General features: G+C 46.4%; 1 protein-coding gene and 2 long non-coding RNA genes across 9 annotated transcripts; 1 reads left to right on the top strand and 2 right to left on the bottom strand.

Moving 5' to 3' along the window:
- Positions 1-5,478: 5,478 nt before the first annotated feature.
- On the bottom strand, positions 5,479-9,533 carry LOC121138882. Its single transcript, XR_005875763.1, has 2 exons — positions 9,261-9,533; positions 5,479-6,939 (listed from the first exon to the last, which is right to left on the bottom strand). It is a non-coding gene; the product is annotated as an uncharacterized LOC121138882 (long non-coding RNA).
- Positions 8,657-105,715, top strand: Fgf1 (fibroblast growth factor 1). Of its 7 annotated transcripts, none has more exons than XM_013112763.3 (6): positions 8,657-8,832; positions 9,908-9,995; positions 20,031-20,180; positions 85,092-85,294; positions 97,524-97,627; positions 102,429-105,715. In XM_013112763.3, exons 4-6 carry the CDS (start codon positions 85,126-85,128, stop codon positions 102,621-102,623), a joined length of 468 nt encoding a protein of 155 aa, XP_012968217.1. In that variant the 5' UTR covers positions 8,657-8,832; positions 9,908-9,995; positions 20,031-20,180; positions 85,092-85,125; the 3' UTR covers positions 102,624-105,715. The 7 variants fall into 7 exon arrangements, with proteins under 7 accessions (XP_012968217.1, XP_005069251.1, XP_040597815.1 ...); XM_040741881.1 differs by lacking the exon at positions 8,657-8,832 and adding an exon at positions 35,044-35,105 and having other exon boundaries at positions 9,779-9,995; XM_005069194.4 differs by lacking the exon at positions 8,657-8,832 and having other exon boundaries at positions 9,772-9,995; positions 102,432-105,715.
- Positions 38,354-118,519, bottom strand: LOC110340745. The gene is made up of 4 exons (XR_002382548.2): positions 118,402-118,519; positions 49,163-49,315; positions 46,504-46,666; positions 38,354-41,966 (listed from the first exon to the last, which is right to left on the bottom strand). It is a non-coding gene; the product is annotated as an uncharacterized LOC110340745 (long non-coding RNA).
- Between the last annotated feature and the right edge of the window lie 25,660 nt (positions 118,520-144,179).

Genomic DNA, 144,179 nt, shown 5'->3' on the forward strand with positions numbered 1-144,179 from the left:
GACTGCCACACGCACGCTGTGAGTTACACACACCCCTAAGTGGATGTAATTTCAAAATCAAGATGGAGTCTAAGGTCAAAAAACGAAAAGGTGGTCATGAGAGATGACTTTTGCAAGATGTTCCCTGAGAGCTGTGCACTGTGCTCAGTGCTGGACGACGTTATTTCCTCTCACAGGCCCATCAGGAAGGGCGTAGCAATTGTCCTGCTAGAGTCCCTGCTAGAGAGACTCCGGGTTTAAGAAGCTTGCCTAAGGTTGCCCAAATAACAACTGGCAGAGAAGTGAGGGGGAAGAAAGGAGAGGAAATGGGGGGGGGGTGGAAGCATGTGCATTTGATACAACTTATTATTCATTCTGTTATTAATTATATTGATATTGCTTAGTCATAATTACTAATTGTAGTCAACAGGCAACCCAAGCATCCACTGCTGGATAACTGGCTAAATGGGGAGTAATGCTGCATATGATGGGGTGTTATCCTTAAAAAGAAAGGAAATTCTGCCACATGCTGCCACATGGGTGAGCCTTAGGGACATCAGGTTAAGAGGAGTAAACCAGACACAGAAGGATAAACACCACTTGATTCCACTTTCCTGACTCCCCAGGGGAATCCAAGGGGAATGGTGGCTGCCTGGAGCCAAGGGGTTAGGAGGATTGAGCAGTTGCTGTCAGCCAGTGGGGAGTTTTCGTTGGAAATGATGAAAGATTTGTGGAGACAGAGGGTGGCTGTGGTTGCGTAATTATGAGAATGTACATTTAAAAGCAGTTAAACTGTAAACCGTGTTATGTCTACTTCACCATCCACCCATCTGCCAACGAATTCCAAACTGAGTCACGTGAGACTCCCCAGGTCCTCCAGCCTCATCCTAGTGTGTGCAATTGGAAGGGCCCCACTGAGAGTGGACTTTAAGGACCCGGGGCCCCCTGAAGGACTGCAGACTGTACAACCTAACCTCCCAATCTCAAGGACTCTGAGATGTGCAGGTGTACCCAGCGGGAAAGGGGGAACACCCAGCCATAGGCTAACTGCCCCCACCCCATGAGACAGGACCACATCCTGTTCCTGTTGGGAACAGCATCTCCCGGATCCCCACTGGCTCATTCGCTGGTGTGGGAGGTCCTGACAGCAGGGGGCAGGTAGTGAAAAGCCAGCACCTAGTCTATGCCTTCCTTGCCTGATAGCCTCCTCTATCAGTCCTTGGGAGGAGAAGCCATTGTGACCGCAGAGGGCAACATTTGAAATATCTCTAATTAAGGAGAGAGACAGAATGGGTCTTCTAAGATGGGAACACACACACAAGGCAGGAATAGATTACATTTTTCATGCTCCTCCTGCTTTACTCCAAACCAAACAGACGTTATTTTTATCAAATACTTTGTATGCTGTGACATGCTTTGCCGACTTTCTATTATTAGACAAATGAGGGAAAATGTGAGTTTGAGTTCTCTTGGAGTCACCCTTCCCTCCCAGTCTTGCCTGGCTGGGGGAAGGTATGATGACTTGGGAGGGGACCTTGACCTATCAGTAGGAATAACAGGGACATGGCTGCCACCAAGGACTCACTTCAGTGCCAAAACTTCCTAGAAATGGGTTCTCCCTCCTTTGAAATGGTATCAATCGTGGAATCACCCCAGATGCCACAGCTGTGGAACAGAAAAAAAACAGGCATTCTAGAATATTTACAACAGTGTCCTCACCCCATTTCCTTTGAGGGGGGCTTAGTCTCCACCAGCTAAATTCTGGTACATTTCTGCTGCAGAGTACGGAAACTCAGGGAAGGGATTTTTGAGAGATGCCATTCTGTGGGTGGGAGGGCCTACAGGGCCACCTAAGGAAGGGCTCTCTTCTGAAAAAGCAGACGAGGTCAGAAGGCCAGGGGGAGGATAAAGGAGACAGAGGCAGGGGGTGCTGAATTATGGGGTGGGAATTCTGGAGACAGGTTCAGGAGTGGAACAGATAGTAGGCTGTCATTAGGAGACAAGCAAGGGGTTTTTTTCAGAAATGCCATTGGTACTATGAATGGACACCGCCCCCCAGACATAAATTAACTTAAAAACTATGCTTTGCCTGGGAACTGGTGTTTACTTCAGGCAGCCCTACTCCTGGGAGGCTGGAATTTAATAGGAAAAAGTCCCACTTGCCCTCATTTCTCCCTGCAACTGAACCTATCCTTAGTACACTTGAAACTGATGTCTTGGACTGGGGATGACCCCAACTGTTTTTTTTTTTTAACTAGGTAATAGCTATTTTGTTGTTGTTGTTTAGTTGTGGGTTTGAGAGAGGGTCTCATCGTGCAGCCCAGTCCGGTGAGAGCTGGCTTTCTAGGTGTGGGGCATCACACCTGGCCTGAGAGGGTTTTGTTTGTTTGTTTGTTTGCACCAGTATTGGAATTTGGAATGTATTTTAAAAGCCCGTGTTTCCTTTTCTGTTTCTTGTACTGACAACTGGCAATAAAAGGCCCCCCTGGCCGCCAGGTCAACACCTAGCCCAGCATCCAGGACTCCCTCAAGTGCAGCTGCACACACACCTGGCTGCATCTTGATGTACGTCACCCATCATCTGGTCAGGGCAGACTAAAGATGTCAGACCTGTGCTCCTGCTGACTGGCAGCAACGAGAAAAGCAGACAAACTGAAAATGAAATCTTCCCAAAAGCATCAGAGGCAGAGAGGTCTTGAAGAGCCACCAGAAAGGGGTCTTCAAATGATGGCACCTGGGGCCGCAAGCCCAGTGGGTGGGGCATTTATTCCTTCTGGAAAAGACTACTCAGGAAGAGAGAAGTCAGACTGCAGCTCAGCATATGTCAATGGAGAAAAGCTGGAATACAGTGCCTACCAAATGAGGGAGCGCCTGTAACCTCCAGTCTTGGGCCAGAACTCCCATAGGACTGTACCTTAGGACTGGATGAATTGGAAGCAGACGGGGTTTTGCAAAGCCTCAGCCAACATCCAATTAACTTAATTCATCAAATTAGAACGAGGTGATCCCAGACTGCTATGGTTCCCAGGTGCCTGGCAGAAGCACCGTAAATACTCTCTGGAGAAATATAATAACATCCTATAACACCCAAATAAGCCTCTCATTACTTCCACTAACAATTTTCACATACAATCTCAGCATGCATAAAAATAACGAAGGACACATGAAAAAAAAAACAATATGGAAGCGATTCCAGTAAAAACAACTATGACAGAAAAAGTCCCAGAGGACTATAGTGATTTGGAGTTAGCAGAAAAGAGTTGAAAATAACTATGGCTGAGCTAGTGAGATGCTCAGTGAATAAGGATACTAGCCACTAAGCCTTGATGACGTGGGACCCAGATGGTAGAAGGGGAGAAGTGACTCCCAGAAGTCATCCTCTGACCTCTGTGTGTGCTACCGGCACACATGTGGTCACACATGTGCACAAACATAAACATGAAATACATACATGTAAAGATGTGTTTAATAAATGAGATAAAACACATGACAAGAGATAGAGATCTGAAAATCCTCAAAAGATGATAATTTGATAAGCTACCCAAATAGGAATTCAGAACTAAAAAACAATACTACAAAACTTTAGCCGGAAGTGGTGGGTCTGTGTGATTTTGAAGTCAGTTGGTCCACACAGCAAGTTCCATGCCCACAAGGGCTACAAAAAGAGACCCTGTCTCAAAACCAACAAAGGACAACAAAACCAAGTGACCAAATGTAGGAGCTTGACATATTAAACACAGCTGAAGGGAGGTATAGGTCAGAAGAAAACATCAGGATAAATACAGAGTAACAACGTGATGTAAAACTGCTATAGGGAAAATAAGACAGGTAAAAGATGAAAACTAAGGTTTTAGAAGGAAGTGATAAAGAGCAGGGAAGCAGCAATAGCTGAAGAGAAAATGGTCGAGACATTGCCATCAGGGACTAAAGGCATCAAGTGACACATTCTGAAAGCCCAGAGAGCCAGAGGCGGGACACATTTTTAAAAGCCCCATTCAAGTACAGTAAAATAGATAAAACCAAACATAAATAGAAGTTACAGATAGCCACCGTCGTTTTAGCAGAAACAAGGAAAGTAGAAATGAGTGAAATGTAAACAACACAGGTGAGAAAAGAAACCAGCCATCAACCTAGAATTCTACACCCAGTGATATTTAAAAAGAAATAGATTCAGGAACTCTTACCAGCGCAAAAACTAAAGGGTGTTCTTTGTGGAAAAGCAAAATGGTTGAAGATGACAGGTTATGGAAATGAAGTACAGAGACATAACATAACAATGTCTGCTGGGGTCTAAGACACATCAAAATGTCTTAGAAGCAAATATAAATCAGGAGAGGGTTAAATGAATGAGAATGAAATTGTTCAACGGTCCTTGTAATATTATGAAAGAAGATAAAAGTGCCAATTAACATTAGGCACTGAGAACTCGTGATCTCATATTGTAATCTTTGAAGCCACCTCCAAAGAACAGTCAAGAGATACAGAACTTCCAACATAATAGACCAAAAACAAAATATCCAACTGCTGCAAAGACAGCGAAAAGGAAGAATAAAAAAGCATAGAACAAGCTGGGCGGTGGTGGCGCACGCCTTTAATCCCAGCATTCGGGAGGCAGAAGCAGGCAGATCTCTGTGAGTTCGAGGCCGGGCTGGACCAACAGCCTCCAAAACAATACAGAGAAACCCTGTCTCGTAAAACCAAAAAAAAAAAAAAAAAAAAAAAAAAAAAAAGCATAGAACATACACAACAAATGTAATTTAAAACTAAGAGAGCAGATGCCGGAGGACTGGCTTATACATCAAAACCGTGTCACAAAGAAAATAAAGAAGTAAAAGAAACATTAAGATGGGAATTTAAAGACAGGAGTGGTGGTTTATGCTTGTAATTCAGCTACTCCAGAGACTGAGGCAGGAGGATCATAAGTTTGAGGTCAGCTTAGAAAATTTAAAGAGACTTTGTCTCCAAGTAAATTAAAGGGGCTAGGGATGTAGCTCGGTGAGAGAGCACTTGCTTAGCGTGTGAAAAACTCTGGGTATAAAATTCCCAGGACCAAGAGGAAAAGTACTTTAGGTTTAAGTCTAGGAGGACTGGCCATTACATTAAATGAAAATGAACTAAATGCTTTAATTAAAAGTCAATCATAGAACTGAGTAAAACTTTATACACTGTTCATAAAAAGGTCTGAAACTTTGTATTAAAATGAAATTATAGAATGGTAATATAAATGCTAATAAAATTATAATAAAGTTAATAGGAATTATAGTGCTACTGGACAAAGTAGACTTTTAGGCTAAAAACAATATGTAGATAAAGAGGAATACATGATGATAAAAATGTTAATTCCCAATGGTTATAAAATTTGCATACACCATATAATACAGCTTCAAATGTATAAAGATGACACTGACAAAAGTCACCAGCAGTGAGCAGATAGATGAGTACGGATATTATATGTGTAATATATATAAAATGTGAAATATATATATGTACATATATATATAATTTCAACAAGCTTAGCAAACTTTATTCTGTGGACCCAACAATTACAGAATTCATGTTCTCTAAATATTTATGGCATAGCAACTGTACAAGAAAGCAACAGCCCTGAAATGTCCTACCTCACTTTCTGTACAGTAAAGTCACACATATGACTTTCTTTGGCCACTGAAATGTGAGAAGTAACTTTCAGCGTATTGGTAAGCATCTTTTCTCTCCTTCCCCAAAGCATAGCTTTTGAGCTCCTTCAGTCCAAGTACTTGAGTGAGGATGGCACGGAGCCAGTCCTACAGCCAACTGCAAACGGATGTGTCCATACTGGTGATTGTATTAAGCAGAGGCAGAGTTATCTAGATGGACACAATCAATGGAATGCATGAGCATGTACGTGTGTGTGTGTGTGTGTGTGTGTGTGTGTGTGTGTGTGTGTGTGATGCAATGGGAGCTTATTAGATTTGGCTTCTATAATATGTCTGGGTAGTCCAACAATGGCCACCTATGTGCTGGAGTTCTGGAAAGACAGAGACCCGATAGTTGCCTAGTCTATGAAGCTGGATGATTTAGCAGTCTCAATCTGACACTGAAGGCCGGTGCAGTTCCTGGAGAGTGAAATTCACATTGGAAGGCCAGAGAAGCTGGAGTCTGTTGATGGAGAAGCTGGAGTCTGTTGATGGAGAAGCTGGAGTCTTTTGATGGAGAAGCTGGAGTCTGTTGATGGAGAAGCTGAGTCTGTTGATGGAGGCCAGCACAGCATCCCTAGATGCACTTTCTCGTGGAGCAGTAAAGGCGGCAGCTGACACCATTGCCCCCTTCCACCTCTTCACGTCTGGGCTGCCAGGGAGACGTGGTACCCACAGAGGGAAGATCTTTCCAGCCCTGGGTGAATTTTCTCTGGAAACACCTTCACAGACACATCTAGAGGCTTGTTTCCATCCAAGTATCTCAAGTTGACAATCAAGATTTCCCAGCCTTTGTTACTTCAAGTCACTGGTAGAGTATTCATAACCACAGCATATCTTGCTCTTTCCTGAGTTAAAGATGGAGGATGGGCGGGGCCGGGGTGGGGGATGCTCTTCCTGGGTAAGGAGGTAAGCTGGTTAGAAGAGGGGCTGGGATAAGGAAAGCAGACCCCAGGAAGAACTTACAAACTTCGGTGCAGGTGATTTTATCTATGTATTTGTTTGTTTTTAGTGTTTTGAGACAGAGTCCCTCTGCATATCCCTGACTGTCCTGGAACTCACTCTGTAGACCAGGCTGGCCTCAAACTCAGAGATCCACCTGCCTCCATCTCACTCGTGCTTGGATTAAAGGCATGTGCCACCTCCGTCTGGCTCTGGTTGCAGGTGAACTTGAAGAACCTTCCCTTTAACAATAAGGAGGAGATGCTGCCCTTGAGGTTGAAAGTCGTAGGTGCCTGGAGATGCTTAGATGTTTGCAGTGATGGACAGCATGCATTTTGAGACTCTAATAGGATGAGAGGGGAGGATTAGGTAGAAGGCCACCACCAGTGACCCAACTACTTTTGCTTGGTTCTCATGCCCTCTAGAGGTAACCATGATTAGGAATTCGGTGAGAATTTCTCCAAAATCATATGCTCATGGTTGGTGTTTTATCACAGCAACAAGAAACCAAACAGGACAGTCTCTTTCTCTTAACTGTCTAGGGGCCCCTTTCCTGAAGTTTCTCCATCATTTTGTTTAGATTCTTGGGGTACTACTCTTGGTTTAGGTTTCATGTCTCTCGAGCCAGCCATTTTCCTTCCTTTCACTGTGAATGAAGCTGGCTCCCAGGGTCAAAATCCAGAGTGCATCCCTGCCGCATTAAATACCCATTTTGTTAGTACTTAACCAAGCTGAATTCTCATGGCTCACTTGAGTAATTATTAACCTGCTTCCTTCACTCAACATCCTCAAGGTAATCATGGCAAATAATTCAGCATGCCACGAGTTGGATTTTGCCCACTGTTTTTATATTTGCTATCTAAAGACTTGGCAGAGGGTAGATGCTCAGTGAACAGATTATGGCCTGCTGCTATATGCTAAGGCAGCAGTAGTCAGCCCTGGTGAACAGCAAGCTTCATGAACTTTTGCTCTGTTTCTGAAACAGCTTTAAAAACACGCTCCCTGTACATTAAAATTGATATGCTAAGGGACATCTATATCAACCACTTCAAGGCTCACGGAATGCGGCAGAAGAGGAGGCAGAAAGGATGTAAGAGTCAGAGGACAGGGAGGGGAGCTGTGGAATGAATTGTTTTCCACTGTGACGTGGCTGTTATACCCATGAAGCAGCAACTGCTGCAGTTACCTGTATTAAACATGCACAAGATTGGAACTGACAGCATTCTGACATGTATGAGGAGGGGCCCACAAATCTCCACCTTCCTACCCCCCAGGAAGTTACCAGAGGAGGGCAGGCAGTCTCTTCAGTGGTACGCCTAACAGGAAGTTGTTCATGATCTCATAATTTCTCACCCATGTTCGTGTGACTAACCATAACTAAACATCATGAACACACACACACACACACACACACACACACACCACATGGGAGGGGGTCTTTTCCTAATATTCTCTTGAATTGCTTCTGCAGTTTTATCACTCAGTAGTGAACTTATGGGGAAAAAGTTTGTTCAAGAAGGAAATGCTTAATTTATCATTAAAGAAAATTGGTTTAAATCATCAAAGAAAGCTTCTGGAAAATTAGGGAACCTGCCCGTTTTGGGTGAAGACACCCTACTCAGATCTGTAAGGGAGATGTGTATTCTCAACTTCTATACAAGAGGAGAAGAATTATTACCCACATAGGCACGTTCCCAGGCAAAGTAATTTCTGAGGACCTGGAAAAGGATTCTAAAAACTCGAGATAGCTGGTAGACAATCACCTTGGTGTAATGGAACAAAAAGCCCTGCAGAGGGCAGTGTTGGACAGGCAGTTGAGCGCTACCTCTGGCTCTTCAAGAGCCTGGGCACTTGGGCTCAGACTGGTTGGGAGCCCAGCCTCTGGCAGCTCAAGGCAGCTTGCTCTAATGTTTGCACAGTGACTTACTCATAGGGAAATGTCTCCAAGGACAAGGGAGACCAGAGATTTCCATCCTGTACCTACACTCGGCCTGGGACAGTTAACACACAAAAAGGCTATTCTTTCTCCCCTTCAAATACTGAATTTGGGAATAAAATCGAAGGTTGAATTAATGGGTCTGATTCACCCCTGAAGCTCTTGGTTTTTCTGTTCTGAAAAGGAAAGAGCAGCAAAATCTCAAGCATTTCTACTTGAGAAGGCAGCAGAGCAAAATGGTCAAAAAAGCGCCAGCTCCAGAGACAGACAGTCTGGAGCCATACCTCAACCTTCCTGAAGGTAAGGTTTGGACTTTCCGAATCGCGGCTTCCCTGGCTGTCACACAGAGGAAAGGGTTGGCTGCCTTGAGGATTAAAGGGAATGGGGCAGGGGAGAGATGGCATTCAGCAAGAGTCCAGGAGTAGAAGCCAGGACAGCAAAGACGATGAGGTTCCGTTGGGTGCCTTCAGGTCAAGCACTCCACTCCTGTTCAGTGAAGAAAAATGGGAGGCGAGAAATCAACCCACTCCCAGGTTATGTTCCACAAGCCTAGGAGACAGGTGCTGTCAGCAGAGCAAGGGGGAACTGTGCACTTAGTAATGGAGGGAGCCGGGCTTACAGAATGCCTTCCAGTCTCAGGCTCTGCCCTGTGTTGAATAGAGGGTCTCCTTGGTTGAACTAGTGTGGACAGTCACGTGACATGGCCACCAGCCTCAGAACCCACCTACCTCATGTGCAGAAATGAAGACAGTTTCCATTACACGCTTGCTCTGTGAAGTTTCAAAGGGCGGCTGGGGCGCTGCAAAAGTTGCTTAGGGCAAGACCCCCACCCCTCTATCTCATACGGGGGAAGGGCGAGTTCCCAGCAGGGCTTTGACACAACTTGGCCAACATACTTGTCCTTTCACCTGGCAAATGTCCAGCCCCCAAATAGCCTGTGTGTCTAGTCCAAAAATAAATCACATGACAGGGGAAACAAAGTGCATGGGCTCTTGGCCTTGGCCTTCTGCAGACAAACTCGTGCCAGCCGGTCTTTCAGGGGTTGCAGAGGGTGGCCTTGCGACCCCTTTCTGCTGCCTTCCTCCCAGGGTCCCAAGGGCAGAAAGCCACCTGTTAAGGGGCCAGTGGGGTGTATGGTTTCACTCAGCCTTCCCCTTGGTGGTGGTGGTGGTGGTGGTGGTGGTGTGTGTGTGTGTGTGTGTGTGTGTGTCCGTGTGTCCGTGTGTCCGTGTGTCCTTGGCTCCATTCACACCACAAAGAGAGAGAAGCAGAGAAAGCAAGTGGCCCAGCAGCCTCCAGGGAATAAGGGCATCTCTCGCCTCCTTTTCTGGATGGACACTCCCTTCTAATGGTAAATGGAAACTCCCTTTCTCAGCAGGCTACTTGCAGCGTCCTGGGAGCCCAGAGTGACTGCAGCAGCTGCCACTACCCCAGAAAGAAAGGCTCCCACAACAGAGACAGAGGTGAGTGCCTGCGCTCCTGCTCCTCGCCCCCCCCCAACCCCCAGATCCTGGTCAAAGACAGGCTGGAGTCTGTAAAGATCCCTGCCTCTTATTCAGAGGCAAATTCGGCCCCAAAAAGAACTATGTAGGACTAGTTCTTAGCCAGCAAGCAGGAAATGATTCCTACCCAGTGAATTGTCTGTGCTTAGATCCAAGAAGAGGTTACCAGGAAACTGTAGACTGGCCAAATCCTACCTCTATAAAGTTAATGCTTTCTAAAAAAAAAAATACCACAGAACAGGAAACAAAAGAAACAGCTGATTCTCCCCTGATGGGCAAAAAGGAAAACAAAAAACAAAACTAAGATTCGCAAATCTTCTGTTTCTTGCTCCTCCCTGGTATTTCAGGGTCCTGCAAAATATACCTAATAGAATAAGTAGCTCCTTTCTTTAAGGAAGGGTGGAAAGAAGAAGAGTTGGGGGAGAGTTACTGGTAAGCAGAGTAGGGAGAAAGAGAAGTGCAGTCTACATCTTGGTCTAGCCTGTACCCCGAGACTCATCACATGGATATATGCCCCCTGAGGATGTGCACAGATGCCACTATCCCCGGCACGTGGGTTTGGTTACTGCAGACACAGGCCACCCTGGGCAATGGCTTGCATATGTCCATGCTAAGGAGATGTCATCAAGACCCCAACAGGAGCCATGTACTTGCACAAATTTGGATTCTTCTAATGATCACAGTGTAAACCAAGACTGAAAAGACTTGGTCAAGAAGATGGTGCATTTTTCCCTCATGTTGAAAGCTGGCTCTAGGTGGGAAGGTGATAGCATCCCGAGTCCTTCTCTCTCCATCCTCTGCCTTTGGCTCCCTGTGATGTTCTGTCCCCAGAAGGACCTGTCATGATGGTGGCAGTATGGCAGCCAGCAACTCAGCTAACACTCCACCGACACACTGCTCCAGCCGGTCTTAGGCCTGTGTCTCGTAGACCCAGTGTGGAAAAGACTGCTTCTGTGGCTGCCATGGGGCAGGTGTCATCTTCTCCAACATCACCCGGATTGAGAGCAATGAGGGCGGCTCCCCAAAGGCAATCAAAGTGTTCATCCGCAGAGAAGGGGGTGCTTACAGGAGCCAAGACCAACAGCTGCCCCTGTGTGGCTCTTTCTGCCATGGTAACTTGGGTCTCCCTCCCTCTTTCACTCATCACTAATAAGATGTTTCAGGGGAATAATAATTATTGGTAGAACAGGTCACTAAAAGATGCCTTGGCTCGTCATACCCAGAGAGCCCCGTGGAAGGTGCTAACATCAGAAAACTGACTCCGGCTCACAGCCAGCTCTGCCCCACACCCTGGCTTCTGTGGGCTGTCACTCACTGCCTGTGTCATATGTGTTGCTGCTCCCTCCCCTCCCTTGCCCCATACCCTCCCTCCACCCCACCGCAGTGCTTGAAATCACCCTGCCTGGCAACTGCCGACATCAGAGCACTGCTTCCCTTGTGGCCTTCTCCAACCCTTCCGGATCCTTCTGCTGTCCGTCTTCTCTGAACCTGACTGGCAACATCAGGACTGTTGTGTATTTGTTTATGCATTCTTTAAGAACTCCAGGAGGAGCTGCACACAGTGGCGCACCCCTTTAATCCCAGCTCTTGGGAGGCAGAGGCAGGTGAATCTCTGTGAGTTCAATTCTAGCGGGTCTACATAGTGAGTTCTTGGCCAGCAAGGGCTACACAGTGGGACCTTGTCTCAAAACAAACAAACAAAAACTTCATAATTCTTCATTTCTTTCCCACCTGAATTTTGTATCCTTGGGGGAAAGTCTAAGTTTTGTTCCCAGCCCTCTTGTATCTGACACATAGGTGATATCCAATTAAGTGAGTTCAACTAACTGACCAACAAAAAAATTGGCCTGCTCATGGGCCTCAATTCTGGCTTTAAAGGTAATATAACCCCAGCAAGCATTGGTGAAGCTCAGAATGCATGTGATGACCCTATAACACCATCAGTGTAGTCTTCACAGTGAACGCAAACGCCAGCCATGCCCTGCTGCTGTGCTATTTCAGGTGGGGGAACACGTCCAAGAACTAGTTAGAAATTAGGCTTTAGAATGCAAGCTTGCCCCTGTAGGCACTGGTCACTAGATGTGACCCTTCCCTTTCTCCTGGCCCTATCCTGCCCGGCATGGCCAAGCAGAAAAGGGCCAGGCTTTTCTCTAGGGGTAGCATCAGGGATTCATGAGGTGACCATATTCTAATCTCAAGGGAAACCACATCTTGAATAAACAGTGACTAATTATACCATCCGTGCTCTCGAGTCACAAGCTGTGGCCTCTGAGTTGAAGCAGGTCCCTGGTGCTGACAACACCCTCCATCTAGGAGTGCATATAGCCTATTCATATGGACTTGACCTTCCAAAGAGTAGAGCCCATTCGATTACTGTCATTTATCTTCACATTGCCCTGTGAGGGTCACAAGCTTGTATTGTCACCTTCCTTCTGGGGATGATATAACTCCCCTTGGACACCAACACTGAGTCAAGTCCCAGGATCACCCAGAAGGTTCCAATGGGAAGCACTCTGAGGGACTTAGTATTCAAGCTTGTCTGCTTCTGCATAAGATTATGATTCAGGGACACGCACAGATGCACACAATTTATGCATGTACAAAAGTGAGTGCCCTGAGCACCACTCCTCAGAGCATCTGTGCTCTTTAGGTTAATGCTGAAGAGAAAGACCTCTGCAGGGGTTAAGAGAACTTGCTGCCCTTGCAGAGGACCTGGGTTCAGTTTCCAGCACCTATATCAAGTGGCTCACAACCATCTGTACCTCCAGCTCGATGGGACAGAAGTTGTCTTCTGGCTTCTAAGGGCACCTACATGCATGCGGTACACGTACACACACTCAGGCACACACACACACACATACATAAAATAAATATTAAAAACCACCGCATGTTTTCAAAGAAAACATTCACAGCATCATTATTTATAACATATAGCCCTAAATATTTATCAGCTGGTAGATGGAGAAAACTGTGGTGTTTCTATACAATGGAACATCCAGCAGTAAAATTCAGAAATGCTGATGCATACTACAATATGATTTAAAATTGAATATGTTATGCTAAGGGAAAACCCTACACTGAATGATTATTTTTATACAAAATGTCTAGGACAGAGAATCTTCAAGATAGAAAGAAGGTCTGTGGCTGTCTGAGCCTGTCAGCGGGAGGAGGGGGCACAGAACTTCTTTTGAATTGACAAAAATATTCTAAAGTGACTGTGCTTGCAGCTCTATAGATTTTGGAATACACTAAGACTCCTGTGTTGGATACATGATCCATAGCTCATGTGAGTTATATCTGAGTAAAACTGTTAAGAAACTGTTTTAATTAGGGTTTCCGTTTCTGTGGGAAAACACCATGACCAAAAGCAGCTTGGGGAAAAAAAATTTATGTCAGCTCACACTTCCACATCACAGTCCATTAGGAGTGCTGCTACTGGGTTTCTCTCTGGGGCTTGCTCAACCTGCTTAAAAAAAAAAAAAAAACCCCAGGGCAGCCTGCTCAGAGGTGGCACCGGCCCACACCAATCTTCTACACAGTTGCCAATGAGCATTCTGAATGGATACATTTTCTTAATTGAGGTTCTTCTTCCCAGAGAACTCTAGCTTGTGTCAAGTTGACAAATAAATAAATGGATGGATGGATAGATGGATGGAGAGACAGAGAGAGAGAGAGAGAGAGAGAGAGAGAGAGAGAGAGAGAGACAGAGAGAGAGAGAGAGAGAGAGAGAGAGAGAGAGAGAGAGAGAGAGAGAGAGGAGAGACAGAGAGACAGACAGGAGAGACAGACGGGAGAGACAGAGACAGAGACAAACAAACTAGTGGGATAGGAAATTCATTGGGATCTTAATTAAGTGACAGGGGTTGGTTGAAGGTGTGGTCTACTGTGCTCTGGTAAGCTCAGGACTCTCCCACAGAGTGTGGGCACAGACAAATGGGAAGACAGAGATGGAAAAGAGACGGTCCAGGGGCTTGTCCCCTTCCCTGTACAGGTCCGGTTGAAGGCCCTGTTTGCATGGCTTTCTTTCCTCCTGGATTTCAGATCATGCCTCTGTAAATGTTCATTGTCTGTCAATTCATCTCATTAGCATTTTGTTACCTGGGATATTCCTCTAATGTCTGTCATCTTTTACATTTAAGCCTCTGGTTCATTTAAATAGATAAGACTTGTTTTGCCAAACAGTAAGGCAGATATCAAACCAGGGTCTCTTACCTTGAGACTAAACTGGGCTTGGGGCATCTTGTTTCTTTCTGAAATTAACTGTAAAAATGAGAGAGAGAGAGAGGGAGAGAGAGAGAGAGAACTCAATTTTCTGGGAAACGGGGTCATCCTTTGGCAGATTTTCAAGGGGGTTGAGACTGTGTAGATTCCACAGCCTGCTGTGGGCCAGACTGCAGGTCTCTGAGCACCAAGGATGCATCTGAGCCAGCGGCATATGTGGGCTACTCCAGCCACATTTATCACCCAGAGACAGACAGCTGTGCCAGGTTTGCTTCTCAGTGTGCTAGGAACAGCAGTGGCCCTCAGGGGCACCCCTTTGGACCCCTAAAGTGGAAGGGTTCTCATTCCTGGCCGTCAGGTCAATGGAGCTGATAAACCATGTTAGTTGACAAAACATGGAGTCTTTCTGTTTAAGTCCAATACAGAAGAAACAAACAGCAAACAGAGCCACCATTACAAGAAAAGCACGGGTCCATTGGGCAGGCACCACTCGATGAGCAATGTTCAGGTAACACAGCTGGTAGAGAGGTGTGCATGGGGTCAGCTGAGAGATCCCATGCCACTCGGGAACTGGGCTTTGCTCTTGATGCAGAGGAGGGTGTCAGACAGTTCTGAACAAAGAGAGATGCAGTCTGACTTACCTTTCAGCAAGAATCGCACACCTTTAATCCCAGCACTCGGGAGGCAGAGGCAGACAGATCTCTGTGAGTTCGAGGCCAGCCTGGTCTACAGAGCGAGTTCCAGGACAGCCTCCAAAGCCACAGAGAAACCCTGTCTCGAAAAACCAAAAAAAAAAAAAAAAAAAAAAAAAGAATCTTCTGGACTAACCCATGGGGCTGAAGGGAAGAAACGGGAAGACAAATTAAAGGGAAATTACGGAAATCAATAATCCCCAAAAGAAACACTGATGCTTGTCCCCAAATCTCATTCTGTAGCCCAGGCTAGTCTTGAACTCTCTATCTTCTGCTCCTGCCTCCAAACTGCTGAGATTCCTAGCCTGTACTACCTCACACAGCCCGAAGGTCTAGTAAACAAAAAACCAAAGAGCACTGCAAACGCAGAGCGAGCTGTTTGTGAAGTGCCATCACATCCAAGGCACAAAGTCATCTTTCCTGAGAGAGCCAAATTCCACACGCCTGGCAGCGCAGGGGGACTGTGTTTGTGAGGCCCATATTCCTGTTACAACAAGAGCTTTTGCACACCAAGTGTAATCACCTAGGCCAGATTTGGCAGCATAGGCCTGTAATTCTCTGCTAGTTGGGAGGACACAGTCTGGGCTACATTGAGTTCAAAGCCAGCCCAGGCAAATGAGTGGAATTGTCCCATCGGAGTTGAAGCAGCCCACTTCTTGTGGGAGGGACCCTTCCAGTGCCCCGCCTACAGCTGCTGAGGACAGCCGGCTGATGCTCTCTGGGTGACTGTGAGGCGGGGCCAGGCAGTCCTTTCTGTGAGCCACTGTGCACAGTGTCTGTCCTCCAGCTTTGCTGGTGTGTTTCTCCTTGAGGTAACTAATGCAATTTCTTGAGAATGTCTGCCGCGCTTCCCAGGCCAATTGGCAGCTGACTCGGTGGCCAGGATGCCCTCGTTTAATGGCCCTGATTGGGCGGGTGTAAGCAGGCTTCTGCTCTGCAGCAGAGCGGCGTCAGCACCTGATTGTGCCTGTCAGCTGATTAGGACCTGCTGGGCCCGAACAAGGTCAAAATGAGATTAGGAAGAAAACGCAGGCCCGTTATGACAGAGTCTCACACAGCTGCATCGCTTACTCGAACGGAATGACCGAGGGAGAAAGGCTGAGGCGGATATCAAATGTCACCCTCAAGAGTCAAGGACGAGAAGCCAGAACAGGCGGCTGTTCTGCCTGAGAGGAAAAGCCTGGTTCCTGGCAGCCTTCGGAATCTTGCCCGTCTGTGCCGCATCGGCGCTGCTGCCGCCCACGCTAAAGAGTGAGGGGTCCACGTCTGCCGCTCAGGAGCACGGAACATGAAATCAGTTGGGTGGGGGTGAGAAGAAAGGAAGAAAAGAAATGCTGTCCTCTACTTTTACGGGCCTTCTAAAGAAGCGGTTCTCAACTTGTGGGCCACAACGTCTGGGGGTGTCAAACAACCCTTTCACAGGCGGAAACGTATATTTATAGTATGATACAAAACAGTAATGAAACTATAGCTATGAAGTAGTAGCAAAAATGTTATGGTTGGGGGGTCCCCACAAGATGAGGAACTTGTATTAAGGGGTGGCAGCATTAGAGGGGGTGCCTGGCCCCCACCTCATTGAGAACTACTGTTCTGGGGTTCTCCTAAGAGGTTGGAGCCGCTTTCTATCAACAGCAGCTGCCTGAGTACTGGTCGGCATCTTAAGATTCGGAAGGAGGATGTCACCTCCATCAACAGTTAACAGCCCCAGCACTTCAGTCTGGCATAACTCTGGCAAGGCTGCATTTCTGTGGATAGCCCCACCAGGATTTTGGTCTGTCCTCAAAGACCTATTGTTTTCTGTCTTCCTCGGGTCACGCATGTGGTATGTGGTTTCTGTAAAAGGTCTTATTGTGACAGAAGAGGGTTTTAAAATGGCCTACGAAGTTCGGGAGAAGATATGATTCCTGTCACACACCGAAGGACATAGAGAATCTCGTGGGTGCTTAATGAGTGGCTTTGACAGCTATTTTTTCCACAGACTATTTCCTGGTTCAGGGCTCAGGTCTATTCTAGGGCCAGACTTTACTCCCAGGTAATCTCACAGTCTCTTCCAGATAATACTTGGGCCAAGAGACATTCATTGTCATCACTCAGGATTAAAAAAAACCCACATATTATTTCTAAGATAGGTATAGATCCTTTACACATGCTGAAATAAATACATAAGTTGAGAAATGTTAAAGTAAAAAGAAAAATTTAATGCCAACATTAAGAGAATTATATTTATTAATGTACCTTAAAGAACTGAGGATCTATTTCCCAGAATTTGGACCATAATATTGCCAAACACTTACAACAGTACAGAAATTAGGTATGTCAGCCATCAGGGTTTGCATTGACCTAAAAGGTGAGTGGGGGGAGTGTGTGATAGTGCTCACAACCGGATACAAGGGAGAAATGAAATGAAGTAACAGCTGACACTTGCACCTTCAAGTTGCGCATGCTAGCATGTTCTTGGCTATATTTGATTGCCACGGTGCTCTGGAGTTTGCAGGGATGCCGTGAGTTGGAAATCTTATTGAGCCCTTAGGAAAGAAGGAGCCTGGAGCATGGAAGAGCTGAGTTGCCCAGGAGTGGCCAAGAACACAGTGTGCTCAGGTTAAGGAGTATCGAGCTGAAGCAGGGGGGAGGAGGTTCAGTCACGCAGTGGCGGTAGGTGGGGGTGGGACTCTGCATAGGATGCTGGGCCCGTGCCTCTTGTTCACAAGGGGTCTTTGAGCACATCATTACAACATTACAAAGATTTTCCACTAGGCGGTCGCCCAGCAGAGTTGGACAGTTCTCAGATGGGATCCACTGGCATGCTGACCTGCACCTTTTTAGCACACGAGTGTCGCACTGACGTTGTACTGTTTTCCCACTGTTGTGGTAAGTCGCCATGGCCAAGGCAACTTATAAAAGGAAGAGGCTGTTGAGGCTCACAGAGGGATGAGAGCCCGTTGTGGGTGGCAGGAAAGCATGTCAGCCTCGGGGGCAGCAGCTGAGCACTCAGATCTAAATCCTCAGGCAGGAAGCACAGAGCAAGACAACCAGGGATGGTGTGTGGCGTTTTGAAACCTCAAAGCCCACCCTCAGTGACATCATTCCTCCAGCAAGGCCACATCGCCTAAGCCTATCCAAGCAGCACTGGGGACCAAGTATCCAAATGCCAGAGACGATGGGGATGTCTCATTCAAATCACCATAAACACCTTTTTGGGTTGAACTCTTGTGGCTTGCTGATTTAAAGCTACAGACAGTGCACGCTGTCATTTCCTTCAAGAATTAACTCCTCCTTCTTAGCTTGAGAGACTGAACAAGAAACACCAACACCCGCCTTCATCTGAATGAGTCTCTCAAGGGTGTAAATTTTATAGCAAAAGCTTTGGATTTCAACATGTGACCCAACCTCCTAAATAAGGACATTGATGGGGCCATGCTCACACACAGCACTGCGCTTGAAGGCGGATGCACGTGGCACCTTCGGGCATGTTGTGTGTGTGACATGTACAGTGACTGGGGCAGGGCATGAAGCTTCTAGCTGGGAAATAGCCAACCTGTACGTCTTCCGTTCTTTCCAGAAAGACTAGGTGTGGTGTTGATGTGATGGTGTCCCTCTGAGAGACTGGTGGTCGGAGCCATGTGACCTCTGAGTCTCTTGCTTCAGCTCCAGGAGCTGAGATCCTCAGGACTCCTCATTCTGAAGACCCAGGAACAGCCCTGGATGCTCTTTCAGCCAAGAGACACCACCCCCACTGTTAACATTTACATTACTATAACAAAACACCCGACAGAAGCCACTTATGGGAGAAAAGGTTCGCTGTGGCTAGTGGCTTCATTTCAGCCCATCAGTGGTGGAAGGCCTGTGACAGGACAGCAGAGTCATGGCTGTTCCCATGGCATGGGCCGGGAAGTGGAGAGAGCTAGACAAGAGGCAGGGACAGCTGCAGTCTTTAAAGACCTGCTCCCATGCCCACCTCTTACAGACTTAATAGTCTTCAAAATAGTGTCGCAAGCTGGAGACCAAGGAAGTGCTCAAAATCAGACCTTGCTGCCCCGCCCCCATCCTGCTCTTACTGGATTCGCTGCACCACGTGACTGCATTGATCTGATCAGGGAGAGAGACCTTTCCAGCGCCCCCCCCCCCCCCCCAGTCCACATGCCTCTCTCTGTCTGCACCATCAGGCGGGCAGGCTGGAGCCCACAAGCACATGAATGCTCACTCCAGCCTCCTGGACTGAAATGCCTGTGAAAGGGAGGTTCTCCTCACAGAATTGGAAACAATTGATCATATGGTGTCAGTTGGTTTCTTTGATCCGTATCTTCTGAGTCCAGTCTATTCCCAACCTTCAAACCAGAGTTATTTGTACAGGTGGCAACCTTCCTTCCTTCTTCGTAGTGTGAAGATGACATGGGTGTCCACTGGCTTACCGGAGGACTCCCCCTAGTCTAGCTGGGATAGGTGGGAAGTGCGGTGAGGAATGCCGGGACAGTCTCTGATGCCCCTCCCTAGCCCTAACCTGGTGGCCACTACCTTGCCTAGCTCTGCAGAATGCACTTGGTGGGGCTTGGCTCTGGGAACTGTGTAGACATATAGACAGACACTTGACACCATTTGTGGGGACAGATGACAGAACAGAAAAGGGCTCCCTTTCACTAGCCGCCTGATTTTAGAGGAGTCTCTTTCAACACCACCAGTTGTTTCCCTGGTGACAGAGGCCTCAAAATAAACAGGATTCTGCTCAGACGGTAGTACACTGGGCTTGGGCTTCTGCCCCAAGACAAACCATGCTAAAATAACACCCAAGGTGGTTGCTGTCACTGTCTGTCATCTCTGCAGTCCCCAGGTCTGATGCAGACCATCTAGAGCTGGGGGCACTTACAGCTTCGGGTGCACTGACGTGGTGGGGTGGGGCTGTGTGGTGGTCTGCAGGCGGGGCCCCTCTGCTGATGAGCAAGGGCCAAAGACAGACCTAGAGGCCGGCACTCTCTGCTCCCCCACCCACCTCCCTGCTTCCCACACAGCCCTCTGGGACTGGCATAGTGTCTGGAGGCGGGCCAGCAACCTGATGTGCATGCCACAGCCCGTCCCTCTCCCCACACAGAACTGCAGTAATCCTGAGGTTCAGACAGCCGGCTGGAGAGACAGCCTCGGCACAGGGACCGTGATACACAGAGCAAAGGCCACCAAGTGGATCCCATCACCCTCGTGAGCAAGTGGAGGGAGGAGAGTCCCCAGCCTGCCGGCTCTTCAGGTAAGAATTGGGGGGTGTTATATCCAGAGATGGGTTTGGCTGTTTGTCCTAGGACGCGCATAAAACTAGTAGAAAGGAAGAGGGAGGGAGAAGTGTTTTAAGCAGTTAGGGAGTCAGCATGCCTGCCAGGGCATTGGATGGGCTCCCCGTGGCTGGCTTGAACTGAGGTGCCAGCTCTGGAAGAAGGGCCTGCTAAGAGTACAGACGTGGAAAAATAACACTTACAGGTTAGAGACTGCAAAAGTAATCCTACACCCGGCTGCCCTATCATCATCATCCCACCGGCACCGGCCTAGGAAGACCAGAGGGGGTGGGGACCATCTGATTGACAGAAGCCCTGGATGCAGCCTTTCAGATCTGTGGAAGCTGAAAACGATGGCCACAGTGGGTCTGGCTGGCACTAGCTTGCTGTGTCATGCTCATCCTACCCAGCAGCCTAGAAACTCAGCTGCCCTGGAAAGCCTGTGGGAAGTTTAGGTTTCTATGGGCAGCTGTTTCACAGAAAAGCTGGAGGTTTTAATAGGGTGGACTCTGATGCTCTCAGTCCTGTCACCCGAGTTACTCATTAACTGGTCCTCTTTCATAGTCGCAGGCTCACCTCAGGACTCCTCCCCTTAAGCTCCTGCAGGGACTAGTGCATTCCAAAAGTGTGCGAGGCTCCTGGACAGGAGCCTTAAGACTCTCAGACCTCTGGGTGCCCATGTAGGAATTTCAGGTATTTAATCAAGGGCCATTTTGCAAAGACCTCACTTCTCATCTCAGTCCTGAAGTCCCTGTATCTCAGCTGAGTTTGAGCCCTTTAGGGCATTTAGCACCCACTGTTCCTTCTCTTCCTTCCTGTCTGCTTTGGGAACAGCACTTTGCTTTCCCTTTCTATGGGGGTGCCATAGACGAGGCTTTAGCTCCTCGTGCTGCAGTGGGGGGAGACAGGCATCCCAAGAGAGGCTGCCCCATTCCCCTGACGCCCAGTTGCTGCCATGAACCCGGCGCTGTGGCAAAATGCTGAAAAAATATCTCAGCTGGTAATATGTTTGCCATACAATCTTGAGGGTTGGGTTGGATCTCCAGGGGCTTGGGGGATTGTTGTTATTTTTTTCAGCTGGGTTCAGTAGTGAAAGTCCAGTGCCAGGGAGGCGGAAACAGGCAGATCCCCAGGGCTAGCCAGGCAGCCGGTCTAGTCTACTCACTGAGCTCCATACCAGCAAGAGACCCAAGCTCAAAGCAACTGAGCAGAAACAGGAACCAGGAAACAAGCAAAACCTAAGGTGGACAGCTCCTGAGGGGTGACACCTGAGGTTGTCTTCTGGCCTCTGTATGCACATGTACACGTGTGTACCTGGGAGTGTATGTGCGCACGCGCGCGCGCACACACACACGCACATACACACACACACACACACACACGATTGAGAACAGATGGCCTTGCTTTGGGAGTAGTTGTATCCAGGAAGAGTGGGCTGCCCTCATGAGGACTGTTGTTGGTGTCAATAGTGTGGCTTGATTCACAACCACCAACTCCCTCCTTAGGGAAGAATTCACAGACAGACAGTTTTTCATTAACTAGCAACAAGGTGTTGCAAACAGAGGTGCGGGTGCCAGCCCCATCAGACAGAGAAGGGAGGGAGCTTCCGAGTATCAAGGGAAGGAACAGTAAGGGTTGGGGTGAATGCCTAACCCAGGCAGAGGACAGGAGGCAGTTCTCGGGGAGTAGATGGCAGCGACAGAAAACATAGAGGCAGAGGAGGAAATTGCAGCTATTTTAATTCCTCAGCCACAGTGAAAAGAGGCATAGCAGGGGCTGGGGAGATGGCTCAGTGGACACAGCCATCATCACGCATGCATAGGGACCTGAGTTTGGACCCCCCAGTGCCATGTAAAAGTGTGGCAGCACAGGTCTGGGCTCTCAGGGCTCCTGTGTGAGAAAGGAAGCCCAAACAGGAGACTCGCCAGCAATGTAAGGGTCAGACAGTCTGCAGATGCAGCAAGGAACAGCAACAGAGAGACCCGATCTCAAACAAGGTGGAAGGCAAGGACCAACACGAAAGTCGTCCTTCTGCCTCGACATGGACATCATAGCAAGTGCATTCCTGTGCTCACGCATGAATGAAGACACACATACACACACACACACACACACACACACACACACACACAGAAAGCGGTGTGGCAAGGTGGCTAAATGCATGGACTCTGCTGAAAGGCAGCCTGAGGTACAAACCCTGACTCTGTTACTTATCAGTGCTGTGGCTTGCCCCTCACTTTCCTCCTTTATAAAAAGGTGATAAAATGCTAACCTTACTAAGGGCTAGATCAAGTGAGTAACAGCATCAGTCCACTGCTTAGCGTTCAGTGAGTGGCACTGAACACTGAGGAGGCCTGGATGCCCCCATGCTAATTCTGGCCCTTTTGCTTTGGCATGGGGCTTTGTTTGCATTTGTGAAGATCTGGAGACAGAACAGCTATTGTCCTAGTCAGCAGTGTTTCTCGTCTTTTCTGTACCCAGGCACTGGGCTCAGCGTTAAGTCTGCCAACAGCCCAGTGAAGCAGGGGCTGGTACAGATGTGGGACAGAGGTTTACTGGTGGTTCCACAGCTGCCAAAGGACAGAGTCAAGTCCGACTGTTCGGCAGGTCTGCGCCGAACTGGGAGACACCCTAAGAGAAAGGTGGAACCTGGTGACAGGAATTTAGCAACAGGTGACATCTAAAGACCCTAGAGAATAGACTGGAGTTTGAAACTATTGTTCAGAGATGGCAGGACCCTAGCTGTGTCTTAAGCTTGAAGACTTATATGCAGGCAGGTCCCGTCTGCAGCTGACTGACCGCATGCACTCCAGGAAAGCCATGGACGCATCCCAACATAAAATTATAAACTCACTTAAAACATTACCAGGAGGGTTTTTAAAAGTTTTTTCTTTTCTTTTTTTGTAACTTAATACATGGCTCTTGACTGTGAACTTTGTAGGTGACAGTATCTGTCTCAGTGTTGAGAGGTTGTACACCACTGACAGCATGGCAGCAGGACCTTTGGAAACAAGACAGGCTACACAGGTACCCTGGCCCCTGAACCAGGGAGAGGGCTGGGCTCAAGAATACAGGAAATGGGGCTAAAAACAGACTCAGGCATGCAGAGAATGCTGAACCAGGACTCTCTGCCTAAGTTCAGAGTTTCCTGAGCTAAGTTTGAGGGTAATATTGGGCAGCCTTGGTTGTAGAGATAGGAAGAACGGATAATCCAAACCAAGTGTCTTAACCAAGCAAGCTTATGGTGAAGGGAAAGATTAGACTTTTCTGAAGAATATATCCACGTAACCACCAAGATTGGGTGACTGCATAATCACTTAAGACCACCTCGCTAACCCTGTTCATGGCACGCTGGTGATGCTGACAGCTGTAAAAAGGCATGCCTACCTTGCAGGAGTATTACTCGTGGACATGACTCAGCTCTGCCCCTCCACGAACTGTGCTCTGGTTCATTCCTGCTAGGCTCAGTGGTGCAAGCCTGCCTGTTTTTAAAAAGCCTATATAAAAAATGAAACATAGAAGGAAGGGTGGGGGTAGCTGAGAGGGCCTATTGAGCATGCACAGGGCCCTGGTTTAATCCTCAGCCTTATAAAAGAGGGGAAGAATTAGATTTCTAAATCCTATGCATAGAAGTGATTCGGTGACTCATGAGGGACCTGGGATTCTGCATTTCCTCAGTGATGCCCACATGGATCTTAAGCCTGTGATCACAGGCCACAGTTAGAAAAGCTTGGATCTGGCTACCCACCACAGGTCCTCCCTCTTTATTAGTAGTAAGGGGACACAGTTGTGTGTGTGCGGTCTGAGTGACAGCTGGCCTCTTCTTCATCACCCTGACTTGCCTGACACAACTTCCACCTATTATGACAACACTATTGTGTGCAAAGCCCAGCTCCCATGGTGCTCTTCACAGCCATGCCACAAGGTAGACACTATAGCTACACACATCTCACTAATGCAAGAACTGGGCCCACCACCAGGAAACCATGGAGCTGGGGCTTGGACTCATCACTAGCAGACTTGCAGAGCCCACATACATAACTGAGGGGCTGTTCTGCGGGGGCTGGTTCAGTCCTCTTTCTCGCCCTTAGGTGGGATATCCTTCTCTAGTTCCCATTCTCACCTTGCCCATCTCTCCCAGGCTCACATAGCATTTCTCCAGAGAGCAGCACGTTCCCACACCCCTCGACCCTTGTTGCATTCAATATGCTAGAATGCTGGGGAAACAGGGTGTGGAAGCAGGAATAGTAGGTTAAATTCATATGCTGAAATCACCCCAGCCCCTAGAAACCCAGAATGTAACCCTATTAAGAATAGGGTCTTCTTGGTGCTATCCAAGTTACGACAAGGTTGTTAAAATGATGGACATCCTTATAAAGAAGGGAAATTTGCTCACAGAGACACACACAGAGGGAGGAGCATATGGGGGACACACAGCCTCCGAAAGAGAGAAGCCTTGAGCAGAGTCTCTCTCGCAGTCCTCAGAAGGCTCCAACCTGAAAACACCTTTCTGTTGTTTTCCCCGGCAGCCCTGGCCATGTCATATAGCAGGAGGCCATGTTCCCGGTGCTTCCTCTAGGCCCTGAGCTTTGGATGATCTAGCTGAAGGTCAACACACTGTGCCAAGTTGGAGCAACATTTATAATTTTCAGCTCTGAGTGCCTTTCTGCTGTCTCAGTGTTGCTCTTAAGAGTACTAAAAGGGCCCGAGGCTCGGGAGGACATGCCTGGAGAGAAGGGGGGAGGGAGAGAGGGCAGGAGGGAGGAGGAAGGGTTGAAGTGGGGACTGCGGGAGGGTTTATGAGTGCCAGTAACGACCATGTCAAGCTCATGCAGCTCACTTGTGGGAACTTCCTGGGGCCAGGAAACCTGCCAAACACAGCTGGGACTCACAGTTCCCTAAGCACCAGAGGCCATAGATGGCGGTATGGATGTCAGTGTCTTCTGAGTTACCTGTACAGCATGTGGCAAGGGAGCCGGCTAGGGAGATGCTTGGTTGGGCTGAGATCTGAAAGACTGTCTGTCAAGTGTAGGAGGAGGAGGGCAGAGGACTGCAGAAGGTCACAAGGTATGAGGAACTGTGGCCACCAGGGAGTCAAAGCAAGGCCAGTGCCGCTGGAGGACAAGGAAGAGGGGCCGCATAGGAGAGGGGCTGTCAAAGGTTAGGTCTTGTTCCCATTTGCTTCTCTGTTGCTGGACAAACACTAAGAACTGTTTGGAATGGCAGGTTACAGCCAGTCTTCCAGAGAGGTCAAAGCAGAAACTCAAGGCAGAATCCTGGAGGCAGGAACCAAAGCAGAGAACATGGAGGAATGCTGCTGACTGGCTTGCTCCCTGCTTCTGTCCAGCTAGCTTCCTTATACAACCCGGGACCACCTGTTACAGGATGACACTGCCCAGAGTGGGGCTGGTCCTCCTTTAGCACTTAACAATCAAGAAAACGCCCCCATAGACATGCCCATAGGCTCATATGATGGCAGCAATTCTTCATGTGAGGTTCCCTCTTCCCAAGTGTGTCAAGTTGCCAACCACAAATAGCCATCACAGGTGCTTAAGCTGTTAAGCCACAGAAAGCTTAGCAGTAGTTCTCAACTTTTCTGATGCGGTGATCCTTTAATACAGTTCCTCACATTGTGTGTGGTGAACCCATAACCATAAAAGTATTTAATTGCTACTTCATAACTGTAACTTTACTACTGTTATGAATCATAATGTAAATATCTGATATGCGGGATATCTGATACGAGACAACCCCTCCCCAAAGGGGTCATGACCCCACAGGTTGAGAACCACAGGCTTAGAGGGTGTGACTCTATATAAGGAAGCTCATTTCAAAACAGGGTTAGATATGCTGGTGTGGGCAACAGCAAGGAGCTCTGGAGCTGGGCGGGTGTCAGTGCCTGGATTTCACGAGGCTGCATGAACCTAAAGGGAAGAGAACAGTGTTCCAGTCATGTTGCTCCCTCAGCAGAGGATGTCAAAGCAGCCAAATGATACAATGGATCAAGTCAAAGACCTCAAATAGACACAATGTATCAAGTTTCAAAAAGGGGTTAAACAGACAGGATGTATCAAGTCAAAGAGGTCAAATAGACACAATGTATCAAATTTTTAAAAAATGTTCAAACAGATACAATGTATCAAATCAAAGATGTCAAATAGACTCGATGTATCAAGTACATTGCTGTGATCAGATACCTGGTAAGAAGCAGCATAAGGTCTGGAGGATTTACTTTGGCTTACAGATTAAGAAATAGAGCCCATCAAGGCAGGGAAGGCATGGTTGGTACAAAGGCAGGATGTCTGATCACACTTCACCTGTAGGCAGCAAGCCAAGAGAGACCGGAAGTAGGCTGTAAAACCTCCAGGCTCACCTCTGATGAGCTACTTCTTCCATCAAGGCTCCACCTCTTAAAGGTTCCACAACCTTCCACACAGCATTCCCAGCTGGGGACAAAGTGTTCAAATGTGAGCCCATGGGGGACATTTCACATTCAAAACACAGCACAGTCATCTGTGGTTAGTTGATGCCATTTATAAGCTAGGCAGGCAATCAGGAGCCATACTCCAGGTGACTGGACCTCACTGGAAGGGCATAAAGGTTCTGGGAACACAACCTCGGCCTCTGCTTGTGTTCTCCCTGCAGTAGCAAGGGCTGGCACATATTTGGGGATCTAATTGTTCAACAAGGGCTGGGGATGGTGGGCACAGATGGGGAGAGAAGGGGACAGAGGAGAGTGACAATAAACAAGAGGAAGCTGGTAGAGACAGATATGAAAAGGGACAGAAGTTGTTGGGTAGGAAAGCATGGCTGTGAGCTGTGTGATAGAGCATACCTGTAATCTCAGCACGTGGGAGGCCGAGGCAGGAGGATCAGAGTTCAAGGCCAACAAAAGTCTGCTATAGAAAACTGAATGCAGTTTACTTCCATGTTCCTTGTCTGCCACAGAAGGGATCTGAAAAGTTTCTGAACCCTGTTATATAACCCTCTCTGCCGGCTTAGTGATCCAAATCAGAACAAATCAAACTGAATTAGAAAAAGCCCACATTTAATAGATACAGTGCTCCCAGATGATTTTACAGACCCCCTCCCCAGAGGAGACTAGAAAGAGAAACAGGAAAACCACCTATCTGTTTTCTGGTGGTCAGTTTAAATACTCTGTGGGAGTGGTCTTGAGCATCTCTCAGGGAAGGATCACCATTTGGTGGACTTTCTGAGATGCTGCAGGGGTTAGGGAGAGATGGGGGGGGCTTGGGGTTACACTTGCACCAGAACATTCCAGACTCTTTGGGTATATGGATGCCAGGAGCTGGGGAAAGTTTCCACCAAAACAGAATCTCTACCTCTTTTGGATTTAAAGAGAGACATTGGAGATGGCTAAGCAAGGATGAAGTCATGGAGAGCAGCCATGATGCCTTTAAGCACCACTTGAGCCCCCGGGGTAGCCTCCCTTCTTCCCCTTTGCTGGTCCTTTGCTGCCTCTGAGGCTTTGCAGCTAAGTGTGCCATTGGCTCGGAATGCTTTTCTTTGAGTTCCTCACATAGCACAGCGTCTTGTTTTGTTGACTCTCAGCCTCAGGCCTCACCTCAAAGAGGGTTCCCGTTACTCTAGTCTTAGTGTGGGCTTACCCCAAGCAGTGGTTGTTTTGCCAAACTTTAAAAACATTGTTATTGCCTATCCCATTAGAACAAAATCCCCACAGGCAGAAACCAGGCCTTGTCTGTTGTGATTCCTGCTCTCTCTCCAGTACTCAGGACAGAGGCTAGCCACAGAGTGGGACCTCAACAGTCAGATGTCCAATGGATGAGGGAATTGCTACACCTTGGGAGTAAGAGAGTCAAGGCCTGGGGCAGCAATGAGACATTCTGCCACCTCTGCTATCCTTACAACCCCTTTGCATCTCATAGCAAAATTGTGAAAGCTGAGTCCAGAGCCTGCCAGTTCTAAGCTGCTCTGCTATGGCTGGCTTGGTGTCATTTCTACACTCACTTTAGGCTAGTGTTTCATAACCCTTGGGTCATGACCTCTTGGAGATCAAACGTCCCGTTCACAGGAGCTGCCTTAGACCATCAGAAATATTATGTATTTACATTATGATTCACAGAAAATTAGCAAAATTAGTTATGAAGTTAGCAATGAAAACAATTTTATGTTTGGGGTCACCACAACATGAGGAACTGTACTACAGGGTTGCGGCATTAGGATGGTTGAGAAAGCTGCTTTGGGCAGACGGAAGCTCATCCTGGATGTGTTATTCACAAAGAGATGAATAACCTCATGGCTGAGGTGCATCTAAAACAAGTGAGGACACGGGGCTCTCCCCGGGTTGACGGGAATTACAGAGAGGCTCATATTGATCACCCAGTGTGTACAGAGTGCCCTCTGGAGACTCTAGAGAAAGAAAGGACTTCTAAAAGGTGCTGTTTGCATTGTGCCTTCCTTAGACTCCCTGTTTGACACAACCAGGATGTGAGTTAGGAACAAGTACTACAGAGCCTTGCCCTGAGGAGAGAGCATGTCCCTATCTCAGCCAGCTAGGTGGCCTGGCTTTTTGGAGTAAGTTGCATGGGGCAGTAGTCTTCCTTTGGTTCACTTATTATGTCTGGTAGAGGGATATTTCTAAAAATAGTAGAAACAGGTTAGGTTTAAAATGGCACATTTCAAAGGTTTCTTCCCAACAGTGAATTTTTTGTTTGTTTTTCAAGACAGGGTTTCTCTGTATTGTTTTGGAGGCTGTCCTAGAACTCGCTCTGTAGACCAGGCTGGCCTTGAACTCACAGAGATCCACCTGCCTTTGCCTCCTGAGTGCTGGGATTAAAGGCGAGCGCCACCAATCCCGACTCCAACAGTGAAATTTTCATGCAGTTAGCTATGTAAATTCATTCTCATTCTTCCAGGTTAGTTTAGGGGAAGCAAAGCCTTCGGGCTCTGAGTAGAAGGCCAAGGAGTCTTCCAACAGCTCCCATTCTTACCCATCTTCCTGGAGCCTGTGGTGCTTAAGAGTCAAGGACAGAAGCTATAGGGTAAGATGGTCTGGGTTCAAATTCTGGAATCGGCACTCCATAGCTGTGTGTTCCCAGTCAAGTTAAATAACATTTAAGGCTCTATTAAATAAACATAGCAGCAACACCTCTCCCTTGTGGCTATTGCCAGGAATATGTGAGTTAACACAGGTAAATTGCATAGTACCTGTCAGAGATGTCTCATCTCAGAGGGTTGGAGATTAGAGACGGCGCCCACAGTGTTCTAATACACAATGCATAGATAGCAGCTAACGTTCCCTCAATGAAATATGAACTATCACCACTACTGACAGACTCTGCAGTCTGGCTAAGGCTTCTGGAAATCATCATAGAAACATTTTTAAACTTAAAAAAAAATGCACTGGACCATAAAGGTTTCCTCCTGCCCTGCTTATTCTGGCAATCCTACCCTGTGCCCCCCTAAAAGGGAAGATTGACTCTCTGGGCTTTCTTCATATCAGGAACCAGGAACCAGCCAGCAAGGGCTCTCTGAAGTATGAAGCCCAAAGCCTGGAGTAGACGCAGGCTACATGTTTGGCACACTGAGCTGTAGATGTCCCCAACAATGGCTAAGGACACATGCAAGCTTTGTTCCTTTTGTCTATACACACAAAGGCTTTGGGTTTCCTACATGAGGAACCATGGTTTGTCAATTCAGGCCCTCCCCCCAAATTCTGCTCAGTGTACCCTGAGGCTGGTGTTGGGTTCAGATCACTTGGGAAAGGGTGACAAAGACTACAGAGCTGCGGAGAGTGACAGACCACACAGCCATTGCCTGCTTGATGCTCTGCCCTCCCTGCTAATGACACCAGCTAAGGAACTCTACTTTCTGCTTCCCTCTCTGTGAGAAAGCCTTGACAAGGGGAGGGCTAGAGTCAGACAGGGTGATGCAGGAAGCCGAGCGCAGCTGTCTCTCTTGATGCTCTCAATTGTCTGTCCCGCCCTTGTGACACGGAAACAGCCAGTGGTGATCAATGTCTCCATGGTCTGCACCAGGTGACCATGAGCACATCACTTGGCTTCTGGAGCAGCTCAGAGAGATGGAGTCTGGCAAGGGCTCCAGGCTGAGGTCTGGAGGAGGCAATGCTGGCTGCACCCAGTCCCACTCAGCTCATTTTTTATCACTGTGGTTCAGCCAAGTAATATGGATTCAGACCGGGCTGCTCTCCTGGGACTTTAGACAGCTGCTCACTGAAGATGGATACTCCCCCAAAAGGAAGCTGGACCCCTTCCAGTCCCACTTTAACCTTCCCTGAGACTCCCCCACCTCCCACTGAGGCCTAAGGGTTACTACGCAGCTGGATCAGGGTGGATCCAGGGGCACGAGGTGCTAGCAAGCAGGGAGGGCGTTTCTAAGGCAATGTCCCAGTTGTTTCTAGTGACCCATTGGCCTGACCCTCCCTGCCTTACACAGCCCCAGATTGAGCCAAGCTTTTGGAGGGCGGCTTCACCTTGGGGTAGCTGGCCTGAGCCTACTGTGCTGGGTGGGAGGTTTGGATCCCACGCTGGATGGGCCCTGGGGGAGGGCAGGGGAAGGATGGGCCAAGGAGGGCCTCATCATGTCTCCTCTTCTCAGACTTCAGCAGTCAGATGAGGGTGGTGGGGGCCCCTGCTCGAGGAACTGACTTGAACATCTCTAAAGCCGTCTTGACTGTAAGATGGACACTTTCTGGACTGTTCAGCCTGACCTGCTGACATGAAATTTCTTCATCAGGCAGGGCAGTGCTTATATGTAATCCTAGCATTGGGAGGCTGAGGCAGCGGTTGGGGGTTAGCAGTTGCCTGGCTACACAGTGAGACTGTTTGTTTTGTTTAATTTTAAAAGCATTATGGGCTGCAGAGATGGCTCTGTCAATAAAGTGCCTGCCTTTATTTGGACCCCCCAGCACCGTCATAAAAAGCTAGGAACTATAGAGCACATTTGTAATCCCAACACCATAGTAGTAAGGGGAATCGGGATGTAAGTGGAGACAGGAGGATCCTTGGAATTCACTGGCCAGATGGAAACTGAGGAAGTCAGTGTCTATGTCTGGCCTCCTCACGTGTATGCGTGCACATGCACACATGTGCACCTACCTGCACACACACAAAGTTGTGTAAACACACACTAAGAAAACATCTCATACACTGCAGATGGAGGGCGGGACTTCTGGTGAAGAGCACGGAGCTGTCCATTTGTCAATGGTGGCAGCCTGACAGGGTTTTCCTGTATCCAGATCCTTTTCTTCCTGGCCAGCCTCACATCCTGCTAGGATGCCTTTGGCGAGCTTATGTTGCTCATTATCTCTCCCCATCCTCTTTCTACTCACCCCACCCAGGGGGGTTATTTTTAACCTGCACTGTAATGCTAGGACACACTGCCCCCCCCCAGCAAACAGGGCTGCCTGGAAAGACAGCCCCCTTCCCAGAGTCCTTCTCCCCTCCTCCTGCATCCTCTCCTTTCTTACTTGTTTAGCACGTACTTCCTGAGGGAACCTGCACGGGCTACAAGGACAGAGAAGCAGTGGTCCCTGCTCTCCAGGCACTTTCGTTCTAATGTAGCAAAGTCAAGGGCAGAGCAAAGGAAAGAACATGCACACACACCACACACACACACACACATGATCACACTCATACACACACATGTACATGCTCTCACACACACTCATGCTCACACACACATGCACACAATGTTCACACACACATGCTCACACACATACATGCTCTCTCACACACACATACAAGCTCTCTCTCACTCACAACACGATCACACACACATGCTCACACTCATACACACATGTACATGCTCTCACACACACTCATGCTCACACACACAATGCTCATACTCACACACGTACATGTTCACACACACATGCTCACGCACACATGCTCACACACACACATACACACTCTCTCTCTCTCTCTCACAGACACACACACTCACAGAAAGTACACCAAAGAAGAAACTAGTAACATTAGTAGACTGACAGTCTGTGTTGTAAAGAGAGCAGGGAAGCCTTGGCCCGGGGCGACTGATAAACAGGAGAGACAAATGCTCTAGGAGGTGATGGAAGCAAACATAGCCAAGGACATGAGTAGGCAGAGAGTCTTCTCTTCCTGACGTGCAAGGAGCTTGGTGTGTTCTAGAGTGTAGCAGAAAGCCCAGGGACGGAGGAAGAGGTGGTCTTGTTATGGCTGGGAGGCATGATGAGCAGATGCTATAGGGCCTTGGAGCCATGCAGACTTTATGCTGACTGCCGTGGAGAGCCATCGGGCAGTGGGAGGCAAGAGGTAATGATGGTAGCTTAGGCTGCCATTTGTCCCCAGTCAGGAGAAAAGACTCAACAAGGTGGCAGGAAAACTGGAGAGGTACGAGATGAAGAAGTCAGAAGGGCCATCCTAGTAGGAACAGGCTGGCAGCTCCAATTTGCCAATCACTGAACATTTTCCCTCCAAAGGCTGGCAGAATGTATCCACAATCATAAGACAGAACAAAGGAACATCCATCCCCCACATCACAGGTGCTTAGTAGAATCTACATATTCTAGGGAGCCTATTGTCCACAGCTGCCATCTTCACTAGCTTTCTAAGTACAGGAAGCTTTTTGTCCATCTAAGTCTTCCAGAAGGTGTGTAAATACCATTCTCTTTACACCATGGTACCATCTCTGTCCTTTACATCTTTGGAAGGGATGCAAAGCCAAATGCACTAGTGTGTGTGTGTGTGTGTGTGTGCATGTGTGAACATATGTGTGCATGCATATGATTATGTGTGAGAACATGTGTGTGTGCATGCTCATGTGTGTGAGTGTGTGCATGTGTGTGATTGTGTGTGTGCATGCATATGAGTGTGTGAGAGAACGTGTGTGTGCGCTCGTGTGTGAGTGTGTGTGCGTGTGTGTGTGTGTGTGTGTGTGTGTTAGCGCAGCTTGAACCTAGAGGCTTGTGCATGTTAGGCAGTTGCTTTACCATTGAAGTACATTCTTAATCCTCTTTTCACTTTTTATTTTGAGATGAGGGTCTAAGTATGTGTCCTGATAGGTCTTGAACTTGTGATCCTCTTGCCTCAGCCTCCCGATGGCTGAGATTAAAGGATTACACCACCAGGCTCAGCTCAAATCTGTCATTCTTAAAGAAGGTATTTGTGAGAGTGTGCTTTTAACACATGTGTGCGTGTGTGCGTGTGTATGTTTCTGTGCTGCAGAGGGCCTTGTATATGCTAGTAAGTGTTCTACCACAGAGATGCATTCCAGCTCCACTGCAATGTTTGAGCATCTGCACAGAAAAATCTTGGGGAGGGCCAGCAAGATGGCTCTGTGATAAAAAGCAGCTGCTGCCAAACATGACGACCTGAGTTTGATCCTCCAGACCCACATGGTGGAAGGAGAGAACCAATCCTGAACGCTGTCTGACTCCCACACATGGCACGCCCCCTTCCGCAAACACATGCACACAATAAAAAAGTGTGATTTCTTTACAAGCCCAATAGACATGGTGTGGAGTGGTTTAACAGCAGTGCAGTATGAATGAACTGTTGTCTTTTTCACTTTAAGTTTCTTATTGTTTTGAACATAGTGTCTGCTTCACAGTGAATACTTAATTTTCTTGTTTAATTATACTCTTGAATCAATGAGAATATGCCACTCAAAATTATTTTTGGAGAGTTGGAATAGTAGACTTTATTATTGGAAATGTAAAATTAAGCTTAAGAAACTTTAAGAAAAACAAAAATATGTTCATTATTGTTAAAATACTAGTAATGTTGACTTATTCCTTTGTATTTATGTCCCTCTGTCTCTTTACCTATCCACCTATCTATTTCACACATGAGTAACAAATATGGTATCACACTATATTTATAGACTTTTCATTTAGGTTTTTGTTTGTTTGATTGATTGATTTTTTTTGAGACAGGGTTTCTCTGTGTAGCTTTGTAGACCAGGCTGGCCTCAAACTCACAGAGATCCGCCTGCCTCTGACTCCTGAGTGCTGGGATTAAAGGCGTGCACCACCAACAGCCGACTTCACTTAGTTTTTCACTCAATAAACCACAGATAATCCTATTTAATATAATAGCCTCTTGAAAGAGCATTTCTAGTTGTGGCGGCAGAGAGAGAAGAGAGAGAGAGAGAGAGAGAGAGAGAGAGAGAGAGAGAGAGAGAGAGAGAGAGAGAGAGAGAGAGAGAGAGAGAGAGATTTGGAGAATTTCCTCCTGTAGGATAGTCTTCTTGTGATGACAATGGTCCACAGTTATGCATTGAATATGATTCCTAAAAGACAATTATGCAGAGTTGCTATTGTGTTTGAGTTCTATACCAAATTCTATAGCTTGGGTGCCTCATAAATGAAAGCCTTGTTTCTATTGGTTCTGAATGTTGGGAAGTTCAAATCAAGAGTCATCAGTCCTAGTGTCTGAGGCAGGGTGACTTCTTTTCCCACACAGTAGGAGGGTGATGGATCTTCCTGAGCTCCGCCATTGTGGGCTCTCACTTTCTAATATTATCTTAGGGAGGGGGGTTTATCATGTGACTCTGGGGACACACAAACATTCAGACAGTAGCATTCATGTTACCATTAAAAAGAAACCCATTTAAGGCAAAGGGGGAGCACATTCCTAGGGCCTTCTGTGGTGGGTCAGCTGGTGTGTTTTTTTTGCCACTGTCCTTCGGAATAATTGGAGTCCAAATGTTCCGAAGTCCTCCCATTTCCTCAGTGCTGCTCATTACTCACCTTTTAAGTGTGTTTTTTGGTATAATTCTGCCACTATGGGGTAAGTTAGGACCAAAATGGGACTGAAATGATGTGAATCCTGAACTCAGGTGACTAGATTTTTTTTGCAGTCTGATGACCCCTTGACAACTGTGTGACCACAGCTGAGCTTTCCTGGGAGCTTTCGATTCCTGTGAGTAAACAGGGAGGGTGTTGGGTAGAGCAATTTGTGAAGGTGGGGGGAACTTACACTCAGATTTGGAAAACAACCACCTACCCTTTTCTGTGGAAATCAAGGGAAATGAATCTTAAAACCACTCAAAACACCCTGTATCTCTATCTCTCCTTTCCCTCATTTGGGATTGGAGTGGGAAGGGAGAGTTGTCAAAGTCTAAACCATTAAAGCTAGTGGTTATTTCCCCTTCCTTCTCAGGAAGTTGGACTAGAGCTAAATTTAAACAACTCTGTTGTTCACAGCTACATAAAGAATTTAGTCTTCCTTTTCACGGAGCCAGCTGTGTTTTGTAACTGTCTCTCCTCAACTCTAAACAAATAAAGAAAGGAAGAAAGAAAGCAGGGCTGTCTAGATCCATCCTAAATTGTTCTCTGTTTTATAGAACAATCTAGAAATAACTAGCTCTGCTGTTCAGACTGCAGGAAGAGCTTACTTCACTGAGGCACTTTGCCTTTAGAACAGACTGCTGCTGACAAGCACATAGTAGGTATTCAGTGGGCTGTACTGGAGGCATAGCATGGGCAGACATGTTTCTAATCAACAGCAGACTGCAAAGGAGAGAAACGGCACCCATTTAGTCTAAACACTGGCTGACCCTGTAGGGAGGGCCAGAGGACGGTGGGTGATTAAATGACAGGTGCGTTTTGAGTTTGTCTGTTGAATGTAGAGAACATTTTTTCTTCTAAATCATAGCTCTTGGAATATGTCAGATGGAACTGTGGAGGGATTTCTTTAAGCCACCATGTAGGCACTATTTGTACTAAAGCATTGCTGACGGCAAGGCCAAGCTTTCCCATTTCCGTATAGCTATGGGAACCATTCCAAAGTCTTAGTGCACGTAATGGTGTCTGCTCAAGGTCACAGATAGCACATCTGACAGTATGGCAACACATACTGGGTATGCGCTGGGCAGGTGTTGGCCAGGTACCTACCACACTGCAGGGCAATCAATGATAACATGGGTTTTCTTGGGACTAAGGTGATGGGCTTGGTGTCTTCAATATTTGTTGCACAAACTTGAGAAGCTGAGTTTGATCCCCAGAACCCACATAAAAAAGCTGGGCATGGTTGCACACTTTTGTAACTCTAGCATTTGGGGGGAGTGGGGACAGAGATAAGTGGATCCTAGTTGGTGAGTGCAGCATTCACAGACAGACCCGACCTCATTTTTTGAGCTAAGGTGGGGAGTGATAGTGGAAGATGGCCTTCTCGCAACTTCTCTCACACATACACAAAAGTGCACGTGTGCATGCACACACACACACACACACAAACACATGTCTGCTTGCACGTACATATACACTAACACAAAATAGACACAACAGAATGGGTTTCTTTCCTTAGACTATTACAAGCCTTGGAAGAAAAACACGAACCACGTCAAGTTCTCGTTGTTGTGACCAAAAGACCTGACAGAAACACTTAAGGGAAGGAAGGCTTGTATGGATTCACGGTTTCAGAGGGATTTCAGTCTCTCATAGTGGAAAGAAGATGATAGCAGGAACAGATCTACCCATTAAAGCGAGAGTGTGAATCAAAGGCTCGCTCACACTTGTTCACACTGGCTGACAAGGAAGCCAAGGTTGTAGCAAGAACCAGGGGCAAATGCAACCTTCCAACACCAGACACTATTGCCTAAATATTCTAAAGGCTTCAAAATAGCACCTCAGGTAGGGACCAAGTGTTCAAAACATGAACTTGTAGAGGTCAGTTCAGTTTCAAACCATCATACAATGAACCACTCAATCAAAGGAGGAACAAAGGCAGAGCAGGACACATGAAATCAAGAGAGGGAGGGAGGGAGGGAGATAATTGGAATGTTCAAGGGAGATTTGTGTGGTGGGGGTGGGGATGCTTGACACAGGCCTCGGAGGATGGGAAGACTTCCTATTGTATTTTTTTGTGCACATGTTTGTGTGTGTGCGTGTACAGACAGGCACACATGCATACATGCACAGAGCCTAGAAGGTTTTGGGGCTGTTCCTCTGGAGTATCCACCTTATCTTTTCCTCTTGTTTATTTAGGTGTGTGTGTGTGTGTGTGTGTGTAAGTGTGTGTGTGTGTGTGTGCAGGTGTGTGCCTCTTCCTCTTGTTTATTTAGGTGTATGTGTGTGTGTGTGCTAGAGGTCACCTTCAGGTGTCATGCTTCAGAAGTCATTTACTTTCTTTATTGTAACAGGTTCTCTCATTAGCCTATAATTTGCCAATTAAGCTTAACTATTTGTCCTACAAGCTCCGGGCTCTTTGCCTCTTCAGTACTAGGGTTAAGAACCTACACCATCATACATGGGTACTGGAGATTTTCCTCAGGTCCTAATGCTTGGACACCAAACACTTTACTGACTGAGCCATTTCCTCATCCTGAAAAAGGTTGTTGATGAGCAGGAGATGAAGAAGGGCCTTCCAGGTCAAGAGACTAGCATGGGCCAAGTTACGAGGACACAGTGGCGAAGAGGGAACGGCCTGTACTGCTAAGACGAGGAAGAGTATAATGGAAATAAGGCCTTTCACACCAGTCTGGGGTCACTTAAATGCTTGGCCAAGAACTTGGGGCCTTAAAATCCATTAAGTAGAAAGTGAGGGAAAAGTTCCAAGCCCTGAGTTGGTAGTGCAGGCCTCCTTCAGAGGAAGGACCTAAAGCAGGGGCACTAGAGATGGGAGTGGCAATTCTGGGAATCTTGAAGTGGATTTTGGGGCTCAGGTGCACATTCCCCATTCTGTTGAAATTCCTTGTGATCCATATCCAATGCCTGGGTCCATCCCTCAACCACCAGGTTCCCTGCTGGCTCCCCTCCAGTATTTTCTCTCTCCTCAGGGGTTCCCCAAGACAGAGCATGCGTGAAATGGGGGTGGGGGCTCTCTGGACAATGAGAGGAGTCCTCCATAACACTCTCTCTTCAGGTCCCAAGCCATGGTTCTTTCTGCATCTCCGTCTTCACTCTCCACTGGCCCGCCTACTCCGTACAGCCCCAACTTCAAGGCCTGCCAGATGGTCAGTGGCGGATGGATGGCTGTCCCTCACCCACCTGAGCCACACCCACAGGCAGGTTCACCATTTACTCCACAGATAGACTTCCACACCCTCTCAGCAAATGGCTATCAGCCCCACAATCAGAGATGGGTCTCACGACCCATTGTCCAAATCTTCATTTTCCTCTTCAAGTAACTTCAGAGCCCTCCTCTCTCTTGAACATTCATGGCTTAAGTTTTGAATTTTTTTTGGTCAATTTTAATTCAAAAACTATTACCCAACTGGGACTCTCCTGAGACACAATGGTGAGAAGGCAGTATTGGAACCATACATACCTACACTGGCGTGCTATCTAGCAAAGAAGACAACTTTAGGATGGGGAGCTAGCCAGTTGGCAAGCTGCTTGCCTCACGTGCATATGGACATGGGTTCAATCTCCAGCGCCCTCATAAAAAGGCTAGGTGTGGAAATGCATGCTTGGAATCCCGGCACTGGGGAGGTGGATAGAGGAGGACCCCTGGTGCTTGGCGGCCAGCCAGCCTGACCAAACCACTGAGCTCCAGGCCACTAGGAGACTCTGTCTCAAAGGAGGTGGATGACCTTCCAGAGGGTGACTCCTGAGGTTTTCCTCTGACCTCCATACACATATGTGTGTGTACCTTCAGATAAACACACACAGAGAAAAGATGGACATTCAGCAGGAGCTGGGAGATGGGTGACCTTTTCAAAGATAGAAGTATAAGGGCCGTCTCTGTATGGCTTCTGCCTGCTGTTGAACCCTCCAGCAGACAATCCTGCAATCTTTCCAGAAGCATGCTCCAAACTTTCTTCTCAAAAATATCTATGCCAGTCCCACTTTTGTTGAGTTGCAGCCATGTCTGAGAACGACATCACTTGAGGTCCTTTATGATCGAATGTCAAACCTGTGCTAACCTGGACATCCATCCCTTTTAAGCCCTCTGCTCAGTGGCCTCAGGCTGGGGAGATGCCCTCTGCTTTCCCATGGACCTTTGTTCAAGTGATTCCTTTATTCTGTTCCCACATGTACAAAGCCTGTTTGTCCTCTGGCAGGGACACCTTATTTTCCACAAAAGCTGCCTGCCCCGTATCCTCAGCTCCTGGTCCTGGCCTCATGGCACTTAGCAGAGTCTAATACAGTGTGTGTGGTTTAGCTTCTCACCCACTCCCAAGGACACAGAGACTACCTGATCCATCCTGAATAATCATAACAATGAAACAACAGCCCTAAGAGGAGTTCTACAGTGTATGCTTTGCTTGTGAGCCTGGCTCTGGGGTGACTGCTTCCCCCTCACCAGGTAACAAAGACGATAACCATAACAAAAGCTGTGGTTGCTTACTTTTATAGGCCAGGTGAGTAAGCTCAGAGCAGACGCCTGACTTTGTGGTTTTGATTCCAGGAAGCTCACCTTGAAACCTGTGTCTCTAGCTATGATCCCTGCTTTATTCTCTTGCTATGTCCAGCCAGGTTTCTTGTTGATTAGCCTCCACAGAGGGGCTCACTGACTGGACAGGGAAGTCCACAGCAGCCTCTCCAAGGTCATGTCATAAGTCACATTCACTGAGATTTGACAAATGAGAGTTGTATGAGAGTTGTTAGTGCCCACATCTCTTGTACTTATTATCTATAACAGTGATCCTTCCTAATGCTGTGACCCTTTAATACAATTTCTCATGTTGTGGTGACCCCAACCATAGAATTATTTTCATTGTTACTTCATAACTATAATTTTTCTACTGTTATGAATCATAATGTGAATATCTGATATGCAGGATATCTGATATTTGACCCCTGTGAAAGGGTCCTTTGGCTCCCAAAGGGGTTGTAACACATAGGCTGATCCAAGACACATGGGCAACAGTTTCCAATGGGAACGTAAATGTCTTGAACTGGTTTACCACAAAAGAGTAGATGGTAGTTTAGTTAGTTCAGACTCTTTGAGTCTAATTTGTCTTGGACAGTGACATGCCCCATCCCACAGCCCTACTTGGACCCAGGCTTCCATGTTGCTGCCTCTGTCTAGGCTGAGAGGTTGTTTGTGACAAAGCACTGTCTCTTCTTCTAGACCCAACTTCCCCAGAGGAGAGTGGTGTGGCTCCCAGGCCTGTCCCCATGTGTTACCCTGCTCAGAGGCAGACAGGCCTGCTTTTGTGAGCCCAAGTGGGTGGGTGGCCCTCTGTGGCATCCCAAGTCAGCGGGAGCAGGGCCAGAGGGGCAGCTTGGGGTGGAAAAGTTAGGAAAGAGAAAGAGTGGGGAAGCTGTCCTCAGACAGCTACCAGCAGGCCAGCATAGTGCTGCCTCCATTTCTTTCTGAGGAGTGACTGAGGTGAAAGCTGGGGGTGGAGCCCAGAGCCTGGGCTCCTGAGGCTCCCAAGTCCACCATATCTGTTGGTAGATAAGACTGCCTATCCTGTTCTTTCTCTTCCTTGCCCTTCAGTCCGTGAGGGACTAAGAGTTTGGTAGCAGCTGTAGTTCGAATGTCTCTACCAACTTTTGTTCTTAAACATCATCCCCATTGTAAGATATTCAGAAGTAGGACCATTAAGACCCCAGGGAAGTGGCTGGGTCATGGGGACCTTGAAAAGCCTCATAGAATGATGAGTTATTGAGCTATCTCCAAGGTGCACACACACACACACACACACACACACACACACAAAGACCTACCTTGGATACATATGTTCTCTAATGCAGATTGTTCTCATATTCACTATGTAGCCATGGAAGATGACTCTGGATTTCTGATCCTCCTGACTGGGATATAGGCATATGCCACCTCACCCAGGTCAGGTGAACCCAGGACCTCATACATGTCAGGAAAGCACCTGAGCTACATTCCTTGCCTACAGGGCAGCACTTTTCTTTTGCAGTTTTACCTTTATTTAGTTATATGTGTGCACATGTCCATATGCACATACTAACCCATCCCATCACACACACACACACACACACATGTCAGAGGGCAACTTGCAATAGCTAATTCTCTTGTACCATGTAGGTCCTGGAAACTGAACTTGGGTTTGGTAGCAAATCAGGTTTGGTAGCAAAAGCCTTTAGGTTCTGAGCCACCTCATTGGCCTCAGGGGAGGTTTGCCCTGACTCTGTAATGTGTCTCTCTTACCACCTGGTGCCCGGTGCTGCCAATAACTCTGAGGAGAACCGAGTCCCCACTAAATATGACCTCTTGACCTTGGGCATCCCAGCCTCCAGAAACATGAGCTAAATAAACCTTCATTCTTTACAAGTTACCAAGCAGGTGACTCCATTTATCAGCAGAATGTAGACTTGTTTCTTTCCTTGGTTTGAGCTTGACTTGGCTTGACTTCTCAGCCTGTAGGCTTCTTTATATGCTACTCTGTATGCCATAGCCCAGCTTAACTGCCATGTTTTTGGAAGACATGCCAGAGTGTGCACAGACAAACAGATGTGCCAGCTGATGAATAAATGGTTGGTGTTGGCCGGTCCCGTGTAGCGCACCATGCTTTCCAGACTGATTCAATGATGCCAGGCTCCTGGGGACCTCATGAGAGCTACACTGTGCATACGGCATCACAGGACTCTCTAAGAATCAGGGACACATATTGAGAAGGTGGCATTTGTCTGACATGCCCCTCAGACCACCAGTGATATTCCAGTTTCATGGCCTCTTGGGGGCATCTGCAGGACCCATGACATCACTAGAGAGTCAGTCCTTACATCAGGACCATGGCGTTCAGGCTCCAGCTGAGCTTCCTTCAACAACATCAGACTTGTATCGCGTTCTGTGCAACATGGCTCTCCACTGACACAGCCTGGATCCAGGGCTGATTTCCTGACCTTGGGGTCCAAGCTGTGAAACAGGACAATTAGAAAAGAAATCACAGGAGGTGGCCTCATCTCCAAAGAGAAGGGCTTGCAGACAGCCAGTCTGGCTATAAGTCTGTAGCTCCATCCTCGGTGCCGTGAAGCAAAGAAACAGAACAGTGATTCAGAGAAGAGCAGGCAACACTTGTCTCCCCATGGACCTTCCCCAGGACCACTGAAGAGAGGCTTCAGTGCCTGGGACAGGCCTCTGTAAGAGTCTCTATGCCTAGAGTACTGTGGGTTGGAAGGACCTTAGTGTCTGCAGGTACAGGGAGGCTCTGTGACAGCCACTGCTGTTGAAGACATAAGTCTATAATGATGATGAATGAGACTTCCTAAGTAGAGGGGAGAGGCTTGAAGGAGAAGAGGAAAATGGGGGGCAGAGAGGTAACATCATGTAGCCCAGTTCTCATTGAAAATTGTAATGAACTAAGACCTCAACGCCTTGGCTTCTACCTACCAGGTAAAGGGCTTAACAAGCCCAGAGGACAGATACTGGGACATTCATGGCCCCATGCAGCAAATGGCTACACAGAACCATGGCTGCTACTTATGGATGCTGTTTCCACATCTGACCAGACCTAAAGTACTGTAAGCTGCAAATCATTTTGTGCACCACTGAGGGAAAATGTCCCATAGCGTAACTCTGGAGATGCTGACCTACTTAAAACATGTGCATCTGAGGTGACAAAAGACTGGGTACCCCAGTGGGTCAGGAACCCAACTTTGACTTGCACACCATCCCAGAAGTATCCCTTCCATGCAGGAGAGGACACAAGGCTCAGAGCAGTGGGTGTGCACCCACATCGGGGGAGTCACAGAGACTACAGCTATTCTGTGCCCCAGCCATTAAGCCATCCTGTCATCTGCTCCTCCTTCCAGACTTAGCAAACAGAAACCACAAAGAAGCCACCAAACTGTAGGAAAAAGGGAGGCTTGCTGTGCCACAACTTTCCCCATCCATGCTCACTTGTGCCTAGGCTCACTTTTATCTCAGGTTCCCGGGACTTAAGCATCTGTCCTTGGGCTGTGGGGTCAGGAAACTTCCACAGGAAGATCTCAGAGCTCTGGCCATTCGCTTCCTAGTTCATAAGCCTCCCTAGGGTGGGCCTTTCTTTTTCTGACCCTTCTCTTTGTTTCCCAGGCATCCATTTGTGATTTGTGCCAGATTCTGTAGCATCACCCTTGACCTTGAACCCCATCCTTCCCACATCTTCCTTGCCTCCTTCTGTTTCCCTCATCGTCTTAACCCTTCAGCATCTCCCTGCCTTCTTCCCAAGCCTTATTCATGTCTTAATCACTTCCTGACCCATTCACGCCCCCATCTCTTTAAGGTTTCTTAGAATTCCTGCCTGTTAAGATGAAAATGTGGGTGTAATGCAGAGATGTCTGTGTGGGGAAAAAGGGCTGTTACACATGTCTTCTCGCTCTCTCTTTGGCTCCTTGACCTCCACCATTGACTATGGGTCGCACGCAGACAATCACCTCGTGCCTTCCAACTCCTGTCATCATCCTACATCTCTTTGCTCTCTGTCTTGACCTTTTGGCTCTCCGTCCCTGGTTTTCCACGGTGAAAAGGTAATTATATCCAATCAAGTCCCCCATCTCCTCAGACACTCTTGCTCTCTCCCTTCCCAGCCACTGAGTCATCCTTTCCTGCCACACCTCTCTCCAAGCCTTCCCCAGGATGAAGAATGGGAGTTGGCGCTCTCCTCTCCTGATTTTACTCCCTGCTTCAGAAAGACAATAAAGCATGGCTTGGAAACACTTCCTCACTGACAAGGGTTTTCTGCTGGCAATGCCTGCCCTCTCCCTCCCCCACTGACCTTCTCCTTGCTCAGCCTCTCTCTCCCTTCAGAAACCATTCTTACCACACTCTCCACTCAGCTAACTCCCTTACACGACCCCACCCGGAGGAACTTTCAAACACTAGTCACTTCAATATGCTTTCAGTCCTTACTGATAGTATTTGTTTGTGGCAGACTCACAATATGGGTCTCCTTGGCTGTAAGCTCAGGGTACAGAGATGTCTGCTGCATTCATACTCTCCACACGCCCAGAAGGCTCCATACATGTTGAAGACCCGTGTGCTGATGACTGGGTATAGCTCAGTGGTACAGAGTTTGCCTAAAGTACACAAGGCTCTGGGATGGAATCCTAGAGCCCGCAGCACCAATTTAAAAAAAGAAGAAATAAAAAGAATTCCCAGTCACCACAGAGACTGTGAGTCCACTTAAGACTTCACGAAGGCTCCTTTGATTCAATGAGCATCTATAGAGACCCTGCTGTGAGTTGAGTCTTGTGTTAAACATGGTGAACATAACAAAAAGCAAAGCAAAACAAAACAAAACAAAAACCCTCTGGCTTCTTGAAGCTTGTCTTCTAGCAGAAAATGCTTTTTTGAAGTGATTATATTGTTACCCACCTAATACTGGACTGTTATAAGTATTGGAGATAATGTTTAAATCATTTTTGCGAGAGTCTCGTGTGTCCCTGGCAGATCTCAGACTCTGCTGCAGCAAGGGGTGAGTCTGCACCTCCTGAGTGTGGGGATTATGCATTCCCTGCTTGTTCGTGTGCTGCTGGGGACTGAACCCGGGATCTTGTGCACGCTAGACATGCACCATGCCAGCCCCGTTACATTCCCAGCCCCAGAGCACTGACATACAGAAAGCTATGAAACTGGAGAGAGAGGGAGAGAAATTAGGATCTTTCAAAACAGCTTTCTAGGCCGGGTGGTGGCGCACGCCTTTAATCTCAGGACTCAGGAGTCAAAAATAGGTGGATCTCTGTGAGTTCGAGGCCAGCCTGTTCTACAGAGTGAGTTCCAGGACAGCCTCCAAAGTTACACAGAAAAACCCTGTCTTGAAAAACACAAGCAAATAAAAGAGCCAAAACAAATAAACAAAAAAAACTTTCTAGAGATATAATTCACATATTACAATTAACCATTAAAAAGTGTGCAATGCAGTGGCTTTTAGGACATTTATAGAATCATTCAATTATTGTCACTATCTAATTTGGGGATATTTCCAGAGAGATATCCCTATTATTTCTTATTTTTCCCATTCCTTTACTCCTTGACAATAACCAATTTACTTTGTTCCCAAGGATTTGTCTAGTCTGGACATTTCGTGCGCATGGAGTTCTGCGTTTTGTGACCGGTGTCTTTTACACCATGGTTCATCATGCTGTAGCATGCAGCAGAACTTTGCTCCCTTTAATAGCTAAAGGTACTTCTCAGCTCTGATACGTCATTTTACCAACGCTGGCATCTGACGTGAGCATATGCCTTCCTTCCTCTCGGGAATCTACATAGGGGTGCAATTGTTGGGTCCTGTGTTCACCCGATGCTTCACGCTTTGGGGAACTGCCAGCCTTTCCCCACGGTGGCCACACTAGTTTGTATGCTCAGCAGCACCATACGCGAGCCCCGTTTTCTCCACATCCTGGTCAACACTTGCCACCGTCCACCTTTTTCCTTGATGTCCTCTTAGCAGGTATTACATGGTACAGAGCTTGGGTTTTGCATTTCCTTGGTATCTGAGAGCATCTTCGCATGTGGAAAGGAGGCGTCTGGCTTGTGTTTGTAAGGCAGGTCTAGCCTGGGGTCCCCAGCACAATACCCGCACAGTGCCAGGTCCTCTGCTGGCTACAACCCCACAAGAGGAACGCTTCGCAAAGACGAAGCTGTTCTTCCTTTGTTCCTCCCCACCCCCTGCTTATAAACTGCGTCCCAACCCTCTCGGAGGCTGAGATGGCAGGCCAGAGAGGAAAGGGGGACACAGAACAAGGAAGGCAGTTGAATGGTCATCTGAGGAGTGGCTTGCACTCTCATAACACGTGAGGGTGAGGCTGAGACCTGGCAGACACAAGATGGAGCTCCTGCCACTGTCGGGGCTGGGGATGGGGGGGCGGGGATGCCTACCTGCCTACGGAGCTTAGAACCAAAGATGAGGGTGCAGAAGAACTCTAGCTACACAAACACCCTGATGAGTTGGAGGCACACTAGAGACAAAGCCATCCTGGGTCGTTGGTCATGGGCGTGGGGGGGGGGGGCTGAGGTTGAAACGGTACATCAGCTGGTGAGTGGGTGTGCTCTGATACTGTTCCCCCATGATGTGAGCCAGAGGCCACCGTGGAGTGACCCTACAGTGGAGTCAGGGGCAGACCTCCTGGGTAGGGAGGCAAAGGCCCACAGCCAGAAAGCATTGGTCAGCCAAGGCGCCGCCCTGAGCCCCAACACAGCCAAGAGAGTCCAAAAGCCCCGGTTTGAGTCATAAAGGCGAAGGAATGGGAAGACCAAGGCAAGCAGACTGGGCTGAGACCCGGAGCGAGGGCCCTGAAGGACCTTTGGGGACAAGTTCTTCTCTCTTAGAGAGGAAGAGGAACCCTGGCTCCTCTCTCCCATCACCTCTGAGAGGGTCAGGGAGGGTGAAGTTGGAGAAGTCTGAGGGGCAATGTGTCCCTCACTTTGAAGATGGCCTAAGAAGATAGATGATGACCAAGGTGCTTTTACCCACCTAATAGCCTGAGTATAGCAGCCACGTTCTACAGGGAGCCCAGGCTCTGGTTTTCACCAGCTGGCTCATCAGAGAGGCCCCTGCCCCTTGCTGATGAGAGGACATGTCCAATTAGTGTTGATGTCCTCAGCCATTTTCAGGGACAGCTGAGTCAAAGGAGGCCCTAAAGCAAAAACAAACAAACAAACAAACAAACAAAAGTTTTCCTCTTTGACCAGCAAGACCAAGTTTAAGTATGTGTCCCTGTCATTGCTGGTGGTGATTCCTTCAGAAAGCCATTTGGAGGCGTTTGGATGGGTCAAGCTTAAAGAAACATCCGTCACTTACTCCCTGCCTGGCTTTTGAGACTTACTTCGTCCTAAATGCTAGGCCGGCTCTCCCCGTGTTTCCCAAGTCCCACCCCCCACCCCCAGCAACCCTTGCAAGCAGATATAGCTGTGCTACTTCATAGACAAAGAAACTGGGGCCTTGGTGAGGTTTCCCAGGCTCTGAGTAAAAAATTAGGCCAGCATTTGATTTAACTGCAAGAGGCTGGGCACTTAGCTGCTATGTACACTGTTTCTCTCTGTTCTACTTAGAAAAAAAAGTTGTCCATGGGGCTAAGTAAGAGCTGTTCCTTGAGGACAATACAAAACTGCTTCCATTTGTAAATTACCTACTCATTTCATAAAAAGGGTGGTTAACCAAAGTGGTAGAGAGCCTGAGAATTCATTCCGGCCATCTCCCTATGCACCAGCCCACACGGTCTGCCTCAAGGCTTTAGCGCTGTTGGCATGGCAACTGTTCCTAAAAGACACCGTACTTAACTCTGCTCACACTTTTTCTGCCCATGCACACATGTCCACCCATCCATGTATCCATCCAGGTTCTCATCTTATAGGTTTTTTGGGAAAAGTTTCATTTTTTTTTCATTTTCCAGTTTAAATTTAGATTAGAAACAAGGTTGCTTCACAAGTCAGTTCCAGGTCCCTCTCCCTTTCCTTCCCCTCCTCCCGTGCCCTCCCCCCAACCCCCCCATTATCCCCTCATTCCCCCAGGGAGGGTGAGGCCCTCCATGGGGGTGTCCATAGTCTGTCATTTCATATAGGGCAGGGCCTAGACCCTTCCCCAAGAGTTCAGGGTAAGAGTGCATTTTACATTGTTGGATGGGAGTCCAAAGTCTGTGTGTATACTCGGGATGAGTACTGATCTGCTGCCCAAGGCTCAATAGATTACCTAGGCCTCCTCACTGACACCCACAGGAAAAGTTTCATTTTTTAATGTATTGTTTTTAGGTATGAGTGCTCTCTGTCTTCATGTATGTCTGCATGCCAAAAGAGGGCATCAGATCCCATTACAGATGGTTATGAGCCACCATGTGAGTGCTGGGAATTGAACTCAGAACTTTTGGAAGAGCAGCCAGTGTTCTTAACGGCTGAGGCACCTCTCTGGCCTGTCTTATGAGTTTTTTAGCTTAGTTTGTGCCAGGCATTGGCAACCCTACGTCCAGGAGGCTCCCCACTTTAAGTAGTAATGCAGTCAAAAGAAGTCCCCCCCCCAGAAAACAGTTATATAGACGGTGTGAATGTGACTTTCTGCACCCTACCCCTTCTTTTCCTTCTGGCCTTGGCTTGCAAGTCACTCTTCAAGGAATCTTGCCTGTCAGTCTTACTCTTCATTGCTGCTTGGTCCCTTGATGGTGAGGAGAATGTCCTCCAAAAGCAATTGACTGCTTTTTGTTGTTGTTGTTTTTTTTGTCTTTTGTCCTTTGATGATGAAGCATGTGTGCGGTACGAGTGTGTGTGTGTGTGTGTGTGTGTGTGTGTGTGTGTGTGTGTGTGTGTCTTGCCCTGCTATAGTGTGGTCCCTCAGTACCAGGACCACATCTAATCACAGAGGTATCTCTAAGACCTCACTCTGGTACTTAGACTGTTGCTTGAATAAATAAAGGTTACTGTATTCATCCAAGCTGAACTGCAAAGTCTGGGCTGGGCAACCAGAACTAACAGTGCAGATTTGATCAAGGGTGAGGCATGATCAGATCTGTGGTTTCCAAGGCAAGGCTAGCAGTACTGTGGACAAGGGAGGAGGAGGAGGAGAAAATGTAGAAGCAACTTCAACTGACAAGTCCAGAATTCATTGACCTGAGCTATGACAATGATGACAGGCAGGGACATTTGATGGGCAGCATCCTGACCAGATGCCTGTGAGTAGTCAGAGACAGGAAATGTGGCCACATCTGCACCGAGGGTGACTTTGCAAGCATTGAATGCAATCAACCAAGAGGGTAAGGCAGAAGGGGAGGACAGGGGTCATTTTCAGGTTGGGCAGGGCTCCCCCTCCTCTTCAGGAGTAAGTTCATGGTGGCCATGGTATTTTCTTAATACCGTCCTTAGGCCTGCCCAGGGAGGCTCCTTGGAAGTCGTGTCTCTGGGGGACTAGGGTGACGGGAAGGATGGAATCTGGGAGACAAGGTTGTCTCTGGGGTGGACATGGGCACTCAGAGAGAACTTGTGAATTAATAGACTCCCAAAGACAGGTGCCCAGGGCTGCCACACTTCAAAGAGTGGCTAAAGGAACAGAAACCAGGGTAGAGTGTTAAAAGAAAGAGCCAGAAGTCAGGTACTGGAGAGACAAGAGAAAGGAGGATTGTCTGGGGCAGTATTCAAAGTGTGCTGACCTGCTTTGAGAAGCTCCGATGAGCAGTTGGGAGGGGCACAGGCTTGAGAGCCCTGGGAGAATCCATCAGGTGGCAGGGCCTTTCACAGACGACGTGGTGATCGAGCTACAGGGAGAACCGGGACATCCGGAAATGGCAGCAAACTTCTCAGAGCTGGAGATGGGGGCAAAGAGTAACAAAATTACAGCTGAGTTCTCAAGCATCCATCCCACTTCCTGGAGGACTTTGTGTCTTTGGATTTCTTCCATGTCACACACAGGTGATTTCTAAAGCAGTCATGGGATAACCCCACACATACTCCAAAGACTCCACTTCCTCTGCTCTTACGTGCTCATATATGCCTATCATTTGCTTGGCTAATCACTCCATGATTGATGCATCACAGTTTCAGTATTTTTTTTCTCCTACACACAGCTCTGCAGTGAGTTTCACACCGTGTCTTAGGGTATTTGTGTGAGTTGTTCCATAGGAGAAACTCTTAACACTGGCTTGTGCACCATGGTTCTGTATATAAGTGTGCTTTTTCCCAAAAAGGCTCCCTGAATTTGTCTACTCAACCATGAGGATGCAAAGTTCAGGGAAGAAAATACACCCCAAGGAAGTTTGTAAAACAAAAACAAGGATGCTAATGTATTCCAATTTGATGACTGCGCTGCTTTCTTTCTAATTAAGATGTAGGCTGAAGAGGATGTATTTATGCAAAAGTAACTGATTAGCCTGATAAATGTGGTGGAGATGGAAACACTTCTCAAGGACATAAAATACCAGTCTTTCCTCTCAGTTTGACTGTCTCCTATACCCAGTCAGTATGTGACTGAGACACTGACAACTCCTCATGGCATGTTCAGACTCCTAGAGTGTTGCATGTTATTTTTTCACAAATTTCAGGGCCATCAAAGATTCAAGTCTGTTAAAATGTTTTGTGGATACAACGATATCCCTGGGATTTGGTATTTAGCATGTGAAGTCAGCTTAATTGTATGCTCACACGATTGTCTTTGGCATAGAGTGGGGAAACCTCCTCTGCTCCCTGCAGAGAACACAAAAGCATTCAGAGGGAAAACAGAGACCAAGTACTGAGGGCCCCTGGCTCGCACTTGGGCGCCCTCTTCTGGCCCTGGGCTCCACTGCACCCACCCCAATTTCAACCCGGTCATGGAAGGAACCTGATTTTCAGCTTTTTAAAGACAGCTAGCTTGAGTTCGCCAACCGACACTAACATCAACCTTTGATTTTTCTGATGCCAAAGCCACTGAGAACCCAAGGTATTCTCTTTCTATATTTGTTCTGTATTTTCAGGTTGGGCAGGGCTCCACCTCCTCTCCAGGACTGACTCCTTGGTGACTTTTAAGCCCTTAGAATTCCATTTATATTTGTTAATGACCAAGGAAGAAAAGCCATAACTTTGGATATACAGGAATAGGTCTAGAGATTAAAGCAGAACAGCACAATGCTACGCACTACACACGGTGTGTGAGCACGGTGTGCCTGGGACTGAGGTTTTCTAACCACTTCGCAAAGCTGGCGGCCTCTAGCACTATTCCCTGAGTAACTTCTGTGTGACAGGAAATGTGGTAGGAGAGGGTCTTTTCAGAGGGCGAGCTGTGAATGTCCCTGCACATTATGTATGCTAATTGGGCAGGGTTTCTACTGTGAAGTACTGTGACTCTCCCAGCACCCAAACTGCTTATTGCAGCCTGGGTGTTAATGTGTGCTGCCTTGTGACTGTTAAATTCAGTCCTTACGGTTGGTTCCAAAGTGGCTTCATTCTAGCATCTTTAAAAGGAGCTAGCCAGGACCATGCTCAAAGTCGGCTGTGATGGGAGGGAGGTGTCAGCACGAAAGAAAACAACTTTTCCAAATAGTTGTCCTCTCTGGAGCTCTAAGAGCAGAGGTGAGGCTGGGATGGTTGGATGTGGCCCTAAGTCCACACACCCTGCTGGGTGAGCCGCAGGCCTGTAGCCCTCAGCCCCTGCCCAGTCGCCGTGCCCTGCTCCTCCTGCTCTCCCTGCAGGTAGACACAGAGCAGGGGCACATCTGCCAGACAGGGGATCCACCCAGGCTGTGCTAGCCAGGCTGGGTATGCACAGAGCAGACGATGACAGTGGAGTACATGACAGCAGACGGCAGCGCTGTCGGATGAGTTGGAGAACGTTATGCAAGAGAGAGACGAAAATAGACCAGGTGAGACCAAGGACGACAAATTCCATACAATGTCCAGTGAGTGTGCATTAGTTACCTCTGCCTAGTCTTTCCCTAGACTCCAGTTGGACCTCAGAAGGACAGGGATCCTCTAGATTTGAAACCACAGTACTGATGCTTCTTGGAGAAAACTGTGTGTCCTAGACTACTGCCCACAGCTCAGCGGGCTATCTCTCTCTTCACCATCATTAACCTGGCTTTTTAAGAAAGCTGCCATTCTTTCTAAAAACCATTCCATTTTCCAAAACATCTGGAAGAGGGCTATGTTTTATAGGCTGCTTTGTCAAAAGTTCCAACATTTCTGGTGCACTTTCTGAAGTCACATTGTTCAATTAGCCCAGTTCATTCTGTCCAACTCACCAAATATTTATTGAGCTGAGTGTTAGGAAAAGGCCCGGACACCACCCTCAGGAAATTCACAGACCGAGAATGAGAAATGGCGAGCAGAATGATTCAGTACCGCATGGGTAAGCGCAAGGAGAGGTTGCCACAGAAGGGAGCACTTCGTGAGTTATTGTCTAGAGGGACAGCCAGCGCTAACTGGAAGACCACTCCAATAAAAGTAGAAATTTAACCTAGGACCAGCGCTGTTGGGGGGGGGGCAGGTGGCGCTGTGCGGTTGTAATGCGGCACCTGACTGGGGTGGGGGAGAGCAGGTGGATTAGCTGTCAGAGTGTTCAGGGCACTGGAGGAATGGAAAGGTGGCAGGGACCCACGGGGTATAACTGTATTAGTTACTTGTCATTGTGACTAAATACTCGACAACAACAGCTGACAGGAGCAAGGGTTTACTTTCGTGGCAGCAGGAGTGTGAGGCAGCTGGTTACATTCTGTCAGTAGCCGGGAAGCCGACAGAGGGTGGAACAGACAACAAACCTCACGGCCCGGCCCCAAAGGACTCACTTCCTCTTGCAAGACTTCACCTAAAGGTTTCTTAACCGTTCAAACCAGAGCCACCCACTGGGGACTAGATGTTTATGCACATAAGCCTAAGGGAGATATTTCACATTCAGACTACAGCAGCATCTAAGGGGCCAGAGGAAGGCTGGTGTGGTTGAAACACAGGGCCAGCAAAGTCAGCAACCGACCCCTCTATGGGTGTGGCTGACAGTGGCCTTCACATCCCTGAGCTTGCTTCTTCCTCTGTAGCCTCACTAACTGGGAATGGATGAGCCTTACCATCCCAGCCGTCTCCTCCGTTAGCACCATTCTTATCCCTGTTGCCCGGTTTAGCCTACAGGGAAGGACCTACCAGGCTAGCTGAATGTTTCTGTCCAGCAGTTCACATGAGTCTGTGGGCACCAGGCCAGGAGGTCTCAGAAGCCGTGGAAATTAGCGTAAATGTCTGTAAAGGTAACCACTGGTTTTCTGGAGACATTCTGAATGAATGACTGGTTAGCCAGCTGACCACAAGATTAAAAAAAAAGAAAGAAAGAAAGAGTCCAAGAGTTTATCCTGAATACCCCAAAGGAAAACGAAAAAAGACAGAGGAAGGACAGAGCCTTTCAAGAGAAGACAGCTATAAATGGAAAATTACACTAAAGGAAAACAAACCTTATTTGATGTGAACCCATTTTTGACTCTCTGTCTGGAAATCCAGGGCAAAAGGAAGTGGAGGGGACAGGGAGTGAGCAGATCTGCCCAGGCTGAACCACCCACCACTGGAGCTGGGGTGAACGTGTGTGTGTGTGTGTGTGTGTGTGTGTGTGTACACGTGCACGAGTACGCACACACAGGAGTGCACATACTATGGCAGGTCCGTAGTAAAGGCAGCACCCATATAGCCACCATCCAAATACAGACAGATCCAGGCTCCTGGGGTTGTACAGGCTGGCCCATTGCTGTCAGGGTGCCAGGCGTGCAATATGGTGAGGAGTGTTGGGGAGCACTGTCAGGCTCTAGGGGCACATCTGCTTACTTCCTCAGAGGTCATTGTGCCCATGGATGGGATCCACTGGCTGAGTGATTAGTAACTGATCACTGCTCTCTCTAGAGCAAGGCTGAACCTCTCCACTCAAGGCTCACAGCTCCAGTTCCACAGAGCATCAGAGAAGCACTGGTAATCTCTGAGCATCATGGTGCTCTGAATTTCTCATTAGAAAAGAGAGGCATTCCAATAGCCCTATATAAAAATTCTGACATTAGTTGTTGGTTACATCTGGAAATGGCATGAAGACAATGCTTACGTCCTTGGGAGGGTGTACATCTTGGGAGGGTGTACATTAAACAGAGTCCTCAGCTCCACAAGGACGAGCATGGGCTGCTGCGTAAGGGTAGCCTCGGAAGATGACAAAGTCTGGGGATGTTGTAACTCTCTTAGCTTGTACAAGTAGCGTCTATGTTGTTTGTATGACAAAGCAGACTTGTGACACATTTCTCTGACCATGTCCTTGTTGTGGAATATATGTCTGTCTTAAGATCTGAGGTCAGAATGTCTGGGTTAAAGTCTCAGGGAGACACCTTCCTGGATACAGGGCCTTGAACAATGACTTAACCCCTGGGCCTCAGTCTTCATCTATAAAGTAAGACTGTGGATAGCACCTGTGTCGTGGGCTTGGAAAGGATGACGTGCTGAGGGGCACTCGGAGGAGACCTGGTAGCAAGCCCACACTAAGTATCTGTAATGTCTCTTACAGTGGATTCTTTCTGCCTGTGCTCCCAATGACCCTGCCAGCCAGCCCTGGAAAAGGGGTTGAAAAAGAAACTAAGGATCCACATGGTAGAACACTGCTTAGCACTAAAAAGTCATGAGCTATCAAGCTACAAGAAAGTGTGGAAGTGTCTTAAAGACACACGACCGAGAGTATCTGCAGACCAAAGGCTGCAGGCTGTCTGACCTCTATAGAAAGACGTTCATGGCCACCCACAGTTAGAAAAGACGGAGAATGAACCTGTGAACAAAGAAAGACTTTTTCAGGTAGGAAACCAGGTGTGTGACACTGTAGGAGTAGACAGTGCCATTATGTTAGTTAAACCTTTAGAAGGTACAACGCCAAGAGTTGAACACCTTGTAAACTCTGGACCTGGGTGGCAACGTGCTGTCAGCATGGGCTCATGGATTTTAACAAACGTGCCACTCTAGTAGAAGGTGATGACTGTGACAGAGGCTTTATGGGGGGTTAAGGGAGATAGCTGGCTGTACTTTCCGCTTGGCTTTGTTGTGAACCCGAAAGTGATCTTTTTAAAAAATTGAGTCTAACAGCTAAAAGAAAAAAAAAGTATGTGTCAACTTATAAAATGTCCACATATTGACTATCAAGAATTCAGGCAAGAACAGCTATAGGGTACCAGGTATGATGACACGTGCCTATGATCTCAGCACTTGGGAGGTGGCAGTGAAGGGTTGAGAGTTCAAAGCCAGCCCAGGCTGTCACAAACAAGCAGGTATCTCTCCATCATCATCATTTATTGGCCATGTACGGATTCTGAATTAAATATGAGAGAGGGAAAGAAAATGGAGAGGTGTGTGAGCATTGGAAGAGGCAAACACAAATGATGCGTCTACAGAGCTCTGCCACAAACAGCTCCATGTTGAGGAAATGCAAAGGAACCATCTTAAGGAAGCATGAAGAGGAGCACATAAACAATTGGGAAGACTCAGGAGGAGAAGAACCTGCCTGTCTGCTGGACAGAGATGGTCAGAGCAAGCGTCCTTCCTCCTGACATGAAGTAGGGAAATGGGAAGTCCATCCAACCAAAGTTTGTGCTCGGGGGAAACCAAAAACACTGAAAGATATTCAAGCAGCAGAGTATAAAGAACAAACAGAAGAGCATGGCTCCCGGAGTCCACTGGGCTTGTGGCTGCTGTATAGGAAGCTGCCTAAATGGGTTGATGTTCCAATAAGACTCGGGAGAGCCCAGGACAATTACTGGAGTAAATGTGAGTGAGCCAGGTGTTGCGGCACAAGGAGACAAGTGTGTCCAAGTTACCAACAATCCAGAGGAGGATAGGGCACAAATGGTCTTGCTAGCTTGACAGTGTTTCATCAAGACTGTCATGGAGAAGGTGCTCACTACATCCTGACTGCTCTGTGACCTCAGAACCACTTCCCTCTGTCTGAGGGACACCCCTTTTCTCTGACCTACAGACAGGGCAGGCTCAGCCCGCCAACTTCATAATGTTTACCCTTCAGGAATTCTGCCTTCTGCTGGACCAGAGCTTCTGAAATTGAATATGCTCATGAGTCAACTATGAGTCACCTGAGGCGTCTTGGGAACTTCAGAATGGAGGAAGACCCTTCTATAATCATGACATCAGAACTGACCTTTGAGCAGTGAGGGATCAACAAGGGAAGATCTAAGGGACAGAGAGTATCGAGGGTTCAGGGATTAGCGTTTGGGGCAATTGTCTAAAAGCAATCTGGGAAGACGGGGAAGGCTGCAGTGTGGGCAGTCTGGGAGGGGAGAATGACAGGGCCAGGGGGCGCTCAGGAGCTACGCAGGCCCACTAAGCACGCATTCTGTGAGAGCTACACCTCCAGCTTCCATAAGCACATTTTGAGCAAGCAAGGGATATAAACTTTCTCAAGAACATTGATTCAGGAGCACAAGCACTGGGACCAGGTGGCCTGGGCATGGCAGCAGTGGTGGAGAAGGTAAATAATCAGAATGGCGACACATTTGGAGGTAGAACTTGCTGATGAGTTGGATGAGAACAGATGAAATTCCCTCTGTTTCGGATTGAAGCACTGGGATCATTTACTAAGGCTTGAAATACTAGGCAAGAAGAGCTTGGAGAGGCAACGGTTCTGCCACATAAAGACAATTAGTGCATTTCCAAGCTGAGCTGCCAAGCAGGCAGCGGGATGTAAAATCTAGCTGTAAATGATCTTTCCACCTTATCGCGGTCTCCATGGACCCGTAAATGCCTCAGAGTGGACAGTTCCCTCTTTCTCTTGTTCCCCGGTGCCTTTTCTTACTGACCCTTGCATGAGTGCCACTCTCACTGCCCTGAGTCCCCAATCATGTTTGCACCCCAGCTCAAGCTAATCACCCCTGAAATAAGCAGCCTGACATGTGCCTGTGAGGACTGCTATTAAAACTAGAGGCCAGCGAGGTGGCTGATCCGTAAAGTGCTTGTCTAGCATACATGAATCTCTGGGTTCAATCCCCAGCACCTCATCAAGCCAGGTTTGCTAGAACACATCTGTAACCTTGGCATTCAGGAGGTAAAGGCAGGAGGATAAGAGTTCAAGGCCAGCCTCAATTATATAAAAAGTTTGAGGCCAGTCTGGATTGTGAGACCCTCAGCAAACACACATGGAACAAAAGGAAACCTAGATGCCAGGTGGAGTATGGTAGCAGATGCTTCTAACAGCAGCATTCAGGAGGCTAAGGGGAGAGGGCTGAGAGTTCCACGCCAGTGTAGGGTACACAGGGAGACCCTGTCTCAAGAAACAAGAATAACACCTAGATGCATGGTTTCTGACATCTGTCTCATTTTTCCCTATGAGAATTACTTGTGCATATTAATCGCCCATGGTGGTTAAAGCCCTAAAATGCAGAAACCCACTTTCTTCTTTTATTTTGACAATATCGTCCATGCTACTCAGCAATGTGCTTAGCACATTCAATATGCTGAGAAAGTAGCCATGAGTGAGCAGGCATTGCTCTGAGATGGCTGTCAAGCTAACACAGTCAGAGCTACCAAAGGCGGGAGCTCTCCCAACCCCTAAAAGACCTGAAGATAGCTATGCTCTTGGTTCAGTGTCTGGAGCTATACCGTGCAAAGTTAAGGGTTACACACATGTACATCTTGACATGTGCATAACCTGCTGTAGGCAAACAGCATCCTTCTTAAGAAAAATATGAATCTAATCAAGGAATTCACTGACAAAAGCATTCTTATAAAGATGGTGATAAGCTCTTTCCTAATGAAAATATTACATTTGTAGTGGTTTAAAGCTCTTACAGAAGCTCCACAGAAGTAGATGCTGGCCCACTCTGCTTTCTGCCTCCATGGACCAGCATTCTGCCTCAGTCCTGGAATCCAACATTGAACCCTGATGACCTTACGCTCTTGTGTCCACTCTGCCCGTGAGATCTTGTGAAAACCAGATCCATTCCCATAAATTCTATCACACATGCTGTACTGGGTCCTGAATTCTGAAAATGGAAAGAAATAGTGACAAGCCAGGCATCAGATAGTGGGGTCTTGATATACAAGCTGACAGACTTCTACAAAATGAAAGGCCACTTGAAGAATGGTGGCCATGGAGGGAGGGCCTGAGCTCGGGAGGACGCTGGAGATAGACGCTGACTTCTACAGAGCAAGCAGTGTGACCAAAGGAAGGAAAGAATGTAGGCGTGGAAGGTGTTGGAAGACGTCAGGAGCGCAAGGCCAACAGTGACAGCCATCACCAACGAGGTATGTCAGTCACAAACCGATTTCGGAGTAGAAGTGCTCCACCGATTTTCTTATTAGCTTATTCCAGTGACCCTGGCGTAGGTATGGCTGTTTCACTCATTTCACAGATGATGGGGTGTGGCTGGTAACTTACTCAGGCTAACCGAGCTAGGAACTAGAGCTGAGATTGAGTTCCAGCTTCACTCTCCCACCTTCTGGTCCTGATTCAGGAACATTCCTCCTATGGAGCCTGCCACGGCTGAGGAACAGATGTCACCTGACACCCCAGAGAGTAAGGTGTTGAATGATGGGCTAATTCAGAAGTGCATACAAAGCCCTTGTGTGACTGAACCTGTCAGAGCTCGGCTATCATCAGGAACACTCTCACCATTGTGTCTGGCCCCACCTAAGCGATTATTTTATTGTCTGCCCTTTGTCATGAGTAATGTCACTTTCCATTTTAAGCAGGGAGCTTCAGGAGATGACCACAGTTTCAAACCATGATTTAAAGCTAAGCGCTGCCTGGGTAGTTACTCACTCCCTTCAAGATGTGGCTGGCACACACCCTCCTCAGAACACTGTGGGGCCTGCTTGCCTGCCTGAGCTTGAAGGCAATCTGAATACCTTGGAGTCAGACTAGGCCTGATGCCAGGGTGTGTGACATCTGGCGGCTTGGCTGGCTGTTCACCTGAAATGCTGGCTTCCTGAGTTCCCTGTGTATACTGTGGCTGTGTTACTTGTTCATTTGTGTGGCATTTGTTGAGGCCCTACTATGGGCCAGGCACTCTAGTTCTCTGCTAGAGATCCTACCAGAAGCTGTACAGCTACCAGTCTGGGGAGGATAAGCAGGCAGTTATCGTAAAATGTCACAATCAATAGGGAAAACGTATCATCTGGAAGCGCAGGGAGGTTTGGGGACCAGCAGCCAGAGGACCGGATGCCACGGTAGACAGAAAGGACAAAGAAGAGTGGGCTGGCCTTCTGAATTATAAACAACCAAACTAAAGCTGGAGAGAGAGAAGTTTGTAAAGCCTGAGTTTGTTCCAAGAGTCACCAGGAAAGCATGGTGGCCAGAGTTGCAATGCAGGAAATTTTCACTCAGACAAGACCTGTGTGGGGTCTGTGCGAGTATGTGTATGTGGGTGTGCACGTGTGTGTGTGTGTGTGTGTGTGTGTGTGTGTGTAGGAGAGAATGATGGAGACAGGTGGGGTTGATGATGCTGGGCAGTCAAGAGGGATGACAAATGTCCAGAGAAGCAGGTAGAAGTAGGAAGGTGGGGAGGGGAAGGCTGGCTCGGATGACCTAAGACATTCTGAGTCACACAGGCCAGAGGCCTCGCTTAAAGGGAGCACTGACTTACAAAAGGAAGCAAGCACCAGGCACAGCCAGGCTCCTAAGGAATTCCTGGCCAGAGACATCTTCCTACCTCTGAAGGCTCTGCCGTCTCTTCAGAAAGGCAGCCAGGTGCCAGCAGGTAAGCAGAAACTGTGTTCTAAGCCTCCTTTGTGTTTCGGTGCTCCTGGGGCCATTCTGGAGGGCACAGTTCTTGCTGTATGGCTTGGGTTTATAGAAGCAGCTAACTCAGAACATTGGTCCCCGTGTGGTAGGCGGAAAAGCCAATGGGCATGAGAACAGTCAACCTTGCATGGCTGTGCCAACACAAGCCGTGATGCACTGTCTCACTGCCTTAAGGTCCCCGCTAGTTTGCACCTGAAGGACTTGGCGGAGAGTCTGTGGCGGACACACTGTGGAGCCAGGGGACAAGTGCAGACCTGGCTGACCACAGCTGCGTGCTGACAGGGATGAGGAAATGAGGGTCAGGTGAAGGCAAGTGACTATCTGAGAAGACCCTCTTCCGTGCTAATGTCTACCAAGGGTTCCTGAGCAATCACCTCCCGCTTGAGCCTCAAAGTTAGCTACTGAGAAATCTCAAGTTTCACTTACGGGGAAGGGGACCTCTGCTTTCCTGAAGGGACCTTGGGAGAGGAACTTTCAGCACAAAGTCGAGGTACTAACTTCTGGACTAGCAAGGAGCATATCCAGTATGTTTAAATTAGTTATTAATTTTTCTCTGGTTATATACGAAAGGTTTCATATAAACATAAACTGTACTGAAAATATGGAACATACACAAAAATACATATTAAACAAATATGTATTAAACAAATAAAACAAGTGGTTATAGGTATCTGACCTATACTCTTACCACGCAGTGCTGGCTATGGTCATATTTTGAGGGGTGTATGTATTCTATAGTGCACACATGTATGTAAATATATGTATACATGCAATTTGTAGTCTTTCCTCTCAGTCATATACATTGCTATTGCCTTTTAAAATCACAATTCTTATTATCCAAATTGTTATTGCCTAATTTAATCTTTGTCCTCAAGGAGGACTTGTGCGCTAATACACAAGTTTGGAAGTCCACAGGGTGGATATTGGCATGTCAGGGACTGGCACTTTGTTCAGATGAGTAGAAGAAACTGGACATGGTTTGTGGGAAAGGAGTATATTTAGGAAGCGTTTTCATTACCTACTAACGTTCCTAGCTGGCAGGCAGTGCCTGAAAGAAGAGATTAAGAACACAGCTCACTACCTGTGGCATTCAGTTATATTACGGAGACACAAAATGGAAGCACAGTCTCTGGAGCTGAGCTCCGAGTAGAATCTCTATTCTGACCCCATTTCACCTTCAATGGCCCAGCAGACCCTACCGCTTTGCCAAAGGCAGCTCACAACCTTGAGTGCGGTACACATGCACGGGCTCTTCCAGACAGGGGCTCAGAATGGCCTTCATGGGCTTCCATAAGCAGATCTTCTTAGACCTGATATGGCTCTGGCAGGTACAAAGCCAGGTCCACTCAGCTGCTATTGTCCCCGCCCATTCTTAGCATACCATGTGCCACCTACCTTTTGTCCCTCTTTCAAGTCATCAAGACAAAATCCCTGCCAATTCAGGAGCCTGTGTGTCCCCTCCTTGTATTAGAACTCAGACATCTGCTTTGTGTTGGGAGTCTGGCTTTGACTGTCAAGTGTTTGTGGAGCATTGCCAAGCACTTCACATTGCTTACCTGTGAGTTTTCTAACCTAGATACTGCCTACAACTATTCAACCAGGTCTTCGGTTTCTGCCCACCTCCCCCATGCCCAGGAATCAAGGAGAATGAACTTGCCTCAGTTAATAAGCTAGAGCTGAGAGAGAACCAAACCCTGGTTCATTCCCTGCTTTCTTGGTCCCCAGGTCACCCTTTTCCTACCAGGCCACTCCCTGTCCTGAGGCAAGGTCACTGCCAAGTACAGCCACTGGGTGAGGTGAACTGGGAAGCCAAGGGCCAGCTGGCTCCTCCTCCAATGGCAATGCACTTATTCACTCCTAGAAGAAGGCTTCTGCTGTACTCTGCTTTGGTCTCATTTTGCTTTGTTTTAGTTTTTTTGAGACAGGGTCCCATAGTTCAGGCTGCTCTTATACCCTCAATATTCTTGTTTCATCCTCCAAGTGCAAGGATGATACCTGAATACTCAGGGCCTAGGAATTTGCTTTTTCTTATTTCATCTTCTTTCTTGTCTCATTTCCAAAGTAAACAGCTAAATAATAGGTAGATCTGCTTTCACAGTTCATCATGTCCAACAAAACCCTCTGTTCTACTTTTTAGTTCCATGAAATTCTCTTTATAGACTCTGTTTGCAAGCAAACTCACAGGCAGTTCGGTTATCTAAAATACCCTTTCCCTTGGGGTTACTAATTTCTCAAAAGCCTACGTTTTTATCTATAAAACCAAGAATGGCACTTTGCAGGTGTGGTACTGTATTATACATGATTCATGAGATAACATTCATGAAACATATGATATACTCCAAATAAATTAGATTTGATTAGGTATATATGCTTATTTTAAATTATTTTCACTTCTAGGATGACCACGGATAGTGAGCGATGCTATAGCACAGTTGGTAGAGTGCTTACCTAGTGTACATGAATCCCTGGGTTCAATTCCCAAAACTATACATTTGACATGGCCGAAATCTGCCTGTAATCCCAGCATTAGAAGTGATGGCAGCAAGATCAGAAGTACAAGCTCATCCTTAGCTGCACAGTCTCTCTCTCTCTCTCTCTCTCTCTCTCTCTCTCTCTCTCTCTCTCTCTCTCTCTCTTCCCCCTCTCCCCTGTCCCCGTCTCCCCCATCCCCCTCTTTCTGTTTCTTCTCTTAGAGATATGTTTAGTGGTTGTGGATTGAGTTCTGCAATGGAACAAATTCTTAGCAAGCATTAGACCAAGGGTTACATCCTAGTCTGGGGTAACAACTAGAAAAAAGAAAGAGAGCTTACCTAGATTATTTATATATTATTCAGGACAACACATTCTCCTTATAGAGGAAATAACCCCCCACAATAAAAATTCTGACACAGGAGACATAAACAATGAACACTCCCTAACCAGCCAGCTAAACAACTCACCGATAGCCATCAGACTTCTCAGAGCAACACAGACCTCTGTGGCCTGGATTTACAGGAAAGTTGAGACACAGTCCCCATGGCTGTTTCCCATCACCATGACCAAAACAGGAGGAAGTGTAGTTGGTCCCCATTGGCCCTCCTTTCTGTGCCGCCACAATTTTCATTTCTTAACCATGCCAACCTCTACCGGAAAGTTTGAAGAAGCCAGCACTCTCCACCGGAAGAGCCATTTCCACATGAGGTCTCTAGGCCCCCAAATGCCCTCTCAATTCTCTCCAATCAAACCTCCTTTTGGAATAGAGGTGTCTCCAAAGAATTTCGTGGAAATCCTAGCAATGTAACATAAAGTGTCTGTGACTATTCATGGAACATCTACTAAGCATGGCAAAAGCCATGTCTGCGGGTGAAAGGGGGGCCCAAGAACCAATGCCTGCCCCTTAGGACTGAAGATTCACAGATTCACGGGAAGGGGGCAGGGTGGGGGTGCAAGCACAGATGCTAGCGACTGTAACTGCAGGGTAAGGCATGGAGACTGCCACAAACAGCAACAGCCAACACACACAGGATGCTAGAGAAGGAAACAGAGACTTGGGGCTTGGCTGGGGACCGAACAGGTTCAAGAAGGGAGTAATGTAAGCCCCAGAAACCTTCGTCCTATAAAAAGGTGGTATTAATTCCTGCAGCTCCAGAAACTGGTAGGCTGTTTCGAGCTCCCTGCCCACTGTGGGAGGGAACATATTTGGAAACGTGACAGCTTCTTGTTGACGAGGCTCCCCAATCTCTCCTCCAATAGGACAGACTTAGAACAGGTGGCTTCCTCCTACACATCCCTCACCCCACCCGGCAAATTCCTACACATCTTTCAATGTCAATTCCTCAGAGAACCCCCCCACTCCCCACCTACTCATGCAGTGTCCTCTTCTGCTACCCACAGCTCCGTAGGGGCCAGGGGGACAGGCACCAGTTCAGATTGTCTTAGTCATGAGTTCACTTTTTTAATTTTAGTTTTTTATTATATGTATGTTGGGGGCTGCACACGTGAGTGAAGGTGCTGTTGGAGTTCAGAAGGGTGTCAGACCCCTGGAGCTGGAGTCACAGGCTGTTGGGAAACACCTAATGTGCGTGCTGGAAAACAAACGCCAGTCCTTTGCAAGAGCAACATGAGCTCTTCCCCTCCAAGCCATCTCTCCAGCTCCAAGGTGTTCACTTCTGAAAAGGGGATATTCCAGGCTAGTATGTAGCTCAGTTGGCAGAGAACTTATGTGTGAGGCCCTGAATTTCATCCCCTGTGTGGATGAAAGCATGTGGCAATGGGAGCCGACAGCCAACTTTTCTTACTTACCCTCATACTCGGTGATAAGTCATAGCCAGTAAGTGTTTGTTGAGACAATTAGTGAATAATAGTCAAATTCAGTCTCACCTCTTCACTCTGGTAAGCTAGATGCTTTGTGAGGAGGGGGTCAATGGTTTTAGAAAATGAATAGAATTTCAGGTTGACTTTGTTAATCTAACTTCTCTCATGGGTTAATAATTGAGGAATCGGGAAAGCTATCATGCATTGATTCAGGAGAAAACAAGAGGCAATATATACCTTTTCATAAAAATGTGTTACATAGAATGGCCACACCCCCACCATTCCTACGGCCCTCTTTCCTTTCAACAAATGTATCTTTCACTCCATATTTTTGAGGAATGATTGGCTTTAAAGGTGTATGTTTAGTGCACACAATGAGGTTATGTTGACACATGTGTGACTGTGAAGTAAGTCCTGTCATCAATCTCATTAACATACCTACCAGTTGTGAGCACTCAAGGGTACATACACTATTACTGCCTGATTTTTTTCTAGTCTTTCTTTGGAAAACTTTGGGATCTTTTTGTCCTTTGAGATATGGTTTTGCTATGTAGCTCAGACTGACTCTGAGTTCATCATCCTGCTTCATCTCCTTCGTGCTGGAATTGAAAGGAGAGGTAACTGGCTCGAAGTGAAAGTTTTTCTAAGACAGGGTCTCATGCAGCTAAAGATGATGCTACCCTCATATTCCTCCTGCCTCCACCTCCCAAAGGCTAGGACTATGGGTGTGTTCTATACGATCCTGGAAATAGAGTCTAGGACTTTGTGCATGCTGGAAAGCACTCTACCAAATGAGCTACATCCTCAGTCCCAAGGACAGACCATTATTAACTATTGTCACCACACTGCAAACCGGTCTCCACTTACTCATCCTGACTTTGTGCTCAACACCCTCTCATTTTCATTTCCTATCTGCAAGCAATACTACTCTCTGTGAATCTATGGATTTGGTGTATTTAAATTCATCATATAAGTGAGGTCTTTGTCTTTCTGTACCTGGCTTATCTACTTAGATAATATCTCAAGGTTCATCATCTTCATACAAATGACAGCATTTGTTTACAGCTAGGCTGGTTCTTCACCTTGATGGCAATAGACGCAAGGAGAAAGACATCTCCAATGCAATAGATGTGGGGATAAAGATGCCTACTTAATACAATGATTTCAATATATTCAACAATGGCATTGCTTGCCAGCAATTCAGGCCCAAGGATTTATTTATTTTATGTGCCTGGTGCCCATGGAAGCCAGAAGAGGGCATTGGGGCCCCTGGAACTAGAGTTATGGATGGTTGCGATCTACCATGTGGGTGCTAAGAACTGAACCCTGGTCTTCTGCAAAAGTAGACAATGCTTTTAACCACTGGGACAGCTTTCCAACTCTACTACCTCAAACCATTGTTAAGATTTTTTTTCTCGCCAGGCGTTGGTGGCACATGCCTTTAATTCCAGCACTTGGGAGGCAGAGGCAGAGGCAGGCAGATCTCTGTGAGTTCGAGGCCAGCCTGTTCTACAAAGCGAGTTCCAGGACAACCTCCAAAACAATACAGAGAAACCCTGTCTTGAAAAACGAAGAAAAAAAAAGATTTTTTTCTCATGTATTTTCCTCTAATCGTTTTTATATTTCTGGTTTTATACATACGATGCCAGTCCATCTTTTGAGTTGTTTTGTATTTTATGAGCCAACATATGTATTAAACATATCTTCTATGCCAGACCTGTAAGAGAATCTGGGAATAAAAAGCTGAGCAAGACAGACAGGGGCTCTACCCCCAATGGAAAAAGTCAGACAGCAAGCAGGAGGCTCACTCTGAGGGAGAAGCAGAAATACCCTGTCTTTCCAAGGCAGGTGGGGGTGATGGCAGGGCTGGTACAGAGAGGTCCAGGCCAACAGGGAAGCCAGAGCGAAAGTGAGCACAACGTTGGCATATTTTGGAACTGGGAGTTCACTCTCATTGGAAGCCACTGTTGGGGTGTGATGCCAGGAAACTCTTGGGCCACCTGTTTTCTCTCAATACAAAGACCAGGACAGCTTGGAAACCAAGTGGGTCCCTAGGAAGCAGCTAGAATATAAACTCTGCAGGTGTGCTCACCACCAGAGAATGGGGTTGGAACACAGAAGTTTCTGGGGGATGGGGGTGGGCAGAGGCATTTGCAAAATAAAGGAAAGAAGCCAGGCAGGCAGCTCAACCATCTTCTCTGGCATCACTAAGCGCAGGAGGAACCGGAAATAGGGAGTTATTTGGACCACTGGTTGTCCTCCCTAGCCATGCCCCTCCTAGAAATGACAGCAGTGGTCAGAAAAGTCAGAGCAGTGTGGCTGGAGAGGCAGGTCTTGAGGTCACACTGCTGAAGGACTGACTGGCCGTCCTGGGAATAGAGAACGGGCAGAAGCAGCGTGGACAGGAGTCAAGGGTCCAGCCTGGCACAGCAGGGTGAGCTGGCTCCTCTGTTAGGTGTCATCGCCTGAGCCATCATGATGCCTCATTTCCCTCAGCTGCTAACATCTGAATCCCATGACATGCTGCCACCGTCTTAGAGAAGGTGCCCACACTAACGTCCCCAGAATGCTGTGGCCAGGCAGCTGTGAAGAGTGGCTTTGCCGCTGGCCCACACCCATGCATGGGAGGCTCCCACCTATGTGGGTTTCTGCATGCATGCCCCTGCTCCACCTGCCCACCTCTCCAGAGCGACATCTTAGAATTGCAAATCTGACGATGCCATTCCCCTCCTGCCTTGCCTGGTTGTTTCCCACAGTCCTGCCAATAAATGCCCACAAGGCCCCAAGTAACCTGTCAGCTGCCCCAGCCGAAGCCTCCTCCCCTCCTCCACGACGGACTCCTGAGTTCCTCAATGGAAATATGCTCTTTCTGAACCCAGTGCCTTGCACACGCCCCTCCCCACTGCCTCCCAGTCCTCCAGGACACCTTGCCGTCTCTCTGGCTCTGCAGATGGCTTGACATGTGGCTCCCAAACAACCCCACATCACCATTCTAATGCCCAGTTCATCCAGAGTCCCTCGGTCCTCCCTTCTGAAATCTGAACGTCAAGAGAGCCTCATTGCGTGTGCCTTGCTTTCTACTCGTTTTCCCCGTGCCTGGCACTACTAGGCGCTCAGTAATGCACATTAGATGAAGGAACGCACATCAGATTCTTGAACCCTTGGAAGTAGCTTTACCACCCCCGTCCCACCCCCCCGCAAAGAAAATGAGGTCAGGAAGAAGCTAAAACACAATATTGTCATGTTTCGGTGTTGGATGACACCCCATCTAAGACAGACTTGACCGCTTGTGTGCTTAGCTAATTCTTCAGAACCACTTTCTGGCTTATTGCACAACGGTCTGTGATGCTGTGAAGATGTGTCACTTGGATTGGTTTAATAAAAAGCTGAACAGCCAATAGCTAGGCAGGATTTCGGGGCAGAGAGAATGCTGGGAAGAAGAAGGAGAGTCACCAGTCAGCCGTGGAGGAATCAGGAAAGCAAACTGGGCAGTACAATCAAGCCTAAGCAACCCGGCTGAGCTTTCATAATTAATAAGAAATCTGTGTGGTTATTTGGGAGCTGGTAGGCAGGACAGAGAAGGACTCACTACAGGTCTGGGACTTTGCATTAGGTCCCACCAAAGCTAAGCCTTGGAGGAAACCCACAAACATCAGGCCGTGTCCTGGTGTTCATGCCTGGCCCAGCCTCCTGCCATGCAGCAGAGCAAGGAGTCCCACGCTCTGCTTTGCTCCCTTCTCCCTTAGGAGCAACAACAATTATTCAGTAAATGACGTAAGAGTAATGGAAAGAAAGAAAAATAAGCATGGGAACTGGCAGTGTCCCTGCTTTATACACACACACACACACACACACACACACACACACACACACACACACACACACACACACGAGCGCGCGCGGTAGACTTGGAGATATTTTAGTGACTTTGCTAAAGTAAGAAAAATAATCAAGCTTGTTCCCCTTAGGAAGAACCACTTCTCTCTATCTTTTGTTTTGTTTTTTGTTTTTTGTTTTTGTTTTTTTTTGGTTTTTACGAGACAGGGTTTCTCTGTATTATTTTGGAGGCTGTCGGTCCAGACTAGCCTTGAACTCACAGAGATCCGCCTGCCTCTGCCTCCCGAGTGCTGGGATCAAAGGCGTGCGCCACCAACGCCCGGCTTCTCTCTATCTTAATACCAAAAGAGAGTTACTGATGTCCATGGCTCACACCGTGAGGTTACTTGCCAAGGTAGCTCAGTAGGCAAGAGTTACCAAGCTTACTTGTATATTAGAACCAGGAAGCGGGACTTTGTCATAATTCCCAGGAAGATGGGTAACACAGAGGAGAAAGATCAGGATGTGAGTAATGAGGTAGGTTCTGTGCTGAGAACAGGAGAGGCAGCTGGAAAGGGAAGCTCAGATATCTCAGGAATTCCAAAGGCGTTGAGCAAAGCAAAATGCCACACATCAGACTTGGATATGCAGAAAGATGAAAGCTGCTTATCTAGTATATAGTCCAAATGGGAAGGGGCAGATTCTACTTATTCACTTAAGTTAGCACTGCCTGAATAAACCCTGGTGACAGGGACCTGTGGCAAGTGAACAGGAAGCTGATGGTGGCAATGGAATGGGACAAGAAGCTGACAGTAGCTCATCGTGTTCATCGAGACCTTTGTGTGGGTTGAGTATGCTACATACGTTATATCATTTACTCTCCCTGGCCATCCTTCACAGGATTATCACCATCTTCAGTCTATGAGAAAGAATGTTGAGATTCAGGGGATCTGGAGGACCTGTCCAGAGTCACCAGTGAGTTGGTGCCAAGCTAAATAGGAAGCCAGGTCCCCAAATTTGGAGTTTCTAATGTAAACCAGTATAGCGCATCTCCCTGCTCTCCTGGTGATTACAATCAGATGGAAAAGATCTGATAAGAAAAGCCTTCTCATCTACCAAATGCCTACTGAAATGACCCACTAGTTTTGCTTACAACATCTAGTATTCCTCGTCCAAAGTTCTGAAGTCTTCCACACTCGTCCCACAAACCACTCCCAAAGGCTTACAAATCACATGGTCAGAGCAACAAAACCCCACTCCCTGTACCAATTTTCTGTATTAGTTAATTTTCGTGTTGCTTTGATAAAATATGCTGACAAAAACAGCCTAAGTAAGGAAGCTTTTATTTTAGTTTAAAATTTGAAGATTAAGTCCACCATGGCAGGGAAGGAATGGTGAATGGAGCATGAGGCTGTGTTCTCATTATGTCCTTGTTCAGGAAGTAGACAATGATGATTGCTAGTTCTCAGCTAACCCCAGAGCGCACCCCCACATGATCCTATCATACACAGTTAGGTTGGGTCTTCCCAACTGATTTAGCCAAATGAAGAAAGTCCCTCACAGACAACCCCAGATGCTCATCTCTTCAGACATTCTAGATCCTGTCAAGTTGACAGTCAATATTAACTATTATGATACATTTATGTAAGTATATATTTATATAACTTCACTTTGTAAAATGTTTACACTTTTAACACAAAAATTAGCAGAAGAGTCCAGTATCCAGCACTCAGAAGACAGAGGAAGGAAGATCAGGAGAACAAAACAAGCTTCTGATACACAGAGAGTTCAAGGACAGCTTGGACTACATGAGGCCCTGTCAAAAAGAAAAGAAAATTTAGTAGAGTTAATTCTGGCAGAAGTAATCATATGCCCTAAAACATTTTCTTTTACGTGTATATTCCCATCTTTGCCTTATATTTAAGGTAACCTAGGTGAACTGTCCACCTCCTGCTTATTTGTTGAACTGATACAACAGGACTAAAAATTAGCATAGTTTCCCAGGTATGGGATACCACGCCCCTGTGGTACAGTAGAAGACATGTCTTTTAGATATTCTAAGATAGTAAGAGAATGCTCCTTCCAAATTTCCATATGTTTTTGTTGTCCAAGTTCTTACTTGAGATTAGTATAAGTTCCCAACTTCCAAGAAGAACTGCTATTCTATTCATAACCTAAAGGCATGACCAGTTGGTGACACTCTTCTTTCAAGGAATTTATGGCTGACTTGACTTATGGGAAGTGTTTGCAACTGCTGTACAGAGTTAGTTTCCTTTTGATAATGAAAGTTCAAACTACCTAGCAGTAACTTTACAAGTTGCAAGTAAGGGATTGTGCAAGACAACAGAGAACAAGAAACATCAGGAACCTGTTGGGAGGGAGAGAGAGAGAGACATGAGCTCTGGGGAGGAAAGAGCCTCCTCTCCTGGAGGATGGTCCCGGCAGCTTGATTTCTTCTTTCATTTTAATGCACAAACAATAGCATCAAAATAATAAATGAGCAATTGACTACAGCAATGACCCAGTCAGCACGGGGGTAATTTCATAACGGAAATCTGAGTCTGGCCAGATAGATTCTGCCGGGGGAATGACTGAAGAGAGAAGCTCCTAAAAGCAGATAAAATTTCTTTGTAATGTTTGCCTGGAGGAAAGGCATCCTTTTACAGGAAGAAGGTCAAATCCGGTCTATTTTTGTAGGAGCATTTCAAGTGGTCAGTTGACTTGTTTCCTGTGGTTCCCAGGAATTGTGCAGCAGACTCTCAAGAGGATGTTGGTGATAGGGAATGCGGGACTTGATGAGTGAGAATCAGCAATTATCTCTATATTTGCCTCTTTTTTTCTATAAAAATAATCTAGGGGAAAGCCACCTGTCTCAGAAGTACAAAGTTTGTTATACCAGGGAATACAGAGGGCATGAAAGCCCTTCAGTGCGGCAGAATCCCTGGGTCAAGAATTTGCTATCTGAAATTTTCATTTATCTGTTCATTCCCTCCCCCCACCCTTTCTCATCACCTAATGTGTACCTGAGCCAACTCTTGAGGGCTGAGAAGAAACACGGTCTCCACCCCTGGAGCTCACTGCCTCAGGAAAGAGACACATCAAAAAAGAACTCAAAGAGAGGAACAGATAATTATAAGTGGTGGTAAGCACTGTGGAAGAAAAGAACAGGAGGCTACACAGAGTCTGGAGAGATGGCTCAGTGGTTTAGAGCACTTGTTGCTCTTGCAGAGTCTCAGGTTCGATTCCCAGCACCTACATGATGCTCACAACTATTAATAACTCCCAGAGATTCCCTCACCTCTTCTGACTTTTGTGGATATAAGGCATGAATATGGTATACATGCATACATTCAGGCAAAATATTTACACATGACAATCTTTCAGAAATTAATAAATATCTTTTGAGAGGGAGAGAGAGTGTGTAGAGGAAGAGGGTACTAATTTGGGTGAGGAGGTCAAGAAAAATCTCTGGATACCATCTGAAGGGTGAGTAGAAGCCAGCCAGTAGCCTCTGGTGGGGAAGGACATTGCTGGAAAGGGAACAGTTTATTGGAAGGCTGTGTGGTGAAGACCACAATGAACTCAGGATCCAAGAATAGATGATGGGAGGAATGTGGGGACAAATTAGCGTGAGGATGTGCTGGGCCACATAGCATCACACTGGCCGTGCAGCATTTAGATTTTGCTTTGTAGGAATGCAAAGTTATAGAAAAATTTAACAGATGGAATGATCAATCTGAAGTACATTTTTAGAATGCACTCTCTCTGACACTGTGCACTAAATGACATAGAGAATTGTGTAAGAAAAGTGGGCTCTTAGAGAAAATAAGACTGAAGGTGTGGTAGGTCAGTGCAAAAGTTGGCAAGGGAACTGGTAATGAGATATACATTTGTTAAGCCTTCACGTGAGTCAGAGTTTGGTACACCTCAGAATTGTCAGACAGCTCATACAGGCTGTGGTAACATGAGGGAAGCAATTGCTGTAGGCTTACTAAGCAACCATGCAGTATTTTGTAAAAATTCAGTCAGGCAGTGGTGGCGCATGCCTTTAATCCCAATACTTGAGAGGCAAAGGCGGGCAAATATCTGTGATTTCGAGGCCAGCCTGGTCTATAAAGTGAGTTCCAGGAGAGCCAGGATTGTTGCACAAGAGAAACCCTGTCTCAGAAAAACCAAAAAAAAATCAATGTAATGGAAAAAATGTTTATATTAAAAATGCAACAATAATAATGAGGAGAAGGAGGATGAAAAAGCAGGTTGAAAAATAAAGATGAAAATATAATGTGAGCAAAACAAACCTGGTATTGAAGCCTAGTGAGGAGTGTGTGCGCGCGCGCGTGTGTGTGTGTGTGTGTGTGTGTGTGTGTGTGTGTGTGTGTGTGTGCAGTAGTGAGGCAGGCAGCAGTAGTTATCATAAGGTACCATACCATGACATATTTAGGTTTGACATGAAGTAGGGTAGTGACGAGCTCTTCCTCAGGTGAGGGTGGCACAACAGAATTTGACGCTGAGGAGGCAGAGGCCCTGCCTCAAATGCTGTGTGGTTTCTGTCCACCAAACTCTGTGCTGTGAAACCTCACAGTCTAAGGACTATCCCCATGGAGGGCAATGTTGAAAAGCAACACTCATCTATGTATTTACTTCCTGTAAGATCAGACCTCTGGGAACATCACACCGCTGGGAACTCAGCACAGGACGATGAAAATACTGGGAAGTGTTCTGCATTCTCCCTGCCACACTCCACAGCCTTTCCAAAGACTTAGATTTATAGAACTCTAGAAGAGCCCCCTGGAACTTGCCAAGACCAGGGAGGCTCCAGGAATGTAGATCCTTGGCTGTCCAGGGGAATTATGGCAGCAGAACGAAGACAGGAGACCCTTTGACCCCTCTTCATCCTCCTTGTTGCCCAACTGTTTTCAAGAGCCAATAACTTAAGTGTGTCCATTTCTTTTCAAACAGCCACACCCAACACAGTGGTTTTTTTGACCCCTAAAGCATGACAGGGTAGTGGATGCTGAAGAAGATAGCCGGCTTTGGAAGGTCAGACAGGACAACACAAATGAGGAGGGAGACCACGAGAACTGGAGGACTGAGCGCTATGAGCTACCAGACAAGCTTGCGTAACCTTCACTGAGAGGCCTCCTCTAATGGAGGGGTGGGCAGCTGCACTTATCAGTACCTACCTGCCCTTAGCATTTTCTGGAAACGGTCTTTGACCATAACTCGTACCTTCCTGGAGACAGGAGATACCAGGGCAGACTTATCTCTTACGTTGTTCTTGGGCATGAGATTTCAGCTCACTTCCAAGTGGTTTCATCCTTATCCAAGGCTGGCTATTCCTCCAGGGCCTGTGGTGATGCTGCTCTCCTGCTCCATTTCTCTTCCAGAATGCCCACCCAGGTGCTAGGCTGTGTGGGACCTGTATATGGAAAGCTATGTCACAGGATCCTGAGAGTAGTCACAGGCAGCACTGAAATGCAGCGCAGATGGAAAAATAGCCCTATGGAGACTATTCATATGGGATCGAAGAGAGTTGGTAAATACAAGGAATTGCTAAGAATAACCAAACTCCTTAGAAAGAAGAATGCCAAAGGGAACAAGTGTGCCACTGTCCTAATGCGGTCCCTGCAAAAACAGCCCTGGAATGCTTGCACCAGAGCTCACAGAGCTTTTGTTCCTGCCCTTTTGGCTGTGACACCCACAGGGTCCCTTTGCAAATCATGGGCCTCAGCTCGCCATTGGCTCCTGGCCTGGAGTTCTCAGGGGCCAGCTAGAGCCTTCATAGCTCTCCTTCAAGGTCCAGAACAGGCTGACATGGGTTTCCATCCCTCCCTTCACATACAAGCAGCTTAAACACCAGCCACACACTGACCCTGCCACCTCCTCTTCTAGAGACGCCTGGATAGCATCTGTCTGGCCAAACTGTGAGTTTTGTCCTTTGTTTGTATAGTGTTTGAGCGAGCCAGGGCTATGGAAAGCGAGGCTGCCCAAAAGTGAGGTGATGTTATAAACAAATGTCTTGGGGGTGAGGGCTTTATTCTTGGCTAAGTCACAGGTTTACTTGGCCCCTCCGCATCACAGTTGTCTAGGGTTGAGAAAAATGGGGTGATTATGGAGCTCACAGGAAGAGTAGAAAAGTCCCCGATGAGCCCCTGAGAAAAGCTCATTTGTTCAAATTGTTCCATGAAGCTCCAAATGCTTTACCAGTTTAATGACCCAAGCCACCAGGACACAGGGTGTGATAATAGCTAGCATCTGTTGGCGCTCACTGCATGTCAAGTCCGTCCCCACAGCGCTGTCACAAGAGTGGCACGTTGGTTTTCTTTGCTATCATACTTCTGGAGATGGAACCTAGGGATGGCATGCTAAACATGACCTCCACCATTGAGCAACATTCCCAGTCCCAGACAAACCAACAGAGAGGCAGAGAGGTCACGTGACTTGGAATCACAAAAGGAGATAATGACACCGCAGAAACGGAAGTCCAAGTCTCCTGTTGTGAGAACTCTTCCTTTCAGGGGCATTTCCAACCCTCTAAGGTCAGCCCTTTCCCAAATAGGTTCTGGCCCTGCACCCGCATGGCACTGATCACCTGATGGGGGCTAAGGTGAGCTCATGCGACCCTGGGTCACCTTGGGGCGTCAGGAGAGCAACCTGGGTAACCACCATAGCACCATGGGAAGGGACAGTCTGCGAGGGGCACAGACTGTACTTGAACCAAAGCAACCGCCCCGTCTTTGAAGCTGCGCATGGGGCCACACCAGTTTCAGAGTCAGGAGGGAACAAAGAATAGAGAAACTGAAGGGTCACCCAGTTCATAGAGCATTTGTTCTCCTGACCACACTGAATCCACGATTAAAACATAGACTTTGGCATCAGAAAACCCTATGTTCAGATCTTAGGCTTTCAACACGGAAATAGGCCAGGATACATTTCTGGACTGAAAGTATTTCTCTATTAATTTACCACCTTGTTAAAGGGGAGGTAGGGGGCAATGCTTCCCTAACAGAATTTCTTTGAGAATTAATTACTGTATATAGCATGCTTAGGACCAAGCCTGATATGGCTAAGAACTTTTACTGTTTATGGTTGTAGCCAGGGCTGGCTATTGGGTAACGCATGCTAAGACAAACCTTTGGCCAGTCCAAATAGATAACAAGCACACACTTCAAAAGACTGCGTTTGAAGAAGCTAAGGTTTCTAGGTCAAGAGCGGGTGGGGGCTTGGGGGAGAAAAGACTCTGCAAACACCATCTTCTAAAGAGCAGGGAAGTCAGCTGACTTGGAGAAAGGAATGTCCTTGCTGGGCCCTTCCTGGAGACTGTAAAGTTGCACAACAGATTAAAAAGATTTTTGGAGGCACATCAGTAAGAGGAGGTTGAAGGAAGGAGAGAGCGAGCTGCGAGAGCCCCTGCAGAATCACTTAACATTTGGCTCCAAGCCCTGGCTTTAATGTATCAGTCTGCAGGAAGGATATTTCTGTTTAAGATGTGCACAGGTTTTCAGAACACACTGGACCAGAGCGTCCCTTTAAAATTCAGACAGAACCAGGGCCAGCAGAGTGCACCACTGCTTTTCCTTTCCATGTGGGATCTGCTCTCTGCAGTCACTTAAAGGAATGTCTGACCTCCGGTTGGACGCTGGTGCTATGGTGGGGAGGTGTTGAGGGGGGTGAGTAAGTCAGACTGCAGAAAATATAGGATCTCCAATGAAGGGAGAAATAAAGGATTTGGAGGTGACCCTCCTAGGGGGTGCATCTGTCTCTAACATTATGGGGGCGCATCTGTCTCTGAGCCTCGTGGGGTGCATCTGCCTCTCTCCATCTCTAATATCACGGGTGCATCCGCCTCTGTCTCTAACATCGTGAGGATGCATCGTCTCTCTGCTCTGAGCCTCGTGGGGTGCATCTCTCTCTCTGTGGAAGATGTAAGGGCAAAGGCCGAGACTGGGCTGCTGGGCGAAGCACCTGGATTAGATGAGAGTCCCACTTCTGGCCAGCTGCACTTGGCCCAGGCAACAGTGGCCTTCTCTGAACCCTGGCTGAGTCTGGCATGGCCGGCTACAGCCACCTTAAGAGTAGAAAGCACAGTAGCACACACACCCTTTTTATCCAACAGTCACGAGGCAGAGGCAAATAGATGTCTGTGAGTTTGAGGCCAGTCTGGCATGCACAGTAAGTTCCAAGTCAGCCACAGCTACATAGAGAAACCATCTCAAATGATTTACTTTAAAGAAGTTGGGATGACTCAACTATTGTACACCATGGAACAACCCCATTGGGGTCTGGGACAGTTAGCCCCGTAACCAAATGTAATAGCAACTCTACAGTCAACTGGACAAAGGACTTGAAATAGGTTGTGGAAATGCTTTGCCACAATTTGAGTTATGAAGGTATTTCTAGTTTTTTAAGATTTTAGGTTGGGAATTAGGGTCTTGGGGCTTCCTTCGCCTTTCTTTGTCTAAATTCCCAGGACATGTCTAGCATTCTTCCCATGGTAGATACAAGGAGTAGAAGGGATTGACATCTGAAGAATGCCATCTTTATCTCCCTCAAGCATTTGACCTTGAAGCCCGGGGACAGTATATGTCCAGTAACTTGGGGGCATCTAAAGAACTGGAGAGGAGGGTGGGGATGTATCAATGACAGACAACTGGCCTAGCATGTAGAAGGCACTGGGTACAGTCCGCAGCACTTAAAAGAAAACAATGGAAAGGAAGACTGTTAAAACCTCAGACCCTCCGTCATCATGGACAACACAGCCTTCAAACTTACGAAATTCACAGAGAGCGCATCACCGTGCAGCAAGCCTATCTATCTAAGCCAGTGTTTCTCAGCCTGTGGGTCGTGACCTCCTGGGGATCAAATGACCTTCCCATAGGGGTCAAATATCAGGTACCTGCATATCAGACGTTTACATTACAATTTATGACAGTAGTTATGAAGTAGCAACGAAGACAATTTTATAGTTGGGGGTCACCAACAACAAGAGGAACTGCATAAAAAAGGGCCACCGCATTAGAAAGGTTGAGAACCACTGATTTAAGCAAATGAAAAGACAACATTGCTGCATGTAAGTGATGATGTAACATTCCAAACTAGAAGAGAGATACTTTTCAAACACTGCTGTGTCAAGACTGAAGTTCGTCCAATTCTAAATCAACGTCATTGATGGCTGAGTGTGTGCATAGTCAAGTTGGCAACAATGGAATGCTCACATGTCCTCTGGGGCCAGGTTCAGAACTTTAAGTTAGTTGTAGGTTAAGATTCGCCATGACCTGGTACAGCAGCTGTGGGTACGGGGAAATCGAGGCTCTGTGAGAAAGGATAGTTTACTAATGAATATCCAACAAAATTTAAACTCAAGTCGAATGGCAGGCTGATATAGCAGCCAGGTTGGGGAGGGTGGTAGAAAGAGAAGAAAGAACAGCATTCTTTAAAATATCATTTTTAATTGAAATAGAATTCATCACTTTCCCATGTCCGTTTTCTCCATCTGGCCCCTTCCTCTACCGCCTCCCAAGTTGATGGCCTTTTTCTTTGATTATTATCGCTACACACACATATATGTTTATGCACAAGTATATAGATATAATCTGTGAGTCTTTTTCTGTTGTTTGTATAGATAGTTTCAAGACTGACCATTCTGCAATGAACAGTCAATAAGGGGGCATCCCTGGAAGAGAGTCTTTCTCCTCTGAGCAGTCATTAGTTACCTGTAGTTCCTTGTCTCAGGTGGGACCCCATGAAATTTCCCCCTTCCCTGTTAGCATGTCCACTGATATCTCCATTGTTCCAATTTTTATGTGGCCATTTCTGTGTTATAAGCACTCTCACCACAGTTTATCTCAAGCTACCAACAATGGCTTACCTGACGGCAGTATGATCTCTGCTTGGGCTATAATGATCTTTCAAGAACTTGAAGGGTTCAACTGCTGCACACTCTGGTTGAAGTTCACCCCACAGTTGAGTCCACAGTTTAGTGTCATTGATGGAAAAGGACTTTCAGCTCATGGAAGAGAACTGGCTTGGGAACAGCAGGCTGATATGCCAGCCCAGGCCAGCCAGCCCCATCACACAAAGATCCATAGAGAGCACCTAGGACACCGCAGGACAAAGAAGGAGAACTGGGAACACGCTGTCTCCCTTCCCGCACTGTCACCCTTCACTGATGGTGTGACTGCCTCAGGACACTCTATGGCAGAAATAAAGAGACCTGGAATTCTTCTCCTGGGCCCTATCAATCATTTTCTTGGTCAGATATGGAGGCCAAACTTGAAGGTTCTGACCCTTGCCCTTCTGGATTCAGTAATTTAATAGTATTTGGTATGAAGAAGTAAGGAAATGATCTTTATGAATGGGAACAGGCTTCAGGGTTTTCCTCTATAATACCACTGCAATTAAAACACACATAAGGCTTTTGGCTCAGCTTCTCTGTCAATATCTGCAGGACACCGCCTGTTAATTAGGCCTTCTGATAACATGTTTCCATCAGGACAAATACACAAAGGTTATCTGCCGAGTGATAGAGGCAGGGGGAGTCAGTGGCTTCCGTTTCAGAGCTCCAGAGACTAACGAAGTAGGCAGTCAAGAGCATAGTTAGATTGCACCCATTTACTCACTCCACAAATATTTGTCAAGGGCCTGCTAGGTGCCAGGAGTCTTTCCAGTCTCTGGGATACCATGGTGAGTGAGACAGGATCAGATTCTGCTTCCATGGCAGTCTACTCAAGAATGGAGATAGGAATTAAATAATCATGAGCTTGAAGGTGTAATTAAAAACTGATGTAGGATCTCTGAAGGAATTGGGGGGGCAGTGTCTGTGAGGGCAGGAGGAGTCTGGCTTGGTTCTAGGAAGTCAGAAAAGGCTTTCTGTAGAAAGTGATGAGTCCCAGCCGGTTGGAAGAGCATGGACAGCAGCCCAGGATGGTAGGGGGCACAGTAATCTCTAGATGTGCAGAGGAAGCTGGGTAGAAGATGAGGTAGGGGTGAAATGCCTGGGACCCCAGCAACCCTGAATGTTATAGCAAGGTATTGAGCTTACCCAGCAACAGGAATCCATGGAGGGTTATGACAGTGGAGCACAGATAACAGTGACACTCAGTGCTGCTGAAGGAGCCGAAGGAGCCAACGTCTGGCCTGCTGTGTGTGGCATGGACAAGTGTTGGGAGGTCAAGGGTGGGGTGTGTGCCCACACAGAGCTTCTGGAGGAGGAAATGTGAGAGCTGAAGTTTTGAAGGGTGAGTATGATCAGCCAGGCTGCAGTGGGAGGGGAGAGAGACCCTGACGCTGTGAGCTGTAAGGCCTGGGAGAACGCAAGGGGCGGGGTGGCGGGCGCATCCAAAGAGCCCAATTAGACAAGGTAGCAGAGTCAGGCAGAAACCATATCACAAAAGCCTCACAGGCCACGGCAGGGAACTGCGCTTCCGCCCTAAGGCGGCAGAACTCTACTGAACCAAACACCTTCTGGAGAGGGCAATCCTCAGGCTTCTCAGGTGGAGAGGTCATGAGCAGCAGGGCTGAAATTGGCCGAGGTAAGCAGTGCAGGAGAGGGACGCACTCCACAGGCCAGTGCCATCAGGGTGGGAACTGGGTAGTGTGTGCTACAGGCCAGGGAGGACAGAGGAAGATGTCTGGGGACTTTAAAAGGTGAGAGGGCCTTGTCACCACCTGATGGGTGGGAGGGGTTTCCATTCACACAATAGTCTGATAAAACATATGTCTCTATTTGGGTTGAGTCTTGCCTCTAGGATCTTGGTGAATACCCCACAGGTCCTTGACAGCAATGGCATTCACTGAGACCCTCTCAGTTATTCAGTTAACGTGGTGGCCATTCCCTGCCAGCATGTGCATCTTTGCTTATTGTGCTATCCTCGGAGACAAGGACGTACCAGAAGTTTGCACCATCATCACGGAGTTATCAACTTCTTGTCGTCTTTTTACTTTTAGCCTTGTGCTCACTGAAGCCATCAAATGTGCCTGCTGAGTTTTTCCATTTATCGTCCTGCCATGATTCCTTTTGCCTGTGATCATTCTTTTCACTTTGGAATTATTTTACCTTGTGTTAGTGTAACTTGTTTAACCTTGTATTATTATTGGTCTACCACGGTTAAACTTTTTAAATACTTACTTAGCGGGAGTGGAGGGGTGTAGGTACATATTTGTGTTCATGTGTGCATGGGTGTGCACAGGCCAGAAGTCAGCGTTGGTGTCTTCCCCAGTTACTCTGTACCTTGTTTTCGAGACAGGCTCTCTTGTTGATTCAGCTAGGCTGGCTGGCCACTGAGCTTCAAGGACTCTAGGACTACTGATCATATCGCATGGCTTTCTCACAGATGCCGGGGAACCTAGCGTAGGTCCTCATCCTTGAGCAGCAGGCCTTTTACCGACAGGGTCCTCTCCCCAGCGCCCCCCCATGGCTCTTTCCTGCACACTTAGTTTAGGCCGGCCTCGGCTGCACCCTCCCCTCGCCTATCCCCTGCCCGTCATCCCTGCTTAAACCACCCACCCCGGCAGCCCCCCCACGTGTGCATCTCATATGCTCTGCTACATTCCCTGTCCTCTAAAGCCTTTTTGTCACCTCCCACGGACCCCTTTCTAGTTGCTCACACATAAATATACATATATAAAATTAGAAAGTAGGATCTCCATATGAGAGAGAACATAGTCTTTTTGAACCCTGGCTACCTCACTTAATGGAGCATTTTCAAGTTCCATCCATTTTTTTTCTGTAAACTTTATAATTTCACCATTCTTTATGGATGCACAAAAATACCATTTGGTATATGTACATTTTCAATGTCCATTCATCAGTTGATTGACATCTAGGTTGATTTCATTCCATAGCTATATTGTGAATACGCAGCAATGAACATGGATATGCGGCCACCTCTGTGGTAGGACACAGTCCTTTGGTTATGTGCCCAGGAGCGGTGTGGCTGGGTCATATAGTACTTGTACTGTTTTTGAGAACACAGCCCCTCACCCACCAGCACCCCGCACAGATATCCATAGGCCTGCATTGGTTTACACTCCAGTCAACAGTAACTAAAAGTTGCCCCTCCCACATCCTCACCAGCATTTGTTACCATTGGCTTTCTTGGAGACAGCCATTCTGACAAGAGTAAGATGGATCTCAAAGTAGCTTTAATTTCCATTTCCCTAATGGCTATGAATGTTGACCACTTCTCAAAACAGGCATTGGCCATCTGTATTGCTGCCTTTCAGAACTTCTGTTTAGTTCCTTAGCCAGTTCTTTGAGTAGGTTGTTTTACTATTGTTTAATTTTTTGAGTTCCTTATATATTCCAGATATTCATCTTCTGTCAGTTGACAGAACATGTGTCAGCTTGCAAAGATTTCGCTGCCTCTTCACTCCATTAGAGTTTTGTGGGTTTTTTAGACTGGGTCTTCCTGTGTTTGTCCATAGTGTGCATGCTCCTGACCCTGGTTATTTTTACCCTAATTTATTTCAACCATTCTGTATCCTTACGTTTCAAGTGAATCTCTTGTAGTCAGAATGCATATGTATATATGTACTTTAAGAGCTCCTATAGCTAAATAATTTAGTCCATTTATATTTATTGTGGCAATAATACATTTGCTTTGGTTTTATTCATCTACTTTGGAGCAATATCCTGGTTTTTCTGGATAATTCATATAAATGCTGTAGCTTTACCTACTTTACCCTTCCAACTGATGGCTGAAACACATTTTATTAACTTTGAACAGTTGGTATACACACCTGACTCAATAAGATCTAAAGTGAGCTAGAATCTATAGAAGTGGGCGATTAGATTCACAGAGACATGGGCATTGTTCAGAACCGGAGCTGGGTTTGAGGATCGCCTAAATCAAAGCCCACGATCACCAATGGCTCACGCAGTTTGCAAAGTGCCTTTCTACATGGATGGTTCTCTGTTGTATAAATAGCAACAGGGATTAAAACAAACCTACAGGTATCAATGTTTGTCTGGCCTTGGTTCTCAGAACCATAAGTCTTTCTCCTCAGCAGTCACCAGAGCCATAACGAGCACGATGCCTCCTGGGAACCTCAGGGTTCCCGAGTCAATTCCACATCTGTCCACATCTGAGTCTGCAACAATGAACTGAATTCTCCCTGCATGACCAGTTAATCTTCGTCTGTTATCACCTTTGTGATTTAATGAGAGGAGAAGCTTAGCTAACTTAAGCCACACGTGGAAGAGAATAAAAAACCCTTATATTAATCTGACCCAGACCACACCCAGATTCAACTAGTTTAATATAACCATGTACTCTTATCTCTAAGAAGTTGGGTCATAATTTTACACTTTCCAAGTGCTTTTTGAATATTGCTTTTTGTGTGGTGATCTAATAAAACTTTCCTGAAGATCAGAGTGCAGAGTTAAGCCACTAGTTAGCCACACACACACACACACACACACACACACACACACACACTAAGCCACTAGTTAGCCATAGAGGACAGGCAGTGGTGGCCATACCTTTAATCCCAGGACTCAGGAGACTGAGGCAGATGAATCTCTGTGAGTTCAAGGCCACCCTGGACTACATGAGAGTGGGTCAGTCTAAAAGAGAAACAGAGCTCACACATTTGATCCCAGTCACCTGGGATGACATGCCTTTAATCCCAGCACTAGAGAGGAATATAAGGGAGTCCGAGGTTTGGTGGACACAGACTACATTCTGAGGAATTGTGGAGACAGGATCACCCATTTTGGTCTGAAGTAGAGGTAAGAGCTAGGTACCGGCCACGTTGCTTCTCCGATCTTCAACTTGAACCACAATATCTGTCTCTGGGTTTTCATTATTCGTGCTACAGCTTTTGTTCAACACTTCGGAGGGTTCTGTGTGGCAGGTGGGGTGGGGATCATGAGAGGAGACGTCTCCAGAGTGGGTGGCACATCTATGTTCCCGTTTGTGCAGCTCCAGGGCTGTACGGAAGACACTTGTTATTCCACATGGAAAAATGTCTTGAGCTCCCAGGCTAGGATATAAACTTCCCACTGTTTCATCTGTCTGATCCAGGGGCCACAGCTAACAAGAGTTTGTCAGCCTTTAACGCGGACATTCCGATAGGTTTAGTGTTCCTCTCACGTTTGTGTCAATGAGAAACCACGAAAATCATCTGGCTTTCCGAAAATCTCACCAGTGTCCTAAATCCAGGAGATGACTTGGTGGGAAATGATGAGAGGGCGCTCATTGGATTTGATATTCTCCATCTTCACACAGAAAATCCCCTCCCCGGATCGCCACTAAAACAGACACTAGTAATGAAAGGTAGGGTTTGCAAATCTGCATTATTCTTAATGGCTGATTTCACTTAGTTAATGGAATCATTTATGAGAGTGGTTTGCATAAATCCCCAGGGACACTTGTTAAGGTTATGGTTTTGCTACACCATATACTTCCTTTACTGATACCCTTTAGCAAACAATGGGTTGGCCAAAGAATTCTGGAGTCTCCACTTCTTAAAACATAGGTAAATTGTAAATAAAATTAAAAATAAGGGGCAGGTATATCTCTGTGAGTTCAAGGCCATCCTGGTACACAGAATGAGTTCCAGGACAGCCAGAGCTACACAGAGAGAAATCCTGTCTCAAAAAAACAAAAAAGGTATTTCATTTCCCCGTCCCACACCCCCAGACTCCAGATGATTCATAAGTCTACCTGCCACAGCCATGAGCTCCATAGTGAAGCCAGGCTTATTTAAGGAGTCAGCACGTGACTTTCAGCATCCAGGTGCAAATGTGAACTAAGAGGTTAGAAGAAGGAGCATCTGAACGGTGCAGCCATCCTGTGACTATCCCACTTAGAGGAGCAGGCCAAGGAGAGAGGTGTGGCCCTATATGCTTCATTTCTCGCTGTGTTTCAGAAGGAGGGACCCCTGGGGGCCTGCGGGGGACTGGCCAAAGCCATGAGTTGGTGAAGCTTCTGAGGGGGTGACACCTACACTGCATGGCTTTATCCATACATGGAGAGAACATTAGCATAATCCTTAGACACAGCTGGTACCTCCCACCCTATCCAGCCTTCTGGTGCATCTATTCCTCTTCATCTCAATTGATGGAAGCAAGAACACAGGCAAGTACAGCCAAATCCATGCCTAGCACTTAGAAAACAACCTAACAGCCACTCCTGACTGGGACTGAAGAGGGAGGGCCACCCTTGAAATGAAGCTGACCCACACCGTTGGAAATGCAAGCATAAACCGCCACTGAAGAAAACCCGAGATGGGGAAGTTCTACTCCCCTAAGATTGGCAATGCCAGTGGTGGCCATTAGAGTGTGCTAATTATTTCCTGGATAGCAAATTGAGTACACAACTTAGGAAGTATGGAAAATGCAATCAGAAGCCACTGCTGGAAGAGACCCTGAGACAACAAGGAAGTTCTACTCCCCTAAGATTGACAATTCCAGTGGTAGCCATTAGACTGTGGTTATTGTTTCCTGGATAGCAAGTTAAGTACACAATTTAGGAAGTACTGGGTATAAAAATAAATGAGAAATACATGATCGCTTAGTTACATTGTTAAGAAGGGGAGCCTGTGAGCTAACAGAGTGACACATGAAGTTGTGAAGTTCTTTACATCAGAGGGGATCCAGGGAGCCACGGTGCAGTCAGTGGTCCAGTATATGTTAAATTAGTATGCAGAGCGGAGTGGTGGTAGGAAATGCCTTTAATCCCAGCACTTAGGAGGCAGAAGTAAGCAGATCTCTGTGAGTTCAAGGCCATCCTGGTCTACAGAGCTAGTTCCAGAATAGCCATGGCTACTCAGAGAAACCCTGTCTTGAAAAACCCAAAACAAATTTCACTGTCTTTGTAGTATTAGAATTTTCTTTTCCTAAATGGTTGAGCAAATATGTGACTTAAAATTTAACTTTCTTTGGTTTTGTTTTCAAATCCCCAGTGTCAATAATTAATACATTTTACTCTATTATGAATGCATATCTAGTGTATATATATGTATATGTATATATAGTGTTAGAGCTTTATAAAATGTTGTGTGATAGACTTTGTGTTATAAGTACATATCATATTAGAAAAATAATTAAGATGAATATGATCTGGGTACAAGGACAGACAGACCTGACATCCCTGTCTTGTGGAAGGCAATGAAACCAGCAGTGGCCAAACACAGCTTTCAAGAGTTCTGTCTCAGAAAGTGTCCCAGGCACAGTCCTTGTTCTTTAAAAATGTCCCAAGCCCCTGTCTCTGCCTTCTTCCCTTCCTCCAGCAAACGTATTAATCCTTTGTTGCCCCTGCTGCACCCTTGGCTCACAGATGCCCAAATGCCCAGGCCATCTGCGCCCTCTGCCCACTGCAGCTTGGCAGTATCTGCTCAAAACAGTGTGAGGGTGGAGAGCAGGACCTCAGCCTCAGCCCTTGGCTTCTGTGGGTTTCAGCCAGACCCAGGTGTTATTTTAGTATAATTACGGTATTTAATTTGAGGATGCATGTGTACCAGAAGGAGGAACCAAGGCCTAATTTTTCCTCTTGACCAAATGATTAAATTTGAAATTTAAAAAAAAATCTAGCTTATTGAAAAACAGTATCCAATTGGGAAGAGAGAACTGGCTGGAAAATCTCTCCCAGGCAAGGGACCATCCCTCTTCTATACCACCCAACTCTAGGCCCATTCACTTTGGGTATCACGTGAGCAGTCCGTGGCCCTGCGTGATCCTTCCCTTCCCGAATACGTCCATCATACCTTTACTGAAGAACATTCTACAGGTGTGTTTCATTTTTTTTCAGTCCTGCAAGTCCCACCACCGGTCGCCACTGAGCCATGGCTGAAGGAGAAATCACCACCTTCTCAGCACTGACCGAGAGGTTTAATCTGCCTCCAGGAAACTACAAGAAGCCCAAACTGCTCTACTGCAGCAACGGGGGCCATTTCTTGAGGATCCTTCCGGATGGCACAGTGGATGGGACAAGGGACAGGAGCGACCAGCACAGTAAGCTGCTATGTGAATTGCACCCACACTTTCCTGCGTCTTCCCTAGTCCAGCATAGGAGGACAGCAGGGACTGGGTACAGATACCCACTTTCCAAGGCTCTTGTAGACAGAACGCATGCAGAAGTGAGATAACATACATGTACAAAGGGGCTTTAGAAGACGGGGAGCTATGGGCTACCGCTTAGCTGATGGCACCTTACAGCACCTTTTAGAGGAATCCTCTGTTGACCTGGTATAACCTATGCTAGGGTTCCATCACTGCACACCCCACTCCCTTTCTATAACCTAACAGAAGATCAGGCCCTCAAGCCAGACAAGGGCCTGCTCATCCCTGATGGGAAGAACCTAATGGTCAGGGACGGGAAATCTTGCACAAAGATATGGGCTCAATTTCAAGTTAACAGACTCTCCAGGTGATGTCTCCACTGGGCTTGATTTGAAAATCCCCATCTTCAGCCATAGCCTAACACATCATAAATTGTGCAACTTTCCTGCAGCGAATTGTGCAGATGTGGCCGGGGTATGCTGAAGGGGTCAAATCATTCTCCAGACGCTAATGGGGCCAGAGATGGGAGCCATAGCATGAGACGCTGATGACTCTGGGCTTTCAGACAAGGTTGACAAATGGAGGCGTGGCTTAGGGAAAACAATCTACCTGACCAGTACTTCTAGTGTGTGTGTGTGTGTGTGTGTGTGTGATCAAAGCCTCTGCATGCTGTGCACCCACACACACACCCTTGCGCGCGCGTGCATGTGATATTAGGTGTCTGCTTTCTATAGGAGTCAGAGATTCTCTGAGCACGACCAGGGCATTAGATGCTGTGGTGAAGTCAAAAGTCTGCCCCCGGGTAGGGCAGCAGCAATCTCAAGAGTCACACACGCTGCAAGCAGAGAGACACAGGAAGGCACAGGTGGGAAGAAGCCTTGGGACTGGCTTGACGCCCGGTGTAAGCACCAAACTCAGTGCGGTGATGGCTTCTGAGCTGCTCCTCTGTTCAGTCCCTGATGCATACGTGACTGGAATGGGTGTCGGCGTTGTCCCGCCTTCCCCCAGAAAAGTGGGTGCTAGGGCTTGCCGCTGGTGCAGGCTTATGGTTTGGGGGTTTGTTTTGATAACCTGTCTTCAGATGGGCCTCCTACATGTTTTCCATTCTATGAAAAATAGGGACCCAGAACAAACTATAAATAGAAGTTCTAGAACATTAAAAATAACCAAATTTGGGCTGAGTCTGTGGCCCAGCTGAGAGAGTGCTTGCCTCACATAGGAGGCCTCGCCAAACATAAACTGGACACGGTGTTATCCATCTGTAACCTCATCACTCGGGAGGTGGGGGGACGAATAACCCGAGGCAAAGTCATCCTACAGCGACACGGTTTGAACTGAGCTTAGAATAAAGACCCTGTCTCAAAGTGAACTGAGTTCATTGTACCAGGCATGGTATACAACTCATGTGTCCACCCACACAACCGAGGGGAGCAAGCTTTAGCCTCTATGAGTTTTAAGTGTTTCTACTAAGTCTTAACAATTTTCTGAACTAATGGGGGATTTTCCAGTTCCCAAGATCCAAACCAAAGGTGATCGTGGTGACATGTTTCTTGAGGTTTGCCTGGTTTGGAAACCTTAAGCTTCGGGGTAACAAGAGGCTATAGTTACTGGGTTTCTGGACACATGTCACGTGCCTTCACTCGGATGACTCTGTCATTAGCAGTATAGGATGTTGCTGGGTCATAACACTGGGGCAGAGCTGTAAGGAAGTACGTGCCCAAGGGATGCTGGGATATTTGCTGTGTGATCTTGGTGAGAGCACTGCTTACAGATTTCTTTGGAGAATTAAATGAAATAACTGTTGTTGGCACAGTGCCTGCCTGGCCCAGGGTAATGGTGGCCAATATTGCTGCTACCTCCCCGAGTCCCCAGACTCACTGCAGCCTATGGACATGCAGTGTGATGCTAAGGCGCTTCTCTTGGCTGGCGAAGGGCTGGAGCCTGGATTCAGGCTCCTCTGCCAACATTCAAAGCAGTTCTACAAGATATTGTTTGCTTAGTCTGGAACTAAGAATAAGGCCCAAGGGGACAGTCCTACGGTAAATGGGCAGCAATCTGCCCTGTGCCTGCTGAAACCATAACGGACAATCCACCTGCTCTCTGAAGTCAGGGCCCTGGGGTGCTGGTGCTCATGGCCTACTCTGCCGGTCTCTAACCAGGCAATTGATACTCTTTCTCTGTTCTCATGAAGTGCTCTGCTAAAGAGGCTTCACACTGTCAGTCAATGATTCTTCCGGTCCCCAGAGGCCTTGCTCTGTGTCCCTCCCACACTACTGGTCTGGCACAGAGGGCCTCCTGGGCATGGGCGATCTCCCTGAGTGTGGATCTGTCGCCATCTTCTGCCCAGAGGTGGCACTACCATTTTGAACCTCGGGCTTCAGAGGCATAGGCAGCTTTGGGCAGTTTGGAGTGGAAACCCTGGAGAGCCACTATCCACACACACAATCTAACAAATGGAAGTTCTACTGGTTTGTTTGTTTTTTTTTTTTTTTTTGGTTTTGGTTTTTTGAGACAGGGTTTTATCTGTGTGACCCTGGCTGTCCTGGAACTCACTCTGTAGACGGGGATGGCCTAGAACTCATAGATCCACCTGCCTCTGCCTCCCTAAGTGCTGGGGTTAAATAAAGGCGTGCGTCACTACAACCCAGCCTGGAAGTTCTATTTTTTAGCTGGTCTGAGCATGACAGGCAGAGCCACATCTCAAAGTTCCCTGAAGGAAAAGCACCCCTAAAAGTCAGCCAGATACTTAGGTAAATCATAAACCCCACAAGCTAGAGCTCACCTTAGAGCCTAGCAAGACAAAAGAGTTCATTCCTTTCATAGCTTCTCTTTGTCCCCAGTGAGTTGATGTGCTATGCACAAAGTGGGGGAAGTTATCCAGATTTGTCTGTCTTACCCTTGGGAGAAATAGTTTCCAGGTGCCTTTTCCGTGGTATTAAACTCTAAAGGAGTGCGCTGGCGACCCCAAAATTGTAAAATGTCTCTACCAGATTCCTGCAGAGAGGGGAGGTAGGGCCACAGCTCTGGGCAATTGTCCATACATCATGCAAACACTAGTTACAGTGTCATAGGATCCATGATGGAACCAGACAGACAGTGAAGGCTGCCCCTGGAGACGCAGCTTGTGAAAAGATTGCTTTTGATAGCAGAGTGCCAGCCCTGAGAGACATGTGACTGAGGGAGTCTGAGGAGAGCCATGGGATCAGGGGAAGGTGACCAGTCCGTGCTGGACGCGGAGGATGGGAAGGGTGCCACAGATGTGTGCAGTCTTCCTCACAGCTACACTTCTGCATTTCCTTACATAGCTGTTTACTGGGCTTCTCCCCTGCAGGCCCCCAAGGACAAGGACACTGTCTCTTGATGCGTGACACTGCAGCTTTTGTGTTCAGGATATTGCCTGTCGCTTGGATCAGTGCCCAGTAAGCATTCATTTGATGAGTGGCTGACTCGTATTGTTGACAGATAAATTTAAACCCATATCTCAAGAAATGTCTGTCAGGGGCTGGTGAGGTGGCTCAGCAGTTAAGAGCATGGACTGTTCTTCCAGAGGACCCGGGTTCAATTCCCAGCACCCACATAGCAGCTCACAACTGTCTGTGACTCTAGTTCTAGGGGATCTGATATCTTCACCCCAATGCACATAAAATAAGGGTTAAATAAATTATTTCTTTAAATATATATATTTATGTATGTATAAAGAAATGTCTGTCAAGCACGATACATACCAGGCCCTGCCCAGATGGGCATTTCCACCTGACAAAAATCCTCTGAGGTCACTAGTCATCATTGCGCTGAAAACCCTAAAGTTAACAGGATGTGACCAACCCCTCACGGGGACAGTTTGTGGAGCCTAGTACCTCTGTTCTAATACCAAGACCATTCCCTGAGGATCCCCACCACCACCCTGATACTAACACCATGACAGACAGCCTTTTCACCCCGCAGACTAAATACACTGGCACACTTATCCTATCATGAGGCGCACACAGGCAAGGGTAGGTTGATGTCCCCTGACTGCATTCGCCAGATCTGTGACACCTGGTAGCAGTTACTTTTCCTCTATGTGCCTAAGTTTCCTTGTTTTAGAAATAAGAATGCCAACAGTTCTTTAGGAAAGTGGGGATGTGAAATGTGATATTTCTAAGAGTGGCCAGCAAACTGCCAAGCAACTGAATGTTAAAAACAGTGCCATTCTCCAGGGCCACCGCTGGCCTCTTCCTTAGGCTACTGTGCCTCCTCATCCAGCCAGCTGACAGCTGGCCATTAAATACATCTCAAGCTTGTTCACGGAACTGCTTGTGACTTTACATCCCCGCTTCTCCGAGACGGTCCCAATCAGAGCTCCTGAGACCTGACGTAGAGCCACAGCGTGCCCAGGCCCTTGCCCAGCAAGCCCTGCCCATCTAACTTCTCTGGGACAGAACCACAGCCTGCCCAGGCCCCAGCCCAGCAAGCCCTGCCCATCTAACTTCCCTGGGACAGAAGCCACTAGAGCAAAGGCAAGGAGTTCTATACTTGTCTGCTCTTCCCGCCAGAGTTTCCTCTCTGGAGAAGGCATGTCGGCTCTAACTCCTCCGTAAGATCAACAGCTGGGGCAGCAGCTGGAGAGGAATGGCACACTCCTGAGCATCCCTAAGCTTCAGCCTCCTCATGGAGCCTACAGCCCCTGGCCTCCCCAGCACGTAGGGAGGAAGCTGTGGGGGAGGGGGATTCTCGGCACCACTCACCACACAGATGGAAATGTTCTTCAGCAGAGTGTGTGCCAATCAAATATTTATAAATCTAGCCACATCCTAAAGGCACCAGGGGACTTTGCTGGCCCAAAGGATCTTACTGCATTGCCCGGGATCCAGGCCGACCACACTGCAGTGAAACCCCTCCTTGTATACTGTCTGGGGGCAGTCCAGACTTCCGTTGTCTGGTCTGATGGGAGCCCACATTTAATGATAAAAGCATTCTATTCCCCACCAGCTTGAATTCCAGGACAGGACAGCTTTCCAAAGGATCACATTGGGGAGGTCTGGGCCCTGCTGCTGTAGCCAGAGAGATGGGCAGGGCCACAGAGAGGAATGTCTTACCGACAGTATGTTTCTGCCTGCTGCATGTGCTACATCAGCCTCCTGGGTTCCTGAGTCTGACAAGACCCCTTGTTTGATTATAGAGGGATTTTTTTCTGGAGAAACTACAGCATACATAGGAATACACACATATATATCAGTCTATCTCTGAACTAAATAAAAAGTTTCCTGATTTTGTTTCCAGATGTTAAAAGACAAGACACCTTTACAAATGCTAGCAAAAGTCCTTTCCATATGCACACACACACACACACACACACACACACACACACACACACACACACACACACACACACCCGCTGGAATTTTCCCCCTCTAGTCTGTTTTTCCCCTCCTCTGTCTTTAATGTTTTGCAAAGACTGGTTTGTGGTTACACTTTAATTGTAAACTCCACTGACATAAAACAACCTGGCTGAGTTCTGAATGAGGCTGACCTCACTTTGAGTAAACACAACCAAGGACAGGAAGTCTCCAGCCCAGAATAAACTGGGCACGTAATCTCTGTGGCCTCTCTCTGGGCAACAAGGAGTAAGGGCAGGCCATGCCACACACACGCAAGGCTCTCCTCTTTGGCTTCCCAGCCCAAGACACCAGCTGTCACCTTCACTGCAAAAATCTCTAGTGCAGGACAGGGATGGACATGGGGTGTGGGCCCCAGAGCTCACTGCTCCTGGCACTAGCCACCTTGGATTCTGTTCCCTTCTTTCTGCTCTAGAAAGTAATGGATCAAAGCACCTCTCCGTGAACAAGCTACTGCTATGACCTCATGGAAGGTTATGGTCACAGAAAAGACAGTAGATGCCAGCTCTTCCTCAGTACAAGGCAAGAGAGCCCAGTGGAGGCTGGTAGAGCCCATGGCTGCAAGCATGCAGACCTCGGCCTGACCAACAGTGAGCACGGCACATAGGTGCATGAGCCACTAAGGTGATTTTATACATTCCGGGCTGATATTTCATTTGTATGCTCAAACCAGGACCCTCCAGCATCCAGGTTTTGCACAAATGAGGTCTTGGATTCAATGCCCAGCCCCCAAACCCAAACCAGAAACAAAACAAAACACGTGAAGATACAACCCTGGATTCTATTGGGACATTTACTGTCATAGATCCACCAGGAGCCAGAGGTGGTGCCTCATGCTTGTCATTCCAGCACTTGTGAGCCTGAGGCAGGAGAATTACTGCAAGTACCAAGTCAGCCTGAGCTACACAATGTCACTTGGAGAAAAAAAATCACCACCCAAGCCTTTCCCAACCCTCTTCAAGCCAATTTTTATACAGCTCTGAATTTCCTATTGACCTTTAGAAAGTTGTTTCCTGTTCCGCTAAAACAAAATTTGCTGTCTCCATTTCAGACCAGGGCTAAAGGAAGTACTCAACTAGCTACCAACCTGGTTTTTCATTAATAAGCAACCTGGGGTGCCAGGGCTGCTGTCTTTCCTGTTTCTAGCCATTGGGGTCTCCCTCCCAGTGAGGCCGTCAATCTCTGCTCACGGTGCTCACCGGGTGGAGGGTGTGGATTATGGAGAAGTTGGGGCTCTTGTGAGCCTCCTTCACGTCCTGCACCCCCACCCCTGGTACTTCTGGGTCTTAAGAACACTATCCTTTTATGGATCTCTGTGTTCAAGCCTGAGCTCAGTCACAGGCCACCTCAGAGGTCACCAGGAGCAAGGTTGAGTCTTGGGGCCAGCAAGGTGGCTTGGTGAGTAAGGTATTTGCTTGCAAGTCAGAAACCCAAGTTTGCTTGTTTGTTTGTTTGTTTTGGGGGGTTGTCTTTGTTTTTGTTTTTGTTTTTTTTTTAGAGAGTCCATGTAAAGGTTTTGGAAGGAGAGAACTGACTCCAAAAAGTTGTTCTCTGATCTCCCATGCTTACATCATGCAACCTTCCACACACTTCCACACAGCAAGGACAGGAGAAGGGAGAGAAGAGAGAAGGAAGAAATGAAGGAAGGAAAAGGATGAGTCTTGAGTAGCACTGAGGGTCTGCCCATTGACTAGAAAGAGAGCTTTAAAACATAGCCAGCCCTGGGAGGCCAGAAGAATTGTGGGAGACGGTAACTACTTGATGAAAACTTCACAATAGCTCGTGTGTGTGTGTGTGTGTGTGTGTGTGTATGTGTGTGTGTAGAAAAACACAGAAACATGCACTAGATGCAGACCAAGGACAGCAAATGCCATCAGCCCAGAACCCAGAGATGATTGCAGAACTAGAGAGCATGAGGATGATGAGACCCTGAGGCCCTCCATCCATGGGTCCCCAGTCCTCTGCACCTTCTCAGTCTCCCTAGGGAAGCTTCAGGCACACCAGCTAGTGTCTAGTAAGTTTTACATTTTACACACATCTATTCGTGAGCTATACATACTAGCTCATGCTTCTTACAAATTTCTCAACAAGGATTTACTTATTCCCCTATGATTTCTTTGCTGTATGTCATCTGCTTTGCTCTAGAAGAACAAAGGTAGGGAGACAACAGAGAAAGGAACCGAGTAACAGAATGGGGGTGTAATATTTAATCGTACTTTTACTCTTTTATCTACTTTTGCCTTCAAACAAGGGGCCTCTGTTGTTGAGCTGCTAAGTCATAGGCTTGTGTGTCTGTCTATGTAGTCCTGTGTAAGCCCATGTAATGCATGGACCACCTCTGGCACTAAGCACTAATTTTGGCACACTTGGTGGGGGGTAGGCACTGAGTGGCTTTCAACCCTTGCCCCTGCTCTGCTGCTACAGGAGGAAGAAACGCGTTGTGTGGCCAGCCCCTGCCTCTTTCTGAGGTCACACTTGCTCCTCCCTTGAGTGTTCCCTGCAGCCAGCAGCTGTGAGGGTGTAGGTCTGCAGAACTAGAAGGGAGTCCCCACCCGAGGTTGGACACCCAGTCACGGACATGAGCGGTGTAGGCTTGGCGTTGGCGTTGTGCCTTCCTGCCAGCCCTGCTCACAGAAATATATGTGTAGGAAAGGCAGCCAGAAAGAGACCCGCGAAAATGAGCTACGAAACTTGGACATCCTGGAGAAATAATATTTATAGAGGAAACTCTTGAGCTGACTCTCACAGCATACCATCCCTGGTGAGAGCTGAAGTCATGCGCTAGGCAGGTCCTGGCTTTGTTTACCTCTGGGAGACCTTTCCAAGACCATGACGGGATTTCACAGAAAAGAAAGAACTTGCCCTCACCTAGCACTGCAGCGAGAGACAGAGCTGGGAAGTGAAATGCTTTAAAAAGAAACAAACCTTCCTCACAGAGTATGGTGGCACAAGCCTGTAAGTCTAGTACTTGGGCAGTAGAAGCAAGAGGATTGAGAGGTCAGGGTCACCTTTGGCTACATAGCAAATTTGAGGCCAGCATGGGCTACAAGAAACCCTATCTCAAAAACAAAAAACCTAATCTACCGTGGGATCCCAGGATTGAACTGTTGTCCCTAGTTTGTACGTCAGAGGTTTTTTCCCATTGAGACATCTCACTGGCCCTTACAATTTTTCTTCATAGGGTTGTACAAATATCTCTACTATTTATGATTTTCAAAAGAGAATGGCCCAGGCTCTTAGTCATGATTCTCCCATCTCCACCCCAACCCCTGTCCAAGTCTTGGGCTCCACTACTCACTGTATTTATGAATTTGCTTATTCTGGGCTTTTCATGCAACTGCAATCACAGACTCACCTGTGTCATAGCATGCACTACAACAGCATTCCTTTATGTTCCATGTGTACCCTGCCATTCTGTTCCCCAGAGCATCACTAACATACTTAGACACATGCTTCATGGACTATCAGACCTGGAGAGAACTTGGTAGACGCCGAACCTAAACACCATCATTGTGCCCCAGATGGATTAAGTAGCCTGACCAAGGTCACCCCACTAGTTGAGGGCAGAGGCCAGCCTCAAGTCTTATCCATCTCATCTTGACCCCATTAACTCCAGAGAATGTGTTGGGAGCGCAATTCAAAGACCACAGCTTCTTGAGGATGCTTGGCAGAACCATCCTTGCCAACATTAGCCTGGTAACAGTCATTCAACAGATACCAACTGGACACAGTGCGTAGCACATGGGAACACTGGGGACCCAAGGAGTCAAGACAAGATAGACAAAATTCCTTCCCTTCCTTTCTTTGTGCTTCCTGGATAAAGCTTTATGTAGTAAGATAATCATATCCTTATTAAAGGAAATCGCGAGTGAGTGAGGAAGGAGGAATGGGCACTAGGGAGGCACGGGCAGGGGACAGGGAAGGGGAAGACAGGACCCACTGGCAGAGTGCCACAGACTCTTGAGCAGGCTTCTCTGAGAAGATATTTAGGCAGAGGCCTGAAAGAGGAAGAAAGCAAGGTGCCAGACCGGGGCATAGGATGTGCGAGGATCCTTAGGTACGAAAGAGTTTGGTGAGGGAAATGGCTCAAACAGGAAAATGCTTGCTGTGCCAGCGTGAGGATGCAGGGTCCACTCCCAGAATGCATGTGAAAAAGCTGGGTGTAGTGATGGATGCTTGTAATCCCAGTGCTAGGGATGAAGGCGACAGGCAGGTGCCTAGACTCACTGGCCAGCCTAGCAAATCAGTGAGTACCAGACCAGGTGAGGGCTCCAGGCCAACTGAGAGACACTATCTCAAAAAACAAGGTGGACAAGTCTGGAGGAACAGCATCCATGATTGTTCTCTTATCTTGTTCACTCGCGCTCGCACACACACACACACACAAACTGAAAGTTACACAGGTATAGCAGAATGAGCTGGTGACTGTCCTTAGGCTGGAGAGAGCAGCTCCTGGATGTCCTTCGGCCTACTGACTCATGACCATCCTCTCAGAGATGACCAAAGTTGGGGAGATCAGTAGGAATGGAAGCCAGTGACTCCCAGCTCCCTTCCTGTAATTTCGATAAACTCTGCTCACCACAGGAAATTGGGGGAGTCTTGAGGCTCTACAGCAGACTTCCGAGGATGCAGAGGTGCATCTTCTAAGGGTGATGTAACTATGTGTCACCCTTGCGTGAGTTGGAGGATGAGGAAAGCAGAGGGGAAGGGAAAACACCGGCACATCTGTCAGGATGTGGCCGACCGTAAGGATACAGCTAGCTACAGAATGGAGCCCAAGTCAGCTAGCAAAAAGAACAAGCTAGAGGGTAGAGAGACGGCTCAGCATTTAAGAGCTCTGGCTGCTCTCCCACAGCACCTGAGTTCAATCCCCAACACCTTTAAGGCAGCTCACAACTGTCTGTAACTCCAGTCCCAGAGGGTCTGCCATCTTCTAGCCTCCATGAACACTGCACACAAGTGACACACAGACACATTCAGGGCAAACACTCGCATACTTAAAATCTCAACAACAGCAAAAAAATAATGCTGGCACTGTTGTAGAGGAGAGCCTATGTGCTTGGCAATCCGCGCATACGCTGTCTCTAGAAAAACACACACGTGCCATCTCTAGGAGTGGCTTTCCGTGTGCTCCCATCTCCCAGGATAAAGCCTATGTCCAGGAAGACGGGACCAGCATCTCAGCCACTGAGGCTGCATATCCATCACTGTACTGAGGGAGGGTGGGAGGGGTCTAGACGGACCCATAGAGAAATCTGCCAAGTCCATTGCCCTCCAACCCAGCCCTGCTTATTGGGCTGCCATTCTAGTCCTGATTTCGCTATGAATAGAAGTAAACCCCTCATACCACTTAACTATATTTTTCCGTCACAATCTTGACCCCTGCCTGGGCCATGGCCACCACTAATCTACCTTCTATACTTATTCTGGCCCTTTCACTCCAAGTCAGAATGACAGCTGTGACAGTCTGCAAAATAATAATTATCTATTGGGCATTAGCCTCTGGTATACATCCATCAGTACCCAAGGCACCTTGGGAGGATCACATGGTGATGGGTGTCTCAAGTGACTCACAACCCTTGCCTGCAGTCCAAGGTGTCCCAGCATGGGTTCCAGGACTTTAGGGGTCACCTTTGCACTGGAGGGTTTTTGCATATGCTTGGCCTCTGCCAGTAACCTTCTTCGTCCCCCCCAAACTTGTCCAGGTGTCCCCTGTGGAAGAAAATGGCCCCCTGGTTGACAGCATTGCCCTTGTCCCTGCATTTATCGGTAAATGGGAGACTCCTTCCCCTTCCTGATCACTTCCTCTCTGACAGGGCCCCATTTAGGATGACCAGAGGTTGAGGGGTTCAGTGAGTTTCACTGTGGGTGAGTCCTGGCTCCCTGAAACTCTCCCCTCTCTAGAAAAAGGACACTTTCTGGGTTGCCATCGTGTCCCTCTCTGCTTTGAAAGTGTCCCTATCTAGCTAAAGCTCTTGCTGCTGTGTAGGAGGAAGTCTGTATGCTGCCATTAAACATGTGACTTACTAGAGGCGCATACAGATGAGGTAATAAAAGGGCGGGGGAGAGTAGTCTGAATTGGGTTATGAGGTCCGCGAGGTACCTCACCTCAGCCATTGAACTCGCTCTTGGCTGGCCGTGAGTCTGTTCCAAGCTCCGGCGAGGGAGGCATCCGGCCACTCGGGGCCTCTCCTGCCCAGTCTGCCCTCCCCGGGGTCGGGGAGAGCCCGGTTAGGGCCGCGGGAGGCCCCAGTCTCAGACCTTCCCAGGGGCCGGGGAGTGACGGGCACTCAGCACGTGGCCCCGCTGATGAGCTTCCTACATAATAAATAAATAAAATATTAAAAAAAGGACCTCATAACCCAATTCAGACTACTCTCCCCCGCCCTTTTATTACCTCATCTGTATGCGCCTCTAGTAAGTCACATGTTTAATGGCGGCATACAGACTTCCTCCTACACTGCTGCCTGCTGTAGAGTACTCCAAGACCTCTGGGGAGCAGAGTCAGGGAGACCAGTGTCACCTCTCCCTGAAATCATTCCCCTCAGGTGACAGAGGGAGGACACAGGAACTGGGCTGAGTGCACACGGTAGATGGGCTGGCAAGCTAGCCTTTGTCACTCTTATCCTCAGGAATGTATCTCCCCATGAACAGCTCTCCCTGGAGCAGAAAGGGAAGGGAAATCCTCGGGGGCGCTACAAAATGGAACAAGCAGAATTTTCCATGGCCGACTGTTCTGGCTGCGGGGCCATTGGCAAAAGCGCGGTGTTTGCTGACTTTCACTCGCGTTATTTTCATTCCAGTTCAGCTGCAGCTAAGTGCGGAAAGCGCGGGCGAAGTGTATATAAAGGGTACGGAGACGGGCCAGTACTTGGCCATGGACACGGATGGCCTTTTATACGGCTCGGTAAGTATGAGGCTGACGCCTCCAGACTCAGCCAAGGCTTGAGGTTTCCAGAAGTCTTGTTACATGGAGTGATGCAAATGAAACACCATCAATTAGTCTTTGTTTGTTATTTTTCCACCCTCAACCTTGCTTTATTTTAGGCACAAACATAAAAGAGTTTCTTGTGGTATTCTTTCAAAATACTCCAATTATCATACAGGCAGAGAGGAAATGATGATTGGTACTTTGGTAACTTGTCAGGCACTCATTTCAGAATTCCTAGTCCTACTTTATTCATTCAATCCGAAAAAGAAAAAAGTTTCTTGAGTGAAGTGAGAACTGTGTGTCTCTTAATGGTCTGTCTACCTGTGCGTGGGAATGCACCTGTGTGCGCAGAAACACCTGAGGGCCAGAGAGCAACCTTGGGTACCAGTCCTCAAGTGCTATCGACCTTAGGAAAAAAAAAAAGACAGGGTCCCTCATTAGCCTGGAACTTGCCAAGTAGACTAGGCTGGCTAGCTAGAAAACCCCGGGGTCTCCCTGTCTGCCATTACCCAGGGCTAAGACGAACATACACCACCAAGCCTGGCTTTATTTATTTTCTTATTGTAGGTACTGGAAACTGGAGTCAGGTTTGAGTATGTTACTTCTCCCATCTCTTAATGCTTTTCTAAAAATCAAAATCAAACTTAGTTTTAACATTTAATTAGTAGTTTAATGTTTAAAAATTAAATTGTATTAGAATTTGAAGATAATCTCTTCTGTTTCAGAATCACCTAAAATGTTAAAACCAAGTTGCCATACTTTGGATTCAGTGATTCCCTTCTCTGTAGCCCAGCACTTATAGAATCTTGCCTGTAATTTGTGGCCCAATCCTTCCCCTTTGGGAGGATGGTACCTGCAAAAAAGGTGGTCTGTAAGGCAGGTTTAGTCTGGAATGATCTTCAGTGGTGTCAAATTGCCAAACCAGCATAGGCACAAGAAACATGCAGGTAGGAACATCATGTAGCTCTCCCACTGACCACTAGAGGGCAAAAAGATGGAATGCTGCCACGGGAAGGGACTTCAGGGGATTGGAGTTGGGTGGTGACTGCTGCGCAGGAAATGGACTTGATAGTTCTTCCATCACCCATCAAATCAGTCAACCAAACGCCACTCCAGACTCCCAAATGAAGCTCGTGACTAGCCTACTCTAGCAAGCTGTTTGTCCACAGACAGTACCTACCTCACATAGGTTCAAGACTGTCCAAGGCAGCTCACCAGCTTCTGGCACCTGGGACACCTCTAAGATAATCAGCTTGTGAGCCCCACATACTCACTATGTCTTAGAGATTGTGACAAGGTTTTAGGCTTTTCCTATTTGAAGTTAATTTTGACATCTATTCTAATATTTTACACTTACAGACAAATGTTGAGGGAGCACTGCCTAAAACCAGTGTTCCCAAGGCTCCAGAAAAAAATTTCTCCTACATTAACCATGGTCATCATTGTAGCTCACCCAAATAAGATCTTAGCATGTCCTAAGAATCTTTGCATACACCACACTGACAAAGAAACATTCTACCATAGCTAAAAGCTCTATCTCATGCTCTGAGCAAATTTTAGGAATTCATCCATCCTAATTCAGATTTGTGGTCTGTGTAGAAAGGATATTTTTATTCTGAAAAATGTAGTTTGAAACACTGTATAACAAAATATTAATATAGTTATCTACAGGGGTAGTAAGTGGGTAGGTTTATAACACACTAACAATGAGTATATGTCACCTAAGTAACTGGGGGGAAAGCACGCTAAATATAAAAATAGAAACGACCACAACAATAGGCATGAATCAAGAGGTGAGGAGCGTGTCCCCTGTACAGTGTCAAGGGTATAGGGAGTACACACAAAGCCTGACTGAGAGATGCTTTACCTCTGAAATGGCTGGCCACCTCAGCCGTGACTCAGCCACTCTGCACGTAGGCTGCACCTGTGTGACAAGGAACAAGTGGGGACCAGGGCCATCCCCACCTCTGCCACTGAATGCAGGTCCTACACCCACTGAGCGCCATCATAGAGTGATCCTACTACAGGGTCATGACAGCCCTCATGGTCTAAAACCACCTCCTTCCTTCTGTCTCCACAATGTGACCCGGTACCAGTGTCTGGACCAAGTTCCTCCAAAGGCAGAGTCATTCAATTAAATACTATATTTATAACCTATTTTGTTCCAGAAGGATCCACAGTGTCTCACCCAGGTGTCATTTCCCTAGACTATAAATGAATAAGAAGCTGGACACTTCCTGTTGCATAGCTCCTTGCTAATAAAAGCCAACTCTGGGGCCAGGATGCAGCTCAGTGGTAAACTGTTTGCTTAGCAGGAATCTGGCTCCTACCCAAGCAGGAAGAAGAAAGAATTCCATTTACCCACTCACTAGGTAGTGAGCAGCCATCATCTGCAAAACTGTGCCTAAGGGTAGATACGACACCATAAAGGCTAACAAGATTCCACCTCTATGTTTGGTAGTTCTTATACCCTAACAAAACAAACATGTCCATATATCAAGAACAATGAATGGTCTGATTAAAGACCATGAGAGAGGAAATCACAACTCAACTGTGGTTGACGAAAGCCCAGAAGGATCACAGGACTTGGAAAAAGGCACAGCCTGACATGGCAGGTCATCAAAAGGACAGTGTACATATAGTATAAGACATTTTCCAAGGAACCACAGTATTACGCTTGGGCTATTTCAGTAAGTCAACAGCTGTACTGGATTCTACTGTGAGGAGGGAACTTTATCCCCTCCAATGATCACCTTGTCATAGACACCTTCCATTATACTGCCACAATAGTCAATACTTCAAACCCCACCCTCAAAATAGGACTTTGTATTCATTCAACTGCCTCCTAATGGTAAAGTCTTAGAAGGGAAATTGCTGTTTTAAAAATAATACATGTTTTAGGGCTGGAGGAGCTTACCTAGCATGTGGGAGGACTTAAGTCCAATTCCCAGTACTGGAAAAGAGAAGAGAGAAGGAAACAAGGAGAGACACAGAGAGAGGGGTGTTTCAGATTTTGATACCTATGATCAAGCCATACTCAGAAAGATATCCTAACAAATGACTAATATTTTAACTTCACTTTTCCTTGGTAAGAATACTGAATATACTTTCATTAGTTTATTGCCCCAAAATAACAGCAGATAAGGTGGTGATGCGCACCTTTAATCCCAGCACTCAAGAGGCCGAGGCAGATAGATCTCTGTGAGTTCGAGGCCAGTTTGGTCTACAAAGCGAGTTCCAGGACATCCATCACTATAAGACAGGGAAACCCTATCTTAAAAAAAAAGGCAAATAAATGGACTATGACTTTAATTATGAATCTATATCCATAGAGCCTTATAGATTCTGCATATATGAGGAGACAGGGGAGGGTATTTGTGAACTGTTAGCAGTTGTATAGAGTTGGGAACATAGTTCTGTGGTAGAACATTTGTCTGGAACATACAAGGTCCTGCATTTAATCTCTGGCACTGTCCCAAACAAACAAACAAACAACAAATGCCCACAGTTGTAAAGAGAAGCCTTCCTGCCAGCCTGGTTCCAGAGCCACATCAGTCCCAAATAAGCACACAGGAGGCTATATTAATTTTGAAGCTGTTGGCCTTGCTTGTTTCTTACTGGCTAGCTCTGACTTAAGTAATTACCCCATAATTGTTAATGTAAGTATTTCTCTTACAGGAGAGATTTCTGGGCTTCCTACCCCATGGCGGTTACATCTCGACTCTCTGTGTTTCTCCTACCCAGAGTCCTCCTGGACTCCTAGTCCCACCTATCTTGCTTTCCCATTGGCCGACAGTGCTTTATTGACATATACACAGGACTTCCCCAACACACAGTTGCCTATGTGGAGGTGATGGGCTTTGCGTTTCTTCCTTTCTAACTAAAGCTGTGGTTGATTTGATTTCGGTTGTGTTACATATTTATCACTTGCTGTGGTTCAGGGGGCAGAACAGGGAGAGGTGTATACCATGGCACAAGCATGAAGGACAGATGACAACTGGTGGTAGTTGGTTCTCTCCTTCCACCACTCGGGTCCTCGGACTCAGGCTCAAATCGTTGGGTTTGGTGGCAAGTGCTTTCATCTGCTGAGCCGTAGTCCCATGGCTCCCTCGTGGTTTTCTTAAGAGCACAGTTCGTGACCTGGCTAGATGACTCCGTGGGTGAAGGAGGTATCTGTCAAGCCTGAAAACTTGAATTTGATCCCCAGGACCCACGTGTAGACCTGACTCACACAAACTGTCTTCTGGCCTCCACACATGAGTGGGTAACCTAAGTGCACTTATGTACATGGGCACGCATGCATGCACACATGTATACACACACACATACACACATATGCATGCATGCACACACACACACACACAATAAAAAATTTAAAAGGGTATAATTCTTTTCACAAATAACAAAAACAACTAAAATAAGTAAGATGATTTTTCTGCTTCTAAGTGACCAGGTATGGTTCACGAGCCCAGGGAAGGCAGGTAGAAGAAGATTAGGAGTTCAAAGTCTGTCTCAAAACAGCAGCCGAATGCACTGAGGCCCCAGTGTGTATCTTTATGGGCAAAACAAATTTTACACGTGTTCGTGCTCACAACAATACTAAAGCAAAAAAAAAACAAAAAACAAAAAACAAAAAACAAAAACCCAGCCTTTTATTGAAAATTACCAGTGTGGGAAGGAATTTGTGATTTACATACGAATAGTGAACAAAAGAGGAACCCTATTTCAAACCACTCACTAACTGTTCTGCGCCCCCCTTTGGTTTTTATCCGTTTAGCAGACACCAAATGAAGAGTGCCTGTTCCTGGAAAGGCTGGAGGAAAACCATTACAACACTTACACATCCAAGAAGCACGCAGAGAAGAACTGGTTTGTGGGCCTCAAGAAGAACGGGAGCTGCAAGCGTGGTCCTCGGACTCACTACGGCCAGAAAGCAATCTTGTTTCTCCCCCTGCCAGTATCTTCTGACTAGAGGGGTCTGTCTGGGTGCTCCCTATTTTGGTTGACCCTAAAATGTTCCCTTGACCATTGGCTGCTCTAACCCCCAGCCCACAGAGCCTGAATTTGTAAGCAGTGCTTCTAAATAACCAGTTCAGTTTTCTGCTGAGTCCTTTCTCCGCCAGCACAGTTTGGAACAGGACCAAATTGCTTCCATGGGTCAACTGGCTGGTCAGTCTAGGTCTGGGTTTAGATATCCGGTTGCCTCAGGGCACCTGCTGCAGGCTGGACCTCAGGGCACAAAGATGGGGCCATGCGAAGCATCCAAATGGGTCTGAGAAGTTGGTCCTTGGTAGTTCCATGCTCTTTCCCCTACTGAGTGAGCCCTGGTTTGAGTACCCCAGGCACCTAGTAGGTCTACCCTTCCCCCTGCCAGCACCCCATAAATATCACAGTGAGACTGGAGGAATTCCATGATAGAGACAGAAACCCCACCCCATGCACAAACAGGACTTAAAAACCTAAAGGAGTGGTATTTCCATGGACATCCTAGAAGCATGGGATCTCAGCACAGAGTAAGAAGGCAAGGCTCAGCCCACAGTCATTACCAAGTTACCAAGGAAACATTACAGTCCTGATGGTTTCAGCACAGTGATCTAGCGGCAAGAGAGAGGCGTAGGGGCGGTGTGACAGGGAAGGTACTTTGAGCTGTGGCTGCTAGCCTCTAAGGAGGAAGATGTTAGACTGAGGAGAAGGAAAGAGAAAGTGAATCATGATATGGCGTGCTTGGCCACCAGAGACAGGGGCCCCCAAATCCTACGTCACACGGATCACCTGAGGATCTGGTCTGAATATAAACCCAGGTCCTGCAGATGCTGCTGTCCTCCCTGCCAGGCTTTCAAGAGCAGAAAGTGTTATTCAAACAAAGGATGCTCACACCTCACCCTCCCCTGCCCCCATTGTCTGAGTGTCCCCGAACATTCAGGCAGTGCCCATGGAGTTAAGCATGGTTTTAAGGCACCGTGGCCCAGTGCCTATGAAATGCCCACTTAGAAGACATAGAAAGCATACTTCAAAAAAAAAAAAAGCTAAACCTCACCAATAGCTTCTCCCAAGAGACCATTTCTGTTACCATTATTTCTCCAAACAGGCCTCCTCTCGAAGTAAACTTGGCCCAAGTGGCTGGCAAATTAGAAACACGATTCATCTCTGGCATATGACACAGACGCCATTTTGACACACTGTGAGGCTTTATGCTTTCGTATGTTTGAAGGAATTAAATGGATTCGCATTCAGCCACAGAGACTGATAATCACTGCATAGTAGGTATACGCTACTCAGTTACCTAACATGCTACGTTTCTCATGCGGCTTTTCTTCTCTGTCTTCTACTGTGCTTTAGAAACGGGTGTCTAGGGGCTGGTGGGATGGCTTAGAGCTTCAGAGCACATACTGCTCCAGCGAAGGATAGGAGTTCAGTTCCCAGCACTCACATCCAGATGCTCAGACATGGTTCTAACTCTAACTCCAGGGACCTGGTGTCCCCTTCTGGCCTCCAGGCACATGTACAGTAAATAAATCCACACTCAGACATGCACGCCATTTTTTTTTTCATCTAAAGCAATGATATGGTTGGTGGCTGTGGATTAGAACCAATGACAGTGCTCACTTGTTTGATAAGGATCTAGAGGAATTATTCCCTGGCGGGATCCTGCTAACTACACTGTCACATTTAGGATGGGAGGCGAGTGATGAAACTCTGAGAGTTCAAACTGCAAATGGAGGGACTGAACTGAGTTATTGACAAAGAGGTAATGATAACGCTCGGCCAGGTGTGGTGGCACACACCTTTAATCTCAGTACTCAGGAGGGTGTCTGTAAAACTGAGTCCAGCCTGGTCTACACAGCCAGTTCTAGGACAGCCAGGGGCATAGAGAGAGACCCTGTCTTTAAAAAAAATAGTAATAATCATAACAATGTTTTTGCTTTTTTACAATAAGATGATTCATGACTTTTTTTTTAGTCTATGACTTGGATAAGATGATTCTGTTTTGTTTTAGTAAATCTCAGGCACACTGAGAATGATACAGTACAGTTTACCATGTCTTTATCTGAAGATTTGGCCAGTAAAAGTACACAGAGAAGAAATCTATGATATTTAGAATAGTCAGTAGTTTTATTATATAAACCAAACTCAAGTATAACATTGGCGAAGTCAAATTGAAAACCACTATACCACATCAATGAGATGGCGTCTGTGACTTCAGAGAATCAAAGCATGGCTGTGCATTGTGGCCTCAACCATCAACCAAGGCACCACCCATGTGTTTGCTCAGTAGATACTGCAGGCCCAGTGTGTGTCGGGCATTGGATAGTGTCCCCTGGGACCATGCCTGCCTGTTATCCTCTCCCTGGGCATGCATTTATGAAGAGAGATGTTGTGGATTCATTTCTTTCAGTCAAGTAAAAACCCAGACTACACAGATTCCTACTGAATCAATGAGTCAATAGTACATTCTAGAAGCCCCCAGTGGTAAAGTAATAGGGGACAAACCTAACGAAGTAAACCCAGGACTTTCCATGTTAGCCCTGTGTCTGCCTCACAGGAGGGGTCTAGTTTCAAATTGGGAAAAGAGCTGTCGGATCTTGTAGAAAGGGAGCAGTACGCCCGTCCCTGTGCTGTTTAGAATATTGACTTGGGAACATTCGGTTGTGCACTCTCTTCCATAAACTATGCCTCGAAGCCATCTGCCTGTCACGTGCCTCTCACATGCACTCAGTTCCAAGCTGGCTGTGACAAGGCCTCCAACACTCCCTGCAAAGTATGAGGAGCATATGGGCTTTTGACAGTAACATACCAAAAATAGAGCTGGGTGTTTCCCCCAGTGGCCAGCAGTGTGTCCATACAAAAAACTAACTGGTACATCAGCTGCCACGGAAGATGAGGCCCCTGCTTTGCACTGAAGGCGTGAAGCCCAAGAGCTCTGCAGAGAGCACCCCCTAAAGTAACCACAGTCCCTGGCTGCAGAGCAGGCTCTGATGAAGATGCCCTGACACTGTTTACCCCACCCCCCACTATATCACACTCTGCAACTTATAGATATCAATAAATGTTTATGTTAATGGGTGCCGTGTCTCGGGTCTCTGAACGTCTCTCTGTGGAAGGACACTGGACATCTGTGAGGTGACATCACGCATCCTGGAGAGTCAGCCGCATCGTTTTCTACAGTCGTCTTACTATTAGATAGGAGGCACTAAAGGTGAATGAGAAAAGCCAAGGTAGAAACAGTTTCACTGTGTTTGGAAACAAGGCAATATGAGGGATTTTTCTAGGTCTCTGGAAGGGGAATAGTCTAGAAATTTGCAAGCACTCTTAGAGACTCAAGGACTTTTTCTTCCTTGTACACAATGTGTGAGGTCATGCAGCCATTGTCAAGTTGACAGGCTTCTGCTCAGGCAAAGATATTATAAACTGGAAAATTAAGGATTTACTAAAAAAATTTTTTTTGGTTTTTCGAGACAGGGTTTCTCTGTGGCTTTGGAGGCTGTCCTGGAACTAGCTCTTGTAGACCAGGCTGGTCTCGAACTCACAGAGATCCACCTGCCTCTGCCTCCCGAGTGCTGGAATTAAAGGCATGCGCTACCAACACCTGGCTTGATTTACTCAAAATTTTAGGTCAATGTCAAAGGACTTTGTCTTAAGATGTGAGAATTAACAAGCACTCTGCTGCCTAGCGTATCGTAGAGTTAATGCTCTCACTCAAGTGCTGTCTCCCTCTCTCTCCTTCTCCCTCCCCCCTCTTTCTCTCTTGCACATGGACCACCTAGAAAAATAACTGGACAGGGTGGAGGGCTGGAGTAGAGCTGAGGTTAGAGAGCTCCCCGACCAGCTCGAGGCCCTGGGTTCAACTCCAGCACCACAAAAACAAAAAACAAAAACCATGGGCAGCCTGCACTCCCTGAGTAGCTACAGTCAGTCCCTTCTCCTCCTACTGTTGCATCAGGCATGGGCAAAGTGTCTCAGGAGCAGGCAAGGCTGGCAACCCCAGTTTGATCCCGAGCCCACGTAAAGGTGGAAGGAGAGAATCCACTCCACAGGGCTGTCCTCTGACCTCCACAAGTGCACATGGCATGCATGCCCCCATCAATAATTACAACAATAATAATAGTATTGTAAGTTGTCTTAAGCAGTACTTGAGAGCTTTCCGGAGTTCGAAGCATCCCCACCCCCACCATTATAACCCAGAACATGGAAACCCTTACACCCGGCTGAAACACAATTTCACAAAAAAAAAAGTATGGGGTACATTGTGTTCTTTCTGTGAACTAAAAGGTCAAGCATAGCTCAATTCCAGACCACAACTTTAATGGGTCACAACCACAGTTTGAAAAATGCTAGCTTAAAGCAACCATTCTCCTTCCCAAAGATGAAGCCCAGTTACTGTAGTGTTTACAAAGAAGTGGTTCATTCTGGAATAAATAGGACAAGGGGACATCCTGTGATATAGGCACCATCTGTTCCAGAGCTTGGTGAGCTCTATGAGCCATGATTGACGCAAAATGAAGAAGAGGCCATGCCCAGAGCATCCGCTATGGCCTCCAAGACAGGTCCAGCACATATGTGCTGTGGGAATCCTGGAGATTCAGGCCCACTTCCTCTTCCTTGAGAATTCTCACAGTTTGCATCTTAAGGTCATCCCCTCCCTAACTCTCACAGTATTTATCTCTCTAATCTTTCTTGGCCTTAGAGTCCTATTTCATTATCATTTCTATGAAATGCGTAAAAGGAACCGAGCCAGGAAAAGGTTATAAACCTAGGGCCTTTAAGTATCAGTTTCTGGAAATGATCTTCTCACCTCTTATCTTCCTAAAACACTCAAAAATTTGCCAACATGACTCAATAATGAGGCAAACACCATTGCTGCCACAATGCAGCCTGTTCGTGGAGTTTGAAGTTTTCATTTTTGATGAGCCAAAAGGCAGCTCTGTGACTTTTAAACATTTGAGGGATGATGAAAGATGAGACACAAAGAGCAAAACGGAAATGATGTCATCGCTTTTGGTGCTAATATGATGGGAATTCCTATTTGCTAAGTGGCTAGGGAGAGGACTCACAGGCCCACAGCACAGGGAGATTCTTGTCATACTGGCTACCATAGTGATAGTGGTCCTTCAGACAACAGTAAAGTGGTGTCTTTGACTGTGCTTTTCACAAATTAACTTTTTCTTTCTCCATTTCTGTGTGTGTATGTTGGTGTCATGTGTGTATGCATGCTCTGGATGTGTGTGGGCATACCTGTGGGGGTATTGCGTTCACATGTGTGTGGGCACACATACAAAGGGCCAAGGTTGTTGTTGGAAATCAGCCTCCATCACTACTGTACCTTAGTTATTGAGACAAGGTCTCCCAATCAACCCAGAGCTCATCGATACAACTACTCCTGCCAGCTGGCTTATTCTGCAGCTGGAATTATTGCAAGTGGACCATCTACTCATCTGGCATCGATGTATATGTTCCCGGGAATTCCAACTCCATCCTCACATTTGCACTGCAAACACTTTAAGCACTGAGCCATCTCCCCAGCCCACGAAAGTTGTTAGGAGCAATCAACACACTATACGGACACTGAAGCCCAAGTGAACCGTGGAACAAACCTACACATTCTCCATCTCAAAAGCACCAGTGGTAATTTCTTTCACAACCATTAAAATGGCATAATCCCCTTCCCAAACCTGTCCTCCATTCCCTAGAAGGAACCTCCTTTTGCCATTGCACATAAAACTTATTCTAAATCTTCGGCCAGAGCTGGATGTGGCACCAGGCAGGCGTGCTAACTCTACTAACATCCCCTCAAGTTTGGAGGAACTGTGCTAGATGGCCTCTCTGGAACCTCGCTTGAAGGATCGGTTCCACTCTGCAACTAGCATAGTGACCACGACACAGCACACTGCTAGCTTTACACCCTGCTTATTAAAACAAGAAATGAGGTCACACACTGCCTGAAGCCAGCCAGGAGCTTGCTTCATTCAATTGCATATTACAGGACCTAATTTGGGGGTCTTCTGATGGGGTATGCATGTTTGTGATGTGGGGAGGAGGTATTTCCCAAATTACTTCCTCCTCCTACCCCCATCACACCACATGGGCTAAATTTACCCAAGCAGCAGCTAAAGACTGGTGTCTGTTTTATGACATAAACAAGCAAAACCTCACCCTGTCCTGGCTGCGCTTTTCTTCAAGCCTTAATGAAGGGTTGGGTCCTCCCTGCTGGGAACTCTATTCAGTTTAAGGAACTAACTGATTCGCTTGGCCCAAGTGTTTAAGGATATGAATACAGAAAGGAAATCTATGCAGAAATAGACTTCATTGTGATGCTCACGTTTTCCTGCCGTAGGGAAACAATGTATATAGTCTGGCCCAGAGACACATAAGATGTTAGATTGTCTTACCCACATGCCTTAGCCAAAAAACGCTTCTGTCTCTGAAGCAGGTGAGAGGAATATATATCCTTGTAGACCAACCTCTGTGTGAGATGAAGAGCCAGGACTTTTAGAGCCAGGGGATATCAACTGTGCTAAGCACCCAGCCATTCCCGGCAGAGATGAAGAGAGGAATCTATGACACTCTGGAAACAGAACTGGACAGTGGTGTGGATTTTAGAATAGGCCAGGCTTTCCCTGACACTATGGATGCTCCAGAAAGGCTGTGAAGAGAGGCAAATGAAATGAAAACAGCACTACCAGACTGCTGCAGAATATTTGAGTGAGTGAAAAAGAGAGACGGGTTTAAGATCACTTGAAAATGTGCACGACACTTGGACCTCTGGGAAAAGTCTGATAGGGCAGAAAGTACCCAGTGCCATCCTCAAAAGCAGGAGCATGAAGTAGAAGCATCTATTCCTTGATGGTGCACTAACACATCCACTCATTAATCATGTACTGTCTCCCCTCACATGAGTCAGCGTTCAAGCAGGAGACAGTATTCACATCAATAATGTGAACAGAGAGATTTTAATGGCTAAGAGAGGTAAAGAGATCCCTAAGGAATACTGGAAAGGCAGGTGCAAGGAGAAGCTACTACTCCCAGGGCTGAAGAGAGGAAGGAACTCAAGAAAGGAATAAACTTAAAGTCGGTGTCCTCTCAAGAGAGAGATGTGCCTGTACCGGGAAGATGTGCCTGTAGCCCACTGGGTGGTGCTTTAGGAAGCTTCCAACTGGAGTGCTGGGAAAGCTCTGTCGATGCAACTTTCTTGACAGTAATCACTCACCAGAAAGTATGCACCACCAGGTCTCCATGAGCACTGCACACAGCAAGAAGGGAAGCCCCAGAACCCAAACAGAAAGCCCGTCTCTGACAGTGTCCTTTCAGCGCCCTCTACTGGCAAACCTTTCGACACTGGTGGAGGAGAAACATTGGCAGAGACCTACCTGCTCCAGTGTCCCAAAGCAAGGAAAGAGTGAGGATTGGGAGCAGAAAGCTAATAAATGGACAAGGCATAATCATAGCTTATACACTGTGGTAGACCTACCGTGTTTGAAGATTTAAAAAAAGTATGGTCTCCCTCTTAGAAAACATGGTGCTGGAGAAAAATCTCTGTCAAAGTGTTGATATTTTTGGATTCCTTCAAATTAAAGAATGTTACTATAAGGAGGGCACAATGGTGTACACCTATAGTCCCAGCACTTGGGGTGGTGGGTGCTGAGGCAGGAGGATTATGAGCTCAAGACTGCATAGTGAGACCATGTTTCAAAAAAAATCAAAATAACAAAAGTTACTATCTCTCTAATTATCTCAGAAGAGTCACTGGTGTGTTCCATCTTCAGGGGGTTCGTGATCACCTAATTTAAATAACCTCAGGGCTGGACAGATGGCTCGGCCATGGAGAGCACTTTTTCCTTTGCAGATGGCCCAGGTTTGATTCCCAGCACCCACGTGGTGGCTCACAACTGCCTGTAACTGCAGTTCCAGCAGACCCAGTGTCCTCTTCTGAAACACACTATGGTGATTTGATGAGAACGGGCCCCCGTAAGCTCATTCGTTTGACTACTGTGGCTATCTGGATGCAATTGGCACCCATAAGCCCAAGGAGAGTGACACTATTAGGAAGTGTGGCCTTGCTGAAGTGGGTGTGGCCTTGCTGAAGTGGGTGTGGCCTTGTTGGAGGAAGCAGGTTTTAAGCTCTCTCTTGTTCAAGCTTCACCCAGCGTGACGGAAAATCCACTTCCTGTTGCCTTCTCATCACGATGTAGCTAGCACCATGTCTGCCTGCTCCCCACCATGACATCACTGGACTGAACTTCACTGTGAATAAACGTGCTCCTTTCTAACAGTTGCTGTGGTCATGGTGTCTCTATACCGCAATGGAAACCCTAACTAAGACAACCATATGGTCCAAAGTTGGTGGAATTACTTGGGAACAATTAGGAAGGGTGGCCTTGTTGTAGAAAGTATGTCACTGGGGACAAGCTTTAAGGTTTCAAAAGACTGGAGCTGGTCCCAATGGGCTCTCGCTGCCTCCCGGTTGTGGATCAAGATGTGAGCTCTCAGCTGCTGCTCTAGAGCCTGCCTGCTGCCACAATGGTTGTGGTGGTTTGAATAGGAACCACAGACTCATGCGTCTGAATGCTTGGGCCTTGGGGAGTGACACTGTTAGGAAGTGTGGCCTGTATGGAGTAGGCGTGGACTTACTGGAGGAAGTGTGTCACTGTGGAAACGGGCTTTGAGGTCCTTTGAGCTCAAGCTAGGCCTAGTGTGGCACAGCCTCCTTTTGCTGCCCGAGGATCAAAATGCAGAGCTCTCAGCTCCTTCTCCAGCACCATGTCTGCCTGCACACCACCATGCTTCTTGCCATGATGATAAGGGACTAAACCTATGAAACTGTAAGCCAGCCCCAATTAAATTTTTTCCTTTATAGGAGTTGCCATGGTCATGGTGTCTCTTCACAGCAATAGAAACCGTAACTAAGACAATGGCCATGGACTCCTATCCCCCTGGAACCATAGCCCCATATAAACCTTCCCTTTATAAGTAGCCTTGGTCATGGTGTCTTATCACAGTGAACCAAAACTGACTAATACACATGCAAAACACTCGTTACACAAAAACAAATTATAAATAAGTCTAAATTGAAGAAGACTTGTTTTGAAACTACTCTGCCAGATATGAAATCCTGGCTCTGCCATTAACTGACTTTGGGAAAGTTACTTATATTTAATCCACAGTGTACTCAGTCCAAGGGTTCTCGTAATCCATGGGTGTTTCCGTTGCCTTCTCATAAAAGGAAAAGCAGCATGCAGGCATGTTGAAATGGTGTGTCTAGCACACGACAGAGATTGAATAAACATCAGATTTTACTGTTTTAGAATAAATCTGGTTGTAAATGCCATGTAATTAAAAAAAAAGTCTAAAAGGGACCATTCACCTTTTGTCCAGTGACCTTGTTGACAAATTTCATGATTCCACATTTGAAAATCTATATGGAAAAAGGCGTGAGAACATTAGTTGACCTCAAGCTTAAGGAGGCCTAAGCTACACTATTTCCCATTGTAGTCTGACTAGTTAACCATGTATAGGTAGTAGATGTCACTCTAGATGCTGCATATTAAGTGAAGTTTTTCAATTAAAAAAACTCAGGGGAGAATGGGTTGGAAATGTAGCTTGGTGAGAGAGTATTTGACTGTCACACTCAAGGTCCTGAGTTCAATCCTTAGTACTGCAAAAATGAAATGAAATGAAATAATGAAAGGAAATACTGCCAGAGAGGGGAGAGGCTAGCTTTAAAATAATGTTTAATGAATTATAACAGATTGTTGGGGAAGTCCTGTTATTTGCCTGTGCATTTGTCAATAAAGTACTGTCTGGCCAATAGAAAACCTAGATAGGAGGGGCTAGGAGTCCAGGAGGATTCTGGGAAGGAGAAAGACAGAGGGTCGAGATGTAACCGCCATTGGGGTAGGAAGCTCGGAAACCTCTCCGGTAAGAGACATACTTAGATTAACAATTATGGGGTAAATACTTAAGTCAGAGCTAGCCAGTAAGAAAAAAGCAAGGCCAACAGCTTCATAATTAATATAGCCTCCTGTGTGTTTATTTGGGACTCATGCGAATCTAGAACCAGGCTGGCGCGGCAGAGCCCAGGCGACTGGCGGGGGATAAACCAAAGCGGCTAGCAAAAGAAAAAGCTTCTCTTAACAAAATGGTGATCAGGAGTGGGATCATGAATTTCCACGCAGAATGACAAAAGCTTTAAAGGAATTTTAGAAACAGAAGAACAGAGAGAAGCACAGATTTTTGGTAGCAGCGTTTTTCTCAGGTGTGCTCTGTTTTGCTAGCGACAAGCCGAGATTCACGCGGCTTGCTTACCGGAGTCTTCCTGACTCGGCATAAAAAGAAAAAAAAAACCCAGCAAGGTTGTTTTAAGACACTCTGCTAACGATTGAAAGGTGTGTACGTACAGCTGGAAGTGGCAGCTTTTGCTGGATGTCAGCATGGACTGAGGCGGTAAGCTGAAGTCACGCTTACGCCCGCCATCTTGAAAAAAAAAAACGGCAGTTTAAAACAGCCACGGTTTTACAGATAAGACACGTGGCCAGAAAAACATAAAGATTTACAGTAAAGTCAGACTTGGATAAAGAAAACTTCTAAAGGTTTACAGTGTGTTTAAAAATATATGTGAGATTGAGAGAGAAACTGAAACGACAAAGTGGTAAATAAATACAAAAGCCGGCTGTGGTGGCGCACGCCGGTAGGAATTGCCCCAGAGGCAGAGGCAGGCAGGTTTCCGAAGAGAAACCCTGTCTCAGAGAAAAATAAATAAAAGTGAAAGAAATAAAGTAATAATAGATAAATAAATAAGCCACGTAAAGATGGAAAATACACAGAGAGTCTGGATACTGTACACTATTGTGTTTTTCAGTTTTTTGCTTGCTCAGGAAGGAACTGATACTAAAGTACACTTGCTTATAAATGCTGCTAAATTAATACAACTTATATCTTTTGAAAATACCTTGACTTCAAAATTTAAGCATAAGGATATGTTACTCGGAAAAGGAGTTTTTATTTATGTTTCTACAGAAAATGAAAAGCTGAAGATTTCTTCCAGGCTTCTGTGGTTGCACGAACCAAGACCCCCGGAAGCAGTGGACCAGGTGTTCCAACAATTGAGACAGCTAAGATGATGCAGCTTTACAGACCACGAAAATAAGGACTTATACAGGTTTCTGAGTTTTGTCATGATCCCCATGGTATAAACAGCGCCCCCTTCCAGCAGGAAGCAGTTTGGAATGAGCGACGTCCCAATTCCCATCTTGTTTATAAAACTTTGTTTTCATTTAAATGGGATTGTTTATAATTGGCTAGTGATCACAGCCAATCTTCTTTTAATGGTAAAAAGGGGAATTATGGTATGGGTATTGTTTTTCATTTATTGATACGAATTCAAGGTCAATTTTGTGATATGTATATTTCTCCTCTTGATTAAGTATTGTGCTTATAATGATCTTTAAAACGTAATGCATAATTGAATACAGACTATAGATAGTTACTTATAATAGTCAGAATTTATAGTTAGGTAAGTTAGGTTTTCTAGATATATAGAGATGTATTTGAGACAGATAGATAGTCTTCAAACCTTTCAAAGACCTTCAGAAAATGGCATTTAAAATGGTTTAGGGTTTTTCTTGACAATGAGAAATATCTGCTCCTGGCAGCACCAATTATGTCTGAGAGGAAGATGGGCATTGAAGAAACTTGTTATGGAGTTTGCTTTCAACATGGCAAGATTAGCCATTTGGGCAAGAAACTGCTCTTGCCTGTACTGCTTGACTGTTGCTGTATAAACTGGACATGCAGGACCCACAGGAAAGTGACTACTTTACTCAGTCTTACAGGGTTCCTGCTTCATGAAAGAGTCTAAGAGACTTTCTACAGGACAAAGAAAAATGACTGACAGACTGCTAGCGCAGATGGACAGTTTGAAATTTCCTGCTTTGCTGAGAAGTGTTCCAGACACATTGTGGCCTATGGGCTGAAGATGGATGCCCCAACGTTACAGAGGAACTTCGGGTGACTGTCCAGGCAGTAAGATACCTCTGTCAATCCTAGTGTTTATATATTATCCTTCTGTGGTCTTTGATGGAGTTGAAGACAGATAGGTATAATTATAGTTTTCCTTAGTTATGATAAGAGATAAACTACATATAGGACTTTGGACTCACAAAAATGAGATAGATGATATTTTCTTTAAATCTTGCTGAATGTTGATAGACAAAATATTGTAACTGTATTCTTATTTGATAACTGTTCTGTTATATACAATTTGACTGTGTTAAAGTTAAGACCTTTCTTTTTGTTTAAACAGAAAAGAGGAGATGTTGGGGAAGTCCTGTTATTTGCCTGTGCATTTGTCAATAAAGTACTGTCTGGCCAATAGAAAACCTAGATAGGAGGGGCTAGGAGTCCAGGAGGATTCTGGGAAGGAGAAAGACAGAGGGTCGAGATGTAACCGCCATTGGGGTAGGAAGCTCGGAAACCTCTCCGGTAAGAGACATACTTAGATTAACAATTATGGGGTAAATACTTAAGTCAGAGCTAGCCAGTAAGAAAAAAGCAAGGCCAACAGCTTCATAATTAATATAGCCTCCTGTGTGTTTATTTGGGACTCATGCGAATCTAGAACCAGGCTGGCGCGGCAGAGCCCAGGCGACTGGCGGGGGATAAACCAAAGCGGCTAGCAAAAGAAAAAGCTTCTCTTAACAACAGATACCTAGAGAAGGATCAGAAAAACGTATTTAAAGAAAACAGAAAATAAATTAGGATTTTTAGTCAAGAAAGGCTGTAAAAGGAAATACAGCTATCAGATATTATATAAATTACATTATAGAAATATAACTATCATATAGTTCAAGCATCATTTGGTTTCTCTGATCTGACATTTTAAATAAGAATTATCAAGGAAGCATCTCTGATTTAATGTAAAGTTGGCTTTAAAAAACAAACAAAACCCCAGCTGTTTAGAGACAGAATCTTACTGTGTAGCACAGGTTGCCCTCTAACTCAACTACGTATAGCTCAGACTGGGCGTGTACTTGCAGTAACCCTCTTGCTTCAGTCTCCAGGTGTTGGCATCACTGGCATGTGCCACCATTTCTGGCTTGGCTTGGCTTTTGTTTACTACAAAAAACAAATTTTGAAAACAGTATAGACCTTCTAAGCCCGGTGAAGACATACCCACAGAGAATGGTGGACATCTGCCCCTCTGGGAGACTCTCACAGTGACAGACACATGTGCAAACTCTGTGCTGTGTGTTGCCAGCCCTGTCAGGAGTCATCCTCTGGCTGTTGGGAGCATCACACGCAGGCAGCCCAGAATGGCCCTTATGAGAAGATTCATCCCCAAGGTTACCCCTTTACAGACAGCTCTGAAAGATCACTTTAGTTCCAGAGCCCTGTTGAAATTAGCTCAACTTCCCCTGCACCCTACGTGTTGCTTTCTCTTCCCCATGGGCCCAGAGAACTCTCTAGCTTGCCACACAGGGACTCGGTGTGCAGAAAAAACTGTCCACAGCCAGGTCAGACCTGCAGTACCTATAGCCCTGTGCCTCTCTGAGACTTTTGGCATCTGAAGGTACAAGCCCTACTTACAAGGCTCCACCCTGCCTCCTCTAAGTGTAGTCCATATGGATGAGCTGCAAGAAAATCCCGGCCTTCCTACTGGCTGGCCTGTCACCAGCTTGACAGCATCCTGGGAAGGAGGACACTTGTTAGGTTGGTCATTTAATCACTCGTGCAGCCTTTCAACATTCATTTTAAAACAGGCTCTTGCTGTGTGGTCCAGACTAGTAGACTAGTCTTCACACTCCCTCCTCTTTAACCTCTCAAGTGCCAGGATTACAACACCATACTTCTTTTTGTGTTTTGTGTTTTGTTTGTTTTTCGAGACGGGGTTTCTCTGTGTTGCCTTGGTTGTCCTGGAACTTGCTCTATAGACCAGGCTGGCCTCAAACTCAGAGATCTGCCTGCCTCTGCCTCCCAAGTTCTGGAATTAAAGGTGTGCGTCACCACTGCACAGAGTCAATACCATATTTATTAATAACCAAGAAATATATGTCAACCCTGAAGGTGCTAATGGTGCACAATAAAGCCCTTCGCAAGGCTGGAGAAATGGCTCAACGAGTTGCTGGGTGGTGGTGGTGGCGGCGGCGGCGGCGGCGCAGGCCTTTAATCCCAGCACTCGGGAGGCAGAGGCAGATGGATCTCTGTGAGTTTGAGGCCAGGCTGGACCGACAGCCTCCAAAACAATACAGAGAAACCCTGTCTTGTAAAACCAAAAAAAAAAAAAAAAAAAAAAAAAAAAAGAAAGAAAGAAAGAAAGAAAGAAAGAAAGAAAGAAAGAAAGAAAGAAATGGCTCAATGATTAAGAGCACCGACTGCAGCTTTTCCAGGGGTCCTGAGTTCAATTCTCAGCAACCACATGGTGGCTCACAGCCATTTACAATTCAATTTGGTGCCCTCTTCCGGCCTGTAGGCAGAACACTATATATGTAATAAATAAATAAATTTTAAAAAAAAATAAAGCTCAGCCGGGCGTTGGTGGTACACGCCTTTAATCCCAGCACTTGGGAGACAGAGGCAGGTGAATCTCTGTGAGTTCAAGACCAGCCTGGTCTACCGAGCAAGTTCCAGGACAGGCTCCAAAACAATGCAGAGAAACCCTGCCTTGAAAAACCAAAAAAATAAAAAATAAATAAATAAAGCTCTTCGCTAGAGTTTATTGGTGAGAGCATCATTCCCCAAATCTTGGCCATTTTCATACTGCTTTTAAAAGGCTTGTTCCCCAAACTCAGGCAACTTATTCATTTATTATAAATTTATTATTTAAGATAGATTCAGTTACATCTACTGCAGGGCTATAGTAAGATAGCCTACAATGTTCACAAAGGGTTATTCATTGCTAGTAGACTATGCACATTTTTAAAAGCATCCATTAAGATATCCACAGCCCACAAGCACTTTTTGTGAACAAGCCACCTTTACCGGGTGAGTGTTGCTACCAAACCTCATCAAAGAGGCCTCTCCTTACAGCAAACTGAAAAGCACAGCTGGACCTAATGCAGAGATCAATAGATCATGGGGAGCCCATCCTCAAGAGAGATACATCTATATCATGGCTCTGCATGAAGGTTCAGGGAACACCAAAGAAGAGGAGACAGAAAGAATCAGGAAGGCTGCTGTGGAACAGTCTCTCTTAGAAATGACCCCATAACAAGACTGCAACTATGGCAACATCATGGAGTAGACATGCTAACACCGAAGGGAGAAATTCTCACAGGGCCCCACCCATAGATAAAGAACAGCGGGAATTAATGACTGCTGGAGAACCCTCTTCCAGGGATGAGTCTCCTTACTGGTTGTCCAATGTAGTGTGGTCAGCCTTGAAACCATATATGCACCACCAACAAAAACTAATGGAGCAGGTGCATTTATAGATCTGTGACTTATATACATATGTATGTAGCAATCAAAGAAAGAGAGGCTACCAGTTGGAGTGGGGTGGGGGGGGATGAAGGGAGACTACCTGGAAGGTCTGAAGAATGGAGACAGAGGGGGAAATGTGAGTTCTATTTCTGTTAAAACATATTTTAAAATATGAAATATAAGCACATGTTAAAAATATATATAGCTAATACTATAACGAACATCTGTGTGTCATGTGTCCACACACACATTCGGCTTCAGGATGCACTTTATACAAAGGCTCACACAGAGACATACAACCAACATCCTCAGGCCACAGAACAGGGATTTTAACTTACTCAAGAGATACCTTGAGGAGGTAGGCTGACATTGAACGCAGAGCAGGAACTGACCCAGATGAAAAGGTATGAGCAAGGCCTGAGAAGAACATTCCAGACAGAGGCAGCAGCCAGGCCAAGTCCCTGTGGCAGAGAGAACACACTAGCATTAAAATCAAGTATAAAACAAGGGTGGGGAGCATGGCATGAACTAGACTGTCCAGGGAGGTAGAGACCAGTAATAGAAAGAAGGAAGTTGGGTTGGGAAGGACTCCACCAGCACCATCTGTAAATATCTGTGCACACAGCTGAATTATAACACATCTCTAGACTATCTGCCAAAGAACACAAATAACCAGGGTCTGTATGCATGTATCTGGCCTAGGTTCAAATCTGAGAGTCTGTGAAATGTATTCCAGGCTTGAACGTTTGGAGGCTAAGGTTATATTTGCTAAATATTTAGATCTTCTGACGAGGCTTTTGTTCCTTATATCCAGCAGGTGAGTGAAGAAAAAATGCTTTTTGTTCACAACAAATTCCCTTACACTCAAAAACAAGACAAAGTTTGTCCCCACAGCCGTGGGTGAGGGTTGGACCAAGGGAGAAGAGTGAGTGGAAACGGTGTAATTGGCTTCCTACGGCTACGCCTCCAGAGAGCCTGCATCTGATGCGGTTGTTCAAGTTTGGGGGGCTTTATTACTGGTCAATCCAAAATAATCACACACTGAGACCCACATTTTTTGTAAGAAAGAGGCAGACAGGCAGCTAGGAATCTCTTCAGAGATAGCGCTAGCTCCAGAGCTGGGGAAGGAATTGGATGGACGGAGACATCTTTACCCTGGTGAGAAACCAGAGAACCGCAAGCCTTTTGCCCAGATCAAAGGAGGAAAACACAACAGCTTGGAACAGACTGAAAACACTATCTCTTTACAGCCTCTAGGTTACACGGTGAGCCCCTGGGAGAAGAAAACCCGTTAAAGGCTGAGTGGAGACTATTACTGATTTCTGTAAGAATTGTGGCAAACTCCTCATCATAACCACTATGAATTGATCTTGTTCCTTTCAGTAACAGGACAGAGGCTGGGCTGCTTCACACTCAGAGGATAGAATAGCCCCTGCTAGGGAGGAGGGATATTAACAGACCCTGAAGAATGAAACAGAAAGGTATTCACATTACTGGGGAGTGTGATAGACACACGTGTCATTAGAATATGGCGTGAGGACGCTGAAAGCAGTGTGTGCGGGGTGCTACAGGAACACGGGAGGAAGGAAGAATTCTGCCCCGGGGGAGCTAGAGAGAGCTTCCCAGAGATCTGCAACTGTGTCTGAAGCAGATGCAGTGGCTTGACTGCTTAAGCACCCCCTATGCTGAGGCCTCCTCACCAGCGTCACAGTGTGGAGAGGTGGCTGGGTTATGACTGTCCTCATCAATGAGATTTGTGCCTATATGACAAAGAACCTGAAGGCTTGCCTTTTTCCTGCTGCTGTAGAATGCCGTGACTAAATCTTAGAGTTATACTTTAGTCAGTGATGAGAGGGCTGGAGAAATAGCCCATCAGCCCGGAGCTCAGGCATCCCTGCATCAGGAGGAAGAGAGCTCTCCTCGGGGATATGATCACCAACCAGTCCGCAGGAAGGTTGAGGACACACATGTTTACTGCCTGCCCGACTCAGGAACACTTAGCCTTAGAGACAAACACAAAAATTGGCCTGTGACATTCCTAGAACACCAAGCAAGGGAGACGGAAAACGCTGCAGACTCAAATCAGGGCTCCATGTTTATTGCGTGTCTAATCAGTAGTTCACATCGAAAACTACTTAGAAAAATCTGACAGAGATAACTGTGAAAAAGCGGCATCACTGGGTACCCAGGAGCTTCAGGAGCTGAAATAACTAGATGTACCCTGCCCTGCCCGCTGTTCCGACCTCCTTTCTCTCTCGCCCTACCCCACCCCTTCCTTATTTCTTTCTTCCTTTGAAGTTAAGTACCACGTTATATTCCGAGCTGTCCTCGAACTGACTGTGCAGCTTAGGCTGCCCTCAAGCTCCTGGATCTTCTTCCCAAGTGATAGAATTACAGGCATGAGCTATCACCCCTCGCTCGAAATAACTATCTTTACAGTGATCAAATACATTTTTCATAAAAAGACTTAATTTTGAAGAACAGAGAGGCTATCGTAAAACAAGACAGATTTAACTAAAAATGGAACTGACTTGGGCTTCAACGGAGAAATAGGAAGGGTAGAATTGTGAGCTTAGTGGGTAGAATTTTCAGAAACGGCAGACAACTCAAATGGTCATGAAAGATGTAACAATAAGATACAGGATAACTAAAAAAAATTAAGAATAAAATAACAACAATAAAGACTACTAAGAACCTGGAGAGAATCTAAAATCAAGCAGAAGCAAGAAGGAAAAATTAATCTCCAAAGCCCAGAGTAAGGAGTAAGACTTTTGAGTCGCTGTCTTCCTGGGTCTTGAGCGACACCAAATCTTCACAGACACGGCTGTGGAAAGAGGAGGGAGGCCACTGTCTCAGCTGCTGACAGTGCCAGAGAGCAGAGTTCAAGGCTGAAAATGTAGATGGAGCCTGCAGGAAAAACACTGGCAGCAGCAAAACCATGGAAGGATTATAAACCTGTGAGCATAAACTACATAGATCCCTCACCGGAAGCTAAGCCATGCGGGTGTGGCCGAGACCCTACAGGATGTAGTGAGCACACAGACAGACGCCAAGAAGAAATCTGGTCCTGCGTAGCGGAACGGTCCACATTCTAAACCAAGTACAGACCCCACCTATGAGGAAGTCATGTGGCAAAAATAGAAACCTCTAGAAAGTGTATTTGTCTGTATTATTATTAATTTATGTGTACATGTGTGCTCATGTGTGTGAGTGCATGTAGACGTCAGAGGTTTTCCTCTGTCACTTTCTACCTTTACGAAAAATACATTTAAGTCAAGCTTTGGTGGCACACGCCTTTAATTCTAACACATGGGAGGCAGACACAGACGGATCTCTGTTAAGTATGAGGCCAGCCCAGACTACAGATAAAGCATCAGGACAGCCAGGGTTACACAGAGACCCCCGTCTCATTCATGTGTGTGTGTGTGTGTGTGTGTGTGTGTGTGTGTGTGTGTGTGTGTGTGCTTGCTTACACACATGTACACCACAGCACATGTGTGGAGGTCAAGAACTAACCTATGGGAGTCCCAGGATCAAACTCAGGCTATTGGGCTTGGCAGCAAGCACCTGTACACGCTGAGACATTTTGGCAGCAAGCACCTATACACGCTGAGCCATCTTGATGGTCCTTCACATCATCTTTTGAAACAAAGGCTCTCACTGGACCTGGCACTCACTGATTGATAGATTGGCTAACCAATGGGATCTGGAGAGCCTCGTGTCTCCGCCCGCCCCCCCACTACCAGCATTAGGGTTACAGATGCTTATGACCCCACCCAGCTTTTATGTGGGTTCTGGATAACCAAACTCATGTGTGCATGGCAGATATTTTATCAACTGAGCTGTCTCCCCAGCTCTGAAAAATTAAATCTTTAGGCTCAAAGTATCAAAGATAAAGGTCAAAGATAAGATGCCAAAAATCTGGGGGCAGGGCACCTTAGAAGCAAGAAGCGCCTTCTCTCACTGCTGAAATCCTTGGCTAACTGCCAAATGACATAGGAACAGGTGAACCCCCAAGGAGCCAGGGGAAATGCAGGGATATGAAGTCATAGAACAAAGGCTATGGGTTCTTGTACACCACAAGGGTGATTTCCTACTCAACCAAAACGCAATGATCCTCCGAAGAACACAACCGAATCTAGAGTTGCCATCATGTATTATCTACAAGGCCCAATTTTCAACCAGAATTACTACATATACCATGACACACTAAACTGCACTGTACTCAGGGGAAAAGCAGCCCACAGAAATGGGCTGAGTAGTTCCAGATGTTGGATTAACAGGCAAAATCTTTAAAGCAGTTATTAAAACCATACTCAAAAAAGTTGAAGGAAAATGAGATGTATTGAATAGACTGTTGAGAATGCTAAGCACGGAAATGGACACTAAACAACAAAACAAAAATGGTAATAACAATAAAGAACACTAGGATTAAAGCAAACTAAACTGAAATTTTTAAGTCCATTATATGCACTCAATCAAAACACTGGGACAGACATGTCAGTGGACATAAAGAGATGTGAAGTCCAAACAGCAGCAAGAGCATTTGGAATCCCAGCACTTGGAAGGCGAGGCAGGATAATTGCTAATAGTCCAAAGCCAAGCAGGGCTACATCATAAGACCCTGTCTCAAAAAGGAAACAAGACGAATAAAGAATAAAAAGTGAAGAAAGCCTAGGAGGCCTGGGGGAACAATATCTAAATGTTCAAGACACAGCTAATTCAGATTCCAGCAGGGCTCGGGGGACCTCATGAGATGACTCGGTGGGTAAAGACGCCATTGTAGCAACCTGAGTTCTATTCTTGAAGTCCACACAAAGGTGAAAAGAACCAACTCTTCCAATTTGTCCTCTGTATTACACACATGCATGTGCGCACACACACATGCACACACACACACATACACACACATACACACGCCATGAACAAACTTGCAATAATAGAAAAATTAATTTATTTTTTAAAAATTTAAAGGAGCCAGGTGTGTTGGTGCACTCCTTTAGTCCCAGCACTCAGGAAGGAGAGGCAGGTGGATCTCTGTGAATTTGAGGCCAGTCTGGTCTACACAAAAGAGTTCCAGGACAGCCCGAGCTTTACTCAAAAAAATAAACAAAAAAAACAAAAAAACAAAAAAAACACAGAGAAATATTTCCTGAAAACTTCCCAAAAGAACACAAGGAAACGGGGGGTTGATGAAAATGTCTCTTTGAGTGTAGTGGTGGTTTGCACACTCATTAAAACTCCCTACCTGCATAGTATAAATGTGTATCAAATGTATCCTATACCTTATTTTTGAAGGGAAGTGGGGTCTGGAGAAATAGGACTCCACAGTCAAGAGCACTTCCTACTCTTTAAAAGGTAATTCCCAGTAGGTCCGTTGGTGGCTCACAGCCTCCTCTGACTCCGGCTCCAGGGAGACCCCACACTTCTGGCGTCCATGGGTACCTGCATTCACAAGCACATATCTACACATGGGCACACACAAAATTAAAGCAGAAAAGCAAATATTTTAAAAGGAAAATGAAATATAATGTTGCCTGCCACTTAAAAACCCTAAGTATGTAACATCTAAAGAGAATAGGAGTGAACATAACATAGCTTTAAAGAATGTAGCATGGTCAGATAATGGCAGGTTCGGGGTTTGAAGATGAGAATGGGGGAGGGGCACAGTACAAGGAACCAACAGAACATGGAGGGATGGGAGATGAAAAGCCCTTTGAGAATGCCAGCTGACTTTTCAACACGGTCGGTCGGTCGTAGTAGCAAGGAAAGAAACGACCTGTTTTCAAAGAGCTGAGAGAGCGCAGCCATTGCCGTCCCACTGTGGGGACCCCATCACCACGGCAGACCACTCCTGCACTCCCACATCCGGCTCCCTCATTACCTCTTTGCTCCCAGCCCGTCAAAATATGTGCGGTCTTCAGCTGCGGAGGGATTTCATTCAAAGTGAACAGTGTTAATGTGCTCAGGTGTTAATGGTAGACTAGTGTGGGTTAATGGTGTTGATCCAAATAATTTTTGTAATAATACTACTAAAATATGCACAAACAAGTAAAGCTAGGTATAAACTTCTTATGTGTATATTTTATAAAACTATTAAAACTAAACAACTGTGTGATATGTAAGAGACTACATTGTGGATAAAAACAGAGTGTGAACACAGAGCCTGTGTCTGCCCATCTGTGTGTGGACGTCAGGGGGCTGCATCTGGAGTCACAGTTTTCTGTAAGGCTTGCACACAGTATCACAGTGGCTCTGAAGGAACCAGCGTCTTCTGGGGCTGAAACCCACGTGTGACACGGGCAGGTAGAAACCCACATGTGTCTACCTGTTGAGTGGTAAGATAGGGAGCACACAGGACACACGTCATGGGGCTGCCATGAGGATTCAATGAAGAACACGAGGAGAGCACCCAGCCGGCATCTGGCACACACAAAAGGGCTTAGTGTGTCAAAATCTGTGGATGGTTTTACCTCTCCTCCTGCCCCAACTTACTCTCTTCTGTTTGTTTTCTTTTTCTTTTATTATTTTTTTCTAGCATTAGGAATCACATCGTAGGCAAGCATACATACCCCAGCCCTATCCCATTATTTTGAAAAACTGGTCAACTTGAAGAAGCATCCCCCCCAAAAAAAATTCCATTTGAGGAAAAACTCCCAATGAAGCTAGGATGCACAGAACTACTGTGTGCAGTGAAATGTCAATGACCAAGTGCCAGGCTCTCCACAGAGTCATCTTATTCTGCAGAAGTTGCTTCCATTTACTTTGCAATGGGAAGACCTGTGCTTGTGGGAACACATACTTGGGACCTACAGGAATGTGGTCAGAGTGCAACAGCCTGGATTCAGAGCAAGTTAACAGCTTCTTCCTGAAACACCAACAACATACATGTATACATATACACACATGCACACACATGCACACATACACATGAACACATGTACACACATGCACGTGCATACACACATGAACACATGCACATACATGCACACACATGCACATGCATGCTCTCACTCTCTCTCTCTCTGTCTCTCTCTCTGTCTCTCTCTCTCACACACACACACACACACACACACACACACACACACCAGCGTGGAGATGTAAGCATTTAAGCAACTGAATCACTTGAGCTGAGAATCTTCAACTTCGTGAAACACTTTGGCAACTGAACTACATCTCCAGCCCCCCCCCCCAAGTTCAAACTGTCCCAGCTTTCAGCTACTCTAAAGGGTGAGGAATTACCTGAGCTAGTGGGGTGTGAGTGGGTTCAGACGGGGTTTCCAAGGAAGCAGGTGCTGTGGTGGGGACAAAATGTCCCTCCTTGCCACTTCCTGCCCCTACTTAACTCTTCCCAAATTGGCAAACTCTAGCAAAGCACAGGCTGGCTCCACATGCAAAATATTTATCAAAAATCACCTCTAGACCCAACAAGCAAGCAAGGCACCACAGGCTGAGGGAGTGAGCGCAGACACCAACACCACTGCTGACCTTCAGACTTCACTGAGTATCTACTGAACCACTGCTGACCTTCAGACTTCACTGAGTATCTACTGAACCACAAGCAACCTGAAAGGCCCATCTCTCTTGGAGGGACTGGGGCAGCCAGTGAACAAAAGACTAATGGAATTCTCAAATCTTTATGAATGCAAAAAGCAATGCCGAAACTTGAACAAAATGCCAGATTTTTAGAAACTGGAATCCCCCTCTTTCTAAGAGTTTAAATTAAAAAGTAGATGTAGAGAAGAAATTGAAATCAGGAACTCTAATGAATAAATTAATATATTAGTTAATTATTCTATCAGTGTACAATGTCAGCATTACTCATAATATCCAAAAATGGAAAGAATCCAAATGGCAGAATCCCAGCACTTTGGAGATAGAAGCAAGAGGATCAGGAGTTTAAGGTTATCCTCAATTATATATGGAGTTCCAGGACAACAGGATAATGTTATGACTCCATCGGAAGGAATTTTTTAAAGTGCTAACACAGGCTACAACATGAAGTGAAATCTAAAATCATTAAACTAACTGCAATAAACCGACCTACAAGATCAAATATTGCACAAGTCCATTTATATTGGGTATCTAGAATGAGCAAATTCATAGAGCAAGAAAGACTACAAGTTGCCAGGAGCTGGAGGGGATGGGAGGCTACACCTTAATGTTAGCAGTTTCTATTTAGGTGCAGAAAAAGTCTCAGAAATCAAACATCAGTGGTTGCACAACACTGAAGGCAATTGATGGCATCAAACTATGCACTTAAAACAGTTAAAGGAACCAAATTATGCTTTACTTATGACATTATAAGTATGTGTACCCTCACGGTGAAATATGTGCATGTGAATAGATATGCCACACACTTTTTTCAAAAAACAAGAGACCCAAATAACTGGAAAAAATCCAAATATCCTTCAACAAGTGGAAGAATGGCAGGCACATCTGTGTGTTGCAATAAAATGGAACAAATTATTGACACATAAGAAAGAGATACATTAAACACAGGGCATTAGGTGAGTGAGCCCTACTCTCAAAAGTGGACAGAGACCGCATTGGTGGCTGCCAGTGCATTGTAAGGAAATGCTTTGGTGTGGTGGGATTTGACTGCAGTGGTAATAAATACAGTGGATTTATACAGATATGAAAATGCATAGGAATCACCAAATTTCTAAAGTCAAGTTCAAAAAATGAGTACAGAAGAAATGGCAGCTACTGCCACTGTTGCTCCCATAAGTGCCCGTAAATGCTTCCTCTCCCAAGCACTCTGTTTCCCATGCACGTCTCTATCTCTTAAGATTGGCCAAAGATCATTATCTGGGAAACACGCCTTGTAAAACTTAACAAAGGGTCCACACTTCTATTCTTAGGAGAGCCCATTTCCCCACATCTCATCCATCTGCAGTCAGTTTGTCTTTTTTCTTTGATGTTTTTCCTGAACAAAACTTTTTCACTTGGGAACAAGAAATGTGGCTCTATCCCAGAGATAATGCCCCCAGAGTCCTGGGAAATATCAGGACACATAGTCATCACAGCACGAGCAGGCACTCCATCCTCCTCCGGAGGTACTTGGAGGATGTGTGTTCTCCCGGCTCGGTTATCCTACGTGTTTAATGACAGACACCCTGAAAGCCTCATTTGTGACTGTGAGGACCTGGGGGTAGCCTGCTCCTCAAGTAGACCCTATCAAACAAACACCAAAGACTGGAGGGGATTCCAGACCCAAACCCCTGGTCTCGAGAAAAGAGCAGCAAGTGAAGACCCCCAGCTACCTTGCGTATCTGTGGCGATTCGTGCTGTACTGGCTTCTCTGGGCTCTGGGAGCCCTGAGGGACACTGTTTAAGGCTGCAAGTGGGAACCTGGTAAACTGGGGAGGAAGCACGTCAGGCACCCGGCCGTACCTCCGTGTGTACTTCCCTATCTCCCCTGGCAGTGCTGGGGTGTCACCCGGTGAATGAGTATTTTACAAGCAAGCCATTCATCAGGGCTCCTAATTAGGAGATTGGAAGGCAGTTGCTGGAGCCTGTCTTGCCATCTTCTAACACCTCATTAACCTCATCACTGGTCTTGTTGAGGGCGTGAGTCTCAGGAACAGCTTTGAGGGATCACTCCTTATGCTCACACAGAAAAAGAAACAGCAGTACTTTGCCTTAAAAATGACCCACACCCCTGTTGACCACAAGAATGATGCCAGATCATGAACCAAACAGAAAGGACATGACAAGGAGAGGAAGAAGTACCAGGCTTTCCTAAACTTAGGAACATCCACCTTTACCCAAAGGAAGAAAGAGAAAGCTGGCCTTTGCAAGAATGACTTCCCAACTTCTCTCTGCATAAGACACCTACAAATAAGTAGCCAGGGACAGAAGCTATCCTGAGAGCCAAAAGCTACACATTTTTTGAATTTTGAAGTGAGCAGAAGTAGTATTTTCTTTTCTTTTCTTTTCTTTTCTTTTCTTTTACTCAACTGAAAAGTGTGTGTGTGTGTGTGTGGGTGTGTGTGTGTGTGTGTGCAACCTGCATTTTAAATACAAAAATAAACCTTAGGGATATAGCTCACACTGAAGCCATATCCATTTATCCCATGACAGGTGAATGCAAACATGAAACTATTCACCCAGCCAAACTCTTCTCCCCCATCCCAAGTCTGACTGCAATATTATAGAAATGGAGGAAGAAATGAGAGTTTACTGAAGCAAGGAATTCAGCGCCAGTGAGAACTGAAGGAAATGGGCCCAAAGAGTTTTACAAAGCCCAACACTCAAAACTAGATTTTATCTGAATCCATGACACTTTTGCTTGCCCCTAGGGACCAAGGTCCCTTCCTTTGTTGGTCATCTGTTAAAAGAAAGGAATAGAGTAAGCTGGCAAGATAGTTCAGTGGGTAAATCACTTGCTGCTAAGTCAAGATCTGAGATCTTTAGATGGATAAGAGTCAGGGCAAAGGGCCCCTTCTAGGAATAGAAATACGGACCTTTTACTACCATTTTACAAGACATGTTTCTCAGCTAGTGATCTCTATATCTAGTTTCTAGATATAGAGAAATCCATGAGAAATAAGATCTTGGGAGAGGGTTACAGAGGAAGCACTCATGGGGTGTTATAAAAAGCAGTAACAGCAGGGCTGGAGAGATGGCTCAATGTTTAAGAGCACTGGGGCTACTGAAGAGCCCTGAGGTCCTGAGTTCAATTCCCAGCAACCGCATGGTGGCTCACAACCATCTGCAATGAAATCTGGTGCCCTCTTCTGGCCTGCAGGCATACATGCAGACAGAACACTGTATGCATAATAAATAACTCTTTTTTTAAAAGAGCAGTAATACCAATTATTGTCATTTCTTGTAGCCCATAGTTTAAAAGATGGACCCCCAGGGCCCACATGGTGGAATGAGAGAACTAACTCCTCCTACGAGTGTTCTCTGGTCTCTGTGTACACATGTGCATACATGCACACACTCACTAAATAAGTAAATAAAATGCAATAGAAACAATTTTTACAGAAAGAGTTGAAACTTATTTGTAAAATCAAATGGATCACCAAGAAGCTAAAAGATGGCTTCTCAACCTTACCTATTTTATTTTGTCTAAAGCAAAGTTAGCAGAGCTATGGAATTTCTGTTTCTGGGTCTCTCCAGAAGGTCTAATAGGCACCTACGTGGTCTAACAGAGTGGAAAGGATGTCAAACATGGCAGAAACACGGGGGCAGACACTTCATTTCACTTTCTTAAAAATGCATGGTGTGCCTGGGCAGATTGCTAGACAAGCAAGGACATTAATGTATGATGGAAACATTGACATTGGAGATGAAAAAATGACAAAAAGTAGAGATCTGTGGAACAGGCCGGGAGCATGCGCACAAACCACAATGCAGCACCCTGGGGGACTATGGAACAGTGTAGGCCATGACTCCACGCCCTCGTCAATCTTTAGGTTGGCCTTCCTCCTCAGGGCCCATCTGGGCCTCTTCTAGTCACCATAGGTAGTTGTAGCTGCTCTCATGCCTTCAAGGAAACTTCAAGACTGATTCCCAACCTGCATCTGAACTTCTGTATAGAGCTGTGGACCAGCTGGTTCAACTGCCCACTGGGCACCCACCGATGGGTAATCTATAAATACCCTGTGAACCATCTGCTTTCCCTCCAGTCCCCATCTGTTCCCCTTCCCATGGTCATCGTGAAGATTCTGAACTCAAAAGCACAAATCTACAAAATGGTCCGGTGATGTTTTCTCAGTCTTGGAAGGCCATAGGGTCAGCATGCCTATTGACATGCCCACTCAACTCTGGGCTGGGAGAACAGGCATCGGGAAGGGCACCCTCGGTGCTGGGGATGATGGGAAGCAGTTTTCAGAAGAGAGGAAGGAGCTGCCTAAGGTTAGAGAGACTGGTCACAGGATTCTCTAAGGATTCCCAGGTGCTTTTAGTACTTAAGCTCTTTGTAACTGTTTAAAAGACCTACTCAGTGTTTACAAGATAGAGCTGCAAGACACACATAGACTCTGCTTAAGAATTCATGGTGTTTCATAACCTGCTGTGAGATATTTGTACACTGAAGATACATTACTGTGATTGGTGTAATTTAAAAACTGAGGATCCACTAGCTAGGCAGGAGAGATAGGCGGGACTTCCAGGTAGAGAGGGGAAGACAAGGTAATCATGGTGCACAGGAGACACCATCGAGATGTAGAATGAGTCAGACACACAGAACTGGAGAGTGGTAAAAAGCCATGTGGCAGAACGTGGATTAATATAAGTCGGTTAATTTAAGTTAGAAGAGCTAGTTGAGACAAGCTGAGCATTCATAATTAATAATAAGTCTCTGTGTCATTATTTGCAGACTAGCAGTCCCAACAAAAAAGTACAACTACAATCTCCTGTGATAAGATTGGTGACTGCCCTATTGTCATCAAAGAGTCTTCATCCAGTAATGTATAGAAACAAATGCAGAGACCCGCAGACAAACATTAGGATGAGCTCAGGGAATCCTGCTGAAGAGAGGGAGGAAGGATTCTAGGAGCCAGAGATGTCAAGGACATCGCAAGAAAACCCACAGAAACAACTAACTTGGCTCATAGGAACTCACAGAGTCTGAACCAACAATCAGGGAGTCTTCATAGGACTGACCTAAGGTGTCTACATATATGTGACAGACAGTGTGTAGCTTGGTCCAATTGTGAGACTCTTAACACTGGGAGCTGGGGTTGCTCCAATGCTCTGGCTGGCTCTTGGGACCCTATTCCTCATACTGGGTTGCCTTCCCCAGCCTAAACACATGGGGAGGTGCTTAGTCTTATCACAACGTGATAGCCCATGCTTTGTTGATATCCATGGGAAGCCTGTCCCTTTCTGAACAGAAACAAAGGAGTGAATGGGGAGGGTCAACAGAGGGGAGGAGGGAGGGAAGGGGAGGAAAGGGAAGAGAGGAAACTTCACTCAGGATGTAAAATAAGTAAATAAATATTAAGAAACTAAAATGGAAAAAATCCAGTGAGAAAAAAGAATTCATGGAATCAGTTGGGCTTGTTGGCAGGGGTTTATAATCCCAGTTATTTAGGAAGCTGAGGCAATAGGATCAAAAGTTGAAAAGCCTACCTGCTACTCAAAGCCATCCTGGGTAAGTTAGCGAGTCCCTGTCTCAACAATGAAAACTAAAAAGAGAGCTAAAACGGACAGATTCACAGCAGCTATGGCTGCCTGTCTAAGAGCTGTACAAGATCAAACCAAGGAGTCTAACATGAGGAAGGGAGAGGCTCACAAGCTACTGACAGCTGCTGGAGGAGGGAGAGAGAGCTTTCTTTAAATTTATCTATTTTTATTTTGCTTGTGTTTTGCCTGTGTAAGGGTATTGGATCCTGGAGTTACAGACAGTTGTTAGCGGCCATGTGGGTGCTGGACGTTGAACCCAGGTCCTCTGCAAGAGCAGTCAGTGCTCTTAACCTCTGAGCCATCTCTCCAGCCCCCTCAGTTTTCTTTAATGGTGAGACCTCTGGTAGATGGACCATGATCCAAATGATGGATGACCCCACACATTTTCAATATGTAGGCAGGCCAAACTGAATTCCATGGGTTGTAAAATGAGACACACACACACACACCCAGACAGAGAGAGAGAGAGAGAGAGAGAGAGAGAGAGAGAGAGAGAGAGGACACAAAGTTGGAAGGAGATGGGAAGTGTGTGTGGGTCTGAGAGGAGTTGGGGCAAGGGGTGAGGATGAATGTAATCAAAATGCATTAAATTCTCAACTTAATAAATGACCACATTAAAAATATTCTGGAGCCGGGCAGTGGTGGCACACGACTTTAATCCCAGCACTCGGGAGGCAGAGGCAGGCAGATCTCTGTGAGTTCGAGGCTGGGCTGGACCGATAGCCTCCAAAACAATACAGAGAAACCCTGTCTCGAAAAACCAAAAAAAAAATTCTGTTGCTAGGTGTGGTGATGTATGCATTTAATCCCAGCACTTGGATGTCACAGGCAGGCGGATCTTTGTGAGTTTGAGGACAACCTGTTCTACAAAGCAAGTTCCAGGACAGCCAGAGCTGCTACATAGTGAGACCCTGTCTCAAAACAAACAAACATTCTCCCAGAAAATGAGGCAGCAGTCTTCTAGAAGAAATGTGTGTTCAGCCATCTCTGAATCTTCCACCAGCCCCAGCTGAAGCTAAGACAAACCCCTTTCTCTGTTCTCATTGATAATGGCTCAGACCTCCTGGAAATTTTATAGAGGATTATAAAACAAGCAAACAAAATAAGGAACAGCCACTTCCTCAAGCCCCCATTTAGGACCTGAGATCTAGACATAATGTAATCATCAGCCTCCTTAATGTTTCTCTTATGAATGAGGAAACACATTTATAGTTTCTGTTTTTCCTCCTCCTTCCACACTGGGAAAGGCATCAAACCCAGAGCCCCGAGCATGCCAGGCAAACGCTTTGCCAATGAGTCACACCTCCAGTCCTTTGTTTACAGTTTCCAGAAAGAAAACCTGCAAAAAATGTAGGGGAAGGTCCATTATCACAAAATGATTGTTCCTGTCTGAAAGTTTGTTCCCCCTTGGGTCTGTAAGGCTGGGTGTCCCGGTACCACGTTGGTTCTGGCACCATCAGCTGGCAGCTGCTTTATTCAAGTCAAATTTTGACAGATGAAACGTTCTGGGTGGGAACCCACCTACCTGCTTTGGGTTTCCCTCCCGTCTAAGCTACATGACTGACTGGTTTATAGTAAAGTTGCCAGATGTACAGGGCTGACATCCTTAGGCTTACACAAATGGCCACTCCTCTGTTAACTTGTTTCAGTACCTTTGGAGGTCTACTGTGAGGAGCTCAGAAGCATGTATTACACTGTCAATCTGCTAATGCCTTCATCATGCAACCATTATAACTGTACGTGAACACGCAAGCGCACACACACAACACACTCTCTCTCTCTCTCATACACACACACACACACACACACTCAGCACAATAAGAATTAGAGCACATTTATTGATGGTGATGGCAATTCTTCTTATAGTGTTTAGCCCAAAACACCAACCAGCTGTGGCTATAGCATCCTGTGGCTTCAGTCCTGGGCTGGAAGTCATCACAATGTGTTCTTTGTCCTGGCTTTGCTACTTCAGACCTCCAGGATCCTGATCTGCACTCCAGCTTGGAAGAGCAGGGAATCAGCCTTGATCCACAGGAATTTTATTTCCTTGGAGGCCCCCAAACCTCATAAAACAGCGGTTTTCAAATATCTTAGCTATCTCCATGGGATGGGAATGAGAGACAGTCTTTATATTTGTGAACGATAAATGGTTGAGGAGGGACATTATATAATGTGCAAGATTCCTTTTCTAGAAATTTGTGTATGAAACTAAATTTGGCTTGTTTTACCAGGCAACTTTAAGGAGAAATTCACCTTTTTGCTTTAATTTTTCCTTCAGGGACTTCCCAGGGTAAAATTAAAGCATCCCCCTCCCCCCATTCCACTCAGGCAAAGTCTAATTTGTTTTCTGGAGGTCTGAGCACCCCGTCTCTTGCTGCTCACTCCCCTACCCCCATTTCTGCTCTCGGAAAGAAGCTGTGATTCTGGTAGCTGAGGTCACTGCTTTGTGAAGAAGCAGAAGCAGCCAGATTCAATAGGGTGGCTGAAATTCTTTACAAGGTCAAGGCTTAGGGGTTTCCGTGTATAGTGTTTGAACATCTGTGCCCTGCTGGCACGCCATGTGCTGAACAGGAATGGAGAATAACTGTGAAGCCACAAAACTTTCAGAGTCATGCCAGGGGCTTCCACACCGTCCCTGGGCCTGTAGGAAAGTTCCGGGAAAGACATCGCTGGTCTTCTGGAGCAGTAATGCCCAACAGACAGCCAAGGAAAACCACCCACACTTCTGCACTCCACTCATGTGGCCTGGTACCCCATGGAGACAAAGCATCAAAAGAAAGGAAACCTGGGGCTGAAGAGATGGCTTAATAGTTGAGGCAACTGCTGTTCTGGAGGAGGATGTGAGTTCAAGTCCATCACCCACATCAGGCAGCCCACAACCATCTGTAACTCCAGTTTCTGGGGCTCTCTTCTGCCGTTTGAGGGTACCTGTCCACATAGACACATAAAATAAAAATACAAAGCAAATTTTTTTAAAGAATGAAAACCAAAAGAGAGACAGAGAGAAACTCCAGACTGATATTGTTCATGGCTGTAGATGTTTAAAAAAAAACCTTAATCAAATATTAGCAACTTTATCTTAACTATATATATATATATATGTATATATATATATAAATATATATATATATAAAGATCATTGTGGTATATTCAACCTAATAGAAAGCTACTCAGCAATAACAAAGAACAAAATACCAATATCTGTAACAGCATTGACAAAACACAAAAATATTAATACTACACTGAGCCAAAGAAACTGGACCTAAAAGTCTATGTGCAAAAATAAAGATGTGTGGTTCTTGTGCATGCAGCCCGGGGACTATGAATCAAGTGACAGAAGCAGACCAGCAGTGCCTGATGTGGGAAGAGGAACAAAGGGTGAGGATGACCAGGACAATGAGTGGGAAATGTGCATGGACCACGGAGATTACACAGAGGCTGACCCTTTTCAAAGTTCCGCAAGATGGAACTGCGCATAGACACTATTGTCTACATGTAAACTGGCTAAAACCTTACATAAAAACTCTTAAATTAAGGGCTGGGCTTGTAACACGGTGCTAAGGCACATGCCTAGGATGTATGAGACCCTGGGCTTGCTCTCCAACACCACAAAAAGAAAAGCCTTTGAAATCAAGCTTGCACAATGGGGCCCTGACATTCAAAAACATTACAATATTCAATGCAAACTGGCTTGAAGAGAACTTACCACTAAAGCAAAAAACTTACTTCTAACACCAAGATTCTCCGATGTGGCCATAGGGGAGTCTTATGAAATGTATGAACAGCGTAACATAATTAACTAAACCATGAGAATTTTTATATACTCAATAACTACCTGGAAGGGACATAGCATCAAAACCCCACAGGCATGAAACTGGGAAGATGACTTAATGGGTAAAGGGTAAAAGCACCTATCCCATAGCATGAAGACCTGAGTTCAGATTCTCAGGACCTACATAAAAACAAACAAACAAACAGCAAACAGGTACAATGGTGCGCACATGTAAGTGAAGCTGGAGCTGGAAGCAGGAGTTGTGGGAGGGGGCATAAGGATCCCTGGGGCTTTCAGGATAACCAGCCTAGCTGAAGAACTGGTGAGTCCCAGGTTCAGTGACTTGCTTTGTCTTACTAGGGGTCAAGAAGACACCTGATATCAACATTTGGCCTCCACATATATGTACATACATAACTATGCACATATGTGCACCCACATATGTAAGTGTGGATGGGCGCGCTCTCTCTCTCTCTCTCTCTCTCTCTCTCTCTCTCTCTCTCTCTCTCTCTCTCTCACACACACACACATACACACACAATCAGGATGTCCTTTGACAGCCCCTAAAAATACAGACTTCATGGCTTACGGGAGTTAAGAACCCTTTTTCAGTCTAACATTTTCTTTTCCTTTTCTTCCTGGCAAGGCAATCTGACTGGAAGCTTCTAGAAGCTGAGTGAAGTTCTCAGATGACAGACAACAAGGAATGGGGACTTGAGTCTTACAATCACTTAGGCCTGGATTTTGCCAGCAATCTGAATGAGGTTGGGAGAGTTTCCTTCTCCTGAGGCTCCAAAAGAGGGACTTGGTCTACCAGATACCTGAGGTGGGTCTGTGAGAGAGATCAGGTCAACTGCCCATCTGCTTCCAACCAGGAGTGCTCTGTACTTACCAAAGTGGAAAAAGAGATTGATATTAGTCATTTGGAGATGTTGGCATTTTATTCACTTTGAAACCTCACTTGATAGAGATTTATCACATGAACGGACAGGAGAACACTAGATCACAGTTTAAAATAAATTGTTTTGTTGCTAGACTTGCATGTTGAGTTTACATTTGCAAACCAATGGCTCCAAAGCATTAGTGTGTTTCTTTAACTGTTAGCTTCTTCCCAGACAGTGCCTTACACTGTGAACAGACAGGAGGGTAAAGAACTTTTTAAAATGGAGCTGTGAATTAGTGTGGGCTCCTGGTAGAAGTTTGTTCTAATGTTCTACAACCCAAGGGGAGAGCAACCAGGAACCATGATGGTCAAAGGACGCTGCCCGTCTAAACAGTGAGAAGCAGATATGTTTTCATTGGAACATTTCTGTTGGCAGCTGTACCCGTTTGGTTAATGGAATATTCTTGACTCATTAAACAGGCTCATTTAGGGGAAGGAAGCACGGCAAGTAGGGAAGGAAGGAGAGCCAGCAGCTCTCCCTTGGCATAGACTCCAAAAGTGGTGCCTTTTCACCGGCCCTCACAGATAGTATGTTGACATGATGGATGGCTGAGTCGTGATGAAAGACACCAGAGAGAGCGGCCCGAGAGGAAGACAGCCAGCCTCCTGGGAAGGAAGTTGAAAGGTGGGGCCGCCGTTAGGCGCCTCCATGGCACCTTGGGATGAGGGGTGAAGGATACTGGTCAATGCCAAGCCCTATCCCCAGGCTGACCATGTCTGCACTAGGCCCTGGCATTAGCTCTGCATACCTCATCTGCCAAGTCTGCTCACTCCAAGAACCATCCCAGCCCATCTCCCAGGACACTTGGCTGCAAGGGTTTATGAGGAAGCTCTTGGTCTCTAACCTCTGAAATGTGAGCTGGGCAATTTTCATTATTCTCCCAAACTATTTAAGCATGAGTTCAAATCTTGGATAACATGCATGGCAGTGGGAGGAGCTTACATCCCAGTGTGAATCCGGGCCAGGCTCCACACCCCAGAGCCTGTCCCTAGCAACCACTTCTTCCAGCAACCTCCCCAGACAGCGCTACCAGCTGGAAGCCAAGTGTTCGAATGTATGAGCCTTTTGTGGGCACTTCACCACCTTCAAACCCCCTTCTTCCCGCCATGCACACAATGCACAAGAAACAGTTTTAGTATCTTCAGCACCCCCAATCCAAAGTTCTTCCCAAGACTGCTACTCATGCCTAATAAAATCAGTTTCTCAACTCAGAGTGGAAAGAATAAAGTTACTGCAAAATGTTAAGGTGGAATTTAGGTTTTCCAAAACTAATCAGCTTCCAGAAATACAAACATAAACTATTCTGTTAAAGAAAACTATCTTTTCCCCCCTCCCTACATGTGAGTCTCACCCAAGGATATTATAAACAATGGCGAGGCATCCTTGAGAAGGCAAGGAAAACTTCACAAAGGCTTTGCCATTTCCTTGTTTTGTTTATTCTACTCTAGAAAGTGGGGCATGAAGTCACATAAACTCCTGCAATCTAGAGGCTAAACCGTATTTTATAAATTGCACTTTATGTTAAATAAACAAACTTTCGAAAGTACTGGGATTTGTTAAGAAAGAATGTGAGTCTGGATTTAATGAGCCTCAGACGTCCTTTCCTTTGGGGCTGTCTCAACTTGACCATGAATGGAAAAGTCTAAAGCCCTGGAAGGTATTCACATGTGTGGCTGTGGCTCTGTCTTATGGGAGACCTTCTTCATTTAGAGATGAATTTCCTACCCTGGCACTCGTAGGGCTCACCCAACAGGGACCAAGAGGACCATCGGGGTGAAGTTTGATGCAGAGAGGTTGTGATGTCCTCTAGATATAAGAAGTAAAATTCCCCCATGCCCAAGATTACTCCAAACAAGTTTCCCCTAGGAATGTCCATTTTCTACTCATATTCCTATTCTATCCTCCATTGGCAGGCTTCATCTACAAATAGGTTCATCTGAAAGGCTCTTCCTCCCTCGGAGGGGAGGGCACCCGCCCTCTCATAGGCTCACACAGTTGCTATGACACAAGCATGCAGCTGGCACACACAACACTGAGAGGCAGCGGAGATTCGATGCTTGCTTTGTTAGTTTTCAGGTTCAGAAGTCTCTGGGACAGAAAAAGCTCCACACTATGGAACCAGCACGAATTCGATACTTCCTTTGGAGATCCCAGAGCTTGTAATGATAAGGTGATAAAAACAAAACAAAACCAAAAAAAAAAAAAGCAAGGGAGACTAACCTACTCTCCGAGCAGTGCAATCTGGGAGACCTGAAAGGCAAGTTGATTCCCTGGACCAGATTCTGGAATCTGCTTCTGGTGAATATGCCATGGTAATGTAAGATGTTAGCGATAGAGTTTGGATGAAAGGGATACAAAGTCCTTCTGTAAAGGATGGAGATGTGGCTCTGTTGGTACAGCCCATGCTTAGCATGCTTGAACCCTGCATTCGATCCCTAGCACCAAATAAACAAGGTGTGTCGGTGCCTGACCATTACCCCAGCACTGAGGAGGCAGAAGCAAAACAATCACAAGTTCTAGGCTACCCTCAGCTACAGAAAGAGTTCAAGGCCAGCCCGGGATACATGAGACCCTGCTTCAAAATAAATCAACAACAAAATCTCCCCTGCAACATTTTTGCAACTTTCCTTTAATCCCAAAATTATGGCAAAATAAAAAGCTTTGGAAACGCGACTCCAAAAGAACTGGAGTCCAGTGTTTTCTGGCACGGGGGGGGGGGGGGCCAATTAACAGCAGCAGAAGACACTGAGAACCCAAGCACTAGCCTACCAGGAGTCCTGGAGTCTCAGGACAAGTGCATGGCATGACTGCTGGTTTCAGCCAGTTTCTTGGGGATGACAGAACGGAAGCATGGAGAGGCCTGAGGTCACGCAGCTGGTAAGGGCAAAAGGATTCGGTCTTTAAAAGATTAACTCCAGTGTTTCTTATCTGGTGTGGGGTGGCAGCAGCTGCCCCCTCTCCCAGTCCCCCTTTTGAAAATCGTCTCTCCCATTTGCAAGATGGAAAAGGTTTCCTTGGAAGGTGGCCTGAGGGGATTAAAAACAACATCTGATGGAGGAACGAAGCTGTTAGGGCTCTCATCTAGGAGGCTGAGAGATGAGTGCTCACAGTTTTTAATGGTAAAAGTAACCCTTGAACACAAAGAAACAATAGAGAAAACCAAACCCTCCTGGTATACCCAGTCTCTACTTCACTCAGAGGAAACAAAATACAGTTTTGCTCATTCAGTCTTCCATTGTGGAAACTGTGGCTGCCTCTGCGACTTTGTGGAGTGATTACAGGGGGAAAAGATACGAAATATGAAAGCTGAAAGCCAAGCTCCACATAACAGGCAGAGAACCCCTGAAGTTTCCCCAGAAAAGGTTAAAAGGACTCAGGAGGGTTGGAGGTGGGGTCTGGGCTCATGATCCCTAGCAGGTTGTGGGGGCCAGACAGGTTTCAGTAGTATCCTGGTGTCTTTATTTCAAAGTGGGGGTGGGTGGGATCACCCTGGAACTGGATCTCCAGGCATTTGTGAGCTGCCCTAGGTGGGTGCTGGCAACTCAAGTCCTCTACAAGAGCAGTCCGTTCTCTTAAGCGCCATCCTCATCCCGAGTATCTTACAGGTCACAAGAATCAGGCTGAGTTAGGAGAGTACTTTCCTAGCAAGCACCTGGTCCTGGCTTTACTCTCCAGCATCAATAAACTGGACGTTATGACTAATGCCTGCAGTCCCAGTACGCAGAACATATATAATCCGTGCCTCAAAAAACTGACATGTGACAGGCCATCCAGGCTCTCTCTGAGAGTCAGCACAGCTCAGTGAGTAATGGAAGCTCCACAGTGGCTAGAAATGCTCTCAACTACAAATAACAGCAACAACAAACTACCATAAACACTGGTAACAACTGTGAAAAATGACATCAAAACATAAAAACATGCATCCCCCAGTGTGTGTGTGTGTGTGTGTGAGAGAGAGAGAGAGAGAGAGAGAGAGAGAGAGAGAGAGAGAGAGAGAGAGAGAGAGAGAGAGAGAGAGAGAGAGATGTCTGGATAGCCAACCCAAGGTCTCACACATGCAAGGTAAGTGTTCCATCACTGACCTACAGCCCAAACCCAAAACATTTATTCTTTTAAAATCTTTAAAATTTTTAGTTGCCATGGCACACATGTGTATCATTGGAGTTTCCTTCTACCATGTGGGTCCCAGGGATTGAACTCAGGTTGCCTTTATTGCTAAGCCATAAGCAATATTGTCAGATATTTGTTTTTATTTATTTATTTTTAATGTATGTGTATGAGTGTTTTGCCGGCATGTATGTCTTTACACCACGTGTGTGCTTGGTGTCCCAGGAGGCCAGAAGAGGGCATTGGATCCTGGGAACTGGAGTTACAAACAGTTGTGAGCAGCCATGTGGTTGCTGAGAATTGAACCCAGGTCCTCTGGAAAAGCAGCCAGTGCTCTTAACCCCTGAGCCATCTCTCCAGCCCCAAGACAGTATTCTTTACAAGAACTCAGAATTCATTCAACAGCTCATCCCTTTATGGAAGGCTATGGGTATAATCATTCTAGGCTTATGGCTTCTTATGCTGACATACATTTGTTTCAGATCACGAGATAACTAGGGCAACGTGAGCATCATCATTCCTGGAGGCTGAAATGCAGCTACGGAGACAAAGCTCTTTCTTCTCGAGGCCCTGCTCATCTGAAAAGGTCCAGCTCAGGGCTCAGTGATCAAACTGAGGGTGGCTGTCTAGAAGCCAGAGTGAGATCTCATGAGAAACTGGCAAAGATGCCTTGATCATGGGCTTTGAGCCTCCAGAGAGAGAAAACTCACTCCTGCCATATTCTCCACCAGCCCAGGTCAGTAACCACAGCCCCAAACCAACACAGGCCCCTTGTGTGAAGGGCAGAGAGAGAGGAACTTGAGCCAGGCAAGGGGTGGACAGCTGCCTTAGCCTGGATAGCGTCGCCTCATCCAAAGCCAGCACTCCTAACTCCTATGGAAGAGTGGCTTTTGAGCAGGTGACCACAATGTCTACCACAACTCCTGAGTATAAAAAACTAAATACAGGCTAAGCCCTGCCACTAATGGGGACCAGGGACCAAACATGGAGCTTCACTTCAATAAAATGAGCATGGTAACGCACAGCTGCCCTTTGCTGGAGGCTCTGGGAATCTACGTGAGATGCAGCTGAGACTTCTCAGAAAGAACTTGAGTCTTGGACAAATGGAACACAAAGCATATACTCAAGTTCAGACATTCTGCAACATTTGTTTTACGCTCTATGCCAACTCTCAACTATTCAACAACTTTTTTTTTTCTTTTTGAGACAGGGACTTACTATGTAGCCCTTGCTGGCCTGGCACTTGCTATATAGACTAGACTGACCATGGACTCGCAGAAATCAGTTTGTCTCTGTCTTCTGATAGCTTGAGTTAAAGGTGTGCATCCCAATGCCCAACTAGCAACTTCTTTCTTTGAAAGACTCAATTAGAATCTTCTTTCCATACATTTCCAAAGCCCTAGCAACCCACAGTATTTTAATGAGTGTGTGTGTGTGCGCGCGCACACACACACACACACACACACACACACACGTGAATGAACCAATAGTTCCCTATGATATTGTAATCTTCCAGAGAGCAAAATGATAGGTAGCTATGTATGTGAGCCTAGGGGCTCCCACATGTAGAATCATGAGCTTGATGAATGAATGAATGAATGAATGAATGAGTGAGTGAGTGAATGAATGAAAAGCATAGCCTCTAAGAGCCCATCGTATGAACGCTTCATTTTACAAAGAGCCAATAACTAGCAACTAACTGGTTGTTTCTGAATGGTGGGTCTCAGCATCTTGGAGTCACTTAAGGAAAAAATGTTTTTCTTCCCTAAAGAGCCTCACACATTAGGAAAGCTATACTTATGAACTAATAAGTTTTCTTATATTAAGACATCTTATTTCTAGAAGTACTTAGAATGCATGATAGTTAACGAATACTACATAAGCAACGGATTAGAAACACAGGATATAAAGTTTTACTTCCACTGTGTGATTTATTTTTCCTTTTTAAAAAATGTATTATTTCCAGGTTTGGTGGTGAATGCTTTTAATCCCAGCATTCAGGAAATGGAGACAGGTAGATCTCTGTGAGTTCAAGCCACTGGTCTACACAGCAAGTTCCAGGTCGATTAGAACTACACTAAGACTCAAGCTCACTGTTATTACTTATATAGAAGTTTTGAAGCAGGGTGTCACTATGTAGCCCAGCCTGGCCTGGAACTCATTATGCAGGATGGACTGGCCTTAAACTCAGAGTCTTCTTGTATGTCCCTCTTAAGTGCTGGCATTAGGGCTGTGTGCCACCATGCACAGACAGACTCAAGATTTAAATGTTAAAAAAATGACTGATTAAAAGAAAAACAGCTTACAGAAGGGAATGTAAGCATACTTGAAAGTGGGAAGTGGTGTTAGGGGGGGCAATAGGGGGGCACAGTGTTTGACTAGCATTCCTGAGGTCTTGAGTTTGATCTTCCAAGCCTCAGAAAAACAAATTAAATTAGTTCAACAGAAAACTGATGTTTGTTTGTTTTGGTGGTGCTGGGGAGGGAACCCAGAGCCTTACACACATTCAGGAGGTTCTTGACAGCTTGGCTATGTCCCTAGTCTCAATTTTTCAAACTGTCAGTGAGAAAAAATTCATAAAAAAACAATAACAATGACTTAAGTCAGGAAGTGACGATAGTATCTATGACACAAGGGGATTAGACAAGGAGATCTTCAAATCAGTAAGATGTAGAGAAAATAATAGTTTTAAAAGTGATCAAACTTGTGCAGGGAATTCTTAGAGAAAAAAAGTCATTATTATTTAGTATTATTATTTTGTACCACCCAAGGCAGGTGGCACTCCGTTACTGCCCAGCCTGCTGCCCCTGCCTAATCTCCCCCCACAAAATAAAAATAAAAAAACAGGGAAGAGAGAAAAGGGTGGAATCCCACCCTATGGAAATATTAATTTAAACGTTAAAGCTGTCCTAAGGCTGGCAAGGGTACAGGTTTGTTGGTGCATATGTTCACCCTGGGGCCGGCGGCCAAGCACTCCCCACACCACTTCTGAAGGACACTGCTTGTCGTCTCTCAGAATTGTGACCACCCAAGTGCTTTAATTTCAGAAGGGACGCTATCACAGAAATACAGGACTTACATATAAGCTTCAGATACTACATGCATTGTTTCCAGTAAAGCAAACATAAAAGTTTTACTAATCGTGAGTTGGTTAGACACATTAGTATATTCACACAATAAAATACTAGAGGCTAATTTTTCGCATAAATCTAAATTTATTGAAATGGCAACTTCTCAGATGCGCTAAAGGGAAAACAGCAAACTGTAGAGAAAGGTGCTCCCGTTTGTGTAAAAAAAGAAAAAAGGAGGGCCTGGTGTCACATGCCTTTAAACAGCACTCGGGAGGTGGAGGCAGGTGGATCTCTGTGAGCTGGAGGTCAGTTTTGTCTACGTATTGGGATCCGGTCTAAAAAAAGAAAAAAGCTCACAGGACCTTCCTGGAAAAATACACAAAATGCTGTTCCTGTGGTTTCCATCTGGAAACCATCTTGCTTGAAATTTTTACTGTGATTGTGAATTTCTTTAGTAATAAAAAAGTATAGTTAAAGTATAAAAAGTCACAGGCTGCTTCCTTGGAAATTCCTCAAATGGGGGAAATTAAACTCAAAACGTTAGAATTTAGCACTTCCTCCTGAGAATCAGCTTTTGAAGGGGAGGGAGAGAGGGACAGTGACAGAGAGAGAGAGAGAGAGAGACAGAGACAGAGACAGAGACAGAGACAGAGACAGAGACAGAGACAGAGAGAGCTATCCAAGAAAAGAGTCCCTGGGAGGAGAGATCTGGGTTTTCGGGACCATTCTGGTTGGGGCATAGAAGGGGAAGCAGAGCCCACTCTTTTCCTGACCTTAGGTGCAACAGCAGCAGGGGAAGGAGGAGGGGTCAGCCGGGGGAGGGGGAGGGGACATCAAACAGATGCAGCAACCTGGAGGTCAGGATGTTGGCAGCCGGAGCCCACCCGGGGCGCTGGAAGCCAATTGCGAGTGATTTAGGAAATCGCCGGCCTGGGGCTGCGGGCAGGAAAGCCGTGATTAAGGGCGAGGAGAAGGGAGGAGCACATTTGGGACGCAGGCCGGAAGGGGGCAGGAAGCTGCGCTCATAAAACAATCTGACAATTACGTGTCAGTGGAGGAGAAGGGTTCTGGAAATTAGGGGC

This window comes from Mesocricetus auratus, unplaced genomic scaffold (assembly GCF_017639785.1).
Source record: "Mesocricetus auratus isolate SY011 unplaced genomic scaffold, BCM_Maur_2.0 Super-Scaffold_6730, whole genome shotgun sequence".
Taxonomy (NCBI): domain Eukaryota; kingdom Metazoa; phylum Chordata; class Mammalia; order Rodentia; family Cricetidae; genus Mesocricetus; species Mesocricetus auratus.

Excerpts from the sequence above, each read along its gene's own strand:
- Fgf1 (XM_013112763.3), top strand. The coding sequence starts at position 85,126 with ATGGCTGAAGGAGAAATCACCACCTTCTCAGCACTGACCGAGAGGTTT. Across the intron at positions 85,295-97,523 it reads GGACAGGAGCGACCAGCACA|TTCAGCTGCAGCTAAGTGCG; the intron begins GTAAGCTGCTAT and ends TTTTCATTCCAG. Across the intron at positions 97,628-102,428 it reads ATGGCCTTTTATACGGCTCG|CAGACACCAAATGAAGAGTG; the intron begins GTAAGTATGAGG and ends TTATCCGTTTAG.